This window comes from Lutjanus erythropterus, chromosome 14 (genome assembly GCF_056507025.1).
Source record: "Lutjanus erythropterus isolate fLutEry1 chromosome 14, fLutEry1.hap2, whole genome shotgun sequence".
Taxonomy (NCBI): Eukaryota; Metazoa; Chordata; class Actinopteri; order Lutjaniformes; family Lutjanidae; genus Lutjanus; species Lutjanus erythropterus.
Window position 1 is genome coordinate 2680598 of NC_139330.1, and position 121896 is coordinate 2802493.

At 39.5% G+C, this 121896-nt stretch overlaps 2 long non-coding RNA genes across 3 annotated transcripts in view; both read right to left on the bottom strand.

The window, feature by feature from the left end:
* The window catches only part of LOC146315016 (uncharacterized), a 7234-nt gene extending 633 nt beyond the window's left edge, over window positions 1–6601 (bottom strand). For both annotated transcript variants that reach the window (XR_014771881.1, XR_014771882.1), the window contains exons 1-3: window positions 6508–6601; window positions 2551–2689; window positions 2285–2459 (exon numbers count right to left, since the gene is read on the bottom strand). This is a non-coding gene — a long non-coding RNA (uncharacterized LOC146315016). The remainder of the gene's footprint in view (window positions 1–2284; window positions 2460–2550; window positions 2690–6507) is intronic.
* Window positions 6602–59357: 52756 nt separating this feature from the next.
* Window positions 59358–121696, bottom strand: LOC146315017 (uncharacterized). Its single transcript, XR_014771855.1, has 3 exons — window positions 121590–121696; window positions 97163–97284; window positions 59358–59432 (listed from the first exon to the last, which is right to left on the bottom strand). It is a non-coding gene; the product is annotated as an uncharacterized LOC146315017 (long non-coding RNA).
* Window positions 121697–121896: the final 200 nt, after the last annotated feature.

Sequence of the window (121896 nt, forward strand, 5' to 3'; positions counted from 1 at the left end):
CAGTTGCTAACAAGATAATAGGGCCAACACAGTTTACTCAAGAGAAGCACAGTATTTGGGTGACTGACCATTGTCCCGTTGGCTCATTATTCCAAAACCTTGGTAGTCTGAAAAATATCCTATTGGTCCAACAGCTTGGTATCACAAAAATAACCCACTGCTCTGCAAACACACAATGTGTCTCCCTCAAATTTCATCAAAATTGAATTGGATGCAGAAGGTTAAAACAATTCTACAATTCACTTTGCTCCATTTTTTTCTGTTTTAAATGCTGGTGTGACAGGCCCTAAAGTTGGATTTATCAAATAACTGCAATGAAGCACATTTTTTACCACTGCAGGTCCAAAAACATCCAGACATTTAGGTTCAAACTAAGTTGAAAGTTTTTTGAAGATGTCTAGGTTATCCTGTAACACTGGTTTCATCAGTATTGCAACAACTATTTTTCACTGTGAAACAGGTGCTGACTAACAATTTAAACAATGACATTGAAATTGTCATGAAACAGAAGCTTTATGGCCAATAATTCAGCAAAGCATTACTAGGACTCACCAACCATGAGGCCCACTGTGTGTCTAAAAGTCCCCTCTCTCTAATTGTTGACCTTGTTTTTTTGCAGGAAGGACGAAGAATCATTTTCCAGTGGCCTCAAAGTGTGAATGGATTAGCTCGGATTATTTTCAAGAAAATCATTTAATTACTTTTAGTGATATTTGTGTTACTCTGCTGGCAAATTGAAATGGCAAAACAAATGCACTCTATCCAAAATCACTGTAATCTGAACTGCCACCAAACACATCATCATAAAATCCATAATGTATAAAGAATATATATGTACTGACCTGACCAATATGGAATCTGGGTTCATGCTGCTCATGGACTTCTTAATCCTAAAGCACCCAATTATAGTGACTTTTATTTTAAAATATATATTCAACAAAAAATATAAACACAACACTTTTGTTTTCACATCTATTGATTAAATAAAAGATGTCAGGTTTTTTTATGCAAATAAAAGGTTTATTTCTCTTTTGTTCCCAAATTTGTGTAAGTAAGCACTTCTTTGCCAAGACAATCCATCCAGCTGATTTGTATATCATATAGAGATGCTGATTAAGAGTTATTGCGCAGGTGCATCTTGGGAGTGGTCACAATAAAAGTGCACTCTAAAATGTGATGTTTAAGTTTGAAAAATGACATTTATTAGGCACTGAACTGTGGTTATTTCACATTGGTCTACAGAAAACATTGTTTTCTCAGGAGGACAAAGTCATGATCTGCCGTACTCTGCCTCTGATTGGCTAGTACCTGTGGTCTATATTGGTTAGGTTGGTCATGACTTTGCCCTCCTGGGGAATAATGTGGTATTGTAGTCCTGTTTGAAATAACCATAGTTTAGTGTTAAATACACATCTTTTTTCATGATAAGGCTACAGTCACATGCAAATGTTCCACATATGCACACTGACATTTTAAGAGCATTTTGTTGCGTCCGGGGTGGTTTTAGCACCATCATATATCACTGAAAAACATAGCAATCATGGCATTTCATGTTGTATTTTGTGCGCCATTACTTTATATAAATGTTTCCTCTGACAAAACAACTGGCCATAGCCTGGTCCCTCAATAAAATTACTCTCTACCACTGCCAGCTGTTCAGCATCTCTATGTGTCACAACTGTCAGGTGAATGGATAATGGATAACACAGATTTTAACAAATTTGGGAACAAAATTTAAGAGTAATAAATGTTTTCTGTGCATAGAAGAAGTCTTTAATATGCAAAATAGTTGCAAAAACAATTGTTGCATTTTTATATTGTGGACTATATTTTCAGCAATCAGAGGCTATGAAGATTTTTAGTTGCTCTAAAAATGTAGTGCACATACAGAGGTTTGCAGAGCAAAGAGAGGAGTTATAATCAGCGATGTGTCTTCAGGTGAAACCTCGACACAATGAAATTTTTTCTGTTTTCCGCCCTCTACGTTTGGCACTTGTCAAATTAAGGAGACAAAGGTCAGAATACTAACAAGCCGATTTTCAGTTAAGTACCAATAAGTATGAGTGCCGACAGTTTTCCTTCCATAATATGATATCTGCCTGGTGATGGAGAAAATATTCAAACTGTCAAGGTATCACTTTTAACATGTTTGAAAATTACAGGACATGAACTTCCTGCTTCTGCCCTTTCTCTCATTTTCCCCCCTTCACCGGGACCATTCAGCTGCCACCCGATCTGCAGTCATCCGGAGTGTAATTGTGCAATCTGATTGTGATTTCTTTACCATGTTCCTCCGTGCTCCGCTCTTCCACTGAACCCTCGTTGACCCGTATCAAATCTGCGGGTCAGCCAGGCTTTTGGAGAACTCCCAGGCGATAAAGTCTTGTTTCACAAATCTGCTCGATATAAATTTCAGTTGATTCGGCGCACGCAGGATGGGCCTGAGTGGAAGAAATGGACTAGAGGATACGAAACATTAATCGAGGGGCTACTTCCATCAGTGTATATTGGGACTGTAAATATTGGTATGCTGCATGTCTAATTTCCCACCTCTTTTTTTCTCCGGTTGCCACCTGATTCATGGTCCCCCCACAGCAGAGTAGGAGTATAGGCAGTGTGAGCCGCTATTATGTGGAACCCACGGTGCATTAACAACAGCAGCAGGCGTCGGCTCTCAGATCTGATCACACTAAATCAGACAAATGTGGACAAGAGGTGAAGGGAGGGAGCGGGAGGCGGGGAGGGGAGGGGAGGGGAGGGGAGGGGAGGGTTGGTCTGGAGGGATCTGGGAGGGATGAGCTGACTGCCAATGTCTGAGCGTGACATGTACGCTACTTGCAGGGACTAAATAAAAGTACCACACAATAGTAAAATCTACACACACACATCATACAAGTCCTTTGTCTTTGCTAGACATCAATGCCAAGTTCACATGTCGCTTGCTGGGGGCGTCTGTTTCACATATTGCAGTCAACACCTCGTCTCATTTACTTCCAGAGGGTAAATATATAAATAAAAGGAGAGCCGACATAATCAGAAATCAGTATGTGAGCCTCCGCCGTCCCTCAAGACCCCGAGCTCTCAGATCTTCTTTGTCATTTCTGGGGCTGTGAAGCCACTGGGCCCGAGGAGGTCACAGAGCTCAGGCCTCATCAGCAGGGCTAATTTGATTGTGGCGGAACAATGGCTCGTGTAGCCGAGCCCGGCGCTGGCCCGCTGACCAGGTGCATATTAATGGATAGTGCCCACTAGGCCGGCTTTGCCCTGCAGAGGAAGGGCACGCGGAGGTTTGTGAGGGCTCAGCATCTTACATCCTGCAGCCAACACTGCTGCAAGGCTAAAAAAAACAGTAATCTCCATCAACAGATCTGCATTTGAATGCAGAATCTGTAAGTAAGGGAGAGTAAGGTAGCGGAAGTGATCATTCTGGTGTCCGTTTGTAGTGCAGGTAGTATTGACCAATCACAGATTGAGTGGGCTTTGGTTGCATGCAGGTAAACAGTCCATGTGGAAAGCAAAAGAGGCAGAAAGCACTGGCTCAAATGTGATTTGCCTTGACTTGACGGATGTGCACTTTGGGTATAAGCAGCATTTTCACATTCCTCATTGCTACAGGAAACGGCAACCTCTAAGCTAGCAACCTACTGAAAATGGCAAGTTACCACTTAGGTCACTAAAAGTATGAACAAAACAAGCTAGCAGGTGTTACCTTTTTTCTTTGGCGTGGATATATCCATTTAATGCCAGGACTCGCCTCCCCATGTGAAAATGTTACATTGAAATAAGTCCCCCCCCCCCCCCCCCCGACACCATTTTGCAGAGGCACCATTGCTGCAACCTAGGATTTGGGATTTTTGATAGCCAATGGGCTTTGAGATTGCCAAATCATAAACGAATCAGAACAAAAAAGATTTCTGCTTTGTTTTTTCCTCATGACACTTCATCATCATTGAATTAGTGTTGAGCAAGTGTCAGGAAGAATATAATCAATTTGTCACTTACTCATTGAAAAAGTAATGACATTAATTAGCCGACTCAGTACTTGTATGTCTTGATGCCTTCCACCATCTCTAAAGCCTCCACACTTGAATATTTGTATTTGAAATGTGTAAACATACAAGGAGACATAAAAAAAAACACATGTCACACAAGTGTTAGCAAACTATTACCATTTGCACATCGAGCTGTTAAGGAGCAACATTACTACTCATGTGGAGTTGTGTTTCTGGCCTCTAGATTAATATAATCTCTATTTGCAAAATCAACATTTTTAACAGCTAGTTGTTAACTTTGTTGGTTGAGTGCTGGACAGGTACATCAAACAGTGGGTTTGAAGGATGTCTTGATGAGAGCGGCGAGACTGAACCGCAACACTTGTGGCTCATACAACCAGAGAAAACAACTTGAAAGACATTAAAATGCCTCACAGGCCTAAGGTGAATTTGAGAGTCAAGTGATGATGATGTGACTCACTCACTATTAGTGCCTTTTTTGTGTGTTAGAAATAGCCAAAAGCCATTCTACCAGAATTGGATCCGATCTGGCCAACCACAACTGTTAATTTAATATCGTTCAGGTTTTGTCTGATGGCTGACGGAGGAGCGTCACCAGTCCAGATTTGAGTCACGTTTCACTGCTGTGACTGGTTGTAAGTCTATCAAATGCAACACCTCAGTCTCCTCAAACTGAGGTTAAAGTGTCAGACTAGGCAGTGCTGATCAAATATGACTGAATCTTCTGTTATTTCATTGCCTATTTCCTCAATTCAGAAACATTTTAGTGTACTGCTTAGACGTAATATGAGAAACATTGCAAACCGGCGGCTGCCATCTTGTGTCATGGTTTAAAACAGATTAAGCATCGCTACATCACACATTTCAGTGCTGACTGATTGGAGGTCTATTCAACTGTGTCCAGTGGCATTTTGGTCTGCACATGTACCAGACTAATTCACATCTGCAAAGTCGTCTGACAATGCCCGGCTAGTGGGCACACCTTTAAGAAGCAGCCATGAATGTTCTGTATGTAACACTGACCATCAACAGTTAGCTTAGCCTGGTTACTGCACACTACCACAGCTCCTGTTTTCACAGATCCAACCCTGAACAAAAAGCAAGTGACTCCTGAATTTAAGCTTTCTAGAGGCTAATGTTAGCAAGTGAGCTAAGAATTCGCAACAATAAGACAACTTTAGAGTCATCAGAAGTCATGTTCCTCTGCCTTTTGATCAAAAGATAGATTTAACCAGCATCACTTTGATACTTCTTGTCACATTGATTTTAACAGATTTATGACAGTCTGTAAATGTACACAGCTGAAATCCAGAAAAATAAAAGCGTCAAAGTGGACTGTCCACTCCTTCCCTGAATGGGGCAGACTAATGATGAACACAGCCCAGCACTGCATCTTCTACTGAGAAGTGAGCATACTAATGGCTAGTGTAGCTTAGCGTAACCCCTTAGTCCAACAGTGAAGCATACTAATGTCGCTGAAGCCGAATGTGGCCCTGCTGCACCAAAGAGCATACTAATTACCACAGCTGCCCTTCTCTGTGACCTTGGCAGGTCACTTAGCAGTGTGATCAGTCCCTGACTCCTAATAAAGACACTTTAACAGGGTGAGCCACAAGGGCAGAGAGCTTTTTTTCTCTCTTCTCCCTTCATTCACTTTCTGTTCATTTTCACGCTGTGTTCTTAGTTTAAAAGCAGTGCAGCATATGCTTATAAAACAGAGTCAATATCATTCAGTCAAAGACAAATAGTCTGATGTGCAGAAAACACATGTTAACACACACAATGCTTTGATGTATCAAAAGTTCTTGTCATTGGAAAGAATCTAACTCTCTTCCCCATTTAGAGGAGAGCTGTTGCAGTAGAGAACTGGGGGCCAAAAATAGGGGCCAAAACTGGTATTAAATATCTTTCCACAAGCTCAATCAATGTCAAACTACAATACTCTGAATGCTGTCTTACAGGCTTTTTCACCTTGACAAAATAAAATTTGCCAGGAATACTAAGCAAGTTCCTGGCACACAAAAATGATGAAATTTTAAGATAACAAATATTTGCACAAAGTATTGGAACCCAGCAGCTTCAGTACAAAACTATCAGTATCAAAGATTGAGCCCTGCTTGACAAAATAAAGTCCGGTCTGTATAATTTAGGGGGATTTATTGATAGAAATGGAATATAATATTCACCTGAATAATCACCTAAAAATAAGAATTGTCGAGTTGTTGTTATTTTAGAATGAGCTGTTTTTATCTACAGAGGCACACCGGCTTTTGATTCGGCCTTTTGTGTTTTCTCATAGCCCCATAGGTCTTCATACACATGTGGAAGGGGAGGGTGAAATGACATGTTTGCAGTCTGCAGGACTGTTAGATGCCACTAAATCCTACACATTAGTCCTTTAACATAGAAACAAAACACTAAAATGTGGGCATACACAAACATCAGCAACAGTTCATGTATGTTTTTCTGTAATGGTGAACATGCAAAAGCTTACAGGCAGGCAAGCAGGTACAGGTTTCAGGGTGTTGGTAGAGGGAGGCAGGCAAGCAGGAAGACAGGGAAGTGCAGGTGGCTGAAAAGTAGGTACAGGTGTGCAGGTGGGAGGGGCGGTCAGGTGACTGCAGGGCAAACTGGAAGTGGGAGTGACACTGGAGAAAAAGTCTGGGGGCTTCTGGTGGACAGCTCCAGGATGACAGGTACACAGTCTCGGAGAAATTAGCAGAGGGCTACTGATGTCTGCTGACCTAGAACTGGATTAATGATATATTTTGTCTGATTCACCAGTAACACAGAGACTATTTTATACCTTTATATGTTTGATTTTGATTTGATATGTCAACTTCTGTGAATTATTGACATTGAAATACCCTTTTCTCCTGGTGTTTTTCAAGTAAACAGACTGTTGCACCAAACTCTATTAAAAAAGCAGATGTTTTATGTTAGAGCCATATTTTTTCACAGGAGAATCTTTAGTGACACAGTGATCACTAAGACTGTTTTCTGATTCGCCTTGATCTATAGGCACACTCAGTACAAATGGCAACTACTCAGTAACATCCAGTAACTAACCTATGATGAAGAGTTTGCCACAGATACTCATTAGTCACATTGACTAGCCCAGCTCTACAGCATTTGTTTGAACTGGATAGTTTATGTGTGAATTACTTCAAAAGTGTGGGGGAGGCCAACTTCATATTTTCAACCCCAGGATCTGCACCCAAGTGTACAAACCTGTCTTCAAAAACCCTGCACTATCCCTTTAATTCTGATAGATGAGTCTTGTAAGAATGTGGGTGTACTGCTCCTTTAAATAGGACATCAAAAATGTCTTTGTCCATCCATCTCAGTCGTCTCTCGCACCATTTTTCCATGTTTTCCTTCTCTCCTCAGCTTTACCGCCACCACACACACACACACACACACACAGGCACACACATCCTCTGTCCTTCTACCTTGATCCCTCTCCATTTCCATCCATCCCTCCTCGTCTCCCCCCTCCACCTCCCTCCCCTTCCATCTCTCTCCCCCCTCTCTAGTGGAGCTGCGTACACAGGTAGTGAAGCAGCGGGCGGTATGATGGTGGATAATTACCTAGTGTTTGGAGCTCCCCAGGAGTCTGGGCCTTCCGGGGGGTAGGCGGGGTGGGGGTGTGGGGGGTGTTAGAGGGGACAGTGACAAGCCTGGCTGTATTTATAATGCACTCCGCTACCACTACACTCCAACACTTAGCTAGTGGAAATGCGGGCCCAAATAAGCAGGCTTTTGTTGCCACCCGAGAAGGAAACGTAAGAAGACGCACTTTTCATCCACCTTTTTACCCCTCATTTTTCATGCCGCTGAGTCTCCCTTTCTTTCCCCCGCTGCTTCTCCCTCCATTTACCTGCAAATTCTCCCTCAGACAGTTTTACACGAGACAATTTTACACAAGGAAACACAGTGTAGAGACGGTTATGATGGGATTAAGTTTGTTTGTTTGTCTGAGTGCGACTGAGGCTTTGCTTTGTGTGCGCCATGGGAAATACGATCCATAGCTGTCAAGAAAAGCAGATGAGGTGATGAACAAATATTCGTATAAATGCACACACACACACACACACACACATAGATGCAGACCCCCTTGGAAAAACCTGGCAACCTAAGTATGGTCAAACAAATCACACACTGGAAAAAAAAAACTAAAACTAAAAAAGCTACAAGAACTATTTGCATAATAACTTTTTTATTGGTTTGAACAATGTTTTAAAGAAATAAGGTCAAAATTCTCTGATTCCACCTTCTTAAATGTCAATATTTTCAAATTTCTTTACTCCTTTATGACAGTAAAGTCAATATCTTTGGGTTGTGGTCAAAAGTTTTCTCAATTCTCTTTCTCTCTAAAATACACAGATTTGGTTTATCTAAAGAAGAAAAGAAAATTATCTCAACAAAAGATTATAGGTTGGAAAAACATGTTTTAGTTCATTTCAAAAATTAAGAATTGGACTTACAGGGTCATTTCTCCTTATACATACATATATGTATAAGTAGTGCTATTTATCTGTCTATAAAGTTTTGGTGTGAGTTGTCGAGTTTTGGACACATCAGCCATAGAGATGTCTGCCTTCTCTCAATTATAACAGGCCTACATGTTATTTGGCTCGCTGTGCTCAAAGTGCCAAAAAATACATTTGAAATATTCCAAACCAGTGTCTCTTTCCAAAAATTCAAAAAGTAACCAGTTACTCAAGATTATCCACCTTGTTGTGAGCAGAAGAAAGTAGTTCAAGTAGATTCTACTGCATAAAGAAAGTAGTTCCTACATGAATCCACTTACAACAAGGTCTGGGGATTATCTCAACCTTGTCTTAACCGGGTCATGATGACAAAAAATGTACTTTTTTGTCACTTTGAGCATCACCAGCTGAGTCCCATTATATTCTAGAGAAGGCAGACAAAATATATATTTTTGATTTGGGGTGAACTGTCTCTTTAAAACTCAAATATTTAGTGAATCCAGTAACTTTGAAATGATGAAAACTTTTTTACAGTGCAGAAACAGGTATTTTGCTGGGTGGTAGCCAGCCAAATCTACAATGGAGGCCTTGAACAAAACTCACCAGTATACAACCAGTGAAACCACATTCCTCCTGACCCAGCTGAAGTGGAGTGGAGTGGGCCAACAGGAGCATCCGGTTGCCCAGTTGTCCAGGCTCCATTAGCCTAGAAGAGCCATCAGTGGGGGATTAGGCAGCAGCCCCTTTCAGTCCTCATCCAGCGCAACATCCAAGCTCCCCCACCTCCTCCTCCTCACCCCCATCCCTCGCCAGCTCTCTGAGCCCTAGCAAGGCTCTCCTGGCTGGGCTGCAAGCGCGGCCAGAGCCCTCGTGTCTCTGGAGCCTCCGCCGCTCTCTGCTTTAGCCTCAGCTGCTGGAGATGTTGTCCCTAATTAACAAGGGATTAAGCCATCATCTCGGCTTGTAATACAGCCTGGATGGGAATTCCAATATGGATGCTGAGGGAAAAAAAACAGAGCGAGAGGGGGAGGTGGAGGGCGCGGGGATTGGACTGGGTAGAAAGAGAGAAAGAGAGAGAAACTAGTGGCGTTTAGCAGCTCAGTAAATTACTCTTGACCCGCAGGACTGAGGAGAGTCTATCGGCACGGCAAGCCGGCTGCCAATTACAACAGCTCAGGCCTGCCAAAAGTTTTATTGGGTGGAGGGCGGGGGCAAGTTGGAAGGTGATTGGTGTGCATATGTGTGTGCGAGCGTGTGTGTGCGTGGATGGGGGGGCTCATTTTTAATGGCCTTTCACCATATTACTTTCTGTCAGGATTGGAAGTGTTTGCATTTGGAGGATATTGACATAATTATGATGGGAATTTGGTGGGGGCTGAAAATGAAAATAGAACTTTTTTTTTTTTTCTGCAGCAGTACGCCACACGCTGCTGTGTTCATTACATTGTAGGAAATATTTTATTCCTCTGTCTGCTAACACATTTCTGATTCTCCTTTTCTTCTTTTTATTATGACTATTATTAGTAAATAGTAGTAGCTATTACAAGAGCCATAATTGAGACATGGAAAACAACTACATAAGTATTTTTATTCAAGACTGTGTGTTTTGTTCAACCACCACTGGAAAACAAAAAAAAAAAAAAGCAATATACTATCATAATTAACAAAGAAAAGCAGCAAATCCTCACGTTTGAGAGGCTGAAAGCAGATGATGTTTGGCAGTCTTACTTGAAAATAACTGAAACTAAACAGTTGTCAAAATATCAGTTGACTATTGCATTAATTGACTGATAGTTTTAGCTCTAGATATGATATGTATGTTAAATTAATCAGTGCTACATCTGCTTAAACTCAATTTATTTTTGTGGATGCTTTTTCTACGCACGACTTCTTTGACTGTTGTGATGTGATGACACCTTTGTTTTGGTTGCCCAGCCTGCAACATGGATTTACTAGCTGCAGAGGATGAACCTGAAGGCAGCCCAAACAGAGGCGTGTTTGTTTAGTGGCCTTACACTTCAAACTGAGGTAAGTACCCTTACGGTGACAGTTTTGCACATGCTGGGGTCTGTGTTCAGGTTGTAATAACAAATAAAGCAATAATAAATATGCAGTGTCTGGATGAAACTGAAAATAGTCACAAAAACTACTTGGTTAAGTTTGGGAAAGAATCACATTAGGAGTGCACAATTATTTGCAATTGCAATAAAATCCTGAAAAAGGAATAATGTGGGAAAAAACAGTATTATAATGAGGTACTGTAGTGCTGCAGAGATGACCTGGCCTAAAGATCCTGTTCTCCGGGTGTCTGTTAGGTGCAGATCTCAATAAATATGACAATTTTAATGTAAAACTGATCATTGTATCACAATCACAATTTCAGCCATTATAACATATGCCTATATGACTTTTTTACCAAATCGTGCAGCTCTGGTAAATATGTAACTTTGTTGCTTAAGTTCATGTATGTAACGTAACTTACGTACGCTGCATTACTTACATTATTTATGTAAATTAAAAATAAATGTCAATGAAAAGTCCCCCCCCTCCCACTGTCTGGTTTAACGTGATTAACACTGTGAAAGGTTCTCAGCTGGGTTAGATTTAAGCACTAAAACTACATGGTTAGGTTTAGGTTAAATCCAAGTTAGGGGTTACCATGAGTACAAAAGTCATGTGATGAAAGTCAGCGGTATAAAGGTATGTATGGATGAATAAAACTATGTGTATGAGTGTCGTAACATATGTAATTAAACTACAAAAGAGTGAAGCACATGTGCAGATGTTGCAGCTGCCAAGCAGCAGAGAGGCTGCAGAAGCCTTGACCTCTTACTAGGTTCCATAAAAAAAATCAATTTGTTGAAACTCTTATTCATTATCGAGAATACTCATGTGTATCCAGGCTGTGACGGCCATATGTGCTTTTAAATAAGTATGTGTAGGTTTTTCTCAACCCCGTCGCCTGGAAATTATATTTGTGTATCACTAAATTATTTTCAGAATTATGCTGTCATGAAAATGTAAATTCTGCCTAGATTATTTTTCAGAGATGACGTTTCTTTGGATGGAAAACATATGAAGTGCAAGACACCAGAATCCAGGGTTCACCTCCACCTGCCTGAGATTAGGTTTAGACAATAAAAGCACTTTGGTTAAGGTTTAAGACTGTGATTTTGGCTAAATGCTAATAAAAAAAATTTCTGCATTAGTACCATTGCCTAAATATATCCATAAAAAACAAACAGAAACACATTGTCTTTTAATGTTTTACTGATACATTATCAGTAACTATCAATGTTTTTGCTACTTGCCAGGTATATTAATTGACATAACATTGTAACATTTATTGGGGACAGGGCTGTTTTTCTTTCTTTTATCTCATTATTTTGGGGGAACTTTTGTTATCATGGACATTAGCTGCCAAATGAAAACAATCACATGTGACACCTTATATCAAAATATTATAGCAAATATCATCCTGTGTATATCTTTTTGTAGATACACAGGAATTTTGTAATTTTCTGGGTAAAATTCTTATAACTATTCTAAACTTAAAGGAGACATATTATGCAAATTTTTGCATTCAGATTTTTACTTGGGGTTCTAATATAATGGGTTTACAGGCTTTGATGTTCATGAAACAAATTATTTTTCTTATACTGGTCATTTTTGCAGCTCCTCTATTCATCCTCTGTCTGAAACACTCTGTTTTAGTCCTTCCCAAAAAGCCCAGTCTGCTCTGATTGGTCAGCTCAGGGGAGCAGGCTCCGCCCACTATAATTCTCAAGGTATTTAGTGGGCAGGACATTCACCTTTATGACATCTTATATTTTGGGTGCCTTTCAAGACACCAGGAACACATATTTTTGCTGTAAAACCATGAAAAGTGTTTTCTGCGTAATATGTCACTTTTAATTTTAATTTGCCTCACCTGAATTACTGTATTGCTCCGTTTATTACAACTCTGAATTGACTGATTTCTGATGGAATTGTTTTTGACACATTGCTTGTGTCCAAATAATCGTTTAAAACTGAAGTAATGCAGTGAATGAAGGTCTCATGTGGTGCTTCATAAAATTAAATGATACTGATGTTATTGCTACTTTGGGCCACATATTGTAAAAATATTGTGATTTAAATTCACTTATGTTTACAACCTTTTTTTGTCTTGTCTGAGCCCATTTCTCACAGGGAGCAGCCTGAGAGCCTCTCCCAGGTTCACATGAGGCTAAAAGGCCTTTAGCTTCCAAATCAATTCCAACATTTGGAGATAAGAGATGTAAAGACAGTAAATTTGAGGTGATGTGATCTGTGGTCTGTTCTGTGGCTCTCTTTACGTTGGTGCTGCCCTCACAGCTGGGAGGGGTGGGGGGTTGTGTGTGGGGGGGTCCAGCCTGCCACTGTGTCTATTGCTGATGTAAACTGATGCAACCTTCATTCAAGACAAAGCAACCAAAAAAAAAAAGTGTGTGGGATCAGTGTCCACTATGAATAGCAATACACACGGAGCGTTTGGTGGCGAGTTGCACCGGGGTTTCATAAAGCAGACCTAATAATTGATGACACTGTTGGATAACGATCAAGCGTGCGTGTTTGCGAGCGAAGGGGAGAGAGGCTGAGGGAGGAGGAGTGACAGCGAGGGGGAGAGGAGAGCGTGTTTGTGTGCGAGAGATAAACACGGCTAAAGTGGAAGAGACAGCGTGAGCGAGTAAAAGTGTGTGTTTGTCTGCGAGAAGTTTGAGAGAGTAACTGAGAAAAAATAGAGAAATAGTCAGAGAAAGAGTGTGGGCTTTAGATACATACACACATTAGCACAGATGTTTACACTCACACACACATTTAAATCTTTTTCATATACAACTTATTTGCAGTAGTTAATATATTTTGTCTGAAATGTGCTGTTTTATGATGATTAAAACTTTTGAAAATATTGAAACATACCAACTACAGATCATTTAAAAAGGACAGTTCAGATTATTTAAAGTGCGGTTGTAAGGTAGTAAGTGTACACTATATTTAGGATATTTTCAGTGCTTTGACTTGTTGTCAGACAGCCTTTTCTGAGGGGACACCACTGTATATCAGCCAAAAATCACTCAACCAAACTTCATTGGTGAAATCAGTCATTTTAACACAGAGAACACAAGAGTAGAGCTGGTTTACTGCTGCCTCGATCTGTTTGTTTGTGTTATTCGTAGTACGCCTCCATGGAAGTCGTGAACCAACATGTTAACTCATAGCTGCTAATTAGCTTTAGTTAGCTCTGCTGCTGCATATACATTTTACATAAATGGGAACTTTTATTTCTTTTCTGTGGCAGCAAACACAACACACAGCCTTTCAGTAACTAATCAAAGCTGATCTACACACTTCTCTTGTTTAGTCGACCTCAAACAGCCTGGATGGCAGCAGTCGCTTCAAACCACATTTGAACCTTGAAAATGCATGACAGCCAAAGGCCAGTGATAAGATTTATATATTATTATAAAACACAGGGTTGTACAATGAGATTAAGACAGAGTTCTCTTTTGCTACTCACAAATAACTAGAAAATTTAGAGCACTCGTTCTGAAGAAGAGGTCATCAGATCAACATGGTACATCACAGTACCATAAAGCTTGTATTTTCACTGTCTGGCACGGTGGACCCACCCTCAGACAAAATCATGACACCTAGACCATCCTAGACTCTTTGAAATGTGAATATTTCAGCTCAGAAATCAGCTGATGATCTTCTCTGTCTTTGTTGTTTAAGACTGAATTCTTCTGCCTGAATCAAATGTTATGATACCTTGGATCCAGTGTTTGTGCCGCAGTGAATGTGCTAGACCAGTGTTTTTTTCTGTATACATCTACCTCTCTGACCTGCAGCAAAGCTTTCCTGACCTAACTCTTACACAAATCTAACACAAACTGCAAAGATTCAAAGCACATTAGATTATTGTGCTTTAAGTGCATACAGTTTTTTTTTTTTTCTTTTACCGTATATTTCTGTGAATTGCTGCAGAATGTGGCACTGAACTACTGTTGTGAATTTTCTTTGTCACTTCTGGGTCAACTTTCTGACTCTGGGGTCTTTGTGAGAAGAATGAATGTTGATCTGAGTGAGAGTACCTGATTAAATAAAGGATAAAAAATGACTCCAACTCGCCTTGATCGCCCACGCCTGTCTTGTTTGTTTTTCCTCCGTGCTGTCATTCTTTCTACTTTGTCACCCTGTCACTTTCTTTGTGTTGCTGTTTGGATTGCCACCATTGTGCATGTGTTCACACATCACTTCTAACTGTGTATATTTATCTGAATCCATAACCACTGTGTGTGTGTGTGTGTGTGTGTGTGTGTGTGTGTGTGTGTGTGTGTGTGTGTGTGTGTGTTGGGCATGCTTCCTGCTCCCCTCATTGTCTCATTAGAGAAACAGACTGCAGCCATCACACTCAGCACTGCAGCAGGGACCCATTTACATCAAAATGATACCACACGCACACACATTTATGACCGCATGTGTGCGTAAACACACACAACCGCACATCACCTTAGGTGAACATAAACAACACAACACATTGACTGATTCTGCTTCCCAAATTCTTCAAATTTTTTGGCTGAAAAGAAACAAACTATTAAAGAATAGTAATTAAAGTTTTACAGATAAGAAAAGGGGAATATGAATGTAAAAAATAAATATATAAGCAAAATGGTATAATATTTCCACTGATTCATCAAGAAAAGGCCCTGAAACATTCAGCTTTCCCCATTGGTCACTCGCTTTAAAAATCCCTATGTGACATAGAAATATCTGTAATATTGTTTCTTTAAAGTCTGTTTTAATTGGTGAGACCTTGAACATCTCCTGTAGATAATTAAAATGCTAAATTAACACCAACAAAGAAAAATATTAATAATAATATACTGTATAAATGAGGATGGTATAAAAGGAAATTAGCTGCAGTTGAAATAGAAGGAAAGCACAAACAAAAAAAAGTAGTATAACATGCTTACATGTTTACATCAAATGCTGATTTCAGACTGAACCAGAAGTTGAGATAATTGATATTGTTTTAATATTTTCAGGTGTGAAAAGATGCTATAGAGCTCCATATTTTCCAAGCAAACATAATCTATGAGTATTACATTGTCTTTTTAGACATGTTTCTCCATTAGCATCCAGAAGGAGCTGTCAAAACCATGAACCACCCACAGCTGCTTCACTGTTTTGTGTTGGACAGGTTTCAATAATTTGAGCTATTTTCTGGACCCCTCGGCCAGTTTTCACTGACGAAAAGTTCGGCTATTCACTCATTATTTCTGCACAGTTGTAGATTAAGCTAATATTATTAGTAGGCTATTGGTGGATGTGTAGGACTGTTTTCCAACTCGTGTGATCTAAACATTTTCAATAACTCCAGTGCATTGTAAAGTCCAAAAGTCTAAACTTAATGAAAAAGGAGATTTACAAAATTCACAATATTTTGGTCCCATGAATATTCTTCTTCAACCCATATTTTTGGCATTTAGCATTTCAAAAGTTTTCGGAGCACAAAGGGAGGCACACATGGGGGGTTCCTGCAGCAATCTGAATGACATAACAACAAGAAAAGTCTTGGCATATTGCTCCTCAAACTATTATTTATTACAAAAAAAAGAGATCATATGCTTGGCTTTCAGCACTCTATGTTATCTGAGTGATTAATTAAATTTAAGATTTTGTTTGACTTTTTCTTTTTTTCAGGGGGATGAATTTTCATTTGAAAACCTCAATAAAACATTGAATGGAAATATGAAATGACAAAAATGACATTCATTGCAGCAAAGCAAACTGTTAGAATAACTCAGTCAGTTAGCTGAGGGCTAATGTCAGACAGTGTAAACCCATTAAAACTTGACAAACTGGCAAACATATTTTGGGGAACATTTAAGTTAGTCATGCTGAAAAAAGCAGGTTACACTTGTGCTTTTTCAGACGTGAAGGCATCGATAAAACGAAATGAAATGTTTATATTGAGGGGTGAATAATCTCACTGATCAAAGGTTTTTTAGCCTAAAATCATAATCAACATAATGTCTGATTTGCAGACAAAAGAAAGAATCGTAGCTGATTCTTGTCTTTAATGCAGCTTTACAGTAAAAGGACAGTATACAGTCAGACACTTTGATGTGCAGCCTGTCTGTATTTTCAGGGTGTATTTCCACCTCTCTCCATCAGTCAGTGCATGTATTTCAATGAGTCTCTTTAGGGAAGTGTTTGTGCGTCTGGTTGTGTATTTTTGCAACTGCCACCTCCCTCCCTCTCCTCCCTCTCTCTCCCTCTCTCTCTCTCTCCCCCTCACTACCATAAACGCTCCCTCTCTCTCTGATATACATAGCAATGACCCCTGTCTCAGTCATGCCGGCACCATGCTGTGAATTCCATCTAAGCAGAAAAACAAGTGGAGATTGTTATGCAAATGGATATGTGGTGGGACTTGTGCAGCAGAAAAAAAATGGCAATGTTTGTATCCTTATGTGTGTATTGGGAGGCGGCGAGAGGAGAAAAAAAAGAAAGGGGGAAGAAGATACAGAAACAGAGAGAGCAAGAGAGAGGGGGGAAAGAAAACAATCAAAAGAGAGAAGAAACAAAAATGGAAGGAAACAAAATCAAGATGCAGCGAATGCAGACAGGACGGTAACGATGATACGATGCTGCTTTGAATGTATGTTTACAGGAATAATCCGCCATAGGCAGGCGGCCTATACCTGCTGGATGTGTTTAGCATGTAACTGATCAGCCAGCGTGTGTATGTGTGTGTTTGTGTGTGTGCTTCATGCAAATGAGTCTCTTTTTTTGTGGTGAGTGTATATTTTTGCATCATATATCTGTGTCTGTCTGTATACGTTTCTAGAAATTGCTGACTCTTTGTTTCTCTCGCTGTCAACATCTGTAGCCACACACACACACACAGACACACACACACACGCACAAACATATACAGATACACATGCACACACACAGCATGAAGAGCTGGGAGGTAATGAAGGGAAATAGCAGGTCAGTTACTGTTTAATTGTCATTGCACTTCATTGGGAACACATCAATCCAGCACTGCTTCACTGAGCAGAAAACAATGGCTTCACACACACACACACACACACACACATAAATGAATTAAATTTAGTGATAGGCCCTGCATGGCAAATATTAAATGCATGATCATGTTTGAATTTGTCAGCTCTCTTTCCATAAAATATGTTTATATGCTCCTTTACCAAACACATTACGGAGAAAACATAGTGGTGCATAGTTGGTTTATCTTTGTAAATTTTCACTATCCATCTTCTAAAGTAAAACTTGGAAAACTGAACTTATTTGAGTTTTTTAAAGCCTCCTTGCTTTCTCATTCTTTTCCCCACAGTTTCCACTTTTTTTAAGATATGAAGAAGCATACATTGTGATCCCCTCTCACTTCCTCACTCTGTAAAGGCACTGTTGTCTCTAGAAGAAATCTAGGTCACATGAGGCTATTGTGACAGAAGGGAAGAAGAATACTGCTGGTATTATAGTGGAAGTATTAGTATGGATGAGTTGACAAACACGCCCAGTAGTAAGCAGGCATTTACACACACACATGGATGCACAGACATTTTATTTGCATGCAGCAGATAAATATGGACGAGCCAGCAAATGTGTGCATTCTTGAATGCACAAACAAGGTGTGTTTTCCTCCTCGTACAGACAATTTAAACCTGACTAATACAAATCAGTGTGTTGAAATTGTCTTTGCTGGTTATTCCTAACAGGAGAAACATTTCTTATCAACATGATATAAAATGTTGTGACATATTCCCCTGCAACATTGGCTGTATTTACTCATGCTGAAATCATCAATCATGTCTGTGCATTCAGTGTTTGTGCACGTGGTCAGCAGCGGTTCAGCACCAATGTCCAACCTCGGCCATAACATGGAAGTTGGAGAGGTTGCTATGGTAATAATAAAAGTTGGCACTTTGCAACGGAAGCAGTGCATTGAAGCATGTGTATGTTCTGAGATTGTCTATTGTCACATCCTATCGATTGACCTTGGAGGCTATCTTTTGAATTCTCTACAATTTAGAATATTATGTCTTCTTTAGACTAGAAAATAAACTTTAGAATTCCCTACAGTACCCACATGGTCTGCATGCAGAACATGGACAACATGGGCTGATGTCTTGAAAGAGAAAAGCACGTTGGACTTCGTTTACTTCGTTTCGAGCTATTTTTCCATTATGATTTTTCATTTGAGTTTAAAAAAAGCTACTACATAAATAAATAATATTTTGACTGGATCTATGCATGCTTTAAATCTGTTTTAAGATAACTGTGATTTTGGAACACTGGTCCTAAATGATTACTTTGTGAGGCAGCTGGATTCGCAAGATCACGTTTGTGTGTGCGCCAAAAGTGGTGCAGCCATTCACCATTTTAGGTTGGACTACTTGCAGCTACATCCGTGGTTTAGGCGTGATGACGGCGAGAAGCATCCATGGAAGCGTCTCAAGCAAACGATGGCAGCTCCTGAAGAGTTTTGCATAGACACTGTGATAGTATGAGTTCTTTAAACTTACTCATTTGACAAACATTCTGCATTAATTTGAACTATAATTAACGTGAAACAGGCCGACAGTAATATGGACCAGAAGAGAAACTTCAAAGAACACCACAGCTGTACCTTTGTTGTCAGCAAGTATTATAACTTAGCATGTTTTTCTTTATCTCTGATGACATATGGTCATTTTATGATTTACCACAGTAAATATATTGGAGATAACACCTTTAACTAAAGGCTACTTATGACCTTTTTTAATGCCAGCGGTGTAGAGAAGCAGCAGGAGTGCCTGTGTATGAATCTACCGCTGTGGACAGGGTCAAACCTCCTTATAACCGGGGATTTTGCTTCAAAGCAGAACTCTGTGAACTCTTTATTACCCGAGTCTCAGTTTATTTGTGTGTACATACAGTATGTGTTACTGCTGTGGTAGTGTGGTGATACTTTGCTGGATAGGCTCCAGCACCTCTTGACCCTGAGCAGGACACAGGGTTTAGAAAATAGACAAATGGAAAGTATTGAGTGGGAACTCTGTGTACAGACACTTTAGAATGTCTGTTTACTGTACAAGCCACTTGGTGTAGTATTTTAGTTTCTGTTCATATCCATAGACTATGCACGGTGAATGGAGTACGTCATGAAGTGAGTACTTAATAGTAAATGTGCTTCCTGTGAAATTCAGTTTGAGGTCTCTGCCAGTGTCCAAAGCCTGAGCTCCATAGGAAGTTATAATTATAACAAAATCAGACTGGCTGCTGCCCACATAGCATTAAATTGTTAGCTTATATTTCTCATAAATAGATGTCATTAATTTCTGGGAGATGGCCGTGTACATCGCTAATAAGAAATGGTGGGGGATCCTGCGTTTGAACAACAGGATTAGTGTAACACACAGTGACTGAAATATTAGCCTGTATTTAGCTGCTCTCATTTATAAAGGAAAACACTTCACATATAAATATATATATAGATATATGTGTGTGTGTGTGTGTGTGTGTGGTTGCCCTTGGAATTAATATTTAATGTATTGGTGAGAAATTGCTTGAAAATCCTCCAGTACAGTGGAAAACCACATCGGAGAAGAGGTCAAGAGGTTAAGAGAGAAAGACCAACGGGCTGCCAAGCACCTTGAGCCCAAGGCTGCCGGCACAATCACAGGAATGTGTTGTCAGTTTATAACAGTGCAACAAAAAACAGTACTGATTTGTAGTATTTTACTTGGACAAAAATATGAGTTGCAAGGTCGTGACTGGAAAAGAGGAGGCCAGAGGAATAGTTTAGTTCAATAGTTCAGTCGTTTTGAATTTGCTCTGTTTCCTGAATTGGAGTCAGGTCACAGCCCTGGTGACCCATGTCGCCCTGCAGGGCGGCCTTCTCTAAATAAATATAAAAATGATAAAATATGAAAAAGTGCCCTCTATGGCACCCTTCAACTGGAGAAAATAGGATACCGTGCCCAGCATGGTAGAAAATTAGTTGGCCTCTACTTCTAAATGGTTAAATAGTCTTAAATATTCACACTTTTGTGGTCACAGTGTTTCACTAGAGGTTCATCATGACTTTCAGCCCTCTGGTGCCCCACTGCAAATCACCCCCAGCCCCTCAGACAGCCAGGGTCCACCACTGATGGGGACCAACCCATGGAGTTAGTCTGGGTATTTTACAAGAATAGTTATTTTATTAGTTTGCTTTTGTTTGGTTGATAAATTTTGATGTATATTTACAGATACATGTTCCAGGAACCATTTTATGTTGAAAAATAAAGCAAAGCTACCACAGCCGTGCTGAAAAAGGAAAAAGTTGTAACAAGAGATACAGAAGTATTGGCTGCAGTACCACCAGACTTCAGAACAGCTTATTTCCTGAAGTTATGAAAGTCCTCAATTTATCCTCCACCCTCCACCATAAATACAAGTTTGTTTTTGCAACTTATTTTTTTTCTTCCTACAAATGTTACAGTTACATTTTGACTATACTGTAAAACATACTGTTCTATTATGTGTAAATGATGAAGTTTATAGGTTCCCAACTTTCGCAAAAAAAATCTGTTCAAGCTGATGGTACATGTTCTATTTGCTGCTAGTTGCTATAACTCTGGAAAAACTTCTGGGGATACATCAGAGAGTGAGGAAGGAAACCAGTGAATGTGACTAAATGTTACGTGAACAATACATTTACATTACCCTGTGTGTAAACATGAGCACACATCTGATAGATTTTAATCTGTTATGGTGGTTGTTTAATGATGAAGACTCCCATGATCCCATGCTACTTTATGACCTCACCGTGGTGAGCTTGCAGATTGCAAACACCTTGCTGCACTCTCCCCTTCAAAGTGTGTTGGAGAAGCTATAGTGGCAGGAAAATGCCTTATCTAGAGCCAATGTTTGGTTTGTTGGTTCTGGGTTACTGTAGAAACATGCTAGTGCAACATGCACGTAACATGACGGCCTCTGGGAAGAGGACCCCCTGTAGATATAAAGAAAAACACAACGATTCACTAATCGAAACATAACTATTATTATTAAAATCCATATTCTGCTAATAAATCCCCCCAAAATCTTACACAGCGGTACTTTAATGTGAGAGAGACCCCTATTGGCAGAATTTCTGCACTTAAGTCCACTAAATAACCAAACCATAACCATCATGGTGGGTGGTGGTAGTAAGAGAAACTATAGATCTGTAATAACTAGAGACGTAACGGAGCCTCCTGTGTGTTTTAATTTCTCTAACGGAGCCGTTTGCCTCGGTGCAGGGCGGGAAGGAAAAGGCCTTTTAATGGAGATACACTCAGAGCTGATTGCAGGTCATTACACTACCACAGGGAGAGACCAGAGGAAGGAGCTTAATGGTCGAGGGAGAAGAGCGCTCGTAAACCATCACACACACACACACACACACACACACACACACACACACACACACAGCTGACACTCCCCCAGCGAAGACACTGAATCAGTGGGTGCTTCCACACACTCTCCAACCCAGATCTCACTTCTCAACACACAACCAGAGACACACACACACACACACACACACGCATATCTCACACAGAAACACACACTCCGCACTCCTCCAGTGTTTTTTTTTCCTGATTATTCTATCACGGTAGAGTTTGTTTAAGACCCCATTAGAATCAAAAGGGCGACAATCTTCTTAATCAAGCTTAATTTATTAAAACATCAGCCGGCGCTATTAACATTAACAGGATGAGGCAGGAAAGGCAGACAGCGGGAGGCTGTGACAGAGGAAGAGACGGAGAGACACAAAGAGAAGGAAGGAAGAATATGGCCGAAAGAAAGAAGAAGTAAAAAACAAAGTGTCACTCTTTTAGTTCTAGCTCTTGTTTTGTTTTTATTCTCTACATTTTCAAACTAATAAATTACTGCTGCAATGTTTTTGCACTACACACACTACACTACACTCTGTTAATCTATCAACCAATCAAGATGTTTTCTAACTAGGGACAAAGAGGTCATTTCTTGGTATTTTATACTTTAAATTTTTTTTAACTACTTTGGGGAGAATTTGACACCTCTTTGGTGCACAAAAAATTAATTAATTAAATCAGAAAAGGGCGTTTAACAGGTTTGACTAATGAGGATGATAAGACACAAATATCTGTATGGTTTTGAATAAAGAACAGCTGATAAAAAAAAAAGAAAAAACAAATTGAAATGTGGAACAACAACAAGGACATGCTGTTTGTACAATTCATAATATGAACAAAGACATTTATTTTCAAAGTAGTCTCATTTTTGTACATCTTAAACTTTTTACCCCACTTCAAGGTTTTTGTCATTATACAATACAGTATTCCACAGTGAAACGCAGTTGTAGCCCCCTGCATGCTACACACACAGAAAAGAGATATAGATATTCAAATATTTAAATTATAATAGAATATAGGATAGAGGATTCTACATCAGTATCCGTCTACAGAGCACCAGTGAAGTTTGGGAGGTGAGGTGCCTTTGCAGAGCCCAGATGATGCTAAAAGACAAAACTCATCCCAGCCGCAGCCTGCTCACCATGCTGGCATCAGGCAGGAGATACAGAAGTATCCGCTGTCACGCCATCAGACTGTGAGACTGCTTAATTCATCCTCAGCGCTCCTCCATGTAAATAAATCTATATATATGTATTTTATCTCTAATAGTCAAAGAGGAAACATCAACAACATCCCTTTTTATAACCTTGTTGTAAATAATAAATACGTCTCCATGTATCATCATATTCTTCAAGATCATCTTTAGATGTTTTAAGGACCTACTGATGATTTTTGAGGTTCAAGTGTAATATTTCTAAAAGTTTTATTGTTAAATCATAAACTGTGTACCTCATCAATCACAACCAAATCCTATATGGTAACTTGATAATTAACTTGATCATGCTGACCTATTTTAAGAAAAAGTTTACAGTCCAATATGAGATGAACATTATCCCCAATAGTCAGAATGTTTCTCAGAGGAAGCATGAGAAGGGTGATTTTTTTTGTGTGTGTGTTTAAAAAAATGACACAACTTTGAATTGTAGCGGAAGGAAACAGCCTATCAAAATGAAATTTAATGACTTTAGTGGAGCTCAGTCTTAAATCTTCATGTGTGACATTTGGAGAAGAATGGAAGAGAAGAATGTTTTGCAAATAATTCACAATTGTGGCCAGATTTATGGCCAAAAATACCATACAATGAAAGATGTGTAATCATTCAGCATGTGTGGCACTTCAGATGCCAAAGGATTCTTTTTTTTTTCACTAGAATTCTACTCCTAGCAGAGAAGATACGGCTTTGATATTGTGTTGATAAAGCAGTTCTATTGTCTATTAACACACATGCCAACCACCAACTTCTTCCTCTGTGAACTCCAAGAACAACCAGAAACACAAGACACATCATCTCCTGTTTATCAAAAGATTTAACCCGATATACACTGAGATCATTTAGATATATTCATTTAGACACAAAAGTTATTGACCTGGAGCCAATCGATCAGCACGCCCCAAACTCAGAGTGGTCAGATCTCCAGCAACGATAGCTTGTAAACCAGTTCTTCTACGAGGCTCTCTTTGTACGCTCACCCAGCCACCTTTAACGTTCTTCCCACTAAGTACTAATGCTCCTCATGTGTATTGACGTACGCTGTTGACAAGTCAATTCAATTTACCTTAGGAAAATGGTTAGTGTTTTTATTGGGTTAATTAGCCAGCCCCCTGCGGGAGATACGGGATGAGCGAGATAAGAGATGAATTTGCAGCGCTCTTATAACGGCCAACAGGCTAAAGACTCTCGGAGAATGGCAATTTGTCATCATAGAGTAAGTAACATACTCTGACATAACATGCATGTGCAACAACACGTCACAGAACTCAACCAACTTCATACACGAAGGTTAAGTTTTTACTGGTCTACTCAGCCTGTAAAAGTTGTGTAATGACTTCTTTGTCAAGTCTCAAAAAAATAACCACTCATGTTGTCATAGTGATGTCATCAGGACAATCTCAGCTTGAGCTTCGAGGCTATAACAGAAAGCTTATGTTACTGTAACCATGGGGATGAAGAAAGAGTCAAACATAGATATATGTTAGCTTATTAGAGTGTTTTCACATGAGGTATGATTGCTTCATACTGTGAATGAGTACAAATGCCCCACCTCCACCCCGCCCAGCTGTCACATTAGTAATGTTGTTCTGTACCTGAGAACACTTGTATCATCACCTACACAGCATATGTTAAGGTTGTGTTTGTATAGAAGGCCTGTAAGTTGCAAGATCTCAATACCAGTCCACCTTCTTGTGGTTGGATTTTAACTGTTGATGCAAATTGTACCTGAGACCACATTTCAAAGAAAACATTTGGTTAAACATCAGTATGTTAGCATTGTCATGTAGCATGCTGACATGAGAATTTAGTTTGGTACAGCCTCAAATAGTTGCTAGGCTACAGATTCTTAGCCATGTTAATCTCTTCTGGGTCCCTCAACTTAATGGGAGTAAAAGAGAAAGTGGGAAAGAGCTTGACCACCATAACTGGCAGACATCCAGCATATGAGTGCATTTTATTTTTCCTGTTTGGATCCATCAGTGACAAATATGCATAAACATAACAATGAAGCACTTTTGATCCGGTCACAAACCTCCAGTAGAACAAAAACACCAAAAAAACACTCCAGCCGTCAAACCAATGCACACTTGAACTTGAAGTCACACATGCGAAATGCATATGCAGACATCATCGCTGGAAAAAATAATGACATCCCCTCCTCTTATTAGTGTACAGCCTCAAATGACAACCTTGCATCTGACATGCACATTGTAAAAACACAAACATATCCCCCATTGAGCGCACACACAGAGATGCAGGCACACACAGAGCGGTGTGCGGTGGGGACTGTGGACAGGCGGTGCAGGGCTCCCTTGCCGAAAGCCTTATTGATTGGGATAAAGGTCTTTTGATGAGGCAGATTGCTCATCAGGCTGGAACGACATGCTTCTAAGATGTGACGCCTTTTCAGACCAGCCCAGGGGCCCATCGACCAAGGCATGGCCATCCTATCTGTGCATGTGTGTGTGCATTTATGTGTGTTTGTCCGTCTGTCTTTAGTGATCACACTTAAGACGAGGCAGCATTGATTGGAGCTAGGCCCATCTGGGTCACCCTGGCCCCACCCTGACATGTCCTCTGCTGGGGGAAGGACACGGCTGACGCTGGGCTCCAGCCACGACACACATCAGACGAAATGCCGAAATTAAATTAAATGCATGCAAAAAAGATGTTTTATTTGGGGTAAGACCATATACCATATTAGGACTGATTTGATACTATCACGATACTTGGAAGCTGATTTAATATGTATTCAACTCTTACACATTGCACTTAAAACTTAAGTTTTATTGTGCCTTTTTGGAAAAAAAAAGTTTTAAAAAGTTAAAATTATGTTTAAATGACAAAATGAATAGAGCCCATAAAAACTGCACACACCTTTAAATGAATATATATTCACATGGGAAAGTGAACTTTTTGAGTTTAGACCCTGAGGTCAGTGTGGAGTTTGGAAGGCAGAGTATCTGCAGACTGAGTTAGCAACACAAAGTCAGCGACTTTCAGTTTGTTTCCACAGAGCAAATGAACTACATGACTCAAACTATGAAAGTAATGTAATTATAGAGATTGCAATGTTAATTTCTATTAGCACACAAATAGTAATTCCCTTAATGTATTAGCATCAAGCTAACAGACTGAGATTCTGTTACTACAGAATTATGACCAGGCCATTTCGTGCACTGCTTGGAAATGTACCAAACAACTTCGTCACTTGTTTTGTTGTTCTGATTGGTTGTCAATTTCAGACTACTTCACATTTTTAGTCTTGTTATGCCAGGCAAGGTTTTACTGTAAGCAAAATGTCTCAAAACAACATTAAATTTGGTACATATATTCATGCTACCCTCAGAATGAATTGTATCCTTTTCTGTGATCCTTTAATTTTTTATTCAGCACCATTATCCAGTCAAAATTTCCATATTGTCCAGTACAGTACTTTGACTTATGAACAAAAACATGCAAAATGAATGGCATTCCCTCGACTACACTGTGTGTTTCATGCTTAATTGGCAAATTTACAACTTCCCCTCCCACCCCTATATCATATAATTCAACTTTTCATTTTCAGTCTCTCTCCATCCTTCTATAACTTTTGTACAAACTCTCAGTTTCTCACAGCTGATGCAGATCTCCTTTCGTTTCCTCTTCTCAAATCTGACAAGTTATGTCCAAATCCTGTCATCCAGGTGAAAAAGTAAAAACAAGACTATCAGCTTACCCACATGGCCAAATCAGATATATGGATGTTCTTTCCGTTTTTGCTCGTTCATCACAGACGTTTGTATGTTTCTCTGATTACTGGGGGGTTTAGAAGTTGTCCAAGGGAAGGCAGCAATGGAAGGAGTGGACTCTTATCCATCAGCTCAAGCCACTGGCTCCCTTTTTTTAGCATTGCTGAGATACCCGACCTCTTAATAATTGATTAGGATTGATTTTAACCCAGCCCTGACCTGAGTTAGGATGGACAGGCAGTGCCGTCCAAGCATGAATGTGTGTGTTATGTGAGTGTGTCTGTGTGTTTGTGCTGGCATGGTTTGTATTTCCGCATGCGTGTGAGCGGTGCATTTACAGTAAACCCCAAAAAGAAGATGCAGTGTGTGTATTTGTGTCCGCACGCGCCCATGGCAGGAGAAAACAGGGCAGTGCGCTCATCTTTAAAAGCTCCAGACATGTTCCCAGAATTAAATATTTAGGCAGACGGAGCCTTGACCTCCATGTGCTTGCAGAGACTCCTGGTTCCCATTGATTTCTGACAAGACAACTGGGACGCCATTACAACAAAATGCACTATAGCCAGCTGCACAGACCCTCTGACACTCTCGCCAGCTTTACGCCCCCCTCCTACCAGCCCTCACTGCCCACTGTGCATGTGTGCATCCACTGAGATGGTCACAACTCAAGGTCTTCCTTCTACATTCTCTCCCAAACAGTCTTTCACCAGGGCTGTTGACCAGTGAATCTAAGTGCTGGTAAGCTATCTAGCCTCTTCTCAAACACACACACACAGACACACACCATTATATGTGTAAGCTCCAATCACATACCCGAGTAGAGGCAGATCAGAGCGAGGCAGTGGCGAGGAGCTGGGAGGCAGTGCATCAGTATTCTTCCACCTGAGACAGAGACAAAGACAGATTAAGAGCCAGTTACTGAAAGGGATCAAGTTTATATTGTGTTTAATCCCTTGCATTTAACTAGGCTTTAATACATCAGGTATTCAAATAAAAGTGACAGTATCGTGAAATATAGGATCCTCGGCGCTGCAGTGATTCCACCTTCTGTTTAACACTCTTCTTTATCGCTCTGTAATTCTGTCTCTTTGATATTTTGTCTTTTTTATCTTTGCTTCACAAAATGCAATCAGGAAAGTTTGCTGAATATGTTTCCGTTCTTGCTTTTAGCAAAAAAAAAAAAAAAAGCATTGCAATCTGGTGAGGAAATGTGAAATAAACAGGATGAATATTAAAATGTCAGGCAATTGTTTGAGCGCTTTTTAGATCAACACTCTTAAACCTACTGTTCCACCAGATTCGACTGGGGTTTAGCCAGACGCAGGCGCTCCTGTGAATGACAATTTCTTCTCAGCAGGGTGTCCATGTTGAAAGGTTCCAAATTACTGTAAATGTGTTATTGCTTGTTTCTTGCAAACTCATGCATGTGTGCAATGAATAAACAAGGTCCATCTTAGAGATCCGATGGCCATCAATTTACTGAGTCAGTTTGATTATATATTTAAAGTTTACCTTGGTTTTCTCCTGCAAATAATTTTGACAGACCAGGAGGTTTGTTTAAAACCTGTTTAATCATCAACTGTTCTTGTTTCTCAACAATTATACTGGTGAGTACTATGTTATTCAAATTAACATAGTACTCACCAGTATATCAACTGAACCAGTGGACAGAGTTGTATGAAACTATTTTTTCTCTAATAACATTGCAGTTAGTATTAGGTTACAAGAAGTGTGACAGACTGTCAGTGTATTATTTGATAGGATGCAAAGATATTCTCTAAAGCTGTAATAGAGGTAACTGGGTGAGGAGTGGGTTTGTCATTACAAATAAACCCTTTTTTCACATTCCACATCATGACTTTTATGGCAATTGATCCATTGTTAACAGAATAAGATGAAAAAACATGTTAAACAAAGTAGTATTCAATTGTATTTTAAGCACATTCAATTAATATTTTTGATATAATAAACAGAACAAAGTGCAGAAAATATAGACAAATATAAAATAAAAAAAAGTCTGACAGAGTGAGAACAAATTGAATAATGATATATATATTTTTTTTATTGTAAGAATTAACTCAGAACCTTTTCTTAAAATCATTACATACACTTTAAGTGTTAGCTGAGTGTGTATTACTTTTGACCACACAACCCAACAGACAAACCGTTCTGAGAAGTCTAAACCGCAGTGTCCGTGAGTGTGTGTAGAGTGTGTGTGTCTGTGTAAACAAACCACATTTAGGCCATAATCTGTGCCCTGTACAAAAGGTTAATCACAGTGTGGATTGGAAAGACAGTTGATGCACCAGAGAACAGTGTGTTCTGTCTCTTTGTCTGACAATGACTGTGACACAAATAACAACAAGAGCACTTTAATCCCACCTCGCCACACTTCCTGTCCTGCCCTGCCCTGCCCTGAGACTTAACCCGGTCGAGCAATTCCACGCACATTTTTTATTTTAAAAAGTGATGCTGTCTGCACGTCAGCATCATACTGCCTTTTAACTCTGGTTACCTTCTGACCTTTAGTTAAATGCCATGATCGGACCAAAATCCTCCAAGCACAAGAAATATCAAAAGCTGACATCCACCTAAACATATATATCTATATATCCTTTATTTAACCAGGTAAAAGACTCATTGAGATTAAAAGTCTCCTCAAGAGTGACCTGGCCAAGAGGGCATCATTGTTACAAGTTATAACAATACAAACTGTCACACGTGACAAATGATTGAAAGTACAATAACCAATGAATATGGAATACGATGTCGAGGACAAAAACAATTATGATGCAGGTACAATCTCTAAAATGTTTTTTTAGCAGCAATGACACCAACCAAGGGAGCTACTTTCTCAATACTTTAAAATCAACCTGAATTCTGCCACAGAGATCAGTTCTGCCAATTTCAGATCCTTGCCTACAACATCCGTGGAAAAATAAAGTTTTCCAGGGTGGAGCCTCTGCACATTGAGGCATTAGTTGGTGGTCTGGAGCACCAATCAGCAGACTCTAAAGGACCCCCCCTACGACAGCAGGTATTAAATCATTTAATAATGCAGGCATTTCTAACTTTGTCCTCGGTCTAGTCTAGTTCACTACACTGGCTTCCTGTTGACACTCACATCCAGTCCAAGAAATCTTCCAGTCTCCAAGCCATGGTTACACAAAACGATGGCACTCCTTTGCCGCTGGACCACAACTTAGAGGAGTCATATGGTCATGACTCTTCTCTGTTTTAGCCCCACGCTGATGAAATGAGCCCACTGAAGTCAGGACAGCAGATTTCCTGCCTGCCGAATCTTTCGCTCCAGGCTAAAAAAACCCACATTTTCAGACTACATCTCAACAGCTCTTGCTAGCCCTCATTTCAATCCGCTCTCGTCCCAACTTCTCACTTTTGTCACCGCCTCTCTCTCTGCCTCATACAAGTACACAAGGCACCCTTTGGCTTTATCTGATGCTGCTAGAAACCCCCTGGCTAAAAATATGAAACGGTGGGAGTTTGGGTAAGTTTCAGCAACAAAACTACTTGGGTAGATTTAAGATAAGATCATGTTTGGGGTTGCAATGAGAATATTACGTTATGGAGGCCAACTCAAGCCACTCACATATTACACTTTACATGGAAGTCACTTGAAAACCCAGTGCGCGTCTTTCAGCCGCTAACAGATTGGTATTTGATGAGTTGGAGTAGTTGCTTAAAATAATCCAGACCATGTTGTCAGCAGTTTCATGTAGGAACTATTTTCTGTCTACAACCATATCACTGCACAGGTTTAAGTGAACTTATTGTAAGTTGATTTGGACAAAAACATCTGCAAATGAGTGTAATATCATAAGAGGTCCACTGAGAGAATCTTGTGTACAGGGGTATTGATTAAGTTATTGTTTCATTAATTGCAACAGAGGTACATGTGTCAATTAACCATGATATTGATTTAAGGTGACATTGGTCAGCCTTAGGCCCTATAGCTTACTGTATCATTAACATTCATACTCACGTCATCTAGTTTGCCTTTGTGCACTGCATTTGTTATAATTCTCCACATAATTATTCAGGTTTTTCCTGTTGTTTGTCTCCCATTTTAATCTTAAATACCAAATACTTATTATGTGCATCATCTCGACAGCTTCCCCAGTGATTATAAGAATGGTAAATCCCATCTTGAATATTATAAATCAGTGGATTAGTGACACCATGCTCATCACACTGACTTTCTTGAGAAAAGAGAACTGCATCACAAGTTGTTTTCAGCTGGACCAAACAACTCTCGAACTTTTCTTTTCACCTCGAAGCATCAATTCCTCAGTCCTCCTCTCTCCTCCCTTTCTAACACTCCGGGCCTCCTGCAGCTCACATTCCCTGGACTAATCTCCACCGGTTCAATGTTGTTCAATTAGATTCCAGTTGACATGCATTGGAAGTAGGCAGTCCTCCTCGTAATTCAGCCCTCTTTATAGCCAATCTATTTTTTAATAAAGGTTCAGAGGAAAACATTAAAGTATTGATCTTTATTTATCGACCTCGGCCCAAAGCATAGTTAAAGCTGACACAAATCAATCAAAATAAATTTAAAATGATGATAGCACAAAGGAGGAGCCTTGCCGCCTGTTTCGGGGAGTAATTAGGGGGCTAGGCAGAGGGAACCCAAGGCAATAAGAGTAACAGTAACACACACACATAGACAATCACACACACAGCCATGGAGCGAGCTGCAGAACTGTTTAGCAGGCTGCAGATTAGAAATTTGTTTTGTATTAAATGAGACGACTAAGAGGCAAGGTTAATGAAAGGGCACGGCACTTTGGGGCCGTAGTAATCCACTGAAACCCTCTCTTCACTGAATCTAATGTGCAGCTCATACACACACACACTGACACACACACAGACAGACACAGACACACACAACCCCGTGAGGCAGCCTCCGGGACATCCTCTGCTTAGCAAAAACAATGGGTATTAATTTTAAAAAGTGAGTGAGAAATGGCTTGTTGATGGTTTTGTGTGTGTGTGTGTGTGTGTGTGTGTGTGTGTGTGTGTGTGTGTGTGTGTGTGTGTGTGTGTGTGTCAGAGTCAACTAGCCCCAAGTGCATTAACTGATTTTAATCTGCCTGATGATGTCCACTGAGCAGAGAGGTCACAAAGTGTGTAGGTGTACCAGAGGGACTTAACTGTGTGTGGAGAGGAACAGCAGGGCATTCTGGGACGTTCCACTAACTGGCCCTTCCTCTACTGCCCTCTCTTGCACTGACAGCCTGCCCCACGTTGTGGCAAATCAGATCATCAGACATATTTGTCCAAAATATGGCATCATGTGATAGATCATTGTGTGTGTGTGTGTATGTGTGTGTGTGTGTGTGTGTGTGTGTGTGTGTGTGTGTGTGTGTGTGTGTGTGTGTGTGTCTGTGTCTGTGTGTGTGTGTGTGTGAGAGAGAGAGAGAGAGAGAGAAAAAAGTGTCCAGAAGTGATGGTCTAAGCTGCACGGCAAAGGCTCCATCAAGGTCAAGTTTTATACAAAAACTTGATGACATCATAATTTAACTCTGTCCCCCAGAAATTACATTTATAAACAACTAATTTGTAACACAAAATATGTTTTAAAGGTACTGGGATATGTGGGTCATCACTACAATATTTTGCCATATAATATTAATTATACCAACATATAACCAATGTGTATTAGTGACATCTTCACTTACAGATTAACTTGCAGATTTTAAACACTGTGACTCACCCTCCCCTTCCAAGTGTGTATGAGAATGTATGGTGGCTGCAAAACTTGAAACAGAAAACATGAAACATCCTATCTAGAGCTTGGGTTTGTTTTGTTTTTGGGGGGCTACTGTAGAAACATGGCGGGACAACATGGTGGCCTCTGTGGAAGACGACCTGTGCCCTCTGTAGATATAAAGAACTCATTCTAAGGTAACACACACAACAGTTCTTATTTTCAGGTGATTATACACTAATGAAAACACTCTGCCAATAAATCCCTAAATCTTACACACTGGACCTTTAAATAAGTCAAAATAGTAGTTGTAATGAGTGTTTATTATATTGAAAATTAAGAATAATGTTAAATTGGATGTGCATTCATTTAAAAGCCATGTGTGAAGAGCAAAATTACATGTTCTTCCCTCTATTCTCTATATTCTTGTTGTTGTTGTTGGTAAAAAAAAATCCAATGCAGGGGTTTGCTCTGTGTTCAGTGAATTCTTGCAGTGGCTTGTAGACAGCATCCTCGGTCACTCCTGCTAACTGGACTGTCTCAGGTCAGAGGAAGAATCAGCAGAAGATAAGAGTAGAACTGAGCAGTACTTCAAAATGTGGTGTAAAGTTCCACAGTAAAAAAAAAATCACTTCATGATCAACACCTTAGTTTTTTTACTTCAAACCCTCCATTCATCTTGCTACTTCTACTTCATATCTTTCTTTCTCCACAAAAATCTCCCCATGTTCTTCGCCAAGAAACCACCGGCAAGCCAGCCATTTAAGCCTGGGCGAGATATTAATGGGTTTACAAGGACCTTCCCGTTCTAATTATGTCGAGCAACTGCTGTCTCTTACTGGGCCACGGCTCCCGGGGGAGAACACAAATCTACCAGGCAAGCAAAACTCGCCTACTTTTGACAAAACACTCAACACGCGAGGATACAAATAACGCTGGCCATCCTTCATTACCACCGCTGCGACGTCGCCGGCGAGATTAATATCGCCGCCCACCATCGCCACCCCAAATTTAACCTGAAAAATACCCGACTTTGGCATTTAGACAACGGCTATTAGCGAGGGGAGGGTTGTCGAGGCACAGAGAGGGAGCTCAGCATCCTCGAGGGGAGATCTTGTAAGAGAGCTCCAAATACTATAAGTACAATTAAACTGATTGGATGTGACCTTTGTGTAGACTGAACTATTTAGCAGGTTCATGAAAGTTTCTCCACCAAGCTGACATTTGAACAGTAACACTGACATCAGAACACAAACTCCAAAACCACTGGAAGAGAGGCTCTGAACCCAGTCGGCTCTTCACAGAAAGGAATAGAATAGACAATTAGACAAAAAATAAAACTAATATGCTCTTTTTTTTACATGGTATTAGACATTTTATTGAATGGGAATTATTGACACAATACAACACAATTGTACTGTAAACTAAAGTGTACTATTTTCCACTTTTAGACTGTTTTAGACTTTATAAGAGGGTAAAAATAAAGGTTAAAGGGTAAAATTAAGCATGAATGTATGTTTTATTGCTGTTGGATGACATAAGAGAGATTCAAGGTTTTTACCATCAATAAAATGATGATTATTCTTCATTACAACCTATTTTAGCTTAGTTTTTTGTAGTTATGGAATCATTTCTATTAGTTATCAGCATTGCTACAACAAAGTGAAGTCTCCAGCGGTCAGCAAGGATGAATAACCAGTTACTACCAAATAACTGCATGACGTCTGAGATATATTTTGCCAAAACCAGCAATGAATTGATTCTAACAATTATCGTGTGTGTATCCAAAGCCTGATATATCCTCTTCCTGTGCGTCTGTTGACCAAAACCACATCAGTGGGTCTCAATGTTGCATTGGGCGACTTGTTCCTTCATCACCATGATCACAAACACTGCAGTTTATTTTGACTCAATCTCAGAAATTACCATGCTGCCAGAAATAATCAGTAGAACACCAGATGTTTATCAATCTGCAGCTAAAAAACACAATAAATAAACTTGTCTCCGGCACAATTTCCTCCTGTCTGAGTTACGTTTGATAAAAATTACAGTTACCGGCTGTTTTACGAAATTACTGAGACTTTTTGGCTGCAGCCAGCAGCTCAACAGGTCACTCCATCAGTCGGTCCATAAAAATTCCCCACCCTTTTGCAGACATACTTTTTGCTCTGGGGAGGCTGAAATTTGGCATGGAGGACAAACGTGTGTGTGAAGGTGTGTGTTAACCTGAAGGGTACATTGCAGTGGGAGTGGCCTGTTGCAAAAAAGGCTCAAATGCATTTTGCTGCTGACCCTGTCCAAAGCAGTTCATTGCTTAGCTTTCTACATCGGGACTCCTGCTGATTCTCCACAGTGCAGGCGTGCCAACCTGCCTATCAACAAGTACATAATGCAGTACTACTTCAAAGAATTGCAAATAATCACCTCAACCACCACAGCAAAGCGTGACATTCACTTTGTGGAAAATACAGGAAACTGCACGTAGTTGAGTTGCTCAAATACACACTGATAACATAAAAATACATTTAACAAAACATGCTTATACAGGAAATGTCTGAATAATGAAAAAATATCCCAGTCAAATAGTGATCATGGAAGCAGGATGATAAGTGTATGAACCACACTGCAGACTGGAGTCTCTGTTGACAGTGAGAAACATCTGTTATCAAACCCACTGCCCCAAATGTGATGGAAAAAAAAGATCTTGTAAATCATTATGTGACACACTCAAAATAATGATTCCATATCCAAAAATAAGGAGAAACTTTCTTTTAATGCCACAGCTCGCCTTCCAAAGTGCAAATGTTCCCCTCAACACTAATTTGCAGAACCACCGTCGCTATGTCTCGGGCTTAGTGCCACCAAAGATGTTTGTGATTAGTTTAAAGAAATGAGGAAAGGAGTTTTTTTCCTCTACAGCAGAATGATCATATGTGGAGCCAGACCTTTCTCCAGCGCTGAGCACTGTAAAAAGAGGTCTGGCCATGCAAAACTATATGGGCTGTAATATCATTGTATTCCCTGATTTCAGCATTTATCTTTATGATAGTGTTTGTTCTGTATAATGTTGTTATTACCAAAAAGAAATGTTGAAAATAAGCTATGAAAATAAGATACAGATTCCTAATAAACCAGAATTATCATTTAAAAGAGTTTCAGTCTAGTTGAGGTCCTGAATAAAAGTTTGATCAAAGTTGAAACAGAAGGAACTGAAGTGGTGCAGCTTGTTCTGAGTGTGTCCACTTTGCTAACAGTCAACCATCATTGAAATGCAGCTCTGAGGACCAAATGACATCACCTCCATACTATATGCAAATATCCAGTAGGATCCATTACACAGCAAGAGAGATAAGTGCGTCCAGAGCGGAGCAAGGCCCACTCACACTCACAGCTAACCTCTTGTACAGTATATTTTCACTCACACACATACACACTCACACACAGTGGGTAGCGCATTAGGCATAAGTTTGCTCACACACACACACATATGCTTATCTCTCCCCCTCTAATACAGAAATAAGACACTTGACACTGCAGTGATGGCAGTGACACTGTGGATGGTGCAGGTGATGGAGTATGAATCTGTATTTGCAGAGAAAGAGAGGTTAGCATTAAGCTAACTCTGAAGGTTGTATTTACATCCAGCACAAGCTAACCAAAGGATGGCAGTGGTCTGAAGTGGGACAGTACTTTTGTTGCTCACTTGCAGGCACAATGTGTGGCTTTTTAACACCAAAATATCTCAAATATGTTAATTTTGAGACTTTAGAAAGTGACGAATGAACAAATAAACTCACTGAGAGTGAGAGAGTGGCAGCCTTGTGGCCTCCACAAAGAACCCAAAACTCTGGTGACATTATATTCTTTAGAGCTAGCTTTAAGAAAACTTAAAACCCCGCCATGACACTGACTGACACCTTATCAGCAGACCCATGGTCTTAGTACTCCTGTGGGTCCAGTAGTATTTCTGTGAGACAATTTAAAGGTGCTATCAGAATTGAGAAAGCGCTGAGAAACCAGGCTTTACATGCTGCAGATGTTTCAGTCTCTGCAGATCATGCTGGGGATACTTTTCTTTACTTTTAACTTAAGAAATGGTCCTGACAAAAACAGTCGACAGTCCTTTCTGTGGAATATCAAAAACAACAGCAGTACTGTTTCTGGAAAATGTTGATATTTTTCAGACAGCAGAGAAAACAGAAATGTTAGAAAAGTCTGTGATAGCATGGACCAGGGTGCACACATGGCACCACACTCATAACTGTCCCCCCTAAACAATGACAGGTAGGAACTAATTAGTTCATAGACAAGAGGGACAAGAAGAGGAAACTTAAATACTACACATGTAAATGTTAAATTAAAATACTTGTAATGTTGTAAATGAAAATAGTTTAATGTGGAACACAAAATCAGTAAAGTAATTTACTACAAATTACTTCAAAATGTAATGTGTACAGTAACTATGGTTACACTTGTAGCAGGAAACAACAACAATGATTTGTTACATTTAGAAAGTGACCATCTGATGAAAATAAAACATATTTTAATAGTTACTGTAAGAACTTTAATAGCATTATTAAGTACTCGTATCAATACTCCGTATCGGTAAGTACCCAAATATACTCAGTACTTGTACCTGTACTCAGCCTGAAAAAAAGTGGTATCAGTGCATCCCTAATTACAGCCTCCTCAGCATCGTTATGTTTTGACTCTTCTTCTTCTTTTTTGGGGTAACTTTTGACTCTGTGCCCTCTAGAAGATGTATTATTTAACATCCATGTGTAAAGGACGTATGGAAGTATGTGGGCAGTCATGGTAGCATCGTTTAAAATGAACATATCTATTTTCATACTTAAAGGTGGCATAAATGAACCTTAAGAGTGGATCCTTCATGTTTTTTCCTTTAATCTGAGCACTGGTTGGTTTCTTGTAAAAATACAGAGCCCACAGCTCAGTTTTACCCCGAGGCCTCCTAGAGAGTTAATCCAGCCGTGATTATTTTCCACACGCTTATACTCTGACCAGTACATACAGTCTGTATGATATGTTATAGCAGGAATGAAGACAGGAAGCCCAACATTTAAGCCAAACTGACATAGAGGCAAAAAGTAGATGCGATGGACTCATTTGTTGCACTTCAATTTATTACAAATTAATTTGACAATGATACAGTGAAGTTTAAAAACGCTACATGCAGCACCTTTATCTTTCAACAACATCAACCCCTCCACCCCCATGACTAGAGATATAAAAAGAGAGGGATGAGAGAGGGGTCAGCGCTGGCCACTCTGTTTTTTTCTCACGCCTCAATAATAGATGTTTTAAAGTTTAAGTGCTGCCAGAGGGCTGCAAGCCCTGCTGTTCATTAAGTCAGCCACCGCCATGGAGCAGCATTTACATCGACAGTGCTCCGAACGCCTGCTCTGTCTGAGCAATTACATCTACTCTAAAGTGCTGGATAGCAGAGGAGAGGAGAGGAGAGGAGAGGAGAGGAGAGGAGAGGAGAGGAGAGGAGAGGAGAGGAGAGGAGAGGAGAGGAGAGGGAACTCTGAAGACAGCAGGTTAAAAAATAAGAATACTGTAATGGAGAGAAAGAAAGGAATAAGCAACTCTTATTTGATACACACACTTTCTCTCACACACACACACATACTTAGAGCTCCAGGCAACATTAAAGCGCCATGAGATACCAGCAGCTCACATGGAAAAACAACAGCCACTGCATTCGTCGCCCCACACACACACACACACACACACACACACACACAGAAAAACGAAACACAATCGGTTGCTTATGTCGCCACAACAGAGGAGGCAGGGAGGATAGCCCTCGGCGACATATGTGTTCTATCATGCTTGTCACCACAACACGTTTCATCTGCTAAATACGCTCTACCAGACAACAAATCCGCCAGAACGCTAAGAGCAACACAAATTTGTTTACAGACGAAGTGACGTCTCACTAAGACATCCAGAGGTAGATGGCAGACAATGGCGACAGATAATACTGCTACTGTTCACAACACTTCTTTCACTTGTAATCCCCCCGGTGACTATTTATAACCAGGGAAAAGGATGCAAAGATCTTTGACGGCACTGGTTTTCAACTGTTTCCACACAGTGTGCTGTACCTTTGTGTGTCTTGAATGTGTCTTTTAAAGGTGCAGATTGTTTGTTTGTGTTTTTATTTTCTAGACTAGTGGTTTCCATCTATTTTATTTTGTTTTATTTTTATTTTTTGGCTTGTGGCCCTTAAAATGAAGTTATGAGCAGTTCAACCAACAAACCAAACACATTTTTTTTCCTTCTTGCATGATTCATTTGAGGGATTTCAAAGGCCTGAAGAGGTGAAAGTACTAGAAAAAGACTAAATTTAAGAGTTTTTTTCTTTTAAGTGCATATTAATCATGTTACAGATATGTTTTTCAGTTCTGATTGATGCTTTGGACATCTGGTGATCTTTTAGGTCCCCAGGATGGAAATCACTCTTCTAGGAAATGAGGATGACTGAGCATCTTTCTTGTCAATAGATGATTTTACACAAGCACATGCACATACAGAGATTTGAGCTAGGGCTAGGGCTAGAGCAGTGGTGTCCCTGCACTTCAAACTATGATCCTGTAGGTACCATTCCAGAGTCTACACATGCAGGACTCCGTGGTCAAATTAGCAATAATAAATATGTAATGTCTGGGTGAATTTTTAAAATAAAAGCAGAAAAACTATGTGGTCAGGTTTAGGAGAAGTTCATGGTTTGCACTGAAAAAAGAGAATCGTTGGACCAACTTAAACAACTACTTCAGATGGTTGGATTAAGTTCTTCAAAAAGTGAACAAGTTAGATTAAGATGATTGCTTTAAGTCAGATGTTTCAAATCAACACTTTGCATTAAAGTAAGTGAAATTTAAGCCAGATCAACGAAAAATTTACCAGTTTTCCAGCTCAATCATTTGCTTTAGCCAAAAATAAAATACTCTCTGACTCCGTGCTCCATCTCCATACCACTTTTATCTTCTTAAAACAGCTGCTCAGTGCTCCGCTATGTTCATCAGCTAGTTGCAAACTTTGTCCATCTGGTAACAGGTAAAAAAATGTGTTTATATAAATTCACAGGTGTGGGCATGGATAAAAATGAACTAACTGCAGGCAAGCAGCAGGTGAGAACAATAATGCAGCACATGCAATATAATAATATATATTTTTTCCAGGAGAAATCAGAAATGAAAATGATTGTGCAAATGTTTAACATTTATATTTATTAATACAGTAATACCAATGGGATGGTACAATGGGACGTCACTGTTTGATCTGACAGCCATGTGGGCTGGCTGTTGGCTAAAATGGGTAACATAAAGACAAAAATAGCCAGCAAAGGATACCAAATTGTGGACACCATTAAAGGCCAAGCTGGAAGTTTGGTGTGATCAGAAAATGTGACAATAACGTCATCAGTGACTTTGTTGGAGGTAACAAGTTTCAAAAAGTATTAGTTATTGATTTGCTTCAAGTGAGGCTCATGGAAACGTATCGACAGCTGCAAAGGCACAGCTGCTGCATCAGTTCAGAACACAATCACAGGTGTAGGTCGGGTCACGGGGCTTATATTCACAGTTCCAGGCAGGTCTGGATTTGACTTAAAGATAACCGCAGGTAACAGGTCAGTTCTGGACCTCAGCTGCAAAACTGGACCTGAGCAGGACTCTGGTGTACAGTGGCCTAATCAGAGCTTTTTCATGGAAAATTGTCTTTGGGTGACGAAAGAAATCTCAGAAACACATCTAAAAAGCTTGATCTTGCAGTATAAAACAAAATAGCTTTTTTGTTGTTTTGCAAATTGTCTGAGCCAACAGCTAAAGAGATTAAATTAATTAAATTACATTCACTACGTTTGAAAGTACAAAAAAGAAGATTTGAGCATCACTGAAAAGTGTTGACAGGTTAATTGGCTGTTGAATGTTCAGCAGCTTCGTATTAGAGACAACAATTGCTCTGTGTCCAGGACAATAAGACAATGTGTGTTTCATATTGGACACTATAACTGATGGAATGTAACTGATGGGTGGTCTGGTCTCTCTGAGAGAAAAAGGTTGCTTTAGGCGCACTGCACAAAACACTGTAGCGCCTTGCAAATTTGCCACACCACAAAACTCATTTGTCCATGTTGTCTCAACTTGGCTGTATGCCTGAGCACATTTGAGAACCCCATTTGGAGACGTTTTCTGCACTAAAATAGTACAATGCTTAAGAAAAAAAAATCCTATTTAGTGGGAGTTTGTCTTTGTGAGCGTGGCGTCATGCTAAAAACCCTATTTTCGCCAGGAACGGCCACCCTATCACAAACTCTGCAGGGGAGCCACATTAGAGGTAATGTCATCCACAGTTTAGCCCTCCACTCCTCATTCCTCCATCTCTCCCCTAATGAACTCCCACTGAATTACCACTTCACCAGCGCCCTGCCTTTTTATGATTCTATTTGTTTATCTATCTCTGATTTCCTCTCTCGTCTTCCTCCGCGCCCGGGCACGTACCGGCTCTTTAATTTTATTGGCCACCGTTAGCGGGCAGCGAGTCGAGGCGTTTGGCTTGTCATATAAACCACCACACCCCCCCTCCCTCCCCTCTCCCCAACCCACCTCCATGCCGGTTGGTGAGATTAGCAGATTAGGGCGCTCATCAGTCAGGGAGGGACCCCCGCCGTGGCAGGCCGCAGCCAAATCACACAAACATCTCTGGAAGGCATTGTGCCGTAATTGAATGCACAATAATTTCCCCCCATTAATACATCGCTCATATCGCAGCTTACGCATGAAATGTCCACATTATCTGTTGCATTTTTCTGTTAATGTCTTCGCTCCTCAACAGTAAATTTAATAGGAAGAGTAAAGGGGAGCGGGCGAGAAAAGAAAATACTGAAGCTTTCTCATTTTTCATTCATCTATTCTGAGTCGATGTCGCAAGAAAAAAGGGAGAAATGATCACAACTGGATCCAGCTGTTTCTATAATGGCCGCCACACCTGCTGAGGTTCACATACGCTGACTGGTATCTGCCCAGCAATCAGCGACGTTTAATGTTGCCTCATGCTTTTTATGAATAAGTGTACTTTTTTTATATTTTAAGGCTGCATCAAGAGAATGTCAGTCTCACTCCTCTTCCCACAGAACCTTTTGTCATCAATAGTTTTATTGATTCATGAACATGTAAAATGCACATATCTGTGTATATGTATAAGCAGACACACTCCAGCCTACATTACCTGCCTTCAACATTAAAATCACCACACAGTTAATGAGCCTTTAACCAAACAGTTACATGGGTTTGCATTCACTATAAAGACATATTATACGATGTGTTAATGTGTTAAACCCAATAAAAAACAGAAGAAACATGTTTTTAAGATGAATACACTTAAATTTCATCACAAGCTTTGTGCAGAAGCTGCATGGTCCTCAGTGATCAGAGCTCAGTGGTCAGAAAATATCTACTAAATACTCAAATATGTCAAAAAAGCACAGCTTTGAAATTCCCACCATGAACAGGCCACATGCCAAGAGCCGGTTTTCTGCCATATACCTCCTGGAAGGAAGCCACCTGAAGAGGCTGTGAGAACTGCAGTGCATCCTGGGGATTCTGACTTGTGTTAGAGAAGGATGAATTTAAAAACAAGGATAAAATCACTCAAAATGTGCTCTAGTAAATAGTTGAGAAAACTGATAAAAAGTTGTAATCACCAATTCAAAATTCTCACTGTAATAGTTTGAATGAGAACAAGGTAATGATGAAGATTTGAGTTGTTTTGAATAGTTTGAGTTATTGCTCACTCATTTCCAGGTAAGACAATCAACCAAAAACAAGATTAGTGTGCTTGTGTCAGTGGGAGTACCATGAAAAGTATGAAACAAGTATTAAATCCAGTCTGACAGTGCCTTAAAAAGTAGCTAGGATTGTGGCCTGGTAGCTCAGTTGTTGAGGCGTTTGCCCTTTGTGCTGCAGGTTTGAGTCCTCTGCAGAGACCGTGAGTTTGCGGCCTTTTGGTGCATGTCATGGATTGTGTTTAACCAGAGGTGTGGACACAAGTCACATGACTTGATATCGAGTCAGACTCAAGTCAGGAATCTTGGTACTTTGACTTCAACCAGCTTGTCTTCAGAAGAGACCAGAGATGTAGGGAAGTGACACAAGCAGAGGAAGGAAAGAGTGATGGTTGAGTCTTGAAGGGAACCCCAGACCTGTGAAACATCTTAAAGGAGTGATTATTTTAACAAATGTACAATGTGCACAATAAAGGAACAATGTGAACAAATCTCATGAGAGTTTCACAGCTCAGAGGTTCCTGTCTACAGATGACAGAGAGTGAAGAAAGAAAAGAGTTTCAGAGTTTTCTGAAGATCATTAAACCATGATCTCGCTAGTAAACGTAATGCATGGTGAAAAGTCAGATCAGGCTAAGAGATTTGTGAATCATATAGTTTATGATCTTATCTAAATCCAATGCTAAAGTAAGCATAGCCTTTTCTACACCATGCCATGTAACATCATGCCACGCCAAGCCAAGCCACGCCACGCCACGCCACGCCACGCCACGCCACGCCACGCCGCGCCACACACTTCCACCATGTGTCTTGCAAATCGTGAGCACTTTCCTTGATCGGTCATTGGTGATTTTAACAATCAATTAGTTGATTAATCTGTATTAAAAACACAAACATTTTGTAATACCAAATGTGTTTTTCTTTCCCCCTCCTGTTCTCTGACAGCATTGTTTGTATGTATTTTAAATCGGGACAGTTCATATTAATGAACATTTACATGTAAATATGCAAGATTGTAGCCAGAGGCTGATTTCCATCTGTAGTCCCTCGGCAGGTTGATGTTACGTAACAAATTTCACAAATTACAACTGTACAACAACAGAAGATAAGTACAACAATAAACAGAAGATCTCTAATTGACAACAAAAGACACACAAACAACTGTACAATAAATGATTATGAGATGTTGCTCAAGAAAAATCAGAGAAAAAAGATGAAAGATGAAAAGATGAGATAGATTAGATTAGATTAGATAACATGTGGAGTTTGCTCTAAAATAATCTGTGATATTTCAGATGCTTATATGATAGTAGATCAATTAAAATCGGTTTAAAGCAGTTACACCAGTAACATAACATATAATACTTTGTGGCAAAAGATAATATTGTTCAATTTTAATATTCTGTTGACTTTTTTCTTCATAACATTTAAATTTTTTCTCTGAATATTATTTTCAAAGCATTTTTTCCATCCAGAAAGAGTTCAATCTAAATTTGTATCTTCAAGCAGGAGAAAGAGAAACAAGTTTGTCAACAAAAGTTAATAAGGTCTCAAAGACTCACCAAACGTGTTAAATCTTTTTTGTTTTGTTTTTGTTATGTGCCGTACAATTTTTCCCATGATACATACCATAACTGACTGGATAATAACTTTGTCTAACGCGTGAAGCATCCGTGGATGTGAGTGTGCAGCAGGCTCTCCTGTATTATCTGCACTATTGTTTTTCTCTGCTCCGTGGCCAACTTGGTTATTGTGCCAAGTTATCTACAGTCTCCATGCTTCAACGTGTTCATAAACACACAAACACCAAAGTGAACTCAACTCTCACAGTTGCCACTCATGCTTGATCCCGTAAATGTTGCCATGGTTTTGCAGCCTGGTGACCTGCGTGTGTGTGTGTGTAGATGTGTGTGAATGCTTTACACACACTCACCTTTAATTCTTTCCCTTCAGCAGCCTGCAACCACTCAGGGATAAGTGCTTGACGTGCTGGCCAAACAATAGACATATTAACTCTTGCAGTGACTGCTGGTGGGAGTGTTGTTGTGTTTGTGTGTACACACTGCAGGGATGTGTGTGTGCACAGACAAATATAAAAAGGAAACACAGGTGGGAGGTAGTTCAGGCTTGAAAAAGAGATAAAGGGTGAAAACTTGAGAACTGCAAAGATTTTATCTTTAACTTTGTTATTTTTGGCATTCTAGAAATTAAAAACTACATATATGTGCACAGAGATGTCATTATTTTTATCTGTTTATCCAACAAAATTATATGTTTCTGTATCTGTATTCGAATAGAAGACAGAAAGTGGGCCTGGTTTACACTAGGAGTCACGTTAAAATGGGCAAATGTATTTTTCACTCGTTTTTCATTGGCTATTAGCAAATAATTAATCTATAATATATTTCTACATCATCATACATACAAACATGCAGTTCATTTCAGCATTTTTGCAATTTTTAGCCCATTGTCATTTTCAGCTTCACTGAACAGCAGACAGAAAATTTAGTAACTAGCTGGTTAGACGCTTCTCAGAGGATGGTTAAGACTAACACAAAGCTAAAAGCACTAAATATAGGACTTGCGTTTGTCAGGGTGAGAGACACATAACTCCACTTGAATGTTGATGTTTCTTCTAGTGATTTGCTAACATGTTAGACAAACCAGTCAGATAAGATGATGACATGTCAGATGTCTTTTGTCTTCTTCTGCTGCCTCAAAAGTGGCCAAATCTGAAGTTTAAAAAATTGTAAATGTCAGGATAATTCTTAAAAAGGACAAATGAAATTCAGCACAAAGTCTCATTAAGAATTTTTCCATATATATTATTTTGTGTTATGAAAATTAAGTTCAAATGTTAAGAAGTATTAATGGCAGGCATAAGTAAGAAGTAAATCAGAGAGGGTTATTTTTTCTTTTCTTTGTACATAATGGGAATAGTCAAAGTCAGAAAAGTCAAAATGTCAAGATGAACGCTGAGATATGTCAAGAATAAAGCCAAAATGGTATTTCAACTTTATTCTCAACATTTCTTCTCATGCCTGCCACTAATACTCTGCTTCATAACAAACAGACAAAGGAAAAAATAATTGAAATGAGGCTATAAATAGTAAATTCCTCCTCAGGTTGTGAAAAACCCCAAATTCAGGACTGTGGACCTGACTGTGTTTCTTGTTTAATGGTAGATTATATTTGTAGTGCTATTATTTCCTCTGCATACTTGCATTGTGCATATAAATTCAGAAAATGAGGCACGTTGAGAGACGTGAAGAAGAAGAGACAAAAGACATTTTAATAAAGCTGAAGACTGAATATGAGAGCATTCAAGAGAGCAAATATTGATACAAGGCCGCACCGGTGACCTGAGATACCTACAGCTCTTGTTCAGAGCATTAGGAAAGCTGGAGCAAAAAGCTTATAGAACACAGAAGTGAATCATCTCTGTGAGGGCCTTGTGGAAACCTGACAGTATGTACAATGCAGTACGGTATGTGAGCATTAAGGGTGAGTCACTTCACGCTCAAAGATGTCTGCAAAACCAATGCAAAGTGGTGAAAAATAAAGCCGACTTGAGCCTCATGGTGTCTATTCAGACAGCTGTGAATACATCTGGCAGTATGAATTGGTGAAGGTTCAATAATGGTTATAAAATGGTGTAAAATATAATGCATGCAGCTGAATGTATGTGAAGTTTGCTTTTTGTGTGTGGATTATTCTCATTCAGTGTTTTTCAGTATTTCCTGAATGATTTATCAGTGTGCGTTTGTGCACTCGTGTGTTTGTGTGCCTCTGTGTTGTTTATGTGTGCGGCACATGCGTGTGTGGCCTTGCTCAGGGAAGCGCACCGCCCCGCGGATGACACTCAGAATGCATTATAACCATTAATGAAAAAGTTAATGGGGCATTTTCTTACATATCAATTTACATTTGGACTATTTGGGCGCACAAATGATGTCTGGGCGGTCGCGGCCAACGCCACTCAGCACCGAAACAGAGAGGTCTAATGTGTTTTTGTGGACATCAAATGTTGTGAATAATGACGCGTCCACTGAATGCAAATCAGATGACACTTGATAGGCCATGATCAACAGTGCCTGCATGGAAACTTTCACCCAGAGACACAACGAAAGAGAGGGGAAGCACAGAGAGCAGGACAAAACATTTTCCCGCTGTCAGATATGATGTAAAGCTACATTCATTATCTTGCATAAATCATGCATTCACATATGCAAAATATTATGTTGTACACATCATAAACCAGAGGTAGTACATTTGCAGAACACGCACACAGACACACACACTCCTCCTGAGTTTTATGTAAGAAAGGGCATAACATAATGCTCCCTAATGCACAACACAGTGTTGCATTCAAGTACATTAATCCATGTGGGAACAGTGTGAAATGCTGCCATGTTGTCACCTCTTGGCTCCTGGAGGGTTTGCAGCAGTGGAAACTGGCCTTTAGGGGTGGGAATGTCAATTGTGAGCCATTTGCCTGAGGCACGCAGACAAAAGTGCACTTGTATGTGTAGGAAATCACACACACACACAAACAAATACTGAAACGCTCTTTGGACTTATTTTTCAAGTACTAAACAAATCATTATGGGATCAGGGTTAGAAGCAACTTTAGGCTAATTCTGCTGCTGACTACCAATGTAATGTAGCTAATGTGGGACATTCCCAATTGTTGGTTGATTCTAAAAGACAAAAAGACTTTCACATATTGGACTGAATTAGTTATTACACTTTGTCGACTGAGTTTATGTTTGTTTTCTTTGATTTAAAGGTGCTGAATGTAACATTAAAGGGAAGGTTCACCCAAATGAAAATTGAGTCATTATCTACTCACCCTCATGCAGATTGAAGGTGGGGTTTAGTTTTTTTTAGCCCACAAAACATTGCTGGAGAGTCACAGAATCTCCCAAACAACTGAAGTGAGTCATGACCAGTTTGTGTTGTGCAACACGGTGAAACTCCAGCAGGGTTTTGTGAACTAAAAAACTAAACCCGACCTTCAATCAACATAAGAGTGAGCAGATGATGACTGAATTTTCATTTTTGGGAAAACTGTCCCTGTAAGCTTCATATGATGTCAGCAAACAACTTTTTGCAAAATAAAGACAGAGAAAGGGGAAGAAAAGCAGAAGCAGAGTGCTGCTAAAAAACTGGAGAGGTTGATAGAAAAAAGACAAGGTAAGGTCCAAAACATCTACTTGAAGTGCAGCAAGGCCCAAAATGATTACCTCTTTAACCTGGCTGCAGCCAGTTCCTCCATGAATAAGTACTATCTCAAAATCCTGAAATATTTGAGCATACTTTCAGTTTTTATTTGATTTTGAAGTGTGTAAGTTTGCTAATTTTTTTTAGTTAAAAGTCTGGAAAAGTATGCAGTATGGATGATTAATACGGTATTCAGTCTGATCTCTCTTATGTCTGTTTTAGCAGTGAATTTTGAGCTTTGTTGTCGACCTTAAGGCCTTAAAATTTGATTGCACTGATTTTTTGTAGGATTGATTGAAACTGTACACACACCATTCTGAATCTGATTTATAGATTTTGTTGTCTTATAACAGACTTTGACTTGTGACCCCTGGAGTGCAGAGAAACATCCAGAGAAGGAGAGAAACTGGAGTCAGATGTCTGTGCTGGTGTTTTTCCAGCATTCAGAGGTGTCTAAGTTGACTTAATTGCCCGTTGGCTTTGAGGAATGTGGCCCTATTTCACTACTCACATCTCCGTTCTCATTTTCATTACCTCACATTGCTGCTTATTCCCCTAAAATGGGCATTCGTACCTGATACTTTACATAAACAATTGCCAGTGAAAAGCCACCCTGCAGTTTCCCCTTTTCCCTTCCGTCGCTCCCCTCCCTCGCACTCCTTCCAGGCTCACCTCTCTCTCATTATCCCATTCCTTCACTGGCTGCACCACCCCTCCTCTCCTCTCACCCCACCCCCGTTACTGGCGAGTGGGCGAGAGCAATGGGCAATAACCCAGCACGCCACTTTTCGACTTAGCGCTACCTGCTATGCTAATATCATTAATCAATAGAGCCCAGATTGTCTTCGCTGCGATTCAAAGGATCTAAGGGTCCCAGCGGTGCACAGGTACCTTTTCTTTTTTTTTCCCTCCTCCTTTCTTCTCTCTCTCTCTCTTCCTTTGCCGCAAAAAAAAAAAAAAAGCTCATTTGCGAAGGCCCCCAAGATGGCCGACTTAATGACGGCCACAGAAGTTTTTCCAACAAATTTCATGGGGCATGATCCTAAGATAATAGCTTTTCAGCCCCAATGACAATCCAATTACCGTGCCAATCAAAGCCCACGGCATGCTGTCTAATTATGATCAAATCTGGCTGTCAGCTCAAATACTAAAACAGCAGCTTTAAGTCCAACAAATCACAGTTTAGAGACGGAGCCCAGTTTGTTCATCCATGATCGGGAGGCGGGAGCAGGGTTTAACTTTCTGTTTGACAAAAAGGGTGAAAAAAAAGATTGTCTTGTTTTGTGAGAGTGCATTGATGTGATATTTGACACAGCACACTCAATAATGATCCTGAATAACATTTTTAATAGACTTCATTATTCATTCATTGCAGGGCATGTGAGGTAAAAAAAACAAAAAAAACAAGCTTTTTTCACACAGAAATGAAAGTCTGTCTGTCTTTGACTTTACTAAGATCTCTCTTCTTGCCACACACACACACACACACACACACAAACGGATGCATAACATGCAAAAATAGACACATAAGACCCCGACAGTCGCTCACACTTGCTAACAAACAAAAAGGCGGCATCAATAACACAAATGATTAAACATTCATGGCCTTTTCAGTGGAACATCTGCTGTGTATGGGGCTCTAGCCTCAGGGACTGGGCGAATCAAGAGGATTTCAAGAAAGCAATAAGACGGGGGGGTTGAAGGCAGCAGGAGATTTACACACACACACAGAGTCACACACACACACGTGCACGCACACACAATTGTATGCATGTGTGCACAAACACAGCCACACAGAGTAAATACAAGACAGCGTGGACAGCAGCTCAAACAAGCAGTTTTTACGGTAAAATACACTGATGTGAACAACATCCGAACACACACAAACACACACACACACATACACACACACACACACACACACACACACAGTCCACTAGACAGCAACAGCAGGCTTACCTTGAAAACAGCTGAACTGCACAGGGGACGTTTTGTGTTTTTCACTCAACTTTCAAAATATTTAAAAAAAATGCTGCTCTTTATCTGTAGAAGTTTGTTGTGATTTTAGGATCATATACAAATAATGTGTATATTAACAACCTGGACTTCATGGACTTGGATAAACATGAATTAACAGTCTGTATGACTTTAACATTTGCACATTACACATTCCCAGTTACTGTTTATAGTACTTATATTTTTAGCTTATTTATTTTGAATTCTATTTTTATTTTATTTCTGACATTTTCCCTTGTGCTGCTGCTTTTTATGCTGCTGTGTCAAGACAAATTTCCCCTACAGAGGATTAATAAACGTAAATCTTATTTTTTCTTTATCTAGTTTGTTGCAAAATGAATGACTCACATAACCTCGAGCAGGACTTGTTGTCTTGGCGTTAAGCAGAGACCGAGGAAATGATTTTAAACTGTATAAAATAAAGGCTTAAAATTTAAAGTTTGCCTGGGGAAATTACCCACACTGTGACATTAATACAGTACCAGAGGAGCCTTGGAAAAAATGGTTCACAGAAAATTGTGTTCTTCAGTTTATGATTAATTTCATATATGCAGTTCTTTACTCACAAAAATGTTGTAAATCACCACCTGAGATTTCAGATTTACTCTAAATTGTTCAGTATATTGAACAATAATATTGGGGCAATCAGTTGCCACAATTTTCTTGAGTTCATGAACTCAAAAGTTGAAAGTTTTTAAAAGCTTAACTATATTTAGTTAGTGTTACATGAATTCTTTGATTAGAGTTAAATTAAAATGATTAATTATTGATTAAGCCAAGTCAAATATTTTCAGTTAATGCAACTCAGATTTTTTGATCACACCTCTCTGTCATTGCAATATGTTACAGGGAGTGAATAGAATAGAAGTGTAAAAAAAAAAAAAAAAAACATTATGTCATGTTCAGTAAACTCAGCATAGTAATAAATATATATATTAATTAATCTCTTAAAATATTTGTGTTTTAAGGACCTTATTTCCCCGATTAATCAAAGATTATGAGTTTAATAAACACAAAAGAAAGAAAATTCTACTGACATTCAACATTGTTTAGTTTTCATTACTGCAGATAATTAATTTGGCCATTTGGTTTTACAGTGTACCTTGAAATCAGCTGAGCTGCACAGGGAACATTTTGGATTCTGCTCTCAACTTCAGAATTAGAAAGTGTTGCTCTTTATCTGTACTGTGTCTTTTATTTGAAGCAGGAATTCAGACAAATATTTTATCTAGTTTGAATGAAAAAAAAAAGATTACTGTACCAGAGCAACACAACTCTGTGAAGACTGTCACAATAACAGAAATTTAAACATCAATACAATACTAGCATTAAAAAAAAGATACTCAATACCTCTTTCAATACAAAAGAAAGAAACATCCCAGGCACACATAATAGATTTTTTTAAATTAACAACCTGCTCACAGTTCTGGTACAGAGGAAGTCACTGAACATTGTCTGGTTTTGCTGCAAGCCAAATTTCAGGCAGGAAAATAAAGACAGAACTGAATGAGCATTTAAATCTTCTCTTTTGTAGAGCTTCAGTATTTTCAGTATGTTAATACTGAATTGTTTTAAAACATGTTGAGAAAATATGTAAGTTTCGATATTTTAACTATATGCTGGTATCACTGGCATTGTGAGGAAGATTTGTTGTGTTGGCATTAAGCAGAGATCTGAATTAATGATTTAAAATGATAAAATATATTGCTTAAAATGACCTCCAGTAATAACAGATTTATGGCCAACATCCACTCACATCGACTTCTCCATCCTCTTTAAGCCTTTAACAGCAAAAGTTAAATCGTAAAACTGCCTTTCAAGAAAACAAAGCCAGATTATTATACAGCAGTATATTAATATCTGGATTATTATATTACTGAACCTCAAATATTGATATAAAAACTTCTTATTTTTATTGAACAGAATCCCAAAAAGAATGTGATGTTGAATGTACAGAAGTTAGAACTACATCAAAAAACATCTTTCAAAGTTTTTTCCCATTTTACTGTTCATCAGCTGATCAAAAAGGCTGATTTCAGTCACACATTAGGACACATTTAGACGTGCAGAACAGCGACCCGGCCACTGACATAAACTGAGGAGTCACATAAAAATCCTGCCGACACAACATACAGTAATGTATGTCATGTATAACAGTACAGATGTCAGTTACAGCTCGATTAGGTGCTTGTGTATCAAAGGATTTAAATAAAGCTGTGTGAGCTCTGCGTTACGTTACACAACATGTAGGAAAAAAATGAAGACTGCAGGTGTAGTGTTCTTGTTGCTGCTGCTGGTGGCTGCAAGTATTTAACAGAAAAAGAAGAATAATTACGAACAATTGTGACAGACACTGATTTTTACATGCAGATCCTTGGAAATATGTAAATTAGACAGTAGTAGTTGTCTCTATGTGGATTATAAAGGGAGGAAGTCCTCTAGGAATGAGGGAATTTAGTTTGTTAATGCGAAACTAAATGTCACTACACACACAAAGGCGACACAAAAGTAAAATGTCCCTCAAATACTTTGATAATGTGTAAGTATCTGGACTCTGAAGCTGCGGTTATCTCATGCGGTTATCTGGGGATGAAAATGTCCCCAGAAGTTGCTGCAGAGCTCCTCATATTCACACTGTAAAGTTATTCCACTTCTTCAAGTCGCCCCGTCTACTTGCTGAAGATGTGAAGATGCGATGGGTACAGGCAGCTGTGGACCCAGACTCAAGGTGAGTCAGTAAAGCCTTGATTATACTCCCAAACGGACACACAAACACGCAACTGCAGATTCCCTGGATGCATTGTGATCCTGAGACGGAGGCAGCTGCCCAAGGAAAGAGAGGCCTTGTCCGGTCAGGCTCCATGATAACAGCAACGTCAGTCTCAGTCATTAGTGTAGTTAGAACACATTAGCTCAGCAGGTTTGTTTACCATATCACGTGAACATCACTGTCATCTTGAACGTCCTGCAGAACCGGGTCAATAAATAAAATTATTCACATTCAACAGTCAAATCCGATCCGATTCAAAATTCTGAGTCAGGCAGGGACCTAATTCTGACACTAGAGATTTGTGTGTGGCCGTAAAACTCGCTTGAAATGTCGTCTGGTGTAAGGCCAGAAAGATACTGAGGGCAAACTTCAGCACCATGGACAGAGCCGGCAGTGACTGAGTGACTGTTTTCAGGATACTGTGCTGACGGACAAATGGGACATTTTTCAGACTATTGGTGTTTCAGAATAATGGACCGGCGCCCAACTGTTAGCACTCTCCCACTTTCCCCATCTCTTCCCCCATCAGAGGAAAACACAGTTAATTTCCATTTTGAAGATGAAATTCCAACTAGTTTTTCAGATTGAATGAAATAATCGAGCAAACACACAGACTGCTATTGATATTAAAGTAACAAAACAAACTGTCAAAATAATTGAGGCATGTTTTCGTGTTTTCTTCATTTTAAAAATATTTTTTGAACACCACTCCAAGAGTTATTGGCAGAGAGCTCTTGTGTTTCTGCTAATTTCAATGCTACTGAACACACAGTAAAATGCAACCAGGATAACACGCTCAAACACACTGCAACACAAACTACTTTTCATGGCACGGTGGATTACATTTCACTAAACAAAATCCCTTCAGTGTTCCTGCAACTGCTCCAAAATAAGAAAAGCACAATTTTTCATTTTGTTGGCACAGAAAAGACAAGAACCCGCAAGCATGAAGCAGGACAATCAGGTTGAGAGCAAAGTCCAGTTTTCTGTAATTCAGACAAATAAACAAAGGTCAGAGTGAGGCAGGCGCACACAGGAAGCACACTAAAGGAAAGGAGAACGCTGGTGTGTTATCAACATGCGAAAGACAATCTGGCAGAGGAAGGAAGAGTGGAAATGAGAGGGAACAGGGAGCAGGTGAGGTGATGACAGTGGTGGGAACGGGTTATGAGAACTCAGGAGGGTGGGGCTGAGTATGCGATGACAAGAGGGTGATGTCACAGTAACATATCCACGAATGCAGGGGAGTGGCCATCGCCTTTGCTATAGGTTAAGGGTGTGACTTTGCAGATCAAAGTTCAATCAATGTTGAACTCTAATGCGTTACACTCAAAGTCTGTAATTTCCCATTTGAAATATCCAGCTTCCAACTTCACGGCATTCCAGGTGCATAAAGCCAAAAAAACCAAACAAAAAAACATGGCGGACACTGACAAACTGAGATTCTTGACAAGTGAATACACAACTGCACCCTCAGACGTCCACCCTGTGACACAGAGAAATGAGAAAGTTACATAAGTTGAAATATTGGCTTCTCCAACAACAACACTATGGCCAGCACGTTCTCCTTTGAAATTTCCCCTCTGGGCCGTAATAACTGTTTTTGTTTGCCTGTTTCATGTTTCTTAGAGTTCAAATTAATGCCGAATGTCCACAGAATAAGAAATCATGAATAATCTTTTAGAAGGAGTAGATGTTAATAATGGTTAAATATTTTAAGGCAGTCTGGCAGACAGTGAGGCAGGCAGTCAGTCTGAGTTTGGAGTTTGAACCTCAGAGCAGCAGGCTTTTGTTTTTGCCCCTTGTCAGTGTCAAAGTAAAAAGTCTAAAACCCTCGTCTTACACTCCTGTTCACTGTCCCTGCAGCCTGCAGGCAACCTGCCGGAGCTTCAGAGGGCAACTCTCCTCAACCACAGACTGCATATTAACAAGAGATTAAAACCTATTTAACATACCATTTATGGCTCCAGTTCATTATTTTGACTGTGGTATTCATTGTGAATGCTAGGGATTTAAATATGCTAACATATTTTATATCAATTTGCATACAGAACATGTTTTAATTCATGATAGTTGTATTATTTCAGGCTTTGTTACCTGACGTCAGACAGCTGCTTCTTCATAAGTCGGGGTGGATGGATTCATCTTGAGTTTGAAGTAGAAAACTTTGAGCTCCATTTTACTTTTTCTAGCAAGAAGTTGGAAACTTTTGAGCTCAGGGTTTCCATGAGAAACAAGGAAAACAAAGCAGAGCGTGTGAATGGACGAATGAATGATCAGGAGGGATTCATCACAATCTGAGCAAAGGTTAATGCTGTTCAAAATAGTAATTAAAAGAATAAAATGATGTCTTTTGTGTTTTTTTGAAGGTGAATATTTTTATTTTAAACAATCATTTTAAATATATTTTGCACAACACACGCCACCCATCCAGCTGTGAAGTTTGAAGCTTTATCACAGTAAAAGCTCTTCAGAGCAGAAAAAGGCCTGGCAATATGAAAGGGAGGATTCAAGGATCCAACATGGCTCCGTTGTAATGCACTCCTCACGCAAGTGAAGAGTACGGAGGTCATACTTTTGGCTGGGGAGAAAGAAAGACTGAGTATAGTTTTTCAGCTCCACACAATCCTTTCCCTTTGACTGCATTGTGCTGCTCTATACATTCCCACCCCTCAAATGAGCAAGGCAGCTCCACACACACACACACACACACACACGGTTAACCTTTTCTGAGTTAGAGGCACCCCGCACCGCTCAAACACTCCCGTGAATTATTTCATTTCATAAAGTTGCTCATGTCCAGATTTCATTAGCAGCACATTAGCTGCAGTTTTATGCTTTATGTTTATTACAGGCCTGACATGATCTATAAATAACAAGTTAAGCGGGTGCGGACGCCGGGACGGCCGTGGCTCCGTAATGCTAAAGGGATCTATCATTACAGCTGACAATTGCTAATAGCCAGCCCTCTGGGTCAATCACTACAAATTACAGCGGCTCAATTACATGCCATCATTTCTGGGCGTCCAGCATGCGAGGTGTATGGCAGGAGTTCCTGAGATAACCACAGAGAGAGGGTTTAAAACGCAGGGTAAATGTTGGGGTGGGAATAATCTTACTCAGGTGTGTGACCGGTTCAAGACACAGCAAGATAATGCTTTTAAAAAAGCACTTTAAGAGAGAAGAAGAAAAAAAAATTCAAGGTGGGAAAGCAAGAAATGAATTTGTTTCACAGTTTATACTCCTTCCATTTGCTGCTTCACACAGAGAAGGCAGACAGGGAGTTTATGGATGAAAATTTCTACCAAACTTTCCAATTAATCTTTAAGTTCAATATTTAAAACATTCAACCAGTCAACCATGGACTGTAGGACTGATGGGGCTTAGCTGTGCGTATATTAAGCACTTTTTGAAGTTTTGCATTAGAAAAGGTTGATGGAAATTAAAAAATTTGAAAATTCAGAAAAACTCTCTTTTATGAATTAAGTCCTGGCGCAGCAAATATTTAACTTACATGACTATTCAGCTGTTTCCATCCTGAGAGAAGAAGAAGAACAAAAACCAGAAGCATGAAAGAATAATTACAACTTCAAACTTCAAAACTTCCTGAGGACCTCTCTCCATTTTCCCCCATAGATGACCAAAGAGATTGGTTTTGTTTTTTCTTTGTCTTCTTCTTGTGGTTTTCCTGGATCCACATGCCTCTATACGTTCCATAATTTAATATATCAGAAAATTTTCCAGGAAGTTAATGTGATGTTGTGTCCTCTGTCCTCTTCCAGGTCTTCATGGTGGAGACTCAGGTCCAACAGGCGACATCTGAAGTCATTTAGCGTCCTTCTGGATGTACACTGTCACATATATTTTTGAATTATGTATCAAATTCTTGTGTTTTTAGCAACTGGATTTATTTCTGGTTCATGATCTCTACTTCTATTATTCTGTTTTGTACGGCCATTGAGTCTTCAGCACAAACTTCTGACAAAACTACACTTTGTATGACAGGAAAAATCTCTTTTGCAACATTTCAGGACTCTGTTCCAAATTTGCTTATATATGAAAGCGCAGCTACTGACTTCCTGACTCGACAAACAGAGTCTGCTCTGCAGGGATTCAACAAGCTAAACCTAGACAAAAACACATGTCAAATATGCATAAAACTACAACAAAAATACAGACTCTAAGTTCATATTTGTAATATTAATGAAAAGTTATTTTCTCAAACTGGAAAACCTTCTATAGGTTTCATGCAAATGAACAAATTCCTGCAGTGATGTAGATATACATTGAAAATTAGCGGGTTTTTTTCTCAGAAGAAAAGCAAAGATTTTAAAACTGAAACATTTGATTCATGTCTTTGATTGACAGTTTTTCCACTGAGTTCATCAAAACTGCATTGCTTTTGTAAGATATTCACACTTGTGAATAAAATCTAAACAAACCTTTGCCAAGAATGATCCTGAAACTATTTGACAGCATGAAGCTGCCAATTTAGAGATGTGGCTAATTTTTGTCATTTTTGTAATGGTTTAGGAGAGAAAAAAAAATCTGCCAACTTCTAGTTGAGTTTCTGTTTTTAGATATTTTTTGAATAACTTTCTAACCTTAATTTATCAATATGATTTTACCGTATTAAAAAGAAAAAAAACTTTTGAAAGCAGTCCATTGGTGCTATAAACAGATTTCCTCCTCACCAATATTTTTATTACCTTTCTTAAGACTCAATATTAGCTTAAATGTCTCATTGGATATTTTTACAATGTTCCCTGGGATGAAAGAATTGAAAGATAAACAACCAAATCCTCCATTCAGCAGCATTTGGCTACTGGCTCATGGTAATTTTATGCCGTGCTTATAATAAATGATATTTATCATTACATTCTGATACCATAAAGCAGCAAAATGTCATGGATTGGGATTGTCACATAAATCACTCTTCTATATTTTGACACATGATGTGTATAATGTGCAGATTATGTGCTTTCCATTTTAGCTCCTTCTGTGTCTCTGCCATCTGACAGAACAAACACCTTTAATAAAGTCACAATCACAAAGGAGAGAGGGCCAAATCCACTCCCACACACACACACACATAAAACATCATTAAACACACATGTACACACACAGTCACCAGGGCTATTGTCAGTGCAGCCACATATAGAGTCAGCTTATGGATGGAACATGAGTAATCATTGGACACACGAACAGACACGCACACCTTTTGCACGCACACACAAGCGGGAACAAAAGACCTGCATTGATGCGATTAACGCTGAAAATGTGGCCAAGAATCAGCAGCTTCAAACAGAGATTCACCTCTCCGTCTCCTGCCAAAGACCCGCACTAAAAATGACTTTAATCACAAACACCGGTGGAGTTTCAGCGGAGGATTTCTCAGAGGCTGAACCGCCGTGAGAGGCTGACATCAGAGCCTAAAGAGTGAGCCGGCGCAAAAAAAGAGTGAGGCAGAAAACTTGACTGGCAAAAAAAGTCAGTCAGCATACAAATAAAGGATTTATTCATTCACAGCCGTGCACTTAAAAATCTGTGAATGTCATCAGGGTGCCCACACTTTCAAATAACAAGAAACTTTGATCTTAGTTCCTGCGTTAGTGTCGTGTGCCTGATGTGCGCTCTCGCTGGGTCTTCTCATGACTTTTTGAACATGCTAGCAAAACTAATAAACTCATGAAAACTTAAATATGGTTACTATATTCCATTATTTCTGCCATATTCTTTCAATAGATGCCTGTAAATCTTACAGAGTGGACCTTTAAGTGACACAACTTAATGTCGTATCTTGTTGAGTGGCTTTTTTTTACTGTGCTTCACATTTTTATGCTGATTTTCTCAAATATAAGAGCAATAAAGTTTATTCTTCACAGTACAAGCACTACTGGAGTTTTGGCTCTTCTGACCAAACACGAGAGAGTATTTGCTTCAGAAATTTATATTTCAAAACGTGTATTATATTCGAGGACTAGACCTTTGCATATTCACAAGAGCAATTCAAATTCTCTTTGAATTGAGTGTCTGCTGCCTCTTCTGGAGCAGAGTGAGCTTCTTGCAGTAACAGTGTTGCATTGTGGGTTGTTTGCAGCCTTAAAGGGGGACTTCTGTAAGGTTGGGGGATATTAGTGAGGCAGTTTAAAGAAAGAAGCAGCAGAGGCTCAAATCTCCTGACATTTGGGCCTCTAATATGTGTAAAACATGTCAAAGTTTCTGATATAAATTTGTTGTCTTCAAGTCGAAGTTGTGGTGACACTGATGACATCACTATGGTATCACCAGGGTTATTTTTCACTTGATAAAGCTCCTCCAGAGCCACAGAGGACATTACTCAACATTATTAGCTGACTTTGACTTGTAAAACAGGTGAAGTGGACCTTTAATGTTGCAGTTTCTGTCTGTCCATCTGCAGTGAATCTGCTAGAGTTAGGCAGCTTTAAAAGTGTCCAGTAAGGATAAGGATAAGGATATTTAAGGTTTTTCAGCCCTGTGTAATGTCTGCAGGTATTCCTGCGTACAACCTCAGCAACCATCAGCAGTGACGTAGAGCAGCCGGAGAGGTGAAACCAGGACACTTGGACAGGAGTGTGTGAAAAATAAAACAGGATGAAGATGAAGAGAGACAGAGCGAGACAGACAGAGGTGACAGACAGGTCAGAGATAAGCCCGGGTTTAAGCTAACAGGAATTAATAACTCTGATGGAGATCTGTCTGTTTAACATCGTTTCAGTGGGAAAAGTAACCCGACCTCCACAACAATACTCTTTATCGTAATTATTTCCTACAAATCATCTAAATAACACTGACCTGTTTACCACCTAACCTTTACCAGATGTGTGTGCAGACTGAATGTGTGTGTGTGTGTGTGTGTGTGTGTGTTTACGTGGGATTTACAAACCTGCAAGTTTCTGTGCAGAACATGGAGGACAGAATTGTTTCTCTCTTGTAGAATGGCTCCTTCATTGGTCTTTCTGCAAAAAATAAAACATCAATAATTAGCGTCACATCAAATACATGTTAAAACATATTTGCTGTTCATGATTTCTATGTTGAAGATTTTCTGGGCAGACCTGAACGATGGCTCAGTGATGCAACAGAGTCATGGTCCTTCACAAATCAACTCCAGAATGACACTGACATTTGTTCATGAAACCTTTTGAAACCAAATTTTATATACTTGGCTTTTTTTTAAATCATTAAACTTAGCTTAGCTGTTTTTTACCAGGCTAACATGATGCCTAGCGCTGTGCTTTGCCTCTCTGCACCCTGACCCGTGGTGACCGGACATGTGAGGGCCCCTTAACTGTTTTATTCAAAAGCCACACAACACACTGTAGACTAAGGTTGGGTCCCACCATTGGATATTTAGGAATGAGCATGATTTACTATATGTATTGTATTGTATTATATGTATTATACAGCACTGTAGCACCTGAAAATGACTTATTGCTACACTACAAGTGTTGGTTTCTTGCATTTCTAGTTAAAACTTTTGTGAGTTTTCTGTTTGTGTTTTTCTTTGAGATGTTTTTCGCTGGTTTTAAGTGGTTGGGGTTTAGTTGGAAAAAGGTGACACCACCTACGTACTTCTGTTTACCAATTAGGATTCAGTAACATTTGAATCAGAATCTGATGACAGTTGGTGGGTTGTTTGGTCTGATCAAATCAAATTTGTATGTTGTTTAACTCCCACTGGGAACACGCTCCCTGCAACAAACATCCTGCAAACACGGGAACATAAGAATGACCCCAGTAGAACCACGACACACCTGCATCTCCTGCATGAAAAGTGCATCACTGATGATGCTGATACAAGTGTGCATCCTGAAAACACTGAGTGTCACTTTCATCTGACCCGACTTTGTCAGAATATCATATCTTTAAAAATCCAGACAGTAAATTCCACAGGCCGGGAACAAAGTGACTTTAAAACTTTCCAAAGAAGAAATGAAATTATTTCCCAGAGAAAAACAAAACTTGGTCGCTCTTTTAATCAGCGACAAATTCAGCCATGCCTTAATGCATATTTAATTACATCAACTTTCCCTTTTTCTGATCAAAGCGGGAGGGAAGATCTAGTTAAATGGAGGCATATGGACGTTAGTGTGAAATATTGAGAAGTATATGAAAGAGGAACCCTGTATTCCCCGGTGTATCCCTCAGACAATCACGCCAAAGAATGGAGCAGAATGAATTGAGGTGCTTGTTGTTGTTGTTGAGAAAATCCTCAGCTCACCAGTAAAGCTATTATGCCATACCACCGCATACAATACAATTTGACTCAATTCACTCTTATTGATACTCTCACGAGCAATTTAGCAGGTAGCGTTTGTAGTCACAGTCCCACCTTCTTCACACTAACAAACAACACATAATGCAATAACACACAATGTAATTGTAATGGTAGACGCAGAGGAGAAACACCACACCAGTGCTGCTTTGGTGGATTCATCATATGATTTTTCTGTCCAGGAGATGAAGTCATCTTTGCCAAAAAAAAAAAAAAGGATGATAGAGACACTTTAGTTTGGGCTGTGGAATAACTGCAATGTTGTTGAATTTTTGTTTCAAAAAAAGAAAAAATCTGTGTTTAATAACCAGTGTTGCACTTTAAATATATCTTTAATGTTGGTTTAAAACATGTCCTCCATTCTTGCATTAAATGTCACAGTTTAATGTTTGGCGTCACTGTTAGCAGACTCCAATCTGCAGTGTGTTTCTATACACTTCCACACACTGACAAATAACACGTTCAACTCTCTTGGGTATTACAGGCAGATACAGAGCAACTTTAGAATTGATCTGGAGTCATGTTTGTGTGCACTTTGCAAATATTCACTCTCCTTTTCGCTCTGTTTTTGGTCTCCACCAACTCAGATGCTAAAAAACGGGAGTACAGAGTAGAGGCTGACATTTTATGGGGTCACATTCACTGTTCATCATGGGACTGGGAAAAAAAAGTCAGTGCAAGCAGGCAGGAGCTGAAAGGATAATAACAATAGGTCAGTTTTTTATATATAAAAACGTGTGTAATGATGTGTGGACAGGAGCGGGCGGGATGGGAATCTTCCGGGATTGGGACGGGGACAGGAATTATTATTTTTAAAAGTCTGTTGATTGGATTTTTCAAGGGCAGATAATGTGCACATTATCATGGCAACACTCTGAGAGAGACAGAGATTAGAGAGTGTCCATTCGTGAAAAAGAAATACAAATGAAGTAGAAAAAGCAGCAAACAAAAAGAGAAAAATAAAATAGTTTGCAGATTTTAAATAATGAATATTAAAGAGAAAAATAGACATAACAAAAAGTAGCAGCGACAACAACTGTGATCCCAAAATGACCTTATCACATCCTCTCAAGCACATGGGATATTTAGGTCCACTTGATTAATTGATTAGTTATTTGGTCAATAAAATGTCATAAAAACGAAAAAGATGACATTCACACATTGTCTTGTCTTGTCCACAACCCAAAGATATTCAGTTTACTGTCACAAAGAAGTAAAGGTCTCCAGGTCTGTGGTTTTCCTGCAGAATGGGGCTTGTTTTGAAGTGCCGCTGTGGGTCACATTTTTTGTCCACTGACTGGGGAGACCTATTTTGTATGAAAAATACATTAATAATACAATAATACCTTTTAATATCAATCGATATTTAAAATGTAATCATTTATTTATGACCGGATTCAACCAAACTAAGTGCAGATCAGCAGATACACACACAGACATGGCAACACATCACATACATGCCCACATACAGAACATGTTTAATGCTCTTTGCCCGTCAGCACCAGTTTTATTGGCCACTGGGATGGTTTTATCACACAGACGTGGCAACCCTGGTACATGATTACTTGAGAAGAATACATTCTGCTTTAAATGAAGCAGACGACTTTACTTTTCACAGCATATATTTTCATTGTGCAATTGCTACTTTCAATTAAAGAACGTATGCATCTGCATAGTTTCTCTACAACTGCAAGGCAATCACAATATTATAGGACCCTTTGAAGTGTATTTGCTTCTTTCACTGAGTAAAGACATTTTGCTCTCAAACTGCTTTGCAATTTGTTCCCATTTAAACGATGCTCAGTTAGAGTCTAACTCTAAATCTTCTCCAAAGCACTCATGTATTGTTTATATGCTGTAATGTGGATTTATCCCTCATGAAATGATTTCTGAGCCACTAAAGTTGCTGTGATTCTTCATGTCAATTTATCCCATCCACTCCTCCAAAACGCACTCCACTTTAACTGGCGGAGAATAGTCATCTTTTGTCTCCTTTAAGACATTTTTTAAATTGGGTAGAGGCCATTAAGAGAAAAAGCACCAATCAGCCTTTCCAGTCATTCGTCTTTATCAAACACAAGGGAGCTCAAACAAAAACCTACTCAGGTTGTAAATGGTCGAAATGTCAATTAGAAAAAAAAATCATCATTAGGTTTATTACTCAAATTAACAGTTCCCCTCAACCATTTAAATCATCGTTGGTGTTCGCTGTTAAAAGGGAGCAGATCTTTTTTTTTTTTTTCCTTTTTCTTTTCTTTCAGTCTTAGTAGTCAGACACATCTCCCTTTGGACTCTGACGGAGTGATTTTGGAGGTATTATATTCATGAGGGGTTCCAGTAATTGGATTAAATTGGTTCCAGAATGTAGCAATTTATATTATAATATCCCATTACTTCTAATACTGTTCTTAATTAATTAGCCTGATTTTTTTGGTCCATGTTCCTGATAAGTTAAGTTGGCTCAGGAGGAGATCTGTCCCACGGTGGCGTCTCGCCGAGCTACATCAGTCACACACACCTGGACACAACATACAAGGTTGAGGAAAATCCTGCCGCTCGCTGCTCAAATGACCTTCTTCTTTATTAAAATGGAGGCAGACGAGGATTTGGACACATACACAGCTGAGACGAGGAGGTGTAAACTGATTTATATCCAAGAAAAAAGATGAGTTTGTACAGTTTGTATGTGTGTGTGTGTGTGTGTGTGTGTGTGTGTGTGTGTGTGTGGTTCCACTGACAGGCCCCAACTGACAAAGTTCAATATCATCACCTGTCACTCTCGCAGCCTTTGTCTGATTTAGCTTTAATATGAGAAAGTAATTCTCCTTTGAATATAACAAATTAATATCATTTTCAAACAATTTCCATATGCAAATATGATTTAATCAAGTAAATGAAACTCTCAAATGCGACGCCTGAGGGCTAAAAGTGAGCTGTGTGTGGGCGGCTATGAGAGAGTGAGACTGTGTGTGTGTGTGTGAGTCTGAGCCTGTTGTGTAGCACCTTCCTCCCTGCATTTATGTGTGTGTGTGTGTGTGTGTGTGTGTGTGTGTGTGTGTGTGTATATACATGTATATAGTAAATGCAATGTAAACAGATAATCCAAAGTCGCTCATTATTATTTGGAAAAGTCAGCTCCATTACTTCAGCATGGTTAGAAAAGGTTATATCTTTACTGAAGAATCTCTGTTTCCAAAAGAGAATCTTTTGACCTATAAAGCATGTTTTTTTTTTTTTTTTCAGTTTCAGATGTTTTTGGTGGCAGGCTTCAGGCAGGGATGAAGAATACAGTATAAAAACATATTTCATAGTTTATTTTACGCCAATATTACATGGTGTTGATGCTTCACTGCTAAAGAATTAGGTTAGATAATAAAACATTTGACATGTGACCTCCGGTATAAACCACGCCCACTTCTGGTCTTCTATCCAAATACAGATACAGAGGCAGATAATTTTGTTGGTCGAACAAATACAGAAACAAGTAGAATCTGTGCTCTGTGTTCTGTCTTTGTGGCTGTACTTTAGTAGAGTTTTCAGGTAACTGTACTTTACTTGAGTGCTTATTTTTCTGACAACTTTTTGCTTCAGGATTTTTCCTTTTGTGGTGCTGAGGGTTAGTTTGACCAGGATGTGGGGTGCTAAGGAAATAATCGACGTTCATGCCTTCACAGTTACGTTACACAGAAGTTCTTATTTGTCCAATAAAGGCAGATATGGTACACAGGACATTCATTCATTCATTCATTTCACTGAACTTGGACAAATATTATTAAACAAAACAGCTTTAAGTTTAATGTAAGTGACCACAAGAAAACGACATGTTTCAAGTGCAAAGGTGAAAACTTTAGCACCGGACAGCTCCCATGCAGCCACAATTAATAACCCAATACATCCAAAATGCAACAACGCCAAAAAGTGCATTTATTCCATATGCATGCGCAGAAAACTGTGCATTGATAATAATTTTGCAGATGAATTGGCTATTACAACATCAGAGATGGAATTAATAATAAAGTGCAAATGAAGTGCAGCAAGAACAAGAAGTGGAACTTATTTAGCCTTTTTCTTTTACCTGTGCACACGCTCAGTATAATCTTGGTGATTATACTTTTAATGCAAAAGAAAGAAAAAGGACTTGTAGGTCGCTGACGTACATGGACCCCCCTGTCCTTTCTTTATGTTAATAATAATAAAATAATGTAGCTCTATGCCAGTCAACTGGCTTAAAATGAGCCAGTTCCATATATTTCTTATATATTTCTTTATTTAAAAACTTAAAAAAAAACACTGAAATGCCTGAAGGGTCTTAATCTGCAGCTACGCACATTTGTGACGTGGCTAAAGGATCCGTTGCCTTGATCTCAATCTAAGTGGATGGGATAGTATCGCATAGAAAAGCTGATTATTTGGTGTAACAAAACAAAAATGATGTAAAAGACGCAACAAGATGAAACGAGAGAAACGCTTGATGGCGGAGAAAAGAGCTGATAGAAATGTGCTTCTTTTATACTTCTATACTACATTTCACTGTATTTTGTCACTTTCACTTAAGTGAAAAAGTTGACCCTGTCCTTTTTACATCTTTTTATTCACAAGCGTCTGTACTTGAGAAAAGAATGTGTACATTTGCCATTTCTATACAGTCTAAAGTTTGACAAGTTGAATGCTTATATTTTATCGTGGAAGAACAAACAAGTGGAGGACTTGTGCACAACCACAATTCTTTAATAACCATACCACCTGATAATTCAGAATTCATTCCTCCATCCAGCCTTTATTAAAAAAACACTCACAAACAAGGCTCAGTATTTGATAGATAACAGCAGCATCAACAGGAAGAAGACACTAGAATAGGCAAGGACATGGTCATTTTAAAATGTTTGCTTTTGTCCTTCGCTGTCTTTTTTTTTTTTTTTAATGCTCTTAACATGATTCATCTCTGATTCATCTCTGTTTACAATAACACAGGAATACTGTGACCCTGACCTTTGACCTGCTTATTTGCAGTTTCTTGAAATTTCAGATACTAGAAGTGTCTCTTTATCTGCTTGTTATAACATCAGCGTGTTTCACTGTCATTGTGTGCACTCATAGTCATAGGGTGCATGGTAGTTATGACGGGACTCAAGACATGCTAGTTGCTGTGTGAAGCAAACAACTTGCTGTCCAGATGTTACCCGTTGCATGGTTGTTAACCAACATGACAGCTCCCAGTGAAATAATCACAATCTCCCCCTGGTGGTTGGCTGCAGCATAGGTCATAATTCACTCTGTGTTAAATATTGTCACTATGAGCAATCCATAAAATGGATAGGAAAATGGACAGAAAATTGTGCACAAGTCATACAATTTTTTTATTGGACATTTGTACTTTCTTATAGTCATGTGTCTTGATCCTGATTAGTTCCCAAAGTTCTAAAGTGTAGTCTTTGAATTTTTTGTTAGAAGCCCCTCAATAAAGCTTACACAATGTCTTGTTCTTATTGTACCTTTATACAATTATCTGTCAGTGGATATATATGTGGGAGATGAATATACATTTCTGAGCTATTGTCTGTGTGTCACGGAGGTGTTGTCCAGTGTTGGGGCTCCGTCCTTTGATCTGATGGTGTATTACTTACTGGCTAACAGCTTTATATTTAATCTCTTCCTCTGGCCTGCAGCAATGGACTCAGACACAGTCATATTTTTCACCGGAGCTTGTCATACCTCGCTATGAATAATTTGGAGCTATTCTTGGGGCCAGTGCTATCACTCTTCGACCAGATACGGCAGTGTGAGACACACAGACCACGAGGTGTCAAAGCCAGTCATCCGCTTTCACAGCTCCCATCTTGCAGCCATTTTGCAACGGCCATTTTGGATTTGTCTTGGGACTGTAAGATGGTGCAAATGAGATCGAGACAATTGTGTGACCTTGATAACAAATGGTGGTAACAGGGAGCAAAGTGTGAGTGTTTGTCCAGAAAGTATGATCAGTGCTGCTTTCCTCCATTTATTTAAATTAATACACAAGATATATGGATATTTTTAACAGGTTTTAACAACGTTCTGCAAAATGTGATTGGTCAAAACAAAATTCAAATAACTGATTTATCATCAAGTATTAATCTCTTCAAACAGATATCTGAAGAATCTGGAGGTAACGAAAGCATTCTGGTTTCCATTTGAAGTATTGACCAATCACATTTGAGTGAGCTGAAGCTGCATGCAGGCAAACAGTCCTTGTAGAGAGCATAAGAGGTGAAAGACATTGGCCAAAATGCAATCTCAGAGCCCATCAGCCATTGCTCAAGGACAATTTAGTGTTTTATTATCTTTAAAAAAATATATTTATGCAAATATCTGTTCACAGAGAAAGCCTCCAGCTCCATTCTTTTGTCTACAGATGGAAATCGGACTGTAAACGATGAACGGAAGAGAAAGTCTTGGCCTGGATATCTGTTATCCGGACATCTGGCCTCATTGGAAGCCACAAATCGGCCATTGCTCCCAGAGGCTACATCATCATGAGACAATAGCCAGTAGGTTCCATGGTTGGGTATAGCTAAAGTTTCCATTATGTTATTAGCAGGCTCGAAATTAACTTTATTCCTCAGTGTCCCGCACCTGTCCCGAATTCCACTTTTAACTGTCCCAGACTTATCAATCATTGTCCCAAATTGAAGGTTTTTTTTCCATCCTACATAATATAGTTCAATAACTTTGTTTCAGTCATTTGCATCACTTCATTGATTCACTCTGAGCGCTACAGAAGATCTGCTAATTTTTCTGTCTATATAAATAAAAAGCTGAAATCACCCAAAATATTTGTCCACAATTATTATTCTTTTAATACAGTTTAGTGTTTGATCAATCAGCAGCGCAAAAGCAAACCTGTTTCTGACTGGTGTGCAGCTATGGAAATCTATATACACAAACTTTGAACATATTTCATAGTAAACACTTTGTTTCATTTTAAACATGACAGTGTGTAAGCATGTGTGTGACGTAGCGTAGAGTTCATCCAGTGCCACCTCATAATTTTTAATTTGAACACCTAACAATTGAAATACGACGCATAAATTAATAATTTCATTTGCAATAATAAGTTTCTCTGCTGTCCCAGGATTGTCTGAGACACCATATCTTTGTGTCCCAGGTGTGTGGACATACTAACTTTGACCGTTGATCGTTTGATTTTCTTTGGTTTTAGAATTAAACGCAGCAAAGGAACTAAAGAGAGCAACAAATCACTGGACTTTTCTCTTCAGTGTCATTTTTGTACGGCGAAAGCGAAGATGTGTCGTCCATCTTTTCGTACAGGCAGTGGTATGGACAGGTCACCTGGAGCCACCTGCCTATGAGTACAGTCATGTCCCAGAATTCAGTGGTTCATTTCAAAATAAATTGGTACTAAATCATATTCAATAACTTAGTTTGGTTTATTGACTATTTTAATTCTGCTGGTTGGTCCATCTGAACCAGGGTAGTGCTCAGCTTTGTCTTGGGTGCCAAAATGCCTTTTTTTTATGGTGCCATCAAACCTTTCAGATGAAAGGAGGAAACTTAGCGAAGCACCTCAAAGACGTAGATCCAGATTTATGGAAAGAATTCATGTGAAGTGTTATCCATATCCTGAAATATATGAAACAGCTGGTATTGTTGTGTAGCGAACTATGTTACACAACATTAGAAGTCTGTATGTATGTTTTTGTAAAGGAAAAAGGAATTTTTCATCAGAACAAATTATATATGTTACCACCATCCTGTCACCATCCTTTGGCTCTGGTGACTCAAACATGTCCAACGTGTCTAATAAAGCTGGCAGATGTAGCATCCATGTTTCCGGTGGTTTTCAGGCCTTGCTTAATAATCTTGCTTGCTTGATTTTGACACCTAATTTTATATACTTTGTGATTTTTTAAAATCAGATTTGACTGGGTAGTTAATAACATGTTTCTGAGGTGTCACAACTCAGAATACACATTTAATGTTGCTTTAAACACTTTGTCCCTTGAAGGCTACATGCCACCGTTGTTATGTTTTGTAATGTTCAACTGTTTTAATAAAGGTGTGTAAGTTTGAGTACGTAGGATTTAGGTTGTATGTCGTGGTATCAAGAATTGTAAACTCTAATGAGCACTGGTATGGACTACTAAATTTCCCTTGCAGGGAGCCAGAAAATTTGTTGTGTGCAGTTGCAATTAAAGACATCAAGGCTGCAGAAACACTTTCAGAGTGCAAGTACAGCTTTTCGCCCGGACAGATGCATTTGGGATCCTTATTTCAATGTCCAAATGGACCATGATTGTCCAAGAAAGGAAGAATTAGATTCAGAAACAGGCACAGAAAGTGATCAGAAGCAGGAAAATTGATTTAAAAACAACAACAACAACATGCAGCCTGTTCAGTGGCCACCTCCTAAGTGAAGAGGACAGCAAGCAAGAAAAAAAAAAATACAAAAAAAAAAACACCTCAGCTACACGACTGTTTGAACCACTTGGTGTTGCCTAGGAGAAGCTTATCTATTGTCACGGCGATGAGCAGCAGGAATGTAATTCGACATTACATGAGGTCGGACACTGGCGGCTTACTGGTGTGACACATCCGTGACATGCTTCGAATTAACATGCAATGGTGTCAATTAAAAGCATGAAATGCACTTAGGGGGAAGCTCGAATGTTTTCCCTGCGCCCGAAACAGAGACAAAATGACTGAGGACGAATGGCGACGTGTGCCGGGGTAACAATTAGCGCAAATTCTTGGTGGGTGACTGTCGAGTTCATACAGTGGATGATCTCCTCTATACAATGCAACACAAGTGTGATGAAAAAGTACTTTTTCTATGTGTTGTCTGCACCTCTGGTTTGATTACAGCCACCTACGAGTTTCCTGCCAACAGTGGAAACACTTTGAAGTAACACAAGAGCATGCACATTTCCTCAGTCTTGTCACCAATATTTCACCGCCGCCGTGTGAGCGTGGATTTGCTCTTTCATCACAATAAACAGCGGTGGTGTTTGTACAGTGATATTCTATTTTTTCCCCATATCCCATTGTTGTTGTCTCACTGCGTATCAGCTCACAACTGGGACTCACATGAGTGTGGAATTGTGTCTCGGCTTGACGTAATGAAAAAAGAAAAAACGGGAAAATGAAGGTAGTTCAAGGGATGGATAATGACGGATGGACAAGGAGGCGACATGTTTGCGTGGGGAAAGAGTGAGGTGAGGTGGAGTGTGTGTGTGTGTGGGTTCACCCCCTACGCCGGAGTCTCACACCATCTCAACTTCTGCTGCTCATCGTCGGTGGTGTAATAACAATATCACTCATCTCATATCCTCGGCTTACTTTGCTTCCCCCGCCGCCGCCGCCGCCGCCGCCCCCTCGCTCCACATTTATCATATTCATTTGATATTCAGAAATAAATGTAGCAGAAAGAGAATAATGCACCTCCTGTACGCGGCGTTCATTACAGATACATTTACATGGGGGTTTGCCTTCATGGTTTCAAATGGAGCACTGTTCACTGGTGTTCCTCACATTTGTGAGAAGGAGGGAGGAGGAGGAGAAGAGGAGTGGGGGGGGTAGTTCTCTTCACATTAGCGCTATCAGTGAGCGATGATAAATGGGTTGATCTATCCATCTCTGCTGTCACATTCATAAAAGAAATTTGGCCTTCGTCAAGGGAATCAAGCACGACGCTGTAATATCCGCAACACGTATCCATCAAGTCGAACTTGAGACATACCGAGACGCTATAGCGAATATACCTTAGTGAATAATATTTCACCCCATGATAATGCAGCAAATACCCGCTGAAAAAAAATCTGCATTTTTCCGTCTCAGCTGCAGAGGACGGCGGAGGAGGTGGGCTACTGATCATATTCAATCTGGAGGCGATCATGTAAATAGCCCTCCATCTTGGGAAGGCGATATGCAAAGCAGCCCGTCTCCCCTGTGTCAGGATCAGATTAATGGAAACCTAAAAGTGGGAATTACGGCCCTTATCCGGCGCGGTGTTCCGGGGAGGGGCCGGGATACGGGCCCTAGGGGAATCTGCCTGGTTCAAAGCCCATTCCTCTGGTTAAGGAACTCGCTAAGATCCATGCACCAAGGTGAAGGGTAATTTCCTTTGATATTCAGCAATGTATTACTGTATGTAGTGTGCAAGCTGCATGGCCCACTGACTCTCGGTGCATGTGTGAATGTGTATGCATGTGTGTAGCATGCAAATGTATGCGCACACAGACAGCCACACAAAGAAGTAGCAGTAAACAACATTATAAAGAGTAGACGTAGCGCTGCGTGATCATGATCTTACAGAAAACAGCAGATCTGTGCCAAGACGGTTCCACAAAATGATCAACCTCTAATGTGTGACTGCGTGACTGTAGGTTTGAGGAGAGACCAGAGCCTCAGTTACATCCAGTTCCACTGGGATTTGATGCTAGTTAGCCTGTTAGCCTTGGCCCACTTAAAAGTGCAACAAAAACAGTAGCACTGAAAGCATTAATTAGCACCACATAGAACCCACAAGTGCATTGTTACTGCAAAACAAAATAACCCCAAACACAGCTGTGAATTCCCCCACACAAGTTCTGATTAGGGTTGTGTACCGTTCAAATTTGAACCAGCGTGGTTATGGTACCTGGAATTCAGCGCCAGCATCAAACAGTACGCTTTTATTCTCTCTGTAATTACAAAAAAGTAATTTCATTTGTGAAAAAACAAGTTCAAGCTTCTAAATTTCAACATTTGTGTTATGTATTTAGAACAATTTAAACACCACACAAAATAAAATCCCTCACTACCTCCTCCACTCCCAAACTCATCCCTGCCATTGATAAAAATAAAGAAACCCCCTTTTTATAGCATCAGATAATTAATTAAGACCAAACTGGTCCAGAAAATGAACACTTGAATAAAAAAAAAATCCTAAAAAGAATCAATTTATTCAACATGTACTTTTGTATTTTTAGTTTGGCTGGTGTCCAATCTGCTAACATGGAGGGGGTGGGACTTATGACCTGTACTGCATCCAGCCATCAAGCTGTTTTGGCTTCAATTTAGGAGATCTGCTGTGTTGTCCTACTCTGTATATGTCAGTGGTCCCTACAACCTCCAGCCTGTCAGTCTGTCACCAGCATTTTTAATGTTGGTGATATCCTTCCTATCGTTGCATACTGTAACATTTCATCATTTCTGACATACTAAAAAAGTATCACCTACCATTTTAACGTGCTAAATAGCATGTTGGTAAGGATTTTCAGACACAGGAGTGTTGGCTAGTGCAACGAGCCAATAAATCACCTGAAGATGTTGATGAAGTTGTTGATGTCTCACTTAAAGTTTTGGCATCAATAAAGGGTTAAGTTAGAAGTTTTGATGAATACTGTGTTGTCCTTTCTTCTCTGGGGATCTGTCAGAACTAGGATTGGGTACCGAACTCGGTACTTTTAAGGGTACAGACAGAATTACAGCAGTGCTACCGAACATGAAGGCACCTGAACTTATGACTTGAACAAACTGCTCTCTCTCTTTCTGTCCAGACTCCAAGTTACTCTCTCACCCAGATGGTCTCTCAGATAACAAAATGTGGGTACTTGGTAGTAAACGTACACAGAGACCTCATCATCTATTTGGATAGAAGTCCAGAAGTGGGCGTGGTTTATACCTGAGGTTATGTTAAATCGGGCAAATATTGCATTTTCTCACTTAATATTTATTAGCAATGCATTTATTGTGCCTTAAAAACATCAAGTTGATTTAATATTAGCATATAACTATGAAATAAATTATATTATAGTATATTGTGAAAATGTACTTAGATAAAAGTAAAAAGTTGTACTATTACATTATGTATGTTTTTTTTTTTTTCAGAATAATAACAAGCAACTTTGGGTGGAAGAAATATTTGTTTCGATTGCATTATTTATTCTGAATACCATGGTTGGTTGCAGCAGCGTAATTTGGTTTGTACCCTTAAAAGTACCAAGTTCGGAACCCGACCTTAGTTCTGACAGATCACCAGAGAAGAAAGGACAGAAATCATGTATATATCAGTACAGTGTCTGTGTTATTTTAGAATTGAACAAAATAATGTACGAGTGGTCTTGGCATAACCAATATCAAAGGCCAGCTTCTCATCTGGCTTGATCCTCGGGGTTGGAGGCTTTGTGCGCTCTGTGTGGATATGACAACAAGCCCAAATCTATTACCTGGAGCCCGGCGTGTCTGTCTTATCAAGGCTGCCCACAGTGCGAGGCTCCGCAATATGCACCGCCACCTGACTTGAAGCCGCTCGCCAAGGATTGGTAATATGGAATCAAACCCCTCGTGCTCACACACACACACTTCACACGCAGACATATGCACAAACAAAAGCTCACAAACACACTCCTTCATACTCCGGTAAACTCCGCCGGCTTATGTAGAATAACAAAAGAAGAGGCAGCGGTTGGATTTCATTAAAGTGTGGATGAAGTATTACAAGAGGCTATCCAAATAACTCCTTCGACTACGTCATATATGTCTCTTTTCCTCTTTCGTGCAACCTCACTCATGCTGATTGTCTCTCTCCAGGTTCCTCTCTCCCCCTCCTCCCCCCTCTGTCACCTCTGTCAGCCTCTTTACTATTCATTGAGATCCAATCGAGTGTTTGGCACTCCTCCAGCTCCTCCACCCCTCCTCTCCTCCCTCCTTCCCTCCTTCGGCTTGCTTAAATTTGAATAATACATAACCTAACCTAGCCATGACATCACCAGCACATATTCACACATATATACTGTACATACACGTAAACAATCTGACTGGGAAACCAGAGGATGAATCCTCTATATCCACTCTGGATGCACAGCTGCTCACAATCTATACTGTCAACAATTTATCAACCAGGGTCCGAGTGCTGCTGCTGCGTGTTTCTGTGCATATTCTCGGTGCATTTTCCACTATGAGCACCCTTGCGTTGGTATTTTGGGTTTTTTTACTATAAAAGCTTGAACTGTGTGTTTGCGTACCTACGTGTGTGTGTGTGTGTGTGTGTGTGTGTGTGTGTGTGTGTGTGTGTGTGTGATGCAGTCAGAGCATCTGGCTCCTCTCTGCTTCCCGACATTAGCGCAGACAAGAGAATCAGTGGACTATTGAATGCAATTACAGTGTGCGGGCCAGACAATAAAGATTGATAGTGCTTTCGCCTTTTATCACACACCAAACATACCAGAGGTTAAAGCCTGCGAGCCTTGAGCTGCCGGCATTCTAATAATGATTGAAAATATGCCACCAGAGTGAGGAGGGATACTTAGGAAAAAAATACAGGAATGCATAAAGCAAGAAGGGAGGGTTTTTATTTTCTCTCCTGGTTGGGCGATCTGTGTGGGCCTCTTTGCATTTCATAAAGATCACAGCATCAACGGAAATTACGTTCAGGTGTTAATGTTTGTTGATGAAAACTGTGACTTTTTTCAAAACACACAAAAAACCTGTGATGAAAAATTTTCTCATAACAATACAGAAAAAAAGAGTTAACTTCAGTGGAATTTCAGAATAAAAAAACATTTTCTTTGACAAGAAACTTTCTCTTCCTGCACACCTGGGTCATCCTCACTGGCTACGTTTAAATGCACACTAGTTTTCCACTAATATTCAGAAGATGGTAATATCCTGAATGTGATACAGGTCATCCAGACAGCATATTCTGTCTGGACACTCTGAGTTAGGCCTTATTCTGAATGGAGCATATTCTGATGTAGACATGTGGGATACGCCGGTATTATTCTGGTTTTAGGAGCATTCTTTGGACACGCACATCTGAGCTGTAAACAAACCAACTAGCCAGCAGTTTGCAAGGCTCAGGTAGACATGCATGCACAACACAAAATCTCAAATTTGTGGTCAGAGGGAGAAACACACCTATCTTTATACATTTTAAACATTTGATTTAAGCAAATATCTCAATGCTGACCTTTTCATTAAGGTGGTTAAATGAATGAAAGATGGAGGCTAAGCTTGTGCAGTCCAACACTAGTGGAAAACTTTGAAAAAATACTATTTTAATGGAAGGAAGTGTCCATAATCAGAGTATGTACAGCAGCATGTAAATGTGAATGTTCAAGGCATATTTATTTTTATTAGCTGTGGATTGAAGCTTATGGACATGTATGGAGAGACACCAGTGCTCCCAACACCCAACCCAGTACCTCAACAATTCTTCTACTTATCATAATAAGTAAGTAAGTAAATGCATAATGTCAGCATCATGTAATGTTTTTGACCACTTTTAAATATGTATGCTTTTGTTTCATCTGTGCTGTTTTGCTTTATGTGTGTTCAGATTATTTTCTTTGTCCTCTATATATGTTTGTATTAATGTTTCCTAAAAATGCAATAAAAACTTGTATCTGTGAAGTCAATGTTGTATTGTTTTGTTTTTGTTCCAGTGAAACAACGGTGACAGGAAGTTTTTTTTTTTTTCTTCTGTGTTGAGTTGTTGGAACTGAAGTGAGCTGAGGTGAAGTGATGGGCCGATTTGGACGGTATTGTGGTTTGTGTGTCGGTTCGTGGGGTTTATGCAGTGTTTTGGGACCACGGCTCCGGCACGTCACAGAAACATGTTTCAGGTCCGCCCAACAAATCAGAAAGACAGAAACCCTGAAAAGTTTAATGGTCTGATGCAACAATTCAACACCACACGGTTCTCAGTCTTTTCACATTTTCAGCAACTATGTTCTAACCTGTAGAAAAACTCAAATTCATCAAATAAATTTATTCATGAATAAATTCATTAGAACTCTGTATTTTTCTGTGAGTCTGAAACGAGACATGTTCATCAAATGTGTTGTTGCTGTATTTATTGAGGCTAAATGCAGCTTATTGAAAAGAAAAAAAAAACACTTGATTTTTCTCAAACAATCACCGTTTCCTATGTTTTCCATTTTCTTTACAGTGGATCTTGTTGTCCTTGACAGTATTGTTTAATCTATCAGAGGGCAACACTTGTTGAATGGCGTTGACTCAGGTGTACGAACTTTAATTCATCTGAAATTGTTTGCATCGCATAATGAAAAATATCACTCACTTCGGTTCATCTGTTTTTCTTTCTGAAGCCAGTAAACAAAAGTGAATGCAATGTTTTTTGTTTTTTTCTGATTATTCTTAACAAATATAAATTAATGTTATTTTTCTCTCTTAAACAGAAAAGCGACAGCAATCAGCTTGTTTCATTATCGAACCTGTTCAGCGATGAATGAAAAAGTACGTAGAGAGCTGGAAACTGAGGCAGCTGGCCTTCAAAGTAAAAGTTGAGCGTTTTGAACAATTTTGAGGCATGTTGTCTGCAGCAGTTAATTTAAGGAAAGCTAAACTAAATAAATAAACAAACAGTCTAAATGATGAACATAATTCATGACATGCAGTCGTAATTCTGCCACTTTCCTACAAATGATGGTCAGAGTCAATTCAGGTTCGGCTACTTAATCTGTCACTTTGAGTGAATATTATTCTGCATGTAGTGTTACAACCGATGATGACTTAATTTACCTTGAACGTTCACTTGGCTCTGTTGCCATGGCAATTATCATATGCTAGCCAAGGCTAAGACTTATAGTCTTATGTTGGATAGTTCACGGATCCACCAGCTGCTGTTTGTAAAGAAAACTCATATTTGAGAAGGTGAAATCAGAATTTTTTTTTTTAATGACAGTATGGCTCAAAATGATTAATCAATTATAAAAACAGCTAGTGATTAATTTAGAGTTCGAGTATAATTATAGTGACAACCAGAGTTAAATTCCTTATGGCGACTAAATTGGCCTACAAAGGTGATCCAGATTCTGATCAATACTGTTCCAGGCAACCCTGAAAAAAACACGAGTGCATAGGAAGTGATGTGTCTGACATGTCCAGTTTCTTTCACATCAGTACCACAAGTTAAATAGCAGGAACAGACAAAAACAAGCTCCCACAGAAACCGAAAACTCTTCAGAACAAAATCCAAACAAGTACCAACCACAAAGCCCCAAAGACGATGACAAAATTAATAATAAAAGAATCAAATCAAATGAAAAGCAGCCAGAATGACACTTTGAAGAGGCATCAAGTGTATTTTTTTTTTTTTTATTCTCTGTGAAACACAAACGGGTTTTGTATGAAGAAAGAAAGGCAAACAGTGCTGTAAAGTCAAGGTAAAGTGTGTTTATTCTGTTCGAGCACAGAGAGAAAGAAAAAGAAGAGTGAGTGAAGGAGAATGTCACTAATAGGACAGAAATAATCAACAGCAGCGCCTGAAGAAAGCTGCCACACATGCACGTTCATATGTTAGAGGGCTGTGGCCAGTCAGCCACATAATAGAACAATCACTCCGTCACTCATCCTCCGCTATTCCTGTGGCTGCTACTCCGTTTAAAAATTACAAAAAAAAAAATCCTGTGTTTTATCCTCTTTTGTCCTTTTTCTCCTCCTGTCATTCTCGTCTTCCTCCTCTGTCCTGCTCTTTGTTTCCTCTGTTCCTCTCTCAGATCCGTCCTTGGTCACCATCTCCCATTATTCCTTCATCATGATGCATTGTATGTCTTTGGCAACCAACTATTTTAATGTGTCTTCCTCACTCCCGAGCACATTTTGTCCTGTGAACACTCGGATGAAAAGAATCTGCTTTGATATGTCAGGATGAATCACATGTCGGTGATGAAACAGATCAACTATTGTGTCTTTGTGAAATTATTTCAGTCGATGGGAACAGGTTTTTGGGTACGAGGGCGTGACACTTCTCAGGCATGTAAAGCAGCATGTCAACTTTCAGTTCAGATTGTTCAAAAAGGAAAAGAAATATGTACAATTAGACAGCAGGGATGAGCAAACTTTGCTCCCTGCAGCAGGCTGCTGCTTTGTGGACACAAACAGCTGTGGCCGGGCTCTTATTTAAAGACATCCAGCCTTTCCTGTCTTATTGTGAAAGGACAAAGGCAAAGGAAGATGCTTTACAAAACAGCTAAAAATTGTAGTCTTTTTTTAAAAATAGCCTCAGATCAAAAGTACATTTGACTTTTAATCATTTTGTCTACTTGATCCTCCTTATTTCAGTCAAACTTGACTGAAGTTTGATTTAGAAATTTTTACTAGTAGTAGTTTTATGCACAAATGCATTTTAGTCAAATTAAAGTGTAGTATGTTACTGTTTTATATACCAGAGTTGCCCAAACTGGGGCCTGCAGCCTAAAGTTGGGCTGCCATAAGGTTTGATTTGGCTCACCAGGTGTTTCTAGCAAAGAAAAGAAAGAAATTGAAAATACTGTAATGATTTTTAATATATATTACTGTTATGCTGTTTTATTTTTTTGTGAAGTAAAAATGCTCTTTAAAATATTTATATTAGATTAGATTAGATTAGATTAGATTAGATTAGATTAGATTAGATTAGACCTTTATTGTCCCAGAGGGAGATCTGTTCAACTTCACCATAAACACATCCATACATCTGAGCACACTACATGTCAGCAGCCAAGGTACAAGGTTGTACAGATTTTCAGGATATGATGTAAATACCAGTCTGTGCTTTTTTGGAAAAGGTTGCATATTATGCCTGTAAATTTCGGTTCTCAGTTGGGAAAAGGTTGAGCCACCCATATATGAGGTTATCACAAGTTCAATCTGAAACTGAACCCTGCAAAATCTAACTGACCAAAGAGACCAGAGGACAGTCAGGACCAACAGAGCTGAAGATGAGAAGACTCTGACCTGAACATATTCAACTAGCGAGAGAACACCAGGACTGACAGAGGTCTGATTTCCACCACACCACCAATGCACAACCTTCAGCATATTCTCTTGTGATGATGATGATGAGCTGACAGTGTGTCCACTCAGATCCACACCTCAGACCTGAGACATCCTGGAAAACAACAGCACCCAGTAAAAAATGTCTGGCAGCAAAAGATGCCAAACAGTTCCCATAAATTTACATACATACATTTTTATTGTTAGAAAACATCTCTGGAATCAAGGAAATACAATTTGAGGGTTGCCAGTTTTTAAATAACAGCATTATTACTGTTATTTCATAGAATTATTCAATCAAAATACAACAGGCAACTGTCGGCTACAACAGATAACAATTGATATTCAACAATCTATTACAATATACTGTTTATCTGCAAGATCTCACTGCTACAGTACTGGATTTCACCGGTTAAAACACAAAAAAAATATGTAAATACATGTTATTAACCCTATCACAGAGCTAAGCTTTTATTATATGTGGTCATTTGATATATTCTGTTGATTATCTCGAGTAACCAGGGTTCATGTCTGGAAAGAGACACTGCTGTAGAGTTTTTCACATGTGTTTTTGGGTGCTTTGAGCACATGCCTTGTGCCATTTAGTTTCTTTATACTGGAGAGAAGACAGACATCTCTTCAGCTGATATCTCCAAAAATCTGGAGGATGCTCTACAAATTAATAAAGCATTAAAATGAAAAGGAACAAGAAAAGAAAGCATATGTGCAAAGGTCTGCAGGTTCAGCTACTAGTAACTGAGACCTGAATCTGAAGTGGGCCAGGTTCCAGTCTATGTTCGGTCTATAAATTTAAAGATTCTAATTTGTAGTACAGTAAATGCATCATGTTAGACTTCTGTATCGACTTCTGCTGTAACCGAGCTTCTTACAGCCAGCTAATCTAAAATATGAAGCCTTTTGTCCTTGCTGACCGGTGATTAGAGGTCGATCCATAATCCAAGGATAATTTGTTTGTGTTTACTCGCAGCCACAACCTAACACAAACAGGCGACGCGGCAGATGCCTAATCTGTCCAGCCAACACCGGGCACAGTAGATGTTTCACCAGCAGCCGGTGAGCGCTGTGTTTACCCCGTTTCTCTGGCTGTATTTGCATATGAAACAGTGTCCTCAGATAATTCTCCAGGAAATATTAGCAGATTAGAAGCAGATAGGATTAATGTACGGTGTTATGGCATGTTCTGATACACCGTGGAGTCTGCATGTGTTGATGTAAATCATCAGCAGAGACGCACACACTCACACTCTCTAACCTCCTGTCCCTCACGGAGATGCAGGAAGCGGTAGGATGAGGGTTCACAGATAACAGTCAAATCCAGACACCTATTTAAAAGGTTGATATTTTAGTAGTAAACATGTAGGATTCCTTCATTATTTGACAACTCCCCCGTCTGCCTAGTTGGGAGCTTTCCGTTAAGATGCTTATCTGAAATGTCAAAAAGAATTATGCTGATAGCAGTCGGTATGAATAGGGCCTACGCCGGCCCTGATAAGGACGCGTACGGACTCCAGCGCTCTCCTCGCCAACACTGGATTTCCTGCACATCTAAAAAGGGCCTAATTCCACACTAATATGAATATGCCACCCGCCTCACCCCCTCCTCCCGCCTCCCAATGGAAAGAATTATGGTCCCCGTGAACCGATCCTCACTCTCCTTACCTCTGCCACGACAAAAATGCCACGGTAATGTCAGGGGAGATGTAACGATTTAGATCCCGACGATTGTCCCGTGTCAGCCGCACATCCGTCGGCCCGGACGAGTTGATTAGAGTTGGGACATCAAAAGAGGCTCAGGGTGGAGATAAGAGGGAGTGGGGGGGGGGGGGGCTGGCGAGGTGGAGGGGCGGACGAGGGGGGGCTGGTGGGATATTAACGTGTTTCCCGTCAGGAATTAAGACGCAGGAGGAGTTTCAGCCAAAGTTCTGTCTGTCTCGCCTTCTGCTATCTTGAAAGAGTTGGCAGTGACTCGGGCTTTTTTGCATAAGAGCCGAGATAATCTGAGCCTGTTTAGATCAATTAATGGAGAGATAGGAAGTACAGTAAGTAAACTGACGAGAGCGTGCAAAAGTCAGCCGTGTGCGCATGAGTGTGTGCTGTGTGTTCTGGTACTTATGAACTGACAAATGTCCTCACAAGGGCAGAGACATGAGTAAAATCAGTCACGATGGTGTCATTTTGTCCAGCTTTACCCGTTCCTAAGGGACAATAGGAGCCGTGTCTAGAGGAGAGGTTACAGGGAAAATACATCAAATGAGGACAGATAAGTAATATAGATGAAATGCAGTATGGTTTATTGCAATTTTTATATCACTGAATGCAAAGTATTTATTAAAGACAAAATGTGTGTCAAAATACTATTTTCAATTAAATATTGTGCTGCAGCAGAAGTGTCCTGGCCAACAGATCATTCTCTAGACTTCAGAAAGCATCTCTATTTAGTACAGATCCCTTTATTGTTTTTCAGTGAAAATGAGAATAATGATGTAAAAATTATACTTTCCTCTAATATCACAAATTCATATCACAATTGCAATATCAGTGGTTCTCAGCCTAAAAGTTGAGACCCTACGGAGGTCGTCAGATAATGTAACTGGATAGTTGTGTAGAATAAAATAAAATAAAATACTGTGGCAAACAGCAAAGAATGAGAATGAGAGTCAGGCAGCAGCTCTCAGTGACGTCACGCCCTAAAAGATGGTCAACATGAAAAGAAAAACACGCAAAAATATGGATTTGGTAGCTTTTATGTGTCATATCAGTCATTATTCTGGGGGTTTGTGACCTGAAAAGGTTGAGAATCACTGGTTTAGGCGAGGGGTGACATGAGAGGTGGAGGGGGACACATCCACAATGATGATAGTTTCTGCTGTTGGTTTGTCAGTACAACCTGAATCTCAAGATTAACTAATTATGGTCAAGACAGGGGGCGGTGCTACTCTGGTAGGCCGGCCCTGCAGGAGAAATGCTTTGTGGTGCGCTGGAAGTTTATAACTTTGACTTTCTCTGACTGTGTGGAAATCTGGAAGGAAGGCGTTAAAACGTGAGATTAAAAAATGAGACTAATGCAGGCTGATATTGATCAGGCACAATGTATGGAAATGAAACACTCAATTAAAGAAGCAAAGCAAAAAAGAGACGAAGCAGCAAACCGTCCATCACCATCAACCATCATGACCTGCTCTGTTCACACACGTGATGCACATGGACTTTGGACTGGGCAACTGGCAGGGTTAGGTCTGAGGAAACTGGTGTGAACAATTCACACATACAGTTCCTACAAGTAATGTCTATATAAGTGCAGTTGCAGTACACACGTGAAAGGGGCTTATGAGACGCTAGAGGGCTTTTAATTTGAAATGGATACAGGAAGTTGTGGCATCCATGTGCCACACAGGAGCCAGACTGTCTGCACCTGACTTTAAAGCTTTATTTATGTTTGTGCTCGACGGAGTGTCCCCAGTGAAAGGTGAAAAAATGAGGTCATTGTGCTTCTAGCATCGTGTGTTACCTCCGGAGGATGTAAGTCAGGAATGCTCACGCTTTTTTGTTTTGAAAGAGAACAGCCAATGTTGAACGACCGACCAGTGCTCAGTCAGTCACATACTCATTTATAGTGCAGCCCCCAGCCAAAAACACCCCAGCCATCCCATTGACCTGATGCTAAACTCCTGAAGTTTAATTATTTTATTACAGAACCAGTTGAAAAATCACAATATTAATTGATTAAAAATGAATAGCAAATCATTTTCATCACACAAAATGACAAATGTGAGAATTTGTTGCTTTTTAATTATTGTCAATTGAATTTGTTTGGGCTTTGGACTGTTTGTCAGAGAAAACAAGTCATTTGAGGAACCTTTTTTCACAATTACTTGACATTTGATGGTGTAAATTATTTAATAATAATCAACATATTAATATGCAAAGATATAATTATTAGTTTCAGCCCAAATAATTTTTCTGTTACTAAAATGTTGTGTGTGCTAATTTTCACTGCTTGGCTGTGTGCCTCTTTTCGCTACTTCGCCTCATCTCTGATCCACTCGAGGCTGCCAGCGAGACTCATCACACAGACAGCATCATGTCACATAACAACGCCTGCAGCACACACACACCGTACGCCTTGAAAACACTTTGCTTCGTGTCACTGTGTTTGTGTTGTAACAAAGCTAGAATCAGCTCACTTTGTACAAGACAATATTACTTTCTTAGTTAAACAGGCACATTTCAACTGACAACAACAGGGCTTACCTCAGTTTGCATTACTAGTCAAGTACCTTAACAACCAGGTGTCCACCTCCCAAAGAAAACTCATGATTCATGCTGGTGCCACATTTTTCATTCCAAGTTGCAAATTTCACCAAAAAAGCAACACGTTTTCAGCCCTGCTGTGTTTGTGTTACCCAGAACTCCTTCAGACTGAGGACAGAGATTAAAAGTATTGTACAAAAGGGGTGTGTGTGTGTGTGTGTGTGTGTGTGTGTGTGTGTGTGTGTGTGTGTGTGAACAAGTGTACAGTAGCTAGATTTTTTCCCGCCAAATTATCTGAAGATATAAAGTTTTCCAAATTGCAATTGTGAACTTCTGCTTTCCTGTTATATAGGTGCAAAAAGTTTACTAAAGCACGCACATTCAAATGTAAAAGATAGGACAGAAGTACATTTCAAAAAGGGAAAAATAAAGTCTGCACATTAGATAATAATCCCATGATTTATACCACAATTTAGTCCCCCACAAAAATACCCTATAGGTGCATACATACACTCCACTTCATAGTACACTGAAAACAAATATCTGTCAGGTGGAAAACCTTGTACGGTGCTTAATCAGAACAACTTGAGTGTAACAGGATGAGAGCATCAGGTTGAATCATACATCATAATGTAATGCAATAATAAAGACAGTATTGTATATTTTCTGGGAACTTGATAGCATGTGTGTGTTCACTATCAATTACATGCACTTACAGCAGGGCTGCCCTCTGCAGGTCAAGGATTCAACCCCTCAGTCAACTGTGATTCTTCTAATCAGTATTTTCTTTCCTTTCGTCAGTCAGTGTGCATTACAATAACTGATGATATAAGATGAAATGAGTGGCTGGTAAACAAGAGTCAGCTCTTGTTTTTTGTGTGAAAATCTGATGTTTTCATATCACAGATGACAAAGACAGGTGTAATGTTTTACTTGCGTTTGAACACCCTTCTTATTTCTCATTTCTAGTGTGTAGACTTTATTTTTGCTGATACATAAGTTATATTACTGCCTCTTTAGTTCTGTGTGTGTGTGTGTGTGTCTTCTTTTCGGCGTCCGCCCTTTACCAATTCCCATTCCTTCCTCGCCCTCAGTATCTCCATTTAACACTGCAGCCCTTAGAGGTCAAAAAGACTCTCTGGCACCAGCTGTCCATCCTAAAGAGGATGGAAGGGTTGTGTGAGTGTGTATTAGTGTGTGGGAGGGGTGTGCGTCTGTGTGTGTGTGTGTGTGTGTGTGTGGGGGGGGGGGGGGGGGGGGGGTCATTAATTATACATAGGCCGTATTTTGCATAACTCCTCTCCTCTGCCCCCTTCACACCACTGACGGTTCAAAAGCGAAGGCTGCATCCGCTTCATGATAACATCTCCAATAACAATTAAGGTGGAAACGTGTAATTTGCCGAGGAGAAAAAAAAAAAAAAAAAACTGTCAATAGGCTCTGTTGCTGCTGCATACTAAACATGGAGGCCGGAGCTGCTGCGCTGCTGCTCAGGACTTTCGGACTGTGATTAATGCCCCAAATAGGATGCCACACAGCAAAGAAACTCACTTTAGGAGTGTAAACATAAAAATGGACCTGTGTGTGTGCATGTGTGTTTAGTTAGAGATACGGAGCAGTGTGTGCTTCTTCTGAAAGTTGACAAAGAGTGGCTTGTTTGATTTGTGTCAATATTGATAGAAAAAAAAATTCCGTTCTTTGACTGCTGTCCTCCGAAACTATCACAAGATATTTGATGATTCTGCAAATGCCTGGATCAATGGTTCAATGACAACTTTTTTATTTTTGGTTTAAATCCTATGCTAATGTTGTATAAATCATTCTAAAATATGTTCTCATGGTAACTACAGTAAAGTACATTTATGGATGTATAACGCTGGTGGTCATGGCAAATAAACAATGGTTAAGGTTGAGCAACTTACATAAACACTTGGTTAAGGTTAAGAAAGGATTATGGTTACATTTATCTAAAGGGGAATGTTATTTTAGGGTCTGTGATTAGAATCTCTGATCTCATGCTACAATTCATCTATGACTACAACATCCACACCACTACAAGAACACGCTGAAATTGAGTGGAATTTTCCTCCAACTTTTCCTCCTGCAGATACTCAGCTAATCTAAGTGTTCTTTCTTATTTAAAGTCATCATTTAAACCCTCTACACATGATCAGCATCAGAGTTCATTTGCAGCATGCAGTGTTTTATGGCAAAACAGTGACATCAAAACTTGCAGCACCTTGGACATTTCATGCCATTTTTAGGGTCCTTTCTCACTTACCTCATTTGGCCCTTCAAACTCTTCAGTTTCAATTTTGGTTAATTAAAGGAAGTTCTGGCAGGTCAGCTTAACAACAATGCAACAAAACAAAATGAGCTGAAATCAGATGTTTCAATGATATTTGGTCGGCCAACTTCATAAAAAATCGGCTGGAAAAAACTGCAGTTGTTCTGATACCAACACCAAGATGGAACGTCAGCAGGCAGATAGGTCTACCAGGTTTGTGATTAGTCAGTGGCACTGTCACAGTAGAACAGTAGACCACTAAAAAGGTGGGATAAACAAACAAGCAAGAGCAACGGGTAGCAAAATACAGCTGGTGTAAAGAAATGAAACAAAAATGACATCAATGACTTAAACACAGGAAACTTAATTCAACAAACTCAGTCCAGCAATTGCATGATGGGAAATGTGGGCCATCACTGCAAAACCCTATCATGCATTATAAACCGGAGAAGAAAGCCAGAAAGCAGCACACTCTGCTCCACCTAGGTTGCAAAATGTGGATAAATATATTATCCAGTGCCTTTTTATCGGGTATCACCTTTCGTGAGATACGAGCCAGCATGAAGTTGGTGCAGACTGCTTCATATATTGAAATGAAAGTGTATCTGTGGCGCAAGTTTGCAAGTAAAAACTGTTTCTGATACGCTTGCATTGAAGACAAGCATGAGGTGTCTGGAAATGATTGAAATGCCTTTGCCTTACAGGGACATTTGCAGGGACACAGTGATACAAGTCTGTGGTCTGTGCTCCCCCTGCAAGCTTAAACTCTGTGTAAAGGAAAAAGAGAGGTTTTCTTCTAAACATATTTTGCATGTTAAAACATAGTTCTCTGTGATGTGCCACAACCGTGGTCCCCCAACACTATATAAGCCCCATGAACTGACACATGAACAACACCGCCTTCCCCTCTCCTCACCCCACCTAATGGTCAGTTATGAAACATACCTTCAGTGTCTCCCTCAGTCCAAATCAGCCCAGCAGTTCACTTCAGCTCACATCAGTTCCAATAACACGACACAGAAAAAAAAATCCTCCTGCCACCGTCCTCTGGCTCTGGTGGCTCAAACATGTCTAGACATGTCCAATAAAGCTGCTAGACAGAGTGTCCATGTTTCAGGTTGTTTTCAGGTCATAGTTGTGTTTGACACTGAAACAGCGGCGTGGACACGCCCCCAGCGTTTCAGAGCAAACAAACAATGTGGGTCAGGGCCATGAAGTCAGGGGCAAATGGCTCCTTGGACCCTTCACTTCTGGCACCTCTGACCACGAGTAAGATATGTAGTGGTCCTGACATGACAAAGCAACAATGTTTTTTCCAGTGTTTCCTTTGCAAATCAAAACTCACAAATAATACGTCATGACATAATGGCTCACGTCTTGTGAATAATAGCCACTCACATCGTGCAGCCCTAACATGTAGCAGAACATCAAACACCCGAATAGCTATTTGCTTTCAGGTCATTGTCACAACCTTCTGCTTAGTGTTCACAGGGAAGCTTTTATTTTGTGACTACACCTGTGTTTGCATGCAGGAGTGTGGAGGGTAAGTACATCCTCACATCCCTCAATTAAAAACTCAAATAAAGGTTATCAAGTTGAATGCAGGATTGGAGAGGCAATTGCCTTTATAAAACTTAATGAGTTTGCACAAACAGGGGCTGCTCATCTACAGGTCTTTTTTACTGGTTAGTAGTCCTGGATTTCATTTAAAATAATAATAATTCAAAATAAAGGTAATATTTACCTTTACATGTGATAATTAATTGGAATATGGCATGCAACAGTAAGTCAAACTGCAGTTTCTCCTTTTTTCAGCATGAAGAAAAGGAGCGAGGGGGTACCTACTGTACATTTTAAACCTGCATCTATAGGAGTTTCATCTTCCCACCGCTGGGAAAACACCCCGATCCTTTTAAGCATGTATCCAGACTGACCCCATCCTTTCATCAAAAGTGATAAAAGCTTCGCCTTTACTTCTGATGCCACCTTCCCCCTTAGCTTCCCACCTCCCTACCTACAGTCACTCCACGACTGCTCCATCTGAATCAAGAATGCAAATGGGGCTGGAGCCTCACAAAGCCTGGGGTGACCTATATTACAGCTAATGATGGGCCACAGTGTCGGAAGAAGAGCTGGAATGAAAGAGAATTTGAATGAAGCTGACCCACATACAAAGGCACGACCAGTCGGAAAGACATGTTCCCTTCCTGCTAAGTAGGCCACAATGGGCTTCAGGATTATGCACAAGTTCCCCTTTTCTCCTGATGGATGGAAATGGGAAAAGTGATGGGGAGCCCCTGGCAACAAGAGTCATTCCTTACACACAGCTAACAGGTTTGTAGTAAGGTGGGAGTCTCAGCTTGTTAAATGGGAATCAGTTTCCTTCACCAAAGTAGAAAAAGACATGGTGCATGGACAACATACTGTAGAAACTCATAATGCTGCTTTTCTATGGAGCTCAGTATTCCATTAACAGCATGATTAGAGTATAACCAAAATAGAAATCTCCCTTTGTAACCACATCAAACAGAATGGACAAATCCTAATGTGATTTCGATTGGTATGAAAAGGGGATTCAACCGTTTAGAGTGTGTTAAACAGGAAAATGTCCTTAATCTAATCTTGAAACACTGAAATACTTCAGAATTGTAGGAAATGCACTCAATTTCTTTCTTTCCAAGAGTAAGATGTGAAGATCTATATCAGTCTCACATCCCTGCGTTAAAGGGGTAGTTTGGATATTTGAAGTGGGTTGTATGAGCTACTTAGCCATAGTCAGTGCAACAGATGGCAATCAGCACACGCCCAGTTTGGAGAAACAGTAGAAGTACTGGAGTAGGAAGCTAAGCAATATAACATATAACATATTTTAGCCATTTAAAAATCTGTTTAAGTTCACGCTATATTTAGAATATTGTCAGTTCTTTACTTTGGCATGAAACAGAGAAAACTGCCATTATATAAGCAAAATATCTCCCTCTCTCACTCAACCAAACTCCACTGGCAAAATAAGTAATTTTACATTGCAGGACACAGGAGTTGCTGGTCTACCACTACCTCGATTGGCTAGTTTGTTTGTGTTATTGTGCAACTTCAGCCAATCAAAACTAACTATTTAAAACACCAAAGTCACAAAAAAACTCAAATAAGTGAATCAGTTGAGGCTGCAGCAAACCAGCAACTCCAGTGTCCTACAGGGGAAAAAAATATTGATTTTCTCAGTGGAGTTTGGTTGGTTTGGAGGAAGCTATTTTCAGCTTATATAATGTCAGTTTATAGTGGAAAAAGGCTGTCTGACAGCAAGGTAAAGCAATGACCCTGTCCTCAGCAGTTCATTACGGAGCTTCCTGCACCAGCACTTCAGCCGCTTCTCCAAACTGGAGGTGTGCCAGCCGCCATCTACTGTAGGTAATAAACTGACTAATGACAACCCTACTAAAAAAAATTCCAAACAATCCCTTTAAGAATGAAGCTGGGGTTTGGGTTAGCTTAGCTTAGTAATAAAGACTAAAGGCAGGAAAAAACTCCGGAGAAAGTGAGAAAAAACACTTACCATCACATCTGTCACACAGTATTCAGCAGCTGAATTTCATTTGTTTAATTTGTTCTCAAGCAGAAATGTAAATGACATTTTGTGGTTTAGGAGTGTTACAGTTTTTTAGTGTATAACAGCCAGAAGCAGTGACTGTGTGCAGCTTCTTGAAGCCATTGTGTTACAGTGAGGTTTTCATGTTTCACACCATCCTGCCTGAACAGAGACCAAAACCTGCACTCACTGACATATCTGGCATAATAGCTATACTTCAGTGACTCAAAACACTTTTTTATGGTTAGAGAAAGACTGTGGTCCTGGTTAAATATTAAAAAAGTCAACTCAGACCACAGAAACTTTAATTTCTAAGAATTCTGGCTTTCAGAAAGTTTCCATACAGATATTGAGTCTGTGATATATGTTTAAGGTATGAATTAAGTGGGAATTTTAATTTCATACTAACTTTCCCAATATTGATAGACTTTGCTCAGACTACTTCAGACAAGTACAGTTTGCTTAGATTTCTGGCTTCCAAAAAGTTTCCATACTCTGGTCAGAAGCTGAATTACTTCAGCTACAAGTCGGCCCATTCTTCTGAAAGTTATTTGCACAAATGGCACCAGGTATTTTATTTTGACTGTCTTTGATTTGTCTTGTAGCAAGACAATGTTCAATCTTTTTTTCAACTATCTTATTTAAAATCACAAAAAAATATATTGCAGTAGGAATATAGAAAAAAAAATATGTTAAAACTATTTTTAAAGATATTGCGTGCATGATTTATAGGGAAAGATGCTTTTGCCCTGGTCTCTTCCAAACAAGCATGTTCCCTTACATGAATGAAACATGAATGTACATAATTTTAAAACCTGTTGTACAGTCTATTATTATAGTAACAATAGATAATATAATTATGGAGTTATCAGTTGCATAAACTGCCTGGTTATTAATCCGGCCCAGTCTGATCCCTGCTATCACGATAATATATTCTATTTTTAAATTATACATTCATCATCAAAAAACAAATAAGTGTACGTACTCGAAAAACAGTATATATTTGCGCGACCCCACATTGTTGTGTGCACACAGAGGGCCTGGAGTTCCTCCTTTGTAAGAGACGCAGATAGGAAATGTTTTATTTCCTGAGCTCATGTGGCAAGCAGGTAGTAATTGGTGTGTGTGTTAATCCTGGGATAACAAGTGTTTTCCAAGGAGAGTCAATGATCATCTTACAAGGTCAGTTTAGCCCCGTACGCTGCATGCATAATGGAGAATGCAAAGGCTAATAGGAACATAATCACATCACACACAGGCACACACACTCTCTCATACACACACACACACACACATACAAGCTTGTGTTTTGCACTCATTCCGCAACTAAAGGTGATGCACCCAGGAAAAAGATACAGTTTGATCTTTAACTGCCATCTTCTCTCTCTCGAAGGCTTTTCGATGGAATAGGGCCACCCTGCGGTCTAACCAACGCCTTACCATCATCTTAGCAGGGGACCCTTCCCCTTCTCCTCCAGCCAATGGGATTACAGCTGGGAGGTGGCGGCGGCGGCGACCACGCACCGTGACCCGTCCGTTTTTTTACGACTTCATTATTTTCCCTCCCTGCCACGCTCGTTTTCATTTGCCAGAGCGGGGGCATAATGACTGCGCTATAAAAACGCTGCCTTAACGTTTGCATACTGTTCTCATTTGGTCCGGCCCTCAACCCTTCAGCTAGCATATGGCAGGTAATCAGGTCTGCAATCAGGGCTGCACGTTACACAGGGCCCCGCTTTCAGCACAGGGGCTATTACCCATCTGTCTCATGACACACACACACACACACACACACACACACACAGATACACATGTGTATTCGTGCAAGCATGCAAGCACACAAAAATGCACAAGTAGATACTTGTACACAAATTCATTCTCCACACACACATGCAAATGTGCACACACACATTCTTGTGCACATACACAAATGCATACATAACTACCTCATCACCTTACCTATAGAAAATCCCCATATAAGTGATTCAGGCTAATGATATTTTCTGTGAAATGTGCAGTAACTATAAGTCCTTTGGCTGCATCATTAATAGCAAAAAGACTTGCGATTTTGCAGCTGCATGTGAGAAAATCTATCTGCTAATATTTAGAGCTGATTCAACGAAGTCAGTCATATTCCAACCAAACCCCTTTGCCCCTGACCTCCGTGTAACCTGGAACGATCATTCTGCACACATCAAGGCACATACGTTCAACAATAGCTCAAGCATATGGTTCCATCATTAAGTATGAAGTGCATGTAAAGCCTTTAAATAAAATCTGTCTCATAGGTATGACCCACAGGCTTTCTGAAGATGTATTTTTTTTTTCATTTTAATGGCATCATGAGGCTGAGACTTGATGATAGCTGAAATACAGCTTTTGGTTTTTGATATGTCTCATAGTATAAGTTGGCCTCACTATGCTAGAGGTGGACTGTACAATACTGGGGAGTAACTAGTTACTACTACTGAGAAAAAAACTTAAATTACAGTTACTCAGAAATGTGGGCAATTGCAAGGACTACTGCTTATATATGAAATATAGCCTTTAAAATAATGGTTTATTGTGAGCTGTCTCTAAAAATATATATAAAATATACCCAAATAAGACAGAGTATGCAGTGTAACCATCATGAGTACACAAATGCATAGGATGAGAGGTCTACATGATGCAGAATTTTGGAGCCATCCTAAACCAGACCAATGGAAAACCAAACCAAACCCAACATGCAAGGGCATAGAGTTGGCTGGGGACAGTAAGCACATGTCCAACAATTACTGTATAGTCCTTGGAAAGAAATATTTAAATACAAGCAGTGTCATCAGTCAGAGATGCTTGTTGACTATACACTTGTCTCATGCCTCACAGTGGTTTGTTTCCCTGCCTACCTATGATACCAGGTTTCTTTTCACTGCTCAAACAAAAAGAACTGGCACGCTCAACTTCAGTGTCTTTATGATATGACTGCTGCCTTTTTGCTGCCAAAATATTTAATATTAAGCGACTAGCGACAAATCTCACAAGTTATCCAGACCATCAGGGGGAAGTGAGAAACATATGCAAATCTATTATATAATCTCAGTCAGTGCACACAAACAGGCTTTTAGTGTGGTTATATGTGGACACTTTGTCTCTGAAACTTTGCCACAACATGAGGAGAAGAGCGAGCTCGGCAGCATAGAGAGAGAACGAGTTGGGGTGGTAGGGAACATCGTTGCAGCAGACTTTGCAGTGGTGAGAAGATGGCTCTGTTGAGTAATCCGGTTCACTTCATACATCCGCCACTAGAGAACTGATTTATTTACAGCCCAGTCCACGGTAGCTCCAGCTAAGAGATGTTTATTGTCCCCCCAGAACAGTTACATGAAATATATCTGCCCTTGCCAAAATTGATTTTCAAAAAATGTGACCCCTCCGAAAGGGATCCAAAGACGTCTCAATCTGTATAGACTTGATCCAAACTGTGGTCAACCTTAGAAAGAAAATATGCTACTAGCAGCATAATTCGCCACAGTCAATAAACTACCACAGCTGAATAAAGCAGCAGTAGATGTCGTTTGCAATGCACTTCACTTTGCATCTTGCATCAAACAACAACTTTTTCCTGTGACCTTCATGACTCACCACATGATCAATGCTGATAGTGATGCACAGATTCTGCTCAATCAGAGAGAACAGAATTTGGCCCTGACCCAACATGGTTATTAGACATCGAGTGGACCTGTGACGACCTTCGACTTCAGTCCTTGAAACCCTCACTGATGATGATGCAATCCACAATACACAGAACAAATCATGGATCCATTTTTGTTTTCGACACGCCATCAGTGGTGACGATATTGCAGCAGACGGATATATTAGGCATGGCTGCATTTGGGATGTGGGATGGAATAAAAGGGCCTGTGTGATGATGATGGACTTAATGTGACTGACATACTACTGTGCAGTCCAAAGGTCACGGTTACAGAAACCAAGAGGGCCTGTTTCCTTTGGCAGGCAGCAATGGAACTTTCAAAACTCCAGCCAAAGACAAAAGAGACATTTCAAGTCAGCGTAAAATACTACGGAGGCAATTCTGAGGGCGGCCAAGACAAAAGATAAAACATGGTTGTCAGTAAATACAGCGGTGATGACAGGACGAACCCAATCTGGCAACAGGGATGGAAACTATTACTTCCAACCGGACTGGAGCTTTGAAGATTGGAGGAATCTTGTGGTGGGATATCCACCCCCCAACCAGGCACCCCAGCAGAATCCACCAGCACTCTCTCATTTATACAGATGTCCAGCCAATAGTGCATGCGTGTACGTGTGTGTGCTTCTGTGTGTCTATCCCATCCTTCCTGTGCGCGCACAAATCCACTATGTACACACACATTCTCTACCTCAGCTCCCATGTTTCATCCTCTCCGCTCTCCCCATGTTGTGTTTGTCGAGCTCTCAGGCCTAAATCCATTATTACCTCCTGAAATGACAACTCATTTCCACAAATGTAATCCCTTCCCTTGCCTGCGTGAGGCTGTAAAGTAAACACAGTCCTCTCTCTAGAAAGCACAAAGCAAGGAGGGAAGGGACTACTTCAAATTTGCAAAGGGAACTCAGAATGGTGAACGCCAGACCCGAGGAGTGAAGATGATAAAGACGGAGAGCATTTGAAGGGATTTATTCCAAAGCACTGCAGTCTGTAATGCTATACATATATAGCCTATATAGTAAATACAGTTTGTGTTCTGAGAAGAGAAAGTAGCACTGGATGTGGTGGCTTTTCCACCGTCATCACTTATGAATTATTTCTTTACAATTACACAGATCTGGGAGTTAGATCAGCTCATTCCACTTCTGAGGCAGATCAACCAGTTCAAAATATGTATAATGGTGTAAATTCTTATTATATTTTATATCTTTGTCATTTCCTCTTGTTTACATTGCTTGTTCATCTACTTATTACTTACTATTTTCACTGATGCTTCTTTCTATTAAGCGATCCACTTTGCTGCTTTATCACTGAAAATTTCCCCACTGTGGGAGTAATAAAGGATTATCTTATCTTAGTCAAGTGTAAATTTCATGATAGTACTTCAGTGACCTTATTCAGCCTTTATTTTAAGATGCTGTTGTAATGAATGAAAGGCTGAATAGGAGGGTCTAATTTTATTATTGCGATTATTTTATCATTATTCCATTTTTTTCTCAATTAATCAATAAATTGCTTTGTCTATAAAATGTCAGAATCTTGTGCAAAATGCCTGTCATAATTTCTCAGAGTCCAAGTTGACATCTTAAAATTAAAATCAAAATTTTATGCGATCAACAGTCAAAAAGACAAAGATATTTAAATACAGCAAATCTGCATATGTGAGAATATTAAACCAGAGTTTCTGGCATTTATAGCTGGATATATGACTGAAATATTTCTTAATTTATCAAAATAGCTTTGGTTTAATTTTCCCTCAGGTCTTTCAGTACTAGCTGGAATGAAATTTCTTTGTTGGAATTATAATTATAATACAGACTTCTGCCTTTTTCTACAGCATGGACAAAATGAAAGTGACTGAATGTAAACTGGCTGTTATGCATAACAATAGAAGAAGAATTCTGACACAACTATTTATATCCTTTTACATCTACATGAACATGATATGAGAACCAGTAGTTGTATTAGTTGTAGTCTTCCATGTTGTGCTGTGATGCTACCTGTGTTTGATCGTTCCTGATTGGCTCAAAGTCCTACCTGGAAAGGGCAGTGGCCAACTTTAGTTTCAGGAAGTCAACCCTAAAGCTGGACTCATCACACAAACGTCACTTCACAGGTTCTCCTCTCTAATCTCTATAATCTCTCAGACTATCACGCACTTCAGGATATTATTAAGATTATCGTGCCAGAGGGAGCACCATCTCTTGTAATCTCGTGGGGAAGCCGATGGAAACAAAATGGAGACTGGCGTGGTGCTTTAAGGCTTTGCAATGAAAAAAAAAAAAAAAAAAAAAAACTCGAACGAAAGCAGAGGGGTGAATGAGTCAGGATGAGAAAAGTGTTTGGGAGACGCGGTCAAAACAGGTTAACTATTCTTCAGCAGGGGGAGATTTTAATATTTGTCCTCTAATGCTAGCAAAAATTAGCCTCAAGGGCTAGCTTGGTAACACCGTCAGCTGCTCTGTCTCCTTTTACACTTGTCTCTCTCATCGGCTAGATTTGATCTCTTAACTACCAAACATGTTTGAAAATATCGGAGCAGCCCCAACGAAACTGCAAGCAGTTTACGAGGCTTAGGACTGGATCTGTAAACCTGTCACATTACCAGATAATCTGGGCCAAATATCAGGGGGGATGAATCTGAGGTAAAACAGCCCAAAACTCATAAAGCTTGACTTAAAGTGAGTGGAACTGGAAACAAGTGCAGAACCTGAGAATATGGCTACATGTTACATGATGGGTAACAGATCAGTAGAAAAGGGTTAAATGTGGAGTCCCAGGATGAATGGACAGTTGAAGGTTTGGAATACAGTAAAGCAGTACAGAAAACATCTCATTTCTATTGAATTTGTTTTAGTAAATTATAGAGTTTTTAAGCTAAAACATAAATTTGAAGTTGATTTCTAAACATAAAGTGAGTCTGTTTTACAAAAAAAAAAAATTACACAATTAAAACCAGGCATCCTCACTGCCTCATTTCAAAGGCTGACAGTGTGTTCCATCTTCCTCGGTCTGCAGTCGCAGAGATAAACAACAATAAAAAACTCTCCTCCATCAGCCTGCCCACCAATCCATCCCTCACCCTCAGCCACATCATATGTGACTGGTTTAATCGCAGGCCAATCACTGCCGGGTCACAATTAATAAAAGCCACAACAGCCGCAAATAATAAGTCCAAATTGCTGCCTTAATCGAATGATGCAAACATCGGTGAGTTACAAAAGTTCACTGCCACCACTGACAATTTCCTAATTGTATTCACTCATTCATGGCAATTTTATTAACATGGAGCGGATGTCTTCTGCCCTTCCACTGTCACAGCACCAGGGATCTAATTTCATTATTTTCCACAAGATTTGCTTGACTACTGCCGTCATGCTAGTGGCGCGCCACGGCCAGATGTTTATGCTATTTAAATGAGGAAGCAAAGCCTGTTGGGTAAACATAATTAAAGAAAGTTGAAGCTTTCTTTTTTTGTTTTCTTACTTCTCCTCTTCCTTGCCCTCTCTTTGTCTACCTACGTCTTCTCCTACCACTCTCTTCCTCTCTGTGTCTTAACTTTACTTCATTAGACAAATTTCAATTAACATCAGAGGCACATGTTTCTCTGAGGAGGAGCACGAGGCCTGCATGGAGGGCTGGGTACGCAGAGAAGTGTGACGCAGTGGACAGTGATAGCACACACACGTGCATGCACTCACACACACACACACACACGCACACACAGTATGCACAGATGCTTTAGCCTACACTTAACATGCACATTTGTGCACAAATTCACAAACCAACAGTCAACAAGTGGAGAAAAGAGCAGAAGAGAAAAAGCAAGATCTTAAACACTCCAAAAAATCTTGCAGGAATTTAGTGGAATGAGTTAATTAAACTTAAAACTTCTTGTATTTACTTTCAGGACCTCTGAAGTTGAATGAATCTAATATGCAGAGTTCAATCAACTCACTAAATTAATCTTCTGAAGAAATATGATCAGCATGTTAGCAGACTTCCCAGCATGCATTGTTTGAGAGCTAGAACCAACAGTCTCAAACTCAGACTGGCTTGGGGTCACAGATAGTACTGGGGTCTTGTAGGGGAGGAACATCAATATTCAAGAACTGCAAGAAAGTGTGGTATTTCCTACAACTGACTTATTTATTTCCATTACTAACTTACTAATTCATCATACCTGACCAAAAAAACAACACAAACAATTTTCATTTTATATACATTAGTTTGTCATGCATTGGACACAAACTCAGCAACTCTTGTGTCACTTTGAATTGGTCATTACTACCCCTGATAAAAACAGCAAACTGAGCATCTTTAGTTTTGTCTTTGCTTTTGTCAGAGTATGTGGTGAAAACTGTAGCTTTATAATGTAACTTCACTTTACTTTAATGCAGCCTTTAAAGCCATGAAAAGACAACACTTATGCCATATCACAATATTATGACATCCAAAATCTAAGATAATATCTAGTCATTTATCACAATATCAACAGATATATTAAGTTTAAGTAAAAAGTTTATTTGTTTTGAAACATTACAAATTTTCCTCAACTTGTCTTTTTTAGCTCAGTCGGCCCAGACACAAACTTTTTTAAGTTAAAAGAAATGGTTTATTTTTACAGTGAAGACAGTGTTGTCTTCACAGGACATATTGACCAGTTTTAAGGTGCATCTGTTGAAAATGTGTGTGTGTGTGTGTGTGTGTGTGTGTGTGTGTGTGTGTGTGTGTGTGTGTGTGTGTGTGTGTGTGTGTGTGTGTGTGTGTGTGTGTTGGTGCAATGCTTTTGAATCATTCACAGCTCTATCCTACCTGTGGGGCTGATGAATCCAAACACCGTTGACCTGTGGCCTCCTCGGCGTGTGTGTGTTTATTAAAATCATCACCCGGCGCAGCCCAATCACACAGGCATTACTGTCCACGCCTGTCGCATGCTAAATGAGAGGAGAGACGGAGTAACAGAAAGAGAGAGAGAGAGAGAGAGAGAGACGGAGGCTAAATTAAATCACTCATGTCACGGTGCTAATAGGCCAGCCTCACTCTCCGTGTAATTCCAGAGGCCGGTGCTGCAAAAAATACGTTTTTAAAAAAAACTAAAGCAAGAACAATCTATTAGGGTCAATATCACAGTGTGTTACAAGAGGTCATTACAAGATTATGTAAACCAAGAGAGCTTTTCCATGCAGTGGTCATTTACATGTGATTATTACATCAGAGTTATGCAGTGATTATGCAGGGGGCGCCTCAACCCAACTCAGGGCACACGCACACATTGAATTATGTCATGAGCGTGCATTATGGAGGGGACTTGATCTTCAAAATAAAAGCAAACTCACAGCGGCTCCTGTTTGGTTGTTTAGAGGCGAGGATTTATTCGCCGATGTCCCCATTTAGTGGCGTGATTGGGGGGGGACGCCTCGCTCATAAAAGCCCTCATTCTAACCAGCAGAAGCAGAAGCATTCATTTACTCCGTCTGATAGAAAACAGCCCATTCTCTGCGTGCATTGCTGCCCCGCGCAGCCGGCTTGATGGCTGAAATATGCTTCGCGGCTGCAGCCATACAGGCGCTTTTTAAGTATGCAGCGCGCGGCACATTCGATACCCTTTAGTGCACACGAACTGAGTAGCTGTCAAAAATACAACAGGCATCTCAAGTAATTATGCAGATTTATGCAAAACATTAACAAGAAGAATTAAAGGCACAAATGAGGTGGCTACACTTGAATTGTTAAGATTATGAATAATTACCATGAATCTTTTTGCTCTTAATATAACTTGTTTTTGATAAACAAAGCCTTAATTATCGGAATACTTTGGAGGATTCTGGTGACCTTCATTAATCTTAGACAACAAGACTCCGGTGAGACTTGAGATGAGGCCTACGCACGTGCACTCTCACACACACGCACATGCCCGCACACACACACACGTATAGGGTAAACACGCACGCATGGCGGCACATATGCTAACTAGCCACTTCAGCCCGGAGCGAGGAGACAGACAGGTACATCTCCTAGTTAAGCCAAGAGAGCTCCTCACACTCCCTGGTGTGTCCAGGTACACTAAGCCAGGAGGACAGATGCACACACACACACACACACACACACACACACACACACACTCACACAGGCGTACACACAGCAGGTGACTCAGATGCTCCTTTGAGAATTGGCAGCACCAGGTTCTTCACTAATTACAATTACATCTCACTTCCCTCCCCTTTCCACTTTCCTCCAACTTTGGACATGAATATTCCAGCGGAGCTATTGTGCATTGGACACGCTGCTCAATATGTCCCATAATTAAAAGCATGATGTGCGAGATGAAAATACTAAGGGCACTCTGCTCAGAGCTCGCTGTAGCAGAGGGAAGGAAAAAAAAAGAGATGCTGCTTTTTTTCACCCAAAAACAACACGGTGGAGTGGAACAGAAGAGCTTAATCTGTGTACAAACTCCTGTTTTTACCTCAGTGCACAACAGCAAAACTTGCTCATTCTGTCTCAGCAGTTTCTTGTAATAAAAATGTATTAAAATCCTAAAAATATATGTAGCATTGAGGGCTTATTTGTAAGCAAATACTGTTTGAAATCAATAAATTTCTGTGTCTATGTTGGTCAGATATGGAAAGATGTGTTTGGGACAATATGCACCAACATACCACAATAAATTCCTTCTCTGTTAAAACCAACTTGACACTAAACCGATTCTGATTCTGACAGGGTCACACAGGCTCGTGAGAACTTTTGCAGGGGGGTAACTCCTAGAGAACAGTAGAAAATACTGTGAAAACTGCACACCAGTGCTACAAATAATATTAAAAAGAAAAAGGAATCAATATAAGACTATTTTATGACACAATCCTAAAGATATTATATATTTTACCAAATAATAATGTGTCTATTTGCACCTCGGTGAGAATAGGCACATGTAAACTGTTTTCATCCCTCCTCAAATACCAACGTTTTGTCACCATCCTTTGCGTCTCAGACAGACGTACAAGGTTCCCTTTAGCATCTGCATGACAGTCGATCTGCTTCCTGTAACAGTGTTGCCAGCTGTTTTCAATGGAAAGCAGCTAAAGTCGCGAGATTACATCAAGTTACTAAAGTTAACCCTGTCCTTGACAATCGTCATCACACTATTGCTCACCACATGTGTTTGCTATGTTAGCCAGGTAGCTAACCAGCTGTAGTTAGTCATTACAGTCCAAGAACGGAGCCTAATTTTGATCTGCTCCCATTTGCCCTGTTAAAACCTATTGCATTGCACCATTCATACAAATCCAGCAGTCCCTGTACCAATTTATTTTATTTTTACAGTGAAACATTTGTAGTAATGTGTCGTGCAACTGCAGGCTAATTTGTGAGCTCTCATTATGTTCCACTCAGGAACAGTTGAGTTATGTGCGACTTGCGGTTTGAACATTTTTACTTCAGCCAAAACCCCTTAACTCGACTCATTTTGGAATTCAGGAACCTACGTGATGATGAGGCTGAGGACTAAAATGAATTAAATCCAATGTGTAACATTTTTGCATTTAAATATCTAAAAACACAAGATATATGTTATATATTTTGTTGAGTTGTTTACTTACATCGTCCCTAATATTTCTAGCGATGTTCAAATGAAGAGAAATCTGTAATTTATTCAAGGTCCGTTTCCTGCAAGCCACTGCAAGCTAGTTGCTAGTTGTTATAACTTCCAGGATACATCAGAGAGTGCAAGAAAGTCTGAGTACATTAATAAACGTAACACAAATAAAACTCTAATATTACCTCAAACATGAACATGATTTCTACCTGAGTCATGTCAGATAGATTTTCATCTGCAATGGTAACAACTAGAAAACAGCTCCAAAGATCCCATGCTGCTTTGCAACATCCAGTGGCAGAATTTGCACATTTCATGTTCAAGTAAGATTATAAAACCATTAAAAATAAAGTGGCCTCAACAAATAACAAAGATAATAAATATATGTATTCACTTATATCTGCACAAACTGTATTATCACCCAGCAGTAACCACAGTGTGTCAATGTTTGGGTCAGAAGCTACATCTCACAAAATGCTACAGAGAATAAAGTATAAGTCATTACTGTTTAAATATTATGCATAAATAATAAGTCAGATTAAGTTTGATTATTATTATTACGTGTGTTGATCATAGTGAGCGGTGACTTTGCACCCTGTGATGCTTCAACAATTAGGTCTAGTCCCATGGGTGCAGGCACCCAGGGGTCCCGTCAATCAAGCTTGTGTTGATTGTTTTCATTTAGCTGTCAGGTTGTTTCTATTTTTTCCATCTTACTTATGATCCTTCGCCTAACGTCTGCAGAGAGAGCAAGTCAAGAGTCATTCTGTTCTGTTGTGTCTCTGCACCTTTTCTGCAAACACACATCAGTGGTGACACACAAGAGTGGACACGAACCCCAGCTCTCAAGAGCAGTGTGGTTTTTTTCTACTGCAATTTAACTTCAAGAAATCACAGATTGTTAAGTTGCATACTTCTTCAATTGTTATAAAAAAAATATTAAAGGAACAGTTCACACAAAAATGAAAATTCAGTCATTATGTTCTCACCCTCATGCCGACTGAGGGTCGGGTTTATTTTGTTAGTCCGCAAAACACCACTGGAGGAAACAGTGTCGCAGAATCTCCCAAATGAAAAATCTACACCTTCCTGTAATTTCTTCATAGTTTACACCAAACACTTCATATAGTTTGTTGACCTTTTGACCTCATGTACATTGTACATACATTAGCAAACAGATAAATGATAAAGTCAATAAAAATCAAGTAAAATCTTCTGATGAAAGTATGTTTTAAGATGAGATTTACAAGACATCCCTGATTCTGCTGATCTGCGTTCTTTAGGCAGCTCTTCTCATAACTTTAGGGTTCTGACTGTGAATCCTCCATCACCTTCACCTTCAACCAGGCCTGAGGAACAGGTAGAAGACCTCAGGCTACGTACTGCCTCATATAAGATGTCAGATATATGACATGGAAAGAGGCCATGGGGAACCAACAGTAAAATCTTAAAATCTATTGCAAAGAAGCTAAAACAGGCATCATGTGGTCACTTTTCTTAGATCTTGTTAAGGACTCAGAGACAGAAAGCAGTAATAACAAACAGAGGGGACAAAAGCTGGATTACCCCAAAGGAAAATGCAGCTTGGCTCAAGAAATAAAACATCCACTGCAGTGGTAAACCAGCGCAAAAATGGAAATTAGATTACCAACATAAACCTACCAAAAGTAAAACTAAAATGTGCATTTTGGAAGATAAACTCCTCAGAGAAGAAGAATGATGGGACGTGTTCATACAATTCAACATCTCAGATTAAAAGCCCTTTTGCATTTCAGTTCATTTTGAGTTGTGGACAAAAAAAGATGTTTGAGGATGTTATCTTGAGCTTTGATCAACATTTTTCACCATTTTCTGACATTTTATGAATCAAACAATTAATCAATTAATTGAGAAAATAATCAACCGATTAATCGATAAATAAATTTGATCAGTAAATAATTGTTAGTTGCAGCCCTAAAAACAGGATATCAGGCTAAACAAGTTCAACATAATTTATACTGAGGTAATCCAAAGGTGACAGGAAGTAATCAAGTTATTGTCATACTTGGATTACATTACTGACTACATTTTTTTAGCAGGTAATTAGTAAGTGTTATCAGAAAACATTTTAAAAGTAACCCTCCCAACCCTGAGTGTTGGTTCCATGTTGGTTCTAATGTGAATCAGCAAATTTGTCGTCTGTAGAGTCTTTTCCAGGCTGTTTCCCTCTGCCTGGTTGCACATACAGCTATAAACTGAGGGTAAAATTAAAAGTGTAAAAGCTCCTCTGAAGACATAATTAACTTTTATTTGCAGCGACTCTTTTGCTCATGATGATTATCAAACAGAGGTCACAGTTTTCCCTCCTTTTTATTTACCACCTCATCGTAACTGACACACAGCTGTAAACATCTGGAGTCACGAGGCATGTTTGAATTATTTCATCTCTCCATATGTTTCCATACAGGCACCGCTGCTGGACCGAGTCAAAATCCTTCCCCGGACGTCTGACGAGACGACAGCTCCGCATGCCAGACCCGTGTGGATTCTCCGCCGTCCCTAATAACTGTAACTTGAACGGTAACTCAGGCGGCTCTATTGATCACAAAAACACTGCATCCTTCATCTAGAGGAGAACAAAACAAGCCAATATAGCTTTCAAATGCTTTACTGCCCTGTAGAAAACATCAATGCAGGAATATTGGCCTGGTTTACATAGAAGGCAGCGAAAAAAAAAAAAAAAAAGAGCAAAAGAGGAGAGGGGGTAAGAAAAAAAAGATGGCCGCTGTTAAGCTGTTAGTCAAGAGAGCCAGATTTACCGTTTCTATTTCTACATTTTCCCTCTGCAGATCGATCGGTTCATTTTCTCCGACATCAATACTGCGGAGCCCGGTACAGTTCGCTCCCCTCCAACTGCCTTTCATCCTGGCTACACTGGAGCTGCTGGATGTTAGTGTTAGCCCGACGCTCGAGGTGACGGCTGCCCTCCCCAGCGCGGGATCAGCTCAGGCTCACCTTTCCATGCTGTAACCTCAGCCGCACGGAGGAAGGGGAGGGAGGGGAGGAGAGGAAGAAAAAATAGCTGACCTCTCATGAGTGGTTCGGGGCAATGTCTACCTCTTTTGTAGTCAGTTGGTGGAACTTTGGAGGACCTTTTCCCACTTCCTTCTCAGCGGCAGGAAGCTAAATGTTGGCCGGCTGCTGCCTTCCCTGCCCTGGTGTCTGACTATGGAGGTGTCTCACGGAGGGAGAATGCCTTTTTAAACGCCTTGGGAGGTGTGCGGTGCCCTCGCCAGCAGCTCTCAACAGCTTTACCCCCCCACCACCATCACACACACACATGCACGCACACACGCACACACACACACACAACCCTGGCTCAAACCTTGAAGCAGCGCAGGGTGAGGAAGTTGAAGAAAACTGGCCTGAATCTCAGCGCTCAGGGGCGGCCCCAGCCTCCATCTCAGCACCCTGACCTCGAATCCTGCGGAGCGCGGTGGTCAAGGCGGTCGACAAGTCGGGCTGTGGACGGGGGGGCGGTGAGGTGGGGGGAGTGTGCGAGTGTGTTCGGAGGGGGGTTCTTGGCACGCAACTTTGAGAGTGTGGTCCAAGGTGCTCACAGGAAATCATGCCCCAGGACAGGAGCAGTGCACTCTGTTCACATGACTTCTGTTTGATGCTTATGCTCCTTTTTTTTCTTTTTCTTTTTTTTTTTTTTACTTTCTTTGTGCAGCCCATGAAGTCAGTGTGTTAAGTAAGTTTGTAAGTGGCTTTTTGCTAAAGGTACGAAAGGCAGTAACAAATTTTGGAAAAGTCTGTGACATAATGTCTTTTTAAATGACTTTATTCAAGTGTTTTAAAAAAACAAAAAACAAAAACATAATTCCAGAAAACTGTTTCTTCTGAGTCCATTGTGTATGTTATACTTTCTATACAAGTTAGATGTTCATCTAACAGACAAAAACTAAGACACAAACTCAACCAAGCCAAAGAAATAAAAGAAAAAGATGGTATATGGGTGGGAGAATGAAGGATAAGTGCTTAATTTTTGCAAATCTTGGGCTAGATGAGATAATGACTCGGTTGCACCAACAAGGATCAATTTAATCTGAGTTAGTTTTAATTGAGTTAGTTTAGCAAAAAATGGTTTAAAATGAAAAAACACTGATTTAAAAATAAGCAGAGTTCCATTGAACAATTAGAAACTAATCTAAGTTTATAAAACATAGGGTTATTGATGTAAACTGAAATTAAATATATAGTTTAAAATGCAAACTTTTGAATGCTTGGATAGTAACAAACCTTTTTGCTAGTTAGCTAAAAAAGTTAAGAAAAACTTTAGTTAGCGCAGTTAGCCTGCTCATGATGGTTTGGCAGAGAAGCTCTAATTTAACTTTCGAGGAACCTGATGATTTCACTCAGTGCTTGCTATTGCTTGATGCAATAGATTTAAATTGAACCTGAGTTCAGAATAAAAATTAAGCTTAGTTTCAAAGACAGTTCTTAATTTCAAGGCAGGTTGGTACAACACAATTTAATGTTAATTAATTTAATTTTTTACCAGAAATCTAATCACATTTTGTGTGCGTGTGTGTGTGTGTGCGTGTGTGCGTGTGTGTGTGTGTGTGTGTGTGATCTGTTTGTAAAGCTTTTGTTTTGGCTCTCTTCATTTATTTATTGGTTTGTTTTGTTCAACTCCTCTAGAGCAACAAAGAAAACTGTAAAATTATAAACGACAAGATACATTTTTTTATTCAATGGTTGTTTGGAATGCAAAATAAATTCATACATGTATGTTGGTTGAGATCAGGCAACACTGTTATCATATCCAGAACTTATTTGTTCCTCCTCAGCATTTTCATTAAATATACAAATTATAACAACAGCAATCAAAATGCCATTGGTCTTGATCTAGAAAGAGAGGCTGGGCCATAAATACACAACATACAGAAGAAAAAAAAGGACACTTCATTCTAGAAAATTCAATAAGATACCATCCATCCATCCATCCATCCATCCATCCATCCATCTTTTGTAGTTTCTCCACTTCAGCATTAAAACTTCTTTCCAGTAATATTATCCCATAAACACTCTGACCCTGCCGCCTTCCTAATTGGCCCTAAGTTGCCCCTGTTGCCCGTGTGTGATGTGCACTGATGGATACACCGAGGAATCGTCTTTTCTATGTGTTATTGTCTCGTCCATTCAGGCTGAAATCAGCCTTGATGCTGGGAAGGCAGCGCGCAATTATGCAAATTAAAAAGAATCAATAATGCCTCTCAAATGCATTAAAATTAAACTAACAACCACATTTTGAAAATGTAAAGAGTGCAGATATTTGTGTTAAAGTGTAGGGAGTAAAAGTAAAAAGTTGACAGAAAAATAAATACTCAAGTAAAGTATAGACACCTGAAAACTCTACTTTAGTGCAGTAATTAAGTATTTGTACTTAGTTAGTCCGTAGCTCTGATAATAAGTGTAAATTACATGTCAGGTTGTGACTATTAACCTGTAAAAAGAACAAAAACAACAACAATAAAGCGTGCAGAAGAAAAGAAAAATATTTGAATGTTTTTTGCAGAAACCCTCTGCTAAAACCAGACAAAACTAGAGAGAAATTTGTTTTTTTATTATTTCTACTCCATGAGTCTTTTTCAGCATCAGTTCACGGAGGTATGAGACAGAGGTTACATCCTAGAATAGTCATGAGAACATCTCTTTTTAGGATTCTGTAAGAAACAAATATTGCAAAATGTGTTTCACCAACTAAAAAAATCTATCAGAAATTCTGTGCATCTATATTTAAATACACACATTTTTCCTGTCTTTCTGTCTCACTCATACACGCACAGAATCACACTTGTTCAGCTCACCCCGCTTCATTTGTGATTTTGCCATTACTGAAGGCTTTATGTGTGTGTGTGTGTGTGTGTGTGTGTGTGTGTGCGTGTGTGTGTGTGTGTGTGTGTGTGTGTGTGTGTGTGTGTGTGAAAGAGAGAGACTGCATGCAGTGCATTTGTAAGAGAGGCTCGACCTGACAAATGTATTCGGCTCCCAGTAGCACCGCAGAGCCCCAAAATTCATGTAAAACACCAGTAACTCGCGGTGCTTTTTAAAAAGGGATCGGCTGATACAGGATAATGACGGAGATTTCAGCTTGATTATGGGAAACCATCCCCATCAAATATTCCATTCCCTTTTTCACACTCGGGCTTTATGAAAAAAAAAAAGGAGAAGAAAAAAGGAAAAAAAAAAAAAGAAATCAGACCGATGTACCTGAGCTGCAGGCGTTTAGGCCTGACCAATCTATGGAAGAGACTGAAGAGAGAGAGAGAGACAGAGCGAGCACGTAGGAGGAGAGGAAAAGACGAATATGAAATCATCATTATGATCATAGAATATTTCTCTCAAATTCATGTAGAGATTATTGATAACTGATCGATCATCTGAGTAATTTCTTTAAGAAAAAATGTCCAAAATCTCTGATTTCAGCTTCTTAAAAATAAATAGTTTTTGTTTTCTTTACTACTTTATGACAGTTTGAAGACGTCATCTTGGGCTTTAGGAACCATTGGTCGACATTTTTTTTTTTTTTGTCTTTAATATCCATCATTTAAAATAAGCAAACTCTTTTATTTTTCTCTTTCTGTTTGCTGCTTTTTCTTCTTCACTTGTATTTGTTTTTCAGAAACAGATGCTCCCTAATCTGGCCTCTGTCTCCCAGAGTGCTGCCATTATAATGTACACATTTTCTGCCCCTGAAAAATCCAATACACCAACTTTAACAAAAGGATTAATCGAGAGAATAATCAACAGATTACTTGACAGTGACAATAATCGTTAGCTGCAACCCTTATTTTGTGTGCAGACATTACTCTTAATGTTTTTATTTTTGTTTTTACTTTATTTACTTAATCTTACTTTCATTGTAATTATATGAGACACTGTTTCTTGCATTTAGTCCTTTAAACTTTATATTTGTTACTCTATTGTTGTTATTCACGTTACAGACATTTTTCTCTGGCACAAAAATTTCTTTCAGGATTAATAAAGTTCCATCTTATCTTTTGTCAGTTTTAATGTGTAAAATCATTTAATTGTGGCTTGATCAGTAAATCTGTGGTAACATCACTTCTCAGCCTGGAGGTCGGAACTGCTCACATGGGGTCATGAGATAAATCTGGTCATGAGATAAATATCCCAGAGCTAAAAATACACAAACAAACAAAAAAATACCCCTACATATTTCTGCTCACAGAGGAGCAATATTTCAAATTAAATTATTCTACATAGCCCATATCTTTAATTACTTTTGAATATTTTGTAAGTTATATTTTGCTAGGCAGGAAAAAAGGAGATGCAATTTGTATCAGTTACTTTGAGAGGCTTTTTTTTTTTTTTTTCTGCGTATCTGAAACACATGAAATATATTTAATGTCTTTTTTATTCTCAAATAAGACACATTTTTGTCTCCAGGTTTGAACCGTAGGGGAAAAAAGTGAGTCATGTGAAATGTTCTGTTGGGTCGAGCTGCTCACTGTGAATGACCAGAGTTCATTCGTGTAGATTGAGGGGAAAAAAAGTTTTGTTTAGTTTTTGGTACAAACATATGATCAGACAAACCAGGGCTGCTTTACTGAAAGGCACTAAAATACAATACAAGACGAAAAGAGTGATTATTAAACGTGAGCTCCACAACTGGCAAATACACTCACTGGCTAGAAACTTCCCAGCATGCACCTCTGAACAGCCTCCCACCTCCAAGAAATCCTGACTGACCACTTAAGTTTGCAGCTGTCTTCTTCTCAGTGTAGGGATGCAGATCAAACCAATATTTAGGCTCCTAGAAGCTTAAAATGTCAGCTCAGTTTGTATAAAATGTGTTTTTGTATTTTTAGATTAAAACCTACTTGTATTTGTTCTCATAGCAGTATTTTGTATTTTATTTTGATACATATGATCAGCAGATCAGGCTGTGATTCGTAACAAGATACTTTTTTCATGCATTTGTGTCCGTCTGTTTCTGCTTTACAAAATTATGTAATTTTTTTCTTTAAAATCTCTGCTTTTCTTTGTTACTAAGTTATGGGGAAACCTGTTTTGTCTTTTGTTTTTTTCATAAAATAAAAAAGACTCCTTGAAGTGCACCTTTTGACAGAGGGTGACATACACTCTGTCAGTTAAAGGAGTCGCTGACGCTCCACCACAGGACGTCATTTCTGCCTGTGGTGATGAAACTTTTCATCTCCACCTTAAATCAGTGTCACACACTCTGATTTAATAAACTTGCCCTGGACTTATTCCATCCCTTCCAGCAGCTATAAGCTATAATTTATTTACAATTTATACATTCAACCATGTAATACTGAACTCGATTCCACTGTGCACTGATTTGTGCACTGATGGCATCAGTGCTGTATTTATACTGTGCATTTCAACTAATACTCTTTATAACATTCTTACATTTTAATAGTTATTTTCAGACATGTAGAATTATTCTTTATATACAGCGTTACTGTTGAGAACTGCTGTTACAGCCTGTAAAAGGAAAACAGCGGTCAGCTAACAAATTGCATTGTCAATAAATTTTAGTTATTTGTGAATTTTTGAAGAAAATCAAAAGTAAAAAAAAGGTGTCAAAAATTCTCAGGAACACACTGTAGTCCTTTCCTGAATAAAACTATTCAAATAACAGTAAGTAAGAGATGCAACTTAAATTCAAATGAACACTTTCATTTGTCAGTTTATTTGACAAATGAGCTACATTTTTACCTTCAGACATACACAACATGTAAAATAGTCATTCATGTGCTCAGTCTTCAGACGTCTCATATCTGCACCTGAAAGTCCACAGTCTTCTGACTAGAAGGTAGCATGAAGTCGCAAACGTCTTCATATCGTAGCAGAATCACCAAGCTGAGTAAAATCATTTCTACTGATTTCTCCACCACTAAAATGTATTTCTTTTCTTTTGTTTACTGTCAAAATGTTGAACTGAGTTGGCTTTCAGTTACAGTGTGAACTGTGGATTACTCTTTTATGCTTCCATCATCACAGTATGACTGCAGCTATTAAACTTACAAGTGTTTAAGTACATGATGATGATTAAACAAAACCTTTTGATAAAGAGCAGAAGAATCTAATTATTTTCTCTTATACGTGTTGATTTACTGCAGTGGAAAGTTAGACACGACTGTATCATCTCTATTGTAACACAGTATACAACAGGCCTGGGTAATAAAACAAAAGTGATACGAACAGCAATACACTCTTCATCAATAACAATAAAAAAGTAGTTCGATAAATTTTCAATAATTTAACTTAAATGCAATAAATGCAAGTGGCCATGAAAGCACACAACAAATAAACGCAGGCTCATAAACAGCCAATCATATCGCTTGATAATGGAGCTACGAGTGACACGAAACAAAACAGCCAATCAGTAAACAGGGGTGTTCTGTTGCATCATCAAGTGAAACAAGGACAGAAACAGTGAGCAGCGAGAAAATGAGAAAATGACGGCAGATGGTGAAATAATTGTTGATTTTAAAAAAAGGACAGGTTGGCTCACCACTGTTTTCTATTCCCTAATAAAAGTAATAAATTATTAAATTATCAATTTATGAAAAATAAAGAACTATCAAAGTTAAGCATTCAATTGACTTTTTTTCCTCCTGGTCTTTATTAAAAATTCAATTCAATCAATAATTCTGATATTGACTGAAATAAAACATTTTATTGACAGACATTTTTCAGCCGAAACACCCAGCCATAATATGCAATTAATAAAAATGAAAGTTTGGGAAAGTCTTTCATTTCAAATGTTTTTTTTTTTTTTGAGGAAATTAGTTACTAGTAGTAACTAGTATTTTTATATTGATAGTACAAAAATAAGAATTTAATTATAAACATATATAATGTATACAAAGATGCTCTGATAACCACTGATGCATACATATGTAGATGTTTTCAATGCATGTGTGAGACGCTGTATATGACACAAAATCAGGAATTAGGAGTTTTGCACATTGAAACTCTGTTGTGTAAATGAAGCCAAAGAAATCAGAAAATAATTTATTGTGCTACTGCAAATATAGAAATAACAAAAAGTCAACACAACTTGAGATGGATTTTTAAGCTCAAGCAGCAATCAGTGAAGATAAAACTACAATCAAATGAGTTAATAACTAAAAATGAAATGAAAACCAACATGAAATATGTTTAAACAAATATTGTTTTCTAAATGTTTATGTTTGTTGATTTGATCGAGTTGTGTTTGTTGAAAATTTGGGTGAGAAGCTGGAGTAGTCAAACATTTCTCAGACATGAAATATTTATCTCTACTCTTAAGTTCATTTGTTACTCTTATTTGTCGTGGGGTTTTTTTTCTTACTTTCATATTTTATCATCAGGTTTTTTTAATATGTTCAAAATAAAATCTAATCTGGATAATGTATCTCAGACTCTGCTTTTACAATAAGGCAAAACTTTACATCCATACAAGGCAAAATGATGACTGTGATTGTAATTAAGTGTGACTTATGTTTCTGTTTTAGTAGACACCAATTATCAGATATTTCAGTCTCTTGTTAGTTTGAACTGAAAGTGAAGCAATAAACCAAACTGTAACACTGAAGAGAATAAAACAGTCGACCACAGTTTGCACTTCAGGAGAGAGTAAATACATGACAACACTTAGGCAGTAAACTAAAGGACAGAAATTAATTTTAATGATCAGCAATTATGTTCCAGTGTGGCTCACTTCATATTGTTACTGCTTTCATGCATTTCTGTCGATACAGGTTTTAACGGAGATGAAAGGAAAATTACGTGTTTGCCGTTAAACTGTAATGTGTTATAATGATTGCAAATAATTTAATCTTGAATATTTTCACTTGTCTCCAGTGCATCTGTTCTATGCTGTTACATGTTTTCTTTTTAATGCTTTAAATGTGCCATTGACAGGGACTGCATATGAAAATTAGCATGTACGATTAAATCTACATGACTCAAATGCACATGTAAATTAAATAAACATAAAACATATCGATGGTATAAGGCAAAATTAGAAAAATAACACTATATTTTTTGCAATTGAAACACATATTCTCACATTCTCATCCTCCATCCACTTGATTTTAGAGCTATAGTTTTTCTGTTGTTGTAGTTGTTGGTGTGGATGACCCCTTTACACATTTCTCAAATCACCTGTAATTTAAAATATTTGTTACACAAAAACACATATTTAGATGAATTTTAGGATTTTAAGATAAAATAAAGCATGCATTGAGTACAGTAAAATGGAATAAAGGAGCTCGCAAAAAGCAAAAATTTATTCCAAAATGGTCTTAACATTAAAAAAAACTTTTCTGGTTATATTGATGTTTTTTCCCATCATGCCCTCATGTATTCTGAAAATTTGCTTGCCTGGGTCGAACTTGATCACCTCCTGCATGTCACTGGCCATCAAAGCTGCCAACGTCTGATTCACTTCTAAGTTTCGAGGTAAATTAAGTATCTGTTCTTGTGTGTAAAGCTCAGACACAAAGGTGGTAAATGGAGACTGGAGGGGGGCCGCGGTGTAAAGGAGAAAAAGTAGAGGTCATCAACAAGTCAAGGCGACCATCTCCTTTTATTTCCCTCCGAGCAATTTAGAGTGACACAAATGTCTGCTTGGGGAACCAATTGGATTCATGTTGATAACCTATGAGATAAATATGCTAAAACATTCGTCTGTGAGAAGGAGAGGGTGAGAGAAAACAAGGAGAGGGTGAGGGAGGAAGAAGGAGGTGCAACAGGCGCACACATAATCAGAAGTTGCTGGTAATGTGCAGGCATTCACCCATTGGACGAACATCTTTCACTTTATTAGCATGACAAAGAACACAATCATTTTGGATATGCCTGAATGCCGTTTTCATTAACTTCCCAATGATTTATTAACAAAAGTGTCTGGAATGCTGTGAAAGCTGCAGGCCCCTGCCAAAACCAAAAAAAGAGAAAAGAAATTGAACAAGAAACAGAGAAAAAATAATGCAAACCAAATAAAGAAATGTCATCTGTAGAAATGAATAAAGAGAGTGAAAAAGAGAGAGTGAGAGAGAGGGGAAGAGGGGTGAAGAAGGGGTTAAAAGGTAGACGGTTTTATAACAGCGGATCCCATTCTAAATGTAAAGTATATCCAGTTAATTATGACATTCATTAGGTTTTAACACAGCACATTCAAACTGAGACTCCCAGCTGGGAAACATTCTCCAGTCGGCTAATAGGGAATTCCATCAGCCATGGAGGAGAATGAGGCTCATATGGTTTTATATGCCGCCGCACACAGTCTGCATACATGGAATTAAAAAAAGACCATCAGTAATATGGTGGTGTAGTGGAGTACAGCTGCTGTCCCTCTGATCTCTTTGGCCGCGTTCGGACCAAATAAATAAATCTGACAATTGTTGTCACTGCTGCTCTTATAATTACTCTTGTTTGAAAGCTTGATCTCACTCATCAAATGATAATTTCACCGTCATCAGAGTCTATTCATTTTTTCTCTGGCAGAGACTGACTTGAGGACCCTTATCCTCTCCAGCAGAGATACAGTGAAGTGAAACAGCCTGAGGGCCAATTCCAGCGCCTGCAGCAGAAATATTAGGCCCCTGATACCATAGATAACAACGTAAATACAAAGATCAGGTAAATCCCAACAAATATGAACTCAACATATCTACTTTAGAGGCTCGTTCTGCAGCAGCGGCACATTTCATAAATTTGATTACTTCAGACTCGACAAAATTAAAAGACTTGCAACTCAGCTTGGACTTTTAACAGCAATGACCAGTAACTTCACTTGAACTTGAGCCTTTTCACTTGCAAATACTTGATAACTTCCTCCAGGCCCAAAGACTAAAAAGTGTGACTCCACAAATAAATTAATTTCCCTACATTTCCTGAATAAACTAATATTAACATTATTCATTCTCATCGAGTCAACACGCAATTCACCAGATCCATTTTGTTTGCACCCCTCTGACAGCATCCAGTCAAATTGCAAATTGCAATACACTCATTAATGTGGGTAAAGTAAACACAAGGACTCGATTAGTGCAACGGTCACCCAGCCAGAGCAGCTGGACCACGATTGTGGATGAGAACCAGGATAAGAGCTAAGCTAACTCAGCATAGACCTGAGACAGTGAGCCAGAGTGAGATGCATCAGCCCGCATCCTCCTCCTCAAACCCCCACGGAACAAATGCAGATTCAGCTAGGAAGCCAGTGTTAGTTAGCCAGAGATGCTAATAATCTATTACTTCAGCATCTCTACGTCATGATTGAGAAGATGAAGGCAGAGTTTAATCCACTCCCAACAAGTGTCCTCTTGTGTTTCACGCTTTTCAGAGACTACAAAAAAAAGACGCAACCATCCAGACTCATGAAATGCTGACATCCTCTTGCACACTGTCTCAAAATGTAGAGAAATGAAAAGCTTGACCGTCCTAGTTATGGTTGCTAATGATCGGACAGTTGCTGTTTGGAGGTTAGGTTGAAAGAAGGGTCAATTATATTCCATTTCTGCCATATTCTGTCAATAAATCCACATAAATCTGGACCTTTAAATAAAATAAAAACAACTAGGAAGGTGTTCAGCCATGGAAGAGGGAATGAAAAAGGTGCCATTCTCCCTTTTACAAGTCAGTGCTGACAAAATGATGTTGAAAGTGTTATTTTAGGGGAAAATAGTTACATAATGCAATACATATAATGCTGAAAATGATTTGTTAACAGCTATCTTCATGTATAATGTGGAAAAAGAGGTTAATATGAATCCCATCAAATTATATAGAGTTGAATTCTGCAGCAGTATTCTGTATAACAAAAGTGATCATTTCATTGTTTCACTCAGTGTTTCCTACTGTACAGTGAGGGACTATAAATAAGTCACAGAGCTGTTTTGTTTGGATCCCTATTTGATCATGCTATGCTTTTATGAGTACATTTTTCACTGGAGTTCTTGGCTGTGAATGTGCATCAGCTCTTTTCTCTCTCCAGAAGGCCCGGGCCGGTTCCCCATCACCACCCACAACACCAACGGTAACAATGGAAAGAAGGAAACTTGACTCGGAGAAGACGAGTGTTTTAAAAGATGGAGCTTTCCACCAGTGAGCTGATGAACGACTCTCTTCTTCCCGGTCCCTCTGAAAAAAACAGCCAATGAAAATAAGCTCAACAGTGCAATTTAGAGAGCCTTATAAATCAATCCTGGTGAGTACACATATTTCCGTGTGGGGAGAATTTATATGTTTAATTACTGAGCGCAGGTGCCGGGCCCTGGCTTTACTCATTACAGTAAGATATATGAACGGCGGCAAGAGCCCGGATAGCGCAGGACAAAAGGGAGGACAAAGTAATTAGCCGGCTCTTATTTAATGGGACCCTTCCTCAAGTCATTCGCGGCTCCCGTTGCGGTTCCTCGTCCATATGCTTCAATTCAGAAGTCATTTCATAAAGGACCACTGGTGGCAGGTAGCACAGCAGCAATTAACACTGGCGGGGAATGGAATCGGCTGGGATTGAAAATGAAGTGTTAAACACTGTGTAATATTTGATTGTCCAGCTTTTCTTACCACAACCCCCCCCCCCCCCTCCTCCTCTTCCTCCCTCCCTCTCCTAGCTCTTAGATGGATTTTCCCGGAGTGATGGAGAGCCAAGCGCTGGGATTCCCTGCTGAGTGGGACCGTGCTGCAAATGCCTTTGGCCACAGAGTGGTCGAGGTTGGTTTTGGCCGCATATGTGTGTGTATTTGGCCAGAGTGTGTGTTTATCCTCCCATGGCCTGTAAGTGGACTTGGCTGTAGATTCAGCTTTGGCTATCCTGAGCCTGTGTGTGTGTGTGTGTGTGTGTGTGTGTGTGTATAGCCCAGTGGCACCTGTACTGTGTGCAAAGGCTAGTAGAGAAACACTAGCCACTGCACTGCCGGTGTGCCAAACACAGGCCTGTGCCATCTTACCTCAAGGACTCTGGACTGTTCCCAAGCAGGGCCGTGCCAAAGGAAGGCAGTGACCGCCCAGAGGGGGGGTCAGCACTGTTTCATCTACAATATGTGTGTGTGTGTCTCTATCTGTCAGTAGGATAGGGATATATAAAGAGAGAAAGACAGATATTGTGTGAAAGTGTGTGTTTGTGGTTTGTGATGGTGTAAAAATATAAGATCATGAATCTGTTTAATGCCAATAAGGCGTGTTTTTACTCAGTGCTTTATAAAGCTTATGAACGGTGCAACAGTTTGAAGGCTAAATAGTGATGATCAGTTTCCAGGGTAACACATCATAAAAGTAATGCATTACAGTAATATTACTTCTAGCAGTACCAAAGTAATATAAGGCATTACCAGTATAATTTCTATAATATTGTTGTATTTACTACATCATGTGACATAAAACTTAACTCATTTCTTCCACAACAGTGCAGAAAGCCAGAGAGCAGCACGCACTGTCTAAGTTGCAAAATGTAGATAAATATATTTATTCACTGCCATCTTGGGCATCAACCTTGCATTCACATGCACATTGTCAGAAAAATAACCTTGAAGCATAAATAAACACTTCAGGTTGAGGTTACGTCCGTGGGACGTGTTGCAATATAGAGGCATCTCAATACTGCAGGGATACTTCTGCATTCATTTTGGTGAAAGGAATGCAAAATTAGTGTGACACATTACTCTACATTAAGTAACTTAATAATTTCAAGTGACAGTAACTAGTAATATGTAATGTATTACATTTTGAAAAAATCTCAACACTGCTGATGGCACACAGGTCTGATGTCAGACAATCAATGGTGATCAGTGCAAACATCATGAAAAGTGATTAGCAAAGATGCCAGTCACAGTAAACATGGTCATGGAAATATTTTTTTTAACAAAATCATGACACACGTGTCCGCCTGGAACTTTGACGATGCTCGTTTTCGCTCCAAGAAAATAATTTATGCAGAAATAAAATATGCAACCAAGATGAAATCAGAGAATTAGCAGATGCACAGTGTCACAAGACTCAGATCAGGGTCAGACCAAAAAACTTGATGGGGACAGCCCTGGAAAAATAATTCAACAATATAAAACCAAAACTAATAAATCAATGTAATTAAAAAAAAGAATTCACAATGAAATCAATAAAAACAAATAAGTGCATTGGAAATGTAAATGATACAAAAAAATAAAAATACATAAAGGAAATAAAACATTCAAAATAATAATACTGAATAATAACACAAATAAAAATATATTAATAATTGAAAAATAACACACAAAGTAATGCCACCCGCATTGAACATATGAGGAAAAATCCCCAAAAAGCTTCCTGTCAATACAAAAACATCAGTAGATTTATATTGTTGATCTGCTGATCAAACTTTCTATCCTCTGTGGAGATGCAGTGCCGTGCAGAAAACCAGACTTAAACAAGTGTAATGTTTATGGAGGGGATATCCAGTCCAGACCTCTGATCACCCACTCTGACCAGTAAACAGCAAATCAAACCCACAGAGGACAGACAGGCTGAGCATCTCTGTCTCAGTTTGTCTCCACACACACACACACACACACACACAGCAGTCATACTGAGCCGGTCCAGCCAGCCTGGGGGCGTTGTTTGGCCAACACTAAACCAGGAGATCCCTCACTGGACTCCACTTGGCTGCTCCTGACCTCTGTACACTCGCCGTCTGGCCACAGGCTTGCAGCAATTGGCAGGCCCGCCGTGTCTCTGGCACATGCCCACTCCGAGTTCATAGCTTTTGACCCGCGTGTTGAGGGGATGCGTTTGGCTCGTACTTCCACATATAAACATTAGAGAGCGTAGCCGAGGGCCAGTTTGGCCCGAGCAGCCGAGTTTCACAGGCTGACACCGGTTGAATTAAAACACCTGATGTTCTCAATCTGTCTCAGAGCCAGTTACAGCCACTGTCCTTTGGCAGTCTGGGCCCGTGTTAGTCAGCACGTGAATCGTAACATTAAGTGATAGTAACACACTGAGTGCATTTATGAAAACAAGCAAATGCAGCTCAAAGTGCTTCATAGCCAACTTCATATAACACCAGTGAGGAATTACATGGAACTTTGCAAGTTAAAGGAACAACTCATCCCAAAATCAAAAATACGTGTTTTTCTTCTTACCTATAGTGCTGATTATCCATCTGAGTTGCAGAATTTTGGAGATATCGACCATAGAGATTGCTGCATTCTCTCCAATATGTCACTAAATGGCACTCCATGTGACCAAAAAATCCACAGACCTTGTGGTAAGCAGTTTCATGTGTAGAACTACTTTTATTCTGCAGAGAATCCACTGGAACCTCTTTCTTTTCTGCTAGAAAGAAAGTTGTTCCAAGCCAAGTGCCATTTGGCCCCATTATACTGGAGAGAAGGCAGACATCTCTACAGTCAATATCTCCAAAACTCTGCAACTCACACAAAAACTGTCTCGATGGATAAGTAGCACAGCAGCCCAGGGGAAAATACGTATTTTTGATTTGGGGGTGAACTGTCCCTTTAACAACATTCAGCACAGAGGGTCTACCGTCGACTTTCTCCACTCAGTGAGCACGACTGAGATTTTGGCATTGATTGATTTCTAGCTGAGAACTGGTTGATATTTGGTCTAAACATCTAAGCCCTCTTTCAACCAGATAAAATGCAGCTATAACACAAACTTCTTTGATCATTTTGAAAATTTATTCAGGTGTAGGTTAAAAGAGAATATTAAAGGTTGGGTAAAACAACAATAAATGTGTGTTCTGAGTTTATCATTTGCCTAGAATAAAATCAGGCCTTCTCTGCTCTCAAATGCTGGGGGCGTGTCCATTCCACTGTCTCAGAGTCAAACACCACTATGACATGAAAATGACCTGAAACATCGATGCTCCATCTACCATGTTCAGACATGTTTGAGCCACCAGAGCCAGAGGACGGTGACAGGTTGGTCAGGATGGTATTTTGTTTTTTCTCCTATGTTGGGTTGTTGGAACTGAAGTGAGCTGAAGTGACATGATGACTGATGTGACTGATTTGGACTGAGAGAGTCACTGAGTGTATGTTTGTAACTGACAGTTAGGGAGGGTGAGGGAGGGGGAGGCGTGTCGTTCATGTGTCAGATTGTGGGACTCATATAGTGTTGGGGGCCATGGCTCCTGTACTGCACCAAACGATGTTTCAGGTCCGCCTAAGAAATCCCGAGTTTAACAGTCTAACTGCACAATTCAGTACAACTAGTCTTTTCACATGTTTTCAGCAACTATTTTCTAATATGTTTAATGAGTTTAGAGGAAAAACTTCATTTTTCCTTAACAGAGTTCAAAGTTTTCATACCATCAAGAAGCTTCCCGGTCAGGAGAAGTTCTGTGTCTAAAATAAGAAATTGTGCCTATTGTTGTAGCCTAACATGCACTTGCAAGTACTTGGTCATGTTGGTTACAGCTTTGACTTTTCCACAGATAAATGTACTAGGAGCTGCAGAGTTGGGAAAAGTTAGTGTTTCTTCAGGCCTCTCTAGCAGAGAGACTTTGGGCAGATAGGTGACATAGTCTAAAGAGCGACAAAGTCCACAAAGGCATAAGATGTTGTGGATGATGAATGGGTTGTGCGGTACTTTCATCCAGGAGTCTGGGGTTTGATTCCTATGTGAGGTTTTTCTTTTTTTCTGGCTTTCAACTGAGAAATTTGGATGTGATTTTTGAGTGAGGCTCCAAAGTGACGAAAGGCAAATATTTCCACATTGTAAAGGATGAAAGTGTCACTGTTGCAAATCCCACTGAAATATGGTCTCCATGTGAGCATTCAATCAATGTCTTTAAATAGTCGGAGGGGAAAAAAACTCACTTTTGAACCTAATCTGAAAGTCTTTTCACTGGTGAGCATTGTTGTTTTTCACGTCTTTTCAACAGCAAGATGCTCACTGGGCCGAATAGATGACATTGAAAATGTCGGCCTTGTGTTTTAGCAAGGGCAACAAAAACTGAGCTTTTGGAAAACAATGCCATATTCCTGCCGAATACAACTCTTCGTTGCTACTAAATTGCTGTGATCACTCATTCAAAATGTTCATATTGATGATCACACAATACAGGTTTGATCATGAGGTTATAGGTCAACCTTGACTCCCTGACGAAGGCTTGATGCCGAAATGTGTGAAAGTTTGTTCGTTTTAAGGTCTAACATGACCATGCCATGACAATAAAGGCAATTAAATTGTTTTCAAAGAGCGCCTTGGAGTTTTTTGTGATTTTAAGGTCAACTTTATTATGACCATACAGAGAACAATTACATTTTGAGATTCAGTGTCTGCATTTGACCCATCCCAGTATTAAAAACAGTGAGTGGTCAAAGTGCAGCATCAGTGGACCCACTCCTGTTTGATCAGTGGTACTGACTGGAACTCTGACCTAACATACAAGATTTTTTCTGGTGATTGTGACCAGAACACTTGGAGAAAACCTGGGAAGAACATGCAAACTCCACAGAGAAAGGCCAGGTCAGAACTAGGATTCAAACCCACAACCTTCTTGCAGTTTGGCAAAAGTACAGGACCGTGCCGCCTTACAGGCTGTACCTGTGGAAACTCTTTACCAGATGTTGCCGTGATGCACAACTATTGTTTCTGTTGTTACATTGTTCAGTCATGTTAATGTGGAGATCTTTGCAGTGTCATCAAACTTCTGAAATGCTGAAAAGTTGACACTCTAAGCCAATTCTTAGAGCAAAAAACTTTCTAAAATGGGGATTATCAGGAAAGACCCAAGCTGAAAGTGACTAACCAACTACTATACTGTATACCTAATCATAGATTTCTACTCATTTGCAATCATGAAAGTTGAAATATCCAATGTGAAAACAAACCCCAACAGCCAAATGTTTGTCTTTTTAACGTGTCCCATCAGCAACATAATTATGTTACCAATGGTTCAGTTTTAGTTAAGTTTAAAACAAGCCTTCCAAAGTGTAAAATGACTGACATAGTCTGCCAAAACTGTCAATACACCAATCATCTGCGGTGTGATGTCTACACTAAAGATAAGATTTTGATATAGATATGCACCTGGCCGAATGTGTGATCAAGATAAAGTTTCATCATTTGCAAAGTTTAGAACCCAAAAGTCTAACGTGAACATATTTTCACAGCAAAGGATTCAGAGAAGAGACTATTTGAGGAAGAGGACACGCTCCCATCGCCATTAGTAGGACTACAGTGGACAGAGTCAGCAGATTCAGGTTCCCGACCTGGACTCACAACAACAAAGAACCAAGCAACCATGGCACACACAATGAGACCATGGCTGAGGAGGCTCAACATGGACTCAAGGACACTCTGCAACTTCTATAGGTGCACTGCTGAGAATATCCTGACTGGCTGCACCGCCGTCAACTGTAAGTCTCTGCAGAGGTGGAACTGCTCAGCACATCACCAGAACAGAGCTGCCATCCATGGAGGACCTCTACACCCAGCAGTGCAAGAAGACGGCCAGCTGGATCATCAGAGACCCAAATCACACCAGTCACAAATATTCTGCCTGATCTGTCTGACAGACCAACACATCCTCTAAACTATACAACAGAATAAAAAGATCATCAGTGAAGCCCAAAACAACACATGAACATGTGAGAGTGTCGAAAATGTTTGCCCCTTAAAGTTGTGTCCCAGATTTCCGTCAACTCTGTCAGACTTGTACAAAAACATGATTTAATATAAAAGGGTTAGCTATACCCTGAGGACCCGTCTCACTTCCTGTTTTTAAAAAAGGGGGAATATTGCTCAAGCACTTTCTTTTTGACAAATGTATTAAATAATAATTGCTATCAGATGTGCCTCAACCATGTCAACTCTGTAGCCCTTCTAAATCAAATCTAAATAAAAATTATGGTTTGAAAATGTGTATTTTTATTAACATTAAGAGAACTCTTAAGAACTTAAAAAAAAATAAAATGGCTGCTCACTATGACTATGCTGTGAAATGAAAAAATATAACATTTTGTGAACTCTGTTTAATGCATTTAATAAAACTTGAATCACTAAGAGGCTGGCCCATTACAAGGTTTAATAGCCAAGAGTTTGATCTTTTGAAATATATTTTTCCAGCATAAAAGAGTAAAACCAAACCCCCCTTTGAAATACGGTTTTGTCCCAATTCTCAAGAGTGAGTGATATTTTAGATTTAATAATTGTAAATTGTAATTTGACCTCTGCACTATTTTATGTCTTGTATTTTAACTGTACTAATGCCATTTTCTTTATATATATTTCTATGATCATTGTTGGAGGGAGCCAAGAAGGTCATTGCCAACAACCTCCTGAGTGTTAGTGCTGTGCATATGACAATAAAGAATTTGAATAATACGGAATAGATGCGTAGAAACAGCACTAATGACAGGGTCAGGGTCATATGCCAAAATAAAAGTTAAGACTGCAAAGAGCAGATTGTCTCACACACACAGACACTCAAGCGATAAGGACCATATCGACCAATAGTGGTGCTGTATCATATTCAGATGGGTGACAGATAGAGTAATGAAAAAAAAAGTGGTGAATCTTTATTGCGGGTAACAAACTTTGAATGTCAGCGAGCATGACGGCCACTGGTTCAGAGAGACGAAGAGAGACAGAGGCTGAGTTGGCATGGATCCCTACCTGGTTGAGAGCGGTTGGCACTCCTCCAGTCAGCGTGCCATCCCGGCTGCCATCTCTCCTCCCAGCCGTCCCGCCCAGGCTCCATGCCCCATTTCCACTCACACTGGGGACGCAACCAGAAAAGCACCAGAAAGACACAAGAGGAGGACCAGTCACTAATCAGGTAGTCACCAGATCAAACAGAGAAGAGGAAGGCCATTTACTATAATGCTTCAGGCCTATCAGACAGTATATACTGCTTCCTTTTATAAACTACGCCTCTTCAAGATCAGTGAAAATACATCAGTTTTAGGGATAATTTCCTTTA